This window comes from Marmota marmota, unplaced genomic scaffold (assembly GCF_001458135.2).
Source record: "Marmota marmota marmota unplaced genomic scaffold, marMar, whole genome shotgun sequence".
Classification (NCBI taxonomy): Eukaryota; Metazoa; Chordata; class Mammalia; order Rodentia; family Sciuridae; genus Marmota; species Marmota marmota.
The window spans coordinates 4,460,167-4,570,344 of record NW_026000171.1 but is presented as its reverse complement, the minus strand read 5'-3'; the positions used below and the strand labels follow the sequence as shown (position 1 = coordinate 4,570,344).

At 37.8% G+C, this 110,178-nt stretch overlaps 1 protein-coding gene across 11 annotated transcripts; it reads right to left on the bottom strand.

Annotated features, from left to right (window-relative positions):
* Positions 1–11,685: 11,685 nt before the first annotated feature.
* Positions 11,686–68,609, bottom strand: Parp11 (poly(ADP-ribose) polymerase family member 11). 11 transcript variants are annotated; one of them, XM_048787674.1, is made up of 10 exons: positions 68,391–68,529; positions 55,176–55,359; positions 34,184–34,307; positions 31,975–32,103; positions 30,958–31,078; positions 27,861–27,936; positions 24,833–24,905; positions 24,623–24,753; positions 16,342–16,493; positions 11,686–14,621 (listed from the first exon to the last, which is right to left on the bottom strand). In XM_048787674.1, the coding sequence occupies exons 4-10, from the start codon at positions 32,098–32,100 to the stop codon at positions 14,305–14,307; spliced, it is 996 nt and encodes a 331-aa protein (XP_048643631.1). In that variant the 5' UTR covers positions 32,101–32,103; positions 34,184–34,307; positions 55,176–55,359; positions 68,391–68,529; the 3' UTR covers positions 11,686–14,304. The 11 variants fall into 11 exon arrangements, 10 of the variants coding, with proteins under 10 accessions (XP_048643631.1, XP_048643633.1, XP_015356234.1 ...); XM_048787676.1 differs by having other exon boundaries at positions 34,184–34,304; XR_007342134.1 differs by lacking the exons at positions 34,184–34,307; positions 55,176–55,359 and having other exon boundaries at positions 11,686–13,047; positions 14,145–14,621; positions 68,391–68,609.
* Between the last annotated feature and the right edge of the window lie 41,569 nt (positions 68,610–110,178).

The window sequence follows — 110,178 nt, the reverse complement described above, 5'->3', positions numbered from 1 at the left end:
CTGGAAATGGAACCACCATTTGACCCAGCTATTGCCCTTCTCGGACTATTCCCTGAAGACCTTAAAAGAGCGTACTACAGGGATACTGCCACATCGATGTTCATAGCAGCACAATTCACAATAGCTAGACTGTGGAACCAACCCAGATGCCCTTCAATAGATGAATGGATAAAAAAATGTGGCATTTATACACCATGGAGTATTACGCAGCACTAAAAAATGACAAAATCTTAGAATTTGCAGGGAAATGGATGGCACTAGAGCAGATTATGCTTAGTGAAGCTAGCCAATCCCTAAAAAACAAATACCAAATGTCTTCTTTGATATAATGAGAGCAACTAAGAACAGAGCAGGGAGGAAGAGCAGGAAAAAAAGATTAACATTAAACAGAGACATGAGGTGGGAGGGAAAGGTAGAGAAAAGGGAAATTGCATGGAAATGGAGGGAGACACTCATTGTTATACAAAATTACATATAAGAGGTTGTGAGGGGAATGGGAAAATAAACAAGGAGAGAAATGAATTACAGTAGATGGGGTAGAGGGAGAAGATGGGAGGGGAGGGGAGGGGGGATAGTAGAGGATAGGAAAGGTAGCAGAATACAACAGTTACTAATATGGCATTATGTAAAAATGTGGATGTGTAACCGATGTGATTCTGCAATCTGTATTTGGGTTAAAAATGGGAGTTCATAACCCACTTGAATCTAATGTATGAAATATGATATGTCAAGAGTTCTTTTGTAATGTTTTGAACAACCAATAAAAAAAATAAAAATAAAAATAAAGAACTCAAAAAGCTAAGCACCAAAAAAAACAAAATCAATAAATGGGCCAAGGAACTAAACAGACACTTCTTAGAAGATGATACACAATCAATTAACAAATACATGAAAAAAATGTTCATCATCTCTAGCAATTAGAGAAATGCAAATCAAAACTACTCTAAGATTTCACCTCACTCCTGTCAGAATGGCAGTTATTATGAAGATAAACAACAAGTCCTGGCGAGGACATGGGGAAAAGGTACACATTGCTGGTGGGACTGTAAATTGATGTAGCCAATATGGAAAGCAGTAAGGAGATTCCTTGGAAAACTGGGAATGAAACCACTATTTGACCCAGCTATCCCTCTCCTCAGTCTATATCCAAAGGACTTAAAAAGAGCATACTACAGGGACACAGCCACATCAATGGTTACAGCAGCACAATTCACAATAGCTACACTGTGGAACAAACCTAGATGCCCATCAGTAGATGAACGGATAAAGAAAAGGTGGTATACGTACACAATGGAATATTACTCAACAATAAAAGAGAATAAAATCATGACATTTGCAGGTAAATGGGTGGAGTTGGAGAATATAATACTAAGTGAAATTAGTCAATCCCCAAAAACCAAATGCCGAGTGTTTTCTCTGATATAAGGAAGCTGATTCATAGTGGTGTTGGGAGGGGGAACATGGGAAGATTAGAGGAATTCTAGATAGGGTAAAGGGGAGGGAGGAGAAGGGAGGGGGCAAGGGGTGTAAAAAAGATGGTGGAATGAGATGGACTTCATTACCCTACATACATGTATGAAGTCGTGAATGGTGTGAATATACTTTATATACAAGCAGAGATATAAAAAATTGTGCTCTATATGTGTAATATGAATTGTAATATATTCTGTTGTCACATATAACAAATTAGAATAAAAATGAAAAAAGAAACAATAAAAAATATCTATAGACATGCATCTCAATGTTTTTTTCCAGATTTCCACCTTCCAGTTGAGGATGGTAGTACACACGCCTGTAATCCCAGAGGCTCAGCAGCCTGAGGCATGAGGATTATGAGTTCAAAGCTTGCCTCAGCAACTTACCAAGGCCCTAAGCAACTCAGCAAGAGTTGGTCTCCAAATAAAATATTTTTAAAAAAACTGGGGATGTGGCAGTTAACAACAACAACAAAAAAGTATTTCTACCTCTTTTGCTTTCTTATTTTCCACCTTGTGACATCAGGGCTCCTTGATTCCCATCTAAAGTTCTTTCCAGGAACCTAATATTTAAGATGAAAGACCTTTTGTTCTAATATACTTTTCTTCAATTGCAGCAGAATCCAAGCATATCTTGCTTGCATTACAACTTGTCTTCTGAGACCAGACCAATATAAGGATATTCGCAGAAAGCAAATGCTAATTTGCAGACGTGAAAACAAGAGTTTGGGTAATCTGTCCTGGTTAAGTCACAATGAGGCACTAAATGAATTCAGGTCTTTTAACTTCCAGTCAACCAATGGGAACTCTGGGCAATGAGATTTGTTATGAACCGAATGCTTGTGTCTTCCCAAAATTCACCCATGTTGAAATCCTAAGCCTCAGTGAGATGGTATCTGAAGGTAAGACCTGTAGGAGGTAATTAGGTCATGATAGAGCCCTCACAAATGGGATTCATGCCCTTATAAAGAGACATGAGAGTTTACTTACTTTTCCAGTCATGTTCTCAGCAGGACAGAACATGATGGTGTAAAATTTTTTCATGCTACTCAGCATGATGTTCAATTTAAAATCTATCAATTATTTATTTCAAAAATTTTCAATTTAATATTGTCAGACCAAAATGAACCACAGATAACTGAAACTGAGAATAGCAATGGGAGATGGTGCTATGGTATTGCCTGCACTACAATAATGCTATAGCTTCCGTATTCTTTATTTCCACTGATAACATCTCTACTTACCTACTCTTACCAAACTGTGTCCCAGCTTCTTAAAAAATTGGTCAGTCCCAACCAAATCCTAGACACCTCAGTTTTAGAATACAGAGTCCTTCTTGACTGGGCCCCAATCCTCTTCCTAGCCTTGTTGCCTCAAATCCTTTGGTGCCATCTACACTCCCTGCCCTCCCTCACAAACATATATTCTTGCTGCAGCTGCTACCAGTCTTCAGACACACAGACCCTTTTCCAAGCTCTACATATTGTCATGAACATTCTCTGTTGAGGCTGGATTCTCCCTTTTGGCTTTAATAATCTGGCATTTTCCTTCAAGATTTATGTAGAATTGGGCCCTATTCTTAGGTTAAGCCTACCCTATTATCCAGGAACACTGGATCTCTTGACCCTTTGTGTTTTCCATGATGCTGAATTCTTATCTCTGACTAGACTTTATCACATAGAATTATCATTTCGTTTTTACACATCCATCTTTTCACTAGGCCAAGGTGTTGAGGGCAAGGACTGCACTTTATTCGTCCTTGAAGTTATTACTAGCACACGTGCCTGGCATGTAATTACTGGAACACAGAGACTGGTCACTAAATGTTTAATGACTACAGCAACAATTAAAATTTTCTAACTTTTAAGATTAATTTGGTACTTTAATAACTAAAACCACATATTCATAAAACTAAGCCTCTTTCCTTCCTTCCTTTCACAAATGTGAGTGGATTAAAGGATAATGAATGTTAATTTGGTTTATGTTCATTTAAAATACTTCAGTTTTATCTAATGTTATTGCAGCATTCACTACTTGGTATTAACACATACTTTTTTCCCTTGCCATGTTAGTACAAAATGTAGATAGAATTTTTTTCTTCCCTAGGTTTGAAAATGTCCACTATACCACCAGCAGATGAATGAACAACATATCTATAGAGCAAGCCACATGTTAGACTACAGTATTTGAATATGTTAGTCATCTTCTCCCAAGAATGGTAGATTTCAAGAGCAAAGATCCCAAACCATTATGGGGTTTATAATAAATAGTTATTTAACAAAGAACCTTCATTTATGAGTGATATAACTTATAGATACATAAAAGTTTATTCAAGATTGTCCCCATTTCATTCTCTCCAATCTGCATTCTCACATGGGCAATGAAGTTCACCTACCTGCCTCCTACAAGCCCAGACTATTATCTTTGCTATAGTTGATTTTTTCCATCAAGTTGTGTCAACTACAACTTGTGCTACACTGCCCCACATATTTGGGAGCAATTCCTCAGATTCCAAATATACATATGAGAATGTTTTCTGACTGTGGATATCATCTAGTAGGGGAGAAAAACTGAGAAGTGAACTTTGGATCCTATGGACCTTTCCAGTGTCAATTTTCTTATTAGAATGGATTAGATTTTCATTTGACAAGAGAGAAGGCCAACTTTCTCTAAAACAACTCAGGCTGCTCTCAAAATACCCTCCACCTCTGCCACTTCATCCATTATTTTTGCACACTGTTTAGTTTTTTGTCTACTCTTCATTTTGTGATCCAAATCTGATCCTAAACTGGAAGGCCTATGAACATAAGTTTCTTTGTAAAATTGGGAATCACTGAGAGAGTAAAGGGGGACCAGAAGCTATACACACAGGAAGTTAGAGCTAGAAGGGACCTTGAGACTATCCCCTCATCTTACAGATGTGGAACCAAGGCCCAGGAGGAGGAGGTGACATACAAAGTTGGAAGAAGGTTGACCTAATTATTTGTAAAACCAACAGATATAAATGTGGATATTGGAAACACTTAGTATAGGTACCACCAGAAAAAGCGTGTGAATAATTTACCAAGCAATGATGGCAGAATAGTTATCCGAAATCTATGTCCATCTAGATATTGCATAGTACTAGGTAGCTATTTTTTGCTTCTGCTGACACTGGTAATAAAAATGTCCAAGGAATTTCCAAAATCCCACTCTCCTTTTCTATAGCCCTGCCTGCCTCCCAGCCCATTGACAGTAGTCTGGAATGGATTAGATACAGATCAGTCTGGAAACTAGGGGAATGGACATTAAAGATTCTAAATCACAAGAGATCTGTTCTGGTTTATAAGCTTGGCCTTTCTCTGGTTAGATTTTCTCCCCTGAATCCCAAGTTTCTTATGTTTCTTGAGAGGTGAGGGATGGTAGTGAGATCTGATACCACAGCAGCATGAAATGACTTCTCCCAGACCATCTGGGCTTTCTCTCTGAACAAACCCTGCTAGCAATAATTGTTATACATAAATTTTGGACAATTAGTTTTTGTCAGACACTGTGCCAAACTGCTTCACTTAAATAGCTTCAGGTAATCCTCATAACACCATTAAAAGAAGAGGAAACAATGGCTACAGGGCTAGAAAGCAGCAAATCTGTAACCAAGATGGTCTGACTCTAAACCCTCTGTTTTCATTAAATACACTGCTTTCAACCACAAAATCCTATAACATGTGTCTTTTTAAAATGCAAACCCCATGATATGTGTACTTTTAAAACGAAAAGGTATCAGTGCTAAGATGTATGTCCACAGTGCAACAAAGTAACAGTGAAAGAGACCACTGGAATAGGAATCACAAAATAACATTGGGTCTATGCCTAGTGTTGGCATTGAAACATGACCTCAGGCTCAGTACTGCTTAGCCTCCATGTGAGCAAATTATCTGCTCTCACCTAAACTTTGTAGGAATGATATAAAAATTACACGTTTAAATTTTTGTAGTATGCTAAGTTCAATACCTCAGACCTTGAGATACGTATTCAGAAATATGTGATGTTGACAAGTTTATTAAACTTGTTTTGGGCCCTTCTTTTCCAACACATTTTGTAGAGTGTAGAATATAGCATCTCTGAGAGCCCATGGTGTTCTCCGGTATTAACTTTGTAATTGTGAGAACTTGATTACCTTGTTTGCACTAAAGAGAAGGTGAAAATTGGAAGCTCTATAACTTGGGGATGGCAAACATCATAGCCAGGAGGCAGCACTGTAGGTAAAGAGTTGGAGAAGATGCTAAGGAGGACGCTAGAGGACCACAGATTTTGGGGGAAGCGAGGGTGAAGAAGTAAGGTTTAAAGGGTGACTCACTGTTAAAGGGCTTTGTGTTTATAGATTCGGAAAGTGCCCAACATTTTTTTTCTGAATTAAATCCAATCTCACACTAGGGGGAAAAAAAAGAAAATTAGCTATTAGTATGTTATGTGGTTGTTTAGGAAGAACTTTCAACAGGCAAGATTCTAACACATTAGACTATGTTACCGTTGGGAGGAGACTCGCTTCTCTAGCAATTATTATAAATGGGATAAATACGTAGCTAGATAGATCTGACCAGGGAATCTCACACTTAATGGCAGGAGAATCGGCTAAATAATTTCTGGAGGGTTCTTTGACCCTGTTCTCCAAAACTGAGATATGAACTCAGAGCTTCCAGATTTTTGTGGTGCCAGTAGAGATGAGATGCTGCCATCTAGTGGTTACTCTGCCACAATAATATTTAACTAGCTAGTCACTGACCTTACTAGGAAAACTCCTCAATAATGTATTTGTCTTTGTCCTTGGACCAAGTAGACCCAAACAGTAAAGCCACTCAGTCTGCAATTGACATTAATTTATGTATTGAACTAAAGTATTCTTTTGAGAAGAATATAAAAGTAGGTAGTACAGCACTGAAATGTGAGAATCAGAGTTTGCCTATACCATCCATGGGTCAACCACGTAGAGGCACCACAGAGAACTTGATCTGTGTGCTTTAATGGGTAGGTTTAGGTCCAAGTGCTAGAATGTACATGGAGGGAGGGAGATTATAGATCCACGTACAAATCCATTTTCTAACACTCAACATTGTCCACATGGGCAGGAGTTTCCTGTCATTGGAAGCATCCATATATAGGCTAGAGTACGCTGTAAAAAAGTTGAAGGTGGCATTTAAAGAAGGAAAATGGATAACTGTAAAAGACAATCTCTAAGTCTATCATCCTAGACTTTGAGTTCCTTGAAGGCAGGGTTCTCGTGTGTCCTATGTTTATCATGGTCTGGTACATAGCAGATATTAACAGTATTTTCAATGAATATGTTCACTTACAATTTCTGTAGAGGAAGAAAACTAAACCAAATAAGTTAGACAAGGAGGGAAAGAAAGAACAGCCCTGACATTTAGAAACTAGATAAACACAGCTAAGCCATGTTTTTCTGTTGAATACAAACTCTCATTAAAAATAAACCCCAAACAAGGTTACTCTTAAGACCACAAGAAAATGAGACAAAGCAAAGCCACTTCATAATTTTGTCTACACACAAATAAAAATAAAGTCACTGTGTCAGTGACAAAGCACGGAACACCCCTTTTCTCGGCCAAAATGAATGACTGCTTTTCCCTTACCAATCATAGCCTATCCTCATCTAGCCTTCTTTCCCTACAGATAAGATTTATAGACAAACCAAACCACAGAACTGCTCCTGTTTTCTGACAGCATCCAATCTAGAGTGAAATCCTGATTCTTCAGACTTCCCCTCCAAACACAAAACCAAAGCTCAAATCCTACCAGAAGTTCTAATACCCTTTTTCTGGAACACTCCCCACAGCTCACCCATACTATGTTCTTCTTTGCTGCAGTGAACAAGAACTTAACTCAGAGTTGCTCCTTTAGTTGAAATGCATTGACCCCAAGTAAATGCTAAGGAGGGGGGAAGTATGTCCCTATTCAAAGCACAATATGAATCCCATGTGAATCCTAGCTTTGTGAGGGTTGTTTTAGAAATGGAATGCTTCCTGAAAGAGGAGGGTCCGAACATGTTAATACTGCAAATCTTAATGGAGGCTTGTCCAGGCATTCTCCTAAACATTTCCAGACAGTACTTTATCTCATTCTCACACAACCCTCTGAGTAGGTGCTATTACTATCATCCCAACTTTACAGAAGCACCAAGAGATTCAGTAACTTCCCCAAGGTCAGAAATCTGGTAAGTGGTGAAGCCAGGGATCAACCTGGACATCTCTGACTGCACAGCCATGCTTCAATAAATGGCATTTTCAAGGAAGAAGGGAGGAAAGTGTGTGTCCTGGGGTTGGGAGGGTCGAAAGGGATGAGCAAAGGCAGACAAAATGAACCCCTCGACCTAACAAGCACCCGATTCTCTTATAAGTTGCACAGGTCTTCACACCCTTCTCCTCTCCACACACAGATGCCTTAAAGCTAACCCCCTAGGACCAGGTGCAGGGGTTCAGGGCAAGACATTTTGATGGCTTTGACTGCAGTCCTAAGTTGTAATGACAAAAATGCTCCAACCTGCCGTTACCAATAGGTTGTTTCTCTCATCATCCCAAAGCCTGACATGGCACAGATGGGTGTGGCCAAGGGGATAAACCATCCTTCATCTAATTAACACCCAGGACTCTTCCCATCTCCACATTCAAATGTCACTTCATGAGGGAGTCTTCCCTAGTTCCCTAGGGTAGGCTAAATCCTTTTGCCTTAGGCTCTTGTGAACTTCCCTTTGATAAAGCTTGTCACTTTCTCACCAGTAGGTCCTCCCCACTAGACTTGGAAGTCCCATAAGAGTGGAGGCCATATTTGACTTGTTCACTGCCTGGAGCAGCATGTACAGGAACTCAGAGTGGTGAACTCGAAGGGGAGTAGAGGTGCTAATTAGTGGCAAAGTTTCAAGGACAGTCAGGTCAATCCCCTTTCCTTTCTACTCCAAGCCATTATTTCTTTCTTAATACATTTTCCTGACCCAAACTCAAAAGTCACCCTCAGTCAGGTCAGATGTTACTTAGGAAAATCTAATTGTGCTCTATCAGGTCTTTTTAACAAGAGTGTGGTCTTCCATGAATTTTACCTTCCCTCCTCTGGTGAGCTGTCCAAGATCACACTGAGTCAAACAGCAAAGTCAGAAATAAAATTTAGAGGCCAGGCACAGTGGTGCATGACTGTAATTCCAGAGGCTCAGGAGGCTGAGGCAAGAGGACTGCAAGTTCAAAGCCAGCCTCAGCAACTTAGTGAGGCTCTGAGAAATTTAGTGAGACCCTGTTTCAAAAATTAAAAGGGCTGGAGATGTTGCTCAGTGATTAAGCACCCCTGGGTTCAATCTCTGGCACCCAAAAACAAATAAAATTCAGATTATTTGGTTCTAAAATTGGTGCTTGTGGAGGAAACATGCCTGAACACTGATTTTCTGAGAGTGTTCATCAAACACAGGTTTATAGCTCACGTGGTGGCACACGCCTGCAGTAGTCCCAGATACTCGGGAGGCTGGGGCAGGAGGATCACTTGAGCCCAGCAGTTTGAGGCCAGCCTGGCAACATAGTGAGACTTCATATCAGAAGAAAACAAAATTAAACAAAAAACTGCTGCATGTTTGTAATACCTGAAGCTTCCATGTTATCTGAGACACTTCACAGCATAACGAGCCTTTCAGGAAAAAAAAATGTATGTTTTAAACAGAACCAGTCTGGATTTATAATTGATATGGCAAAAATGATTTTAATTAGATTTTGTACTGTGGTTTGACAGTGAAGTCTGTTTAAGCCACAGAGTAAGAAGTAGCCTAGTGTCTAACCTCTTGGGAGAGGGTACAGCAAAGCTAAGAAGCTGCAGGAAACACTAATGTCTCTGGCATAAAACCCATGTTCCAATCTCATGAGAAGCCATTTAAAAATGAATAAGGCCAATGCTAAGTTCTTAGATACGTAGCCACACAGCGAAAGAGTTCAACTGAAAGCCAAGTTCTTAGCCTGCAGTACTGAAGAATGACAGCCAAGCAATTAAAGTTGAGAAAATGGATTATGTAACCTTACAGCAGGAAACTTAGATCAGCGATAGGAAGGAACTCACTGCCTGGGTGTTAGGAATAACTAGGCATCTTTTTACCTGTGATGGATCAAGCACAATTTAGTATAGGAAGGGGCAGGGGAAAGAGACAGATTACATGAGCTCTCAAAACCACTTTCATCTCAGTGTCTGAAGATATGAGACATAAAGTACTTTGGAAAAGGTGAAGGTGAAAAGATGAATTTTCCCCAGATATTTAGGGCTCAACTCTTCTTGTATAGATGACTCATAGAAACTAGGCAGTCCCCAAGTAATTGTGTACTTCATACTTGCTTGAAATGTTCATTTCTTCTATCATGTTACACCAAGCAACATCATAAAATTGAGCTTTCAGTTGAACTTTTTTGCCATGTGGCAATGTATCTAAGAACTCAGCATTGGCCTTATTCATTTTTAAATGGCTTCTCATGAGATAGGAACATGGGTTTTAAGTCAAAGATACAGGGAAGTGAGGCAGGCTACTTCATCAAAACTCTTTCTGCATATAATGCAAAGGGATAAAAGTAAGTTAAACGACTTTATTCAAGTTTCTAATAATATATTTTTTTTTTTTGGCCAGGTGTGGTGGTGTACACCTGTAGTCAGTCCCAGTCACTTGAAAGATGAGATGGGAAATCATTTAAGCCCAGGAGTTTGAGGTCAGCCTGGGCAACATAGTGAGACCCCATCTCTCTTTCTCCCTCTCTCTCTGGTTCCCCTCCCCACATAATGGGAATTGAATGCAAGGCCTCATATGCACTGGGCAAGCACTGTACTACTGATCTATGGGCTGGCCTCAAACTTATGATTATCCTGCCTCAGACTCCAGAGTAGCCAGGATTATAGGCATGAAGCAGCACACTTGGATGTGCCAATACTTTTGCTTCTCCTTTCTTTGCTATTTTTCATATCTTTTATTTTTCTCTTTTACCATAAAAAGAAAATAAATTTCATCAAGAACTGACTTTTTGTTTTAAGCAAAAGAAAATATGTATACTTAAAAAGAAATGAACTGGGCTGGGGATGTGGCTCAAGCGGTAACGCACTCACCTGGCATGCGTGGGGCACTGGGTTCGATCCTCCAGCACCACATAAAAATAAAATAAAGATGTTGTATCCACCAAAAAACTGAAAAATAAATATTAAAAAAAATTCTCTCTCTCTCCCTCTCTCTCTCTCTCCCCCCTCTCTCTCTTTAAAAACAAACAAACAAAAAAAAAGAAATGAACTGGCCAAATTATATTGTCATATTATATTTATGTGTATGTGTATGTACTAATATGTAACAACAAACCCACCATTATGTACAACTACAATTACCAATAAAAAAAATGTGTACAGGAAAAGAAAACAAAACAGAAAATCCTTCCCCAACAAGAGAGAAAAATGTGGGAGCTAAAATGGTTGGGGTCATTAGAGGATTGTTTCTTATGTTATTCCTGGCAACTTGGGAGGTGACCTCAACTACCTGAATGTACTAGCAACAAATTTGTAAAGATGTCATACTTTTCGCCATCAATCAAAGCTTGAGTGACTTTTCATCACAATGAGTCTTAGTAACTAGTTCAAATTTATGCACATTTGAGACATGATATTTAGCAAGTGGAAAACTAGACTGTGTCCACTGGCAAACCTCAATCATTCTGTCCTCATTTCTCTCAGCTCTAAAATGAGGATATCCTTTGAGATCTTCTTTTTTTGCCAATCAAAGCTTACAGATTAAATGGAATGTTTTTACTTTTGTCACGGACATACTGGGAGTGATTGGAGGTTAGAAGGGCTGTAGGAAGTGTACTCCTTGGATGACTACAGGCACCCCACCCCCAGAACCGCTCCTTTGAGCCAGGAGAGCACCCACAAAGGAAAGGACAGCTACTGGTTCCCAGCCTTGATCTGTTTTGGAATTCTCAACAGCATAGATTGAGTAAATTATTTTCTCCACAGGTTATTGATTAACTGTGGCTCATGGTATTTCAAACTAAGAACAACGGACATTCCCCTTCAGCAATTTTGGTACGTAGGAGCCTACAGGCAAAAAACTCCTTGGGAGTCCATTAAGTTAGAGCTGAAAACTTGCGCTTAAATAATGCAAGGTGGAGATGAGAAACAGAGATTGAAGAAACAAATATATGACATACACAGACAACCAAAACCTACTACAGAAAGCTTTAATCACCAAATGTAAAAACAACATATCCATATATTTAAAATAGTTCCAAATCATCACTATCAACAGTCCAGAAATGAAATGATGTACTAATACAAAACCTTCCTGTTTGTTAACTAAAAGATTCATGGAATTTTTTTTTTATATAAACACATTTATTTGTACCCTGAGGCTGGTATCACCAAAGTGAAAAACAGGAAAGTCACTACTAGCTGGAATTTATCCAATGAAGAGTTTTAAAAACCTTTTGTCATTAACCTGGAATAGCTTCTCCTTACTCTCTTAACCCACACTATGTAATGACCAGAGGAAATGATGGCAAACAAATATGTCCAGCCTGATTTCTATACCAATCATATGACTTTCATCTTCACTTATTGACTAAAACAAAGAAATAAAATTTTAACTTCGATGAACTTTATCATATTTTAAAATACATATCAAAGTCAGGGTTTTTTTTTAATAAAAGGGGAGTTGGCAGCACATTCTCTGATGAGAATAGTATAGTACTTTCTTATAATGGTTGCTACAGTGTACATTATACTTTACCTCACATAAACCAAGCAGGCTCAAAGTTCGCACAAGTATACTTGAAAATACTTAACTCTAGGCTCTTAGTCACCCCGAGATAAGATCTACACATGTCTAAAAGAAAAATAACTCCCCAATACTTCAGCAGTTATTCAAGTGCAGAGACAGGTATGCATGTTAAGTTGGGTGGGGAGAGGAGAGATGGCCATGTTGAAAATGTTTCAACATTTTTTATAAGTAAATAAATAAACAGAATAGAAAGATTTTGAAAATCTGAATTTCTAATCTCTCTGACATTGTTTTTTTTCTGGATTAGTCTAGAGACATGGTGGGCTACCTCTCCATGGCAGCTTAGTGGCTTTATCTCCAGTGACTTCCATGATGCTCTTTGCATGTTTTTAAAATGGGTTCTTTCTATATATTCACGGCACTTCATCTAAACCAGCAGCAAACGTGCATATTTGAGTCAGGAAATCTTTGTTGCTGCTTTGTTTCAAAGTATTATGTACACAATTTCCTGTGCACTACTTATTTTCTTACCACTGCACAATTACATATATTCTGGGCTCTAATGAAAATCTGCTGATATATTGCACTTAAAGAATTACCATCCCTAATCATATATTCTACTTTTATTATTTCTAGATGTTCCCCAATTAAAATGATTAGAGAGAAAAATACAGGAATGGATACTTACTAAAAGTTAAGTTGAGTTCAGAAACACTTAGCCTCACTGGGTGAGGATAATGGAGAGAGAATTCAGTATTATGAAGTTAGAAAAAGGTTTTCTGGGAAAGGCTTGGCACAGCTGTTCTCCTTTCCAGGAAGAATCATGGAAAAATCAATGTTGGAAAGACTCTCAACAATCATGGGCAATTCCTCATCCTATACTTGAACTGCTCGACATCCTGCCAAGTTGTCGTCTAGCTTCTGCTAGAACACGGACAGGAAGGAAGCTGATCCAATACTACATATTCTTCCTTACAACAGAACAGCAAAATAGATGGAACAGGTAAACCAACTACCATTAAATAACAATCATTAATTGTATCTAACTGTTCAAGAGGGTTAGGAGGTTGTCAAGTGCTATTCAAAAGGATAAACTAGATTTTTTTCCAAGCATCCCACTTCTGCAATCATTCAAAATGGAGAGATACCACTTAGAAATGTGAATTTTAGGAATCACTGTTGAAAAGCTATGTGTGTTGTAGTAGGGTCGATAAAAACATCTTAGAGGTGATCACTGGAGGGACTGTAACACAAAGGGGAAAGAAATGTTTTAAACAATAAGTAAAAGCTGCACTTTGAAGATGTGCTAAAAACCTTGTATAGCAAGTCTTGGTTCAAGAACTCAAGAGCCCTGGTGGATGGACTGTAGGTTGATTACGGTCTGCAGCAATTGTCAATTCATGTGCAGGAGACATAAGAAAATAACATAAGTAAGTCAGAGACTGCAGCCTGTATCCTAAGGTAACTAGAAGCAGAGCACTGTCTTGGTTTTCTCCTTCTGGCTTGTCTGATAACACTGCAGATAATATTTTGTTTCTTATTTCTATCAAAGTGCCCAGACTGTTTCAGGATTTTAATTATCCCCTTCAGAATTCCAAAAAACCAACGTGTCAATTGCTAAACAGTAATACCAAAATTCAATTTATAAAGGATCAGTTCCTCTACAGGGACATATATGTCTATATTTTTATTTTTTGAACATAGATGAATAAGTCCATCTGTACTAAAATCATTTATCCTGATCACACATATGTAAACTTTAAAGATTGCATGACCATGGTAACTGAGACTCAGCTAATTCAATCTGGAATGGTATCTCTCATTCTGTGTGTTAAAATGGCAATGGTATTAATTTTTAACAAGACTATGGGTAACAGACAAAAACAACACAACAAAAAACCAACCTTATAGTCAGTATGTCTTTTTACATGGAGGCCACTTTTTTTTTTTCATATCTGTTTCAAAAGTATCAGATATTTAACATTTAGTGGCTAGATGACAGGAGAGCAAATCTTCCTGCAAGAAAGAACAAAATTTCTTGACCACTGAGATTTGGAAGTGAAATCAATGAAAGTCTATCAAGTACTCAGGATAGATTTGGTTGGCATCAAAAACCACAAAGATCTTTGGATTCCAGGTATCATCCACACAGCTGTCATATAAATTCACATAGCTCCCGTCTTTGGAAGGAGGTCGCATGTATTTGGAGTCTCCGTTTATGTAATCTCCAATTAGCACTCGAGCAAGAAACATAGATTTATATGTTCTAAATAGATGCCGCTGTTGCAAGCTGACACCATGAATTTGGAATGTGTTTCCATGCTTTATGTCATCTTTGCAGAAGCGACTGGAGTAAGCAGCATCTCTAGCAAAATAGGTTCCTTGAACAAAAAGGACCAAAAAGAGCCAAGATTACTCCTAAGAATATACTAAACATAAACAAAAACATTCTAATTGTCAGGAGAATAGACTCATGGAATTGTATAACAAAAATAGATGTGGAATTTCCTCATCTGCAGATCCTTAAAGAAAGAATAGAAATCCATCTGTTGGGGACAGCTGCAGTGCAGACTGCCAGAGGCATAGATTTATTGGTATACACCAGACCTTGCCAATACCCTCCTCCACTCCCACTAAACTGCAGATACCAGATTTCTGTTTTCAAAAAATCTTGCAAAGAAGCCCAGTAAATAAAACTGTTCTGTGATTAAAAGTGTGGCAGGACCTGAATTTTTATCATGTGGACCTTCTTCCCACTTTTATTTCCTTCTACTAAGACTCCTCCCTCAGCTAAGCTCTGGAGATGACATAGAAAACTTCAAGTAACAGACATGAGTTCAAACCCCAAGAAACCATACTTCTAGATACATGGTTATAATCCAACAACAATTCTGGAAATAACAGAACTTTATGTCCAGAAAAAGATTTCTGAGAGTACAAAGCTATTGCTACGATTTCGATATTAAAAGTTCCCCAAAGGCAATGTGTTGAAGGCTTAGTTCCCAGCTTGATGCAAAGAAGTAGAACTTAGTGGGAGGTCTTAGGTCACTGAGGGAATACTCTCAAAGGGAACTGTGAAAGTATAAGCCAAAACACCTTTCCTCTTTTTAAGTTGTCTCAGGTATTTTGTTATAGTAACATAAAGCTGACTAACATAGCTGTTCCTGTCAGAATATTTTATAACAATTTGACCAGTTCAATTTCTAAACATAAAAACTCAACAGAAGCTGACTCTTTAGAAATGGTAGACAGTAAAAATTATCATTAAGGCAATACTTACTCTAAACATTTTTGGAATTACGAAGTGTCATATTTACTCAATATCAATGGATTTGTGTTAAGATTTTTCTGACCCTCTTACAGTTCAATAAATGAGATGGCCTTTTCTGTAGGTTTTTAAAATTAATTTACTTTTTCAAAATGTAGCATATCCTGATCCTACATCATAATTCTTTTGCTGAAGTAAGGTATAGAGTAAAGACTAGAAAAATAAATATCCATCCCTGACCTTTTCCCCTCATCTCTCCTTAATTTGCTTGAGTTGTGGGCATAAACTAGAGAATTTAGACTTTCATAACATTAGAAATAAGATAAAAGTTTCCCCCAATTACTCCTTATTGCCCGTTAATATTCTCACCTATTACTTTGTAAAAAATAAAATAAAATAAAAATAAAATCACTAGTACCTATACTGGTGCATAATATAATTAACTTATTTTATCACTCCATCTATCTATCTATCTATCTATCTATCTATCTATCTATCTATCTTTTCCATAAAGCAATTTAGTGTGTAGGCTTATACATATAAAAGACTATACCTGGATGTTACATATAATGCAAAAATTCTTCAACATGGACATGATGCCCCATATGAATAACTGGAACTTGGGGAGTTATTTAATTTGACAGAAGTGTAAGAGTCTTACTTCATCCTGTGCACGTAAGAATTGACTTATCTGCAGCTCAGAAACTCTGAGGATGTGCCTAAAACCCAGGACAGTAACTTTTAACTACTACTGAATTACATAACTGTCAATTATCTCTAAAGAAGAGAGAGAATCCTAGAACTAAATTTGGACCTGGAATTCTGATAATTACCTTTCCCAAAGAGAGCACCATGTATACCATTTATTCTCCAATCAAAATTATGAATGCAAATTGCTTCCACAAATTCATTGCTGGTACCATGAAATAGCATTTGTTCATTAATCTGAGGGACACCTCTTTTTTTCTTGAGCTGAGCCTTTTTCCTAAAAACACAATACACATAAGGACACAAAACACACACAGAAACAGACCATAATTAGCATTTAGTAATTTTTTAAAGAACAATGTTCAATAGAAAGGCTAAGACAAAAAAATACATCTTTAATATAAATCCTAAGTAGACAAAGCAGTTTTAGAAAAGACATAATTTCCAATGCTCTTGGACACTTAAATCATCTCCTCAAAAATTATTAATTACATTGAGCCTAAAGGTTGAAAATTATACCAAAAGCGGCTGGAGATGTAGTGCAGTGTTAGAATGCTCACCTAGCACCTGCAGAACCCTGAATTTGATCCCAGCATTCCCCTTCCCCAGCCCACTACAAAAAACCAAGAAAAAATTTAAAAAAAAATTTCCCCAAAGATACAGATATCTAGACTATGCCTCATCATAGTAAAGGTAACTGATGATTTAAACCAGCTAAGCTTTACAGATGCCTATAAATGAGATTATAAATAATTAAATACAAAGATCATAGGGTCATTAGACAGCGAATTCTTTGAGCTGGGGCCACATCTTTCTATCTCCAGAGATTAGAATATATTAGTTGAATTGATGTGAATTTGGGATATTATGGATGGAAGGAACATTAAGTCATCAAGTTTAACTTTCTTTCAAACAGACACATCTTTTTTTTTTTTTTTTGGTACTGGGGATTGAACCCAGGGTGCTCTACCACTGAGCTACATGCCTAGCCTTTTTTGTATTTTATTTTAAGGCACAGTCTCACTAAATTGCTGGGTCTGGCCTCAAATTTGTGATCTTGCTGCCTCAGTCTCCCCCGCCCATCCCTGTCCTTGGAATTGTAGACATGAACCACCACACCCAGCTCTTCCAACAGACACATCTCTTTTAACACATAAGAAGACATTCAATGTAGAACGAATTGTAACTGAAAAGACAAAAACTAAAAGCCCCGAATTCTTTCACAGAAAAATAAATATATAATTATATATTTACATATCAAAGTTAAGAGTAATAAACTAGACTGACGTGCATTAACAGTAGATTTGAAAAATAATCTTGGATGTAAAAAGAATGTTGCAAATATACACACATTTCTCAAAATAATACTGTATTTTGTAAATAGAGATTATGTATGTAGTAAAAAACTATGAAAATATAAACAAGAAGGCATTATAGAAAAGTAAAGAAGAAGACCAGAAGAGGATAGTGTAAATACTTCAGTTGTATATGTAATGTTTTATACTTTTAAAACAAACCAATATGCAAAGATGAAGAAAGTGGGGCAAGTATTAAAGCGTTAAATCTGGTAGGCATACAGGTGTCTGAAAATTTATCTGCTGCATTTCACTTTTGAAATATTTCATTAAAAAGACATTTTAAAAATAAGCCCTCCCCTTTACACCTGTGATAGCTAACTATTTAATGCCTGTTTAAGTTCATTCCAGCATCAAGGACTTACTGCTTTGCAAGACAGAACATTCATTCTATTTATGATCAGCTGCAATTGTTAGAGAGCCAAAAAAAAGTCCCCCAATGAGCAGCTCCCGAGGTCTGAAAGGGCAGGGAAACAACCCAATGAGCATCACCACAGAAGAGCCAATCAGCTGGCAGCTAGAAGTTTGCTGGGGCCGCTGTGAGCCAATCATCAGCTGGCAGCTGGAAGTTTGCTGGGGCCCCTTCGGCTGTGGCTCTCAACAAGTACTCTCACCCAACACTGAACCAAAATCTGCCTTCCCATTATTTCTACTGACTAGTTGTCATTGTTGTCTTCTGAACACAGAACAATTTGAATCACTCTTTTAAAACAACTCTATAAGTACCCCCACATAAGTATGAACATCTCATTGGGCTTTCTTCTGTAGATTAAACATATACTGTTCCTTCAATTAGTCTTCACACAGCAATGCTTCCAGGTCTTTCTCTTTACCGGACCTTCTTTAGCTAACATAAATCTGCTAGATACCTTCTAGTTAATAACTGTTGGTAAGAAATAGAAATAGAAATATAGTTCAGGTATCATCAGACAGCACTGACTTCACCAAAACCACTGAATTCAGTTTTGTAGCAGAGGCATAAAACTGCTTATCTAATGTGTGCAGTCAATTAAAACTCCCAAGACTTTTCAAACCAGAAAACCTCTGAGCTTGATGAATTTGTACAACCTAATCTGTAGACTTCTTGCAGTTAAGCTTTAAACTTGATATAGTAATTTAAAAAGTAAAAATTAAACAACAAATTTATCCATCCCTCAAGTCAACAAATTTTATCAACATGAAGCTCAGTGAATATGTGGAGAAATGTATACATTCATTTAAATGACAGAAATTAAAATGTCTATGATCTTTCTCAAGTCATTCAACAATATGTATCAAAATTAAATGCATATGCTTTGATCTACTGCAACAATCTTTCCAGACCACTGAGCCTGACATTAGAGGGATATGCAGTAAGCAATTATTTATTTCACAAAAAACACAGGTTTTTACAAGAACAAATTATACAGACCAACTTTCTGTTTTAGAACTTTATGTCTCACTTTTTCTTTTCTTATAATGTACGTCTGTTCCTTTTTTAACAAAGAAAAATAGTTATAAAAAAGATAATGTATGTTTTGACCTACTTACAACCTTCCAAGGTCTTTCTGACTACTGATTCACTCCCGAAACAAATAAACTACCCCTTCTAGTTTTGAATCTTTCACAAGAATGATAAGCAAGTCTTCTACATTTTCATCTAAGTTCCTGATAAAAATGTTGAAGAAAGCATGCATACCAATCAAGTTACTCTCTGCATGACTTCTACTAATTTTTCTCTTTGTACTATGACCTGGCATACCTTGTCTTCAACATAAGAAATTTTCTCCACTACTTCATAAAAATCAAGTTAGACTGTAAGGAACTTTCCAAATTACCACTATGGCAATCCTATTAGTTTGGCATTCATGAATTCATACCATTTTTTAAAGTAAAAATGTGTTTAAAACACACCCCTCTAAGGTCAAGTTCCATGAGCTATGATGACTAGAATTCACTCTAAAAAATCAGGATGTTCACTTGTCACTATATTTCAGGCACAGATTAAAATGAATCTTGGTTTGAAAATTTACTCCAGTGTATCTTAGATATTATAAATAAACTGTGGCCTAAACAGCCTGGAGTGTGGCCATCAGCAGGCAATGATAAACTGGTTACTGGATTGGATGGAGCAAACATCTCTGCTGGAGGCAGAGCTGGGCAGGTGGTTAAAGCTCCATATCCCCACAGCAAGTTTTATTTATTTAAGTGTCCATGATGAAGGCACGCAAGAAATGTGGACACTCACAGACTATATCTTTAGGGTTCCAGAAAGGATAGAGTTGAGTTTCAGGGCCTCTTGAACTTCGATTAAACCTACAAGGAAAGACACAGGACTACACTAAATTCTTCACAGCCCTGCCAAACTGTGTCCAAACCCACAATTACTTCTGAACTTACTAAAAGTACTGTGGCACCCTTTCTCAAAGACATCTCAATATTACCCTCCATCTTAGCAACCAGAGTGCCAGAAAAGCTAAATTGTGTATGTCATATGCTCTGCACTGAAGTTTACCTAGGTTTAGATCAGTGGTCTTCCCTTCTGGATGAACATCAGAAACACCTATAGACCTTTTAAGAGAGGAAATTTTCAAAACCCAAAGGTTCTGATCTGCTGAATCTAGGACAAGTGTCAGGCATCTCTATTTGCTAAAGAGCTCCTTGGAGACTCTGATATGCAGTCAGTTTTGAGAATATCTGATCTATCAATATCTACATTCTTAAGGAGACAGAAGTTTTCACAGATCTTATTTCCTAGCTGTCTTATACTTCCCAACTCTGGATCAATCTCATCATCTCTCCTATCTACTCTTATATTTATACTGCTGATGTGAATAACAGAAAATTTCCCATGATTTCCACTAGAAATTCACATATTCCAATCTCAGCTAAACCCTCAACACTGATAGAAATCATATGGTTCCCAAGTTAGCTCTTTCTCTCCCATTTTCCACAGTGTCCATTTCAAATCTCTCCTATCCCTTTTCCTTTTCCCTCTTTATCCATACCTTCCTAACAACAATTCATTCTATGTAGGTGACTTCATTTCTTATTTCACATAGAAACTGAAGGCATGAGACTCTAACCTAGCTCTTCTTCTCATCCTCTATCTCTATTTACCTACCAATCTAACTGGACACTCTCTCTCCCTCCTTTCTAACATGTGTTCTCTGAATTCCATTCTGTCATGCCTCTTTGTGAGTCTTAATCTATCAATTATGCTTCCCCCTTTTTCTCATGTCTCTAAACTCTCCTTTATAGGTTTCTTCCAATCACAAAACTCAGATTTCACTCATCATTAAATTAAAACAACACAACATAACAAAAACACTTTTCCTTAAACATTTTTTCTATCTCACATTTCTCATCCTTGTCACTGCCAAGCTTCTTAAGAGTTGTTTACATTTGCTTGTACACACAATATAGCATCTACCAATGCTTTGATCAAGGTTACCAACGATCTTTAGGTTACAAAGCCCAAAGGACATTTTTAATATTTATCTTTCTTGGCATTTCTTCAGTATGGGGCCTAGCAGATGATGTCTATTTGGATAAACTACTTTCTTCATTCAGCTTCTGCAACTCCACATTCTTTTGGTTTTCTTTTACCTTCCGTGGTTGATACTTCTTCCTTTCCTCTTTAGGTTTTCTCTTTCTCTGTTCATTGAAACAGAGAACATTGTTCATTAACCCCAGAGTTTGGTTAATTTTTCTTAATCTATACACATTCCCTGGTCATCTTTACTCATCCCTATAGTTTATATTGCCCCATATTTTCTAAAAACTCCAAAGCCTTTGTCTCTAAACTACTTGCCTAAGCTCTTGACTTGTATATCAAATGCTGTACATCAACCACCAGGGAACCTTCCATTGTCCCTATAAAGACCAAGGCCTGTTTCTACCCATATCCTTTAGTCAACTAAAACAAATAGTCCAGAAATGTGGGAGTTACCTTTTCTGTCTCATTTACCTACCCCATCACACACATTAATTCAAGCACCAAGTCCCACCATTTTACATACTCAATATCTCAAAACTGTCCCCTTTGCCTGTATACAACAGATATCACTTTGGTTTAGGCCACCCACTGTGTCTCAGTTTAATTACTGAAATAATTTTCTAACTTGATCTCCATGCTTCAAACTGTGATTCCTTTAAATAAGAGTTTCTCAGCCTTGATGTTATTATTATTTGGGGTTGGATAACTCTTTGTTGTGGCAGTCCTATATATTGTAGGATGTTTAGTATCCCTGGTCTCTATCTAATGGATGACATTAGCACTTTCCAACCCACCATGTGACAATCAAAAATTTCTCCAGTCATTATTAAATGTTTCCTGATAGGCAAAATCACTCCAGTTGAGAACCACTGCTTCAAAACATTCCCCACGGTATGGCTTGATGAATTATTTTTCTAAAATTCAGATCCATCACCCTCTTGCTTAAAGTCTTACAAGGATTTTCTACCATTCCAGAGAAAGAAAATCTTTTAGTTTAGCTTATAAAGCCCTTATAAAGTCTGGCACCTGCAAACTCTCTGGATCAATTGATTTCAACTAAGGTTACTGAAAAAAATTATACAACCACCCAGTGGTTCTGATATAAACTCCCGCAAGCTCTCCCTATTGACTACTTTTTTAGCCTCCTGTCTCACCATTCATGGTAATTTTCTATTCAATCTGAAATTCTCTCAACTTTCCATATTCTTTCTTATATCCGGACTTTGGCCCATGCTGTTCCCAAAGCCTAGGATGTCCTTTCTCTATTCTACCTGTGTCTAGCTTAATTGACACCTGCCTTAGGAGGTGTTATCTAATATACCCCATTCCATAATCCACACCCTACTTTTGTCAGCAAGGGTGGATAGAAACCCTCACTTTGTGCTCCCATGATGACCTGTGCTCATCCCTATATTTCTGGGTAGCAGAGGCCTGCCTTTTCATCTAATCTATAGGTCCGTACATCATTATATCTCAAGTACCAAGAATAGTGCTTGTCACAAATCAGGTGCTAAAAACATATTTGTCGAAAGAAGGGAGGGAAGTAAGAAAGGCCCAAGTGACATATAAACTGATCCCTGATGGACTCTTGTGGGCCTGTCTATATGGTGAGTCATAGGTTATGTGATAATGAGATTGACTAAGTTATTTTAGTTTTACAGGGAGATGTCAGAATGACAGGCTGCCCCTGCAATGAGATCTAAGTATTTTTGCAATACTACAGCAGGTGACAAGTTCACTTACATCACAGATTTCTATAGGCTGACAATACAAAAAAATCATGGCATCTCCACATAAGACTGTTTGCAGTGAAATTCTTAGTATCAAATGTTTTAGGGATTCAGTGGGATGGTTTGTTTGGTTTTTTGTTTTGTTTTGTTTTTTAAAGAGAGAGAGAGAGAGACAGAATTTTTAATATTTATTTTTTAGCTTTTGGCGGACACAACATCTTTTGTTTGTATGTGGTGCTGAGGATCGAACCCGGGCCGCACGCATGCCAGGCGAGCACGCTACCGCTTGAGCCACATCCCCAATGGGATGGTTTTTTACAGTAGGTTTTATTTGGAACTCAAATTATGGAGATCAATATGAGCTCTACTTCAGAGATCTGATTAAAAATTAAAAATCAAGTTTTCAACAACCCATTTCAGAAAAACAGTCACTGAGGTAATAAAATCAAAGGGGGCAAAGGCTTTTTTCTATCTTCCTCTATAATCAGAATCCTCCAAACAAGAACCAAAAAAATGTTCCAAAGTCAGACACAGTTATTGTCAGAAATAAAAGATGGTTTGGTACAAAGAGTCAAAACTATAAAAACACAAGCTGAACACAGCTTATTTTACTATAAACAACTATGAGAATTATATCTGGAATGTACTTGGGCCACATTTAACTAATCAGTTAGAACCAAGAAAGAATTCCATGTACCATTACCAAACAAAAGTCGTTTAAATGTCCAGTATATGGAAATGAAATGAGTTACAGTCTGGGATTTACTTTGAAATACTTCACCAACAACAATAACAAAAAGGAGATAGACTATGTGAGGTAAATCTTGATAAATATTGAAGCAGGATGATGAGCACATGGGTTTCCTTATATTAGACTCTCTACTTTTTTGTTTGAAATTTTTCTGAAAAAAAATTCAAAGTCAGAGTAAAAATATTAGAAGCCAATCTCATCTACAAATGTTAACTAAAATATTTCAGAGAGCCACTTACTTTAAGTAACATTTGTTATAAAAATACAGCACAACAGGTTAATCTGAACAATACCTCCAAGTTTTCTGTAATGAGATTTATTTTTAGGTTTTGTGCACAATGAGCAATCTAAGAGGTCATTTTTAACTTAAATCTAAAATTAAATTGAAATTTTAAACCTACATAAACTCTAAGCTAAGTAAGAATTTTGAAGGTATGTTTTAGATTGTTCTTTAAATCAAAACAAGCAAATGACTAGTTTTGTGTAAGACAGTGTAGTGTAAGTAGCTGGGCACGGTGGCAAGGGCCTGTAATCCTAGTGGCTCAGAAGGCTGGGGCAGAAGGATCACGAGCCAGCCTCAGCAAAAGCAAGGTGCAAGCAAATCAGTGAGACCCTGTCTCTAAATAAAATATAAAATAGGGCTGGGGATGTGGCTCAGAGGTCAAGTGCCCCTGAGTTCAATCCCTGGTGCCCCCATCCCCCAAAAAATATAGTGTAAGTGTAATTATTGAAAAAAAAAAAGTCAACAATGTTTCTAATTTGACATAAAAAGCTGAGCCAAACAAAATCACATCAACAAAGTTGAGCAGCTCCTGAGACTTATAATGTCCATTTCAGTCAAGATGCACATCTTTAAGCCCCCAGGGAAAGCTTTTCACGTTATAATGCCAGGGATTCACTTGAAGAGTAGCTCTCTTTTACTCCTCCAGGAATGCTAAAGAAGTGCACTGAGAGGCCAGGTAGAAATGTGCCAAAATAAAATCAGCATGTCGACATCAGTAAAAATTAATACAATTAAACACTGATGTTTAACTATCTCTAAGACTATATAAGTTTTACAGATAGGAAGGTTCAGATCAGAGATCATCTTACCTGCAAAAGAATTCCCATAGGTCTAAATTTTGAATTCTCTGAATTCTTTTAATTCGGTTACGATCCATTGTTTTCCCAAAGAGACTGGCAACTTCATTATATTCATGTGTTTGATTGTGCAGAGAAATAAGCTGGGAAGAAAAGAGTACATGGTTTTGTTACACTCCTTTCTAATTTCTTCAAGGGATAGATAGTCAGACCTGCTCTTACCTGATATGGTACTTCAGTATTCACATTCTCCCAGTGTGGTGGCATAGGGATAGCCTCATTTTCACAGATATAACTTAAAATAGCAAAAAATAAAACAAAATATTAGAAGCTGATTATAATTACTGCCAGTAATTTAGTATTTTTTCCGAAGCTAAATTTTCATGTTCATGGTATGATGTCAAATGCAATAAGTGCAACCCTTTGTTTCTTTATTTAAAAATATTTATTGAATGCTTACTGTGTGCTGTTTTTCAGGTATTGAACAGTAAACTTTGATGAAAAATATCCAATCTTACACACCAATAAATTTCAAAAATAATTATATAGTTCTGTCTTATTTTCTTTTAAGTTTCTAAAATTTCTTTAAAATGTAAGGAAGATTAGAGAAAAGGTATTTCTAAGGAAAAAAATTAAACTCCTGATGGAAAAAAAAAAAAAGCCCAAGCTCTTATTTATATTGCCTACTGAATAAAAGTGAAACTCTTATCAGCCACTTATGTACTCCAAGATCTGAGTCAAATCTAAAATTCTCTTTCGTGATCCACATTAATTCGCTTACTGCAGTCAGAAATCTTTTTAAAACTAAAGTGTCCAAACCACTGGATGTGAGCAAAGAAAGATAGTGATGATGGGGTGTTTAATAGTAAAAGCTAACACTCCAATCCTCTCTGGTGATTGAAAATAGAAAAAATTTTAATGGAAAAAATTAGTTTCAAACCTATCCTTAGTTTATTTTTTCAAACTCATTTTAATTTTAGGAAAAAACAACATCATTTAAAATGACTGTACATAAAGAAGAATGCAGTGGGAAGTGTCCCTCCAACTCCAGTCCTTGTTATATCCAATTCTTTCTTCTTGCTTACTCCAAGTAATTACTGTTTTTAATTGTTTGTTCTTTTGGAATCTCTTTAGGTAAATATAAGCCAAATTATTCTTTCACACAAATGGCAGCATAAATAGCCTACATTTCTGCATCTTTTTATCCACTTAATCTGAGATCTTTCCATATTAACACATAGAAAGTATTCTCATTCCCAGTGCCTACAACAGAGTTTGGCATATGATAGACACTCAATAAATACTGGTTGAATAAATAAAAGCACTCTAAATATTTTTCAGATGCCCACCATTCCACTGTACCACTGTATGAGTGTGTGTGTGTGTGTGTGTGTGTGTGTGTGTGGTTTATTTATCCAGACTCCTATTGATGATACTCAGCTTGTCTTTCACTTTTGCTACTGTATTAAGAACTCCACAAAGAACAAATTTGTCTATTTATCACTTTACATGTCCATTGGTCTATCTGAAGAATAACACTTTGAAATTAAATTTTTGGTCAAAGTATATATTTATTCATGATTTTGACAGATACTGTGCAAATGCCACCTTATTAACATTCTCACAAGAAATATAGAGAAAGCCTATTTTCCAAAAACCTCTCCAAAAAGGTGTGATATTAAGCTTTCAAATTTCTGTCAATCTGATAGTTTTTTTTTAAGCCTGATACTGATTTGTATTTCTCTTTTGCAGCTGTGTGAATGTTCAAATTCTTCATCCATGTTGGTCTTAGAGAATTCTAAAATAACTCTGAATTAGTTCTTTCACTATAACAAGCAAAAAATTTTTCCTAAATGTCTAAGTATCTTTTAGCTATTGTAAAAACAGACAAAATTTTATAGCCCAAAGCCTGAATTAATTCCTTGTCAATAGGAGGTATAAATTATTTGCTTTGCCTGAAATAAATGTTTAATAGTCTTCAATGAACATTTCTATGTCAGCACCTGACCTTCATCACTCTATTTTTCCTCTTTAATTAACTCTCCCCTTTTATTATTATCTTGCATGCTGTCCTCCATTCTGTTTAATTCTCTCCCTCTCCTGCTGTTGTTATATTATTTGTACAGTGTGGATAGAACAGTATTTGACCCCACCTTATGCTTCTTACCCCCATCAAAGGCATACCAGATAAAACACATCCAATAATATTTTCCATTATAATGTCTCATTTTTCTCCCAGATTACATGTTCTTTGAAGATAAGCAATTCCTTTTTGTATTCCTAGTACTAAAGAATGTGACCATAATGTAGCTGGAAGAAAAATATTCTCTATATTCCATAGATGTATTAGCACATTTATCATATAAATATCTGAATAACTTTTAAATCATAATGCAAATTATAAGTCACAAATATTGAGAAACGAACTGATACAAACTTAAAATATTTATTCCTTTGCCCTAATTCTTTCAATTTCTTTCTTTTGCTCAAATCCTTTCAAAAATTCTCCTTGGAGGAAGCAAACAGGTATTTTGTACAATTCACATGCTACCATTTTAGTTTTGTTTTGTTTCATTTTAAATTCTTTGAAAAAAAAGAATTTCAGTATTTGCTTAAGGAATCATTTTTTTAAAAAAGGAGACATGCTCTAAGGTTTTTCCCTTCAACCACATTCATATGAATAACAAATATTTAATCTGGCATGTACACCTCTTTTTTCAGACTATGTACAGCCAGAGAGAGCAAAAAGAAAATCTTCAGTGTAGATCCAGGGAGCTGTCCTGTTGCCCCGTTGTGCAAACATTTTCCTTAGGTCTCTTTTAATTGCTAAAGACTTGAAATTACTTCTAAGGGTTGCCTAGTAGAAATCAGTAGAGATACAAAGTGGGCAATTACCCAGGACTTATGACTCAAATAATTGGATGGTTCTGTTGAGAATATCTTTAGTTAAAATTCAAATTTACCAGTGTATTATTTTAAGGGTTTATTACAAAGGCCATAAGACATTTTGTAACTACTGTGCACACTATTCTCAAGAATTGAAAACAATAAATAAACAACAAAAGGGGGAAAGAATAGAAGAAATGATGACAGAAGATGATTGGCTATTTTATCAACAAATGAGAGACTTAATATTTAAAAAGTCAATTTAATATATAAAAAGTCATTTACTGACTCACTAAAACATTAGTCTATGCGTTTCTCTATCAAATGGCAAAATACCGTTTCTGCCCCATTCTCTTTACAATACCTGAAAGCACTGATAGAAAAAGGAGCCCTTTTTATTAAGCGCTGCTTTCCAGTGGTGAGATTCATTTGCTTCATTTCTGTACACAAAGACAAAGATATTAGATAAGCCATAGAAACATACTGTGCTATAAAATGTCACGAAGATTAGTAGTCACACTACATGATGACCAGGAATCATGGAGATATGGGAGCAGCTGACAAGCAAAGTAGACTTTACCATGCATCTATACATCTTGTCATAAAGGTGCTCTTCAGGGGAGCACAGCTTCATTGCTTGACCTAAGCTCATACATAAAGATGCTAATTTTATACACTGCTCAGTATGCAGGGTCTATTCCTTTCTGTACTGCGCTTAGGTTATACCGACAATAAAATACAAGAGTTCTAAGTTTAGGAAAGTTAAGAGTACTAGAAAAAGAAAGAAAATATCATATTAAACCTTCTGTTTGGCTTATTAAATGGAAAAATATACTTTGATTTATTTCTCCAAGAATTTTGGAAATGAGAAAAGAGATACATTACCATTATAAAACTTGCACAACTCACAGAATTTCAAAAATTTGTATATTTCTTGCCTTCTCTTTAAATTGTATACCTAAACCAAAAAAAATAGAAAACCTGGCGAGACCCAACACATACTTATATAACCAATTCTAGTGATAAAATATTAATTAATAACTAAATGTATCATTTTCTTCTTTCATCTATATTTCAGCCTTGGCAATATTTACCAGATCCATGTCTTCATTCCCACATAAGTCTTAATTCAAGATTCTAGCCAGGTTATCTTGTCTACTTGACAGCATTTCATTCCTAAACAAAGAGTTCACCCACCCAGGCAAGTGCTAATGTAAAGTTTGTCCTGGCTTTCTGTATTCTCCTAGACTCGGCACATACTGTCATCATTACAGTTCAAGGGAAAAAGCAAGATCTTCTCAGCACATAATGCAAAACCTGTAGTGCCATCTTCTTAAACCATCTCATTTTGAGTTTACTTTTCTCAGTTTATAGAGAGAAGCTGAGTTGACTAGTAGCAGAATGGTTGGGGCTAATAACTTTGAAATAGTGTATGTTAAGTACTAATAACTATCTTTGAAGTAATATCACTATATAGAGGGTTGGGGAACTTGAGTTATTAGTATATGTAATTTGTTTGATAAAGATATTTACTTTTTGTGATACTGGAGATTGATCCCAGGGGTGTAACACTGAGCTATAACCCCAGCCCTTTTTATTTTTGCCACAGGGTCTCACTAAATTGCCCGGGTTGGCCTGAAATTTGAAATCTTCCTGCCTCAGTCTCCAAAGTTGCTGGGATTATAGATACGTACCATCACACCTGGCAAGATATTTTTTGATAAACTTAATTTTCTGACACAAAGCTTTCAAAATATGTACTTTACTAGCAAATATTCTTTTAGGATCAATGTGGCTTGCTAAATTATCTACTGAATGCTTTAATAAACCTCAACCTCTTCATGAAGCCTGAAGCCTGTATATATCATTCTATTTTACTACTGCTTCAAAAAAATGTCTAGAAATGTCTACCACACACTGTTTGCCTATACTGTAGCAGAAAGTCAAATGTCAGGATCCTCTAAAAAGCAGTTTATTTGCCTAATGTCACTAAAAAGAAGTTATGATTATTCAGGACTGGGAATCTAAGTTTTAACTCATGATAATGAAAAAAAAGCAAGAAAAACAATTTTGGTGAGGAAAGTAATTATTAGATATTTGTTTGCATCAACCTCTACCTGGACAAAACTCCTTCACCATTTCTAGGCATTGGCTCGTCCAAAGGAATTTCAAACGTTTTAGCACCCTGTCTAACTACAGCATACAACTAACACAGTCAGAAAGATACTACTCCCAGAAATTGGGAAAGAAAAGATAGAAGACTAAGCTGTACAGCAATCAAAATGTACTTTTGTTAAGAAAGCCTCCCCATCTAGGTCTTATTTGCCTCTAAGCAGTAAAGAGTGGATACTAGGGCTGGGGTTGTGGCTCAGCGGTAGAGCGCTCGCCTAGTACGTGCGAGGCCCTAGGATCGATCCTCAGCACCACATAAAAATATTGAGTTCAACTACAACTAAAAAATAAATATTAAAAAAAAAGAGTGGATACCAACAACTTAAAATTTAAGGGACTTTCAAAAAATTATTGGTTCTTTTTAGTTATACATGACAGTAGAATCCTTTTTAACATAATTATAAAAGCACAGAATATATCTTATTCTAATTCAGTATCCAGTACCTCATATTCTCCTTTCCTCCCCACTCCCTGCTCCCTTCCTGCTATTGATCTTTCTGACTCTAAAAGGTTTTTCATGGTTTACCTAAAAACATGACCACAAATCATAGATGAAATAAAAAGTGTGGCAGATTTCCAGATTAGCTGGTTAATCTATGAAAGGGCTAATGAAATCAGAAATGGCAGAAGGCAATTTCCATTAAAGAACTAGTTTTCTGGCCAAGACACCAAGAGAAGGGTCATTCAGCTAAACTTTGGTCTTGAAACTATCATTAGCTAATTATGACTTTCTCACTTAACATATGTTTGACCTTTAAAATTAAACAGTTCCTAACTGTTTCAAACTTATTTCTGGATGGATTGGATGATGAATAAAACAAGAGCTATAAGTGGTGGCATTTACCTGTAATCCTAACTATTCAGGAGGCTGAGGCAGGAGAATCACTTAAGCCCAGGGTTTGAGGCCAGCCTGGGCAACAACAAGACCTCCATCTCGAAAACAAACCAACCAACAAACAAAAATCCCAAGATCTATAAAATACTTTGTGTATTTTAGAAAACAAGTATGACATGAACTCAAAATATATGAAAATTTTCACAAACATTTATATATATATATATATATATATATATATATGCGCATATAAACATGCCTTTATTAAAGGCAATGTTGCTCAAGAAGATTCAAGTCTTGAATATTTATGGGGCAATTTTCATGTGCCACAAAAAATATTTACTTCGCTATTTCACTGTTTGTAAATGTAACAACTAATCTTGATCTTCAGAGCTATAGATTACTCTATCAATATACTAAAAACATAACCATTAGGAAAAAAAAAAAAACATACCTGCGAAGTCTATCTTGTAGCTGAATTTGGAAGTAGTAAAAGAAATGGAGCCACAAGGGTTTGTTCTGAAGCTCTTTTCGATATCTTCACTACTAACTGAACATTGAATATTGGTATCCGGCTTTAAGATAAATCAGAAAGTTTCATTTATCAGTTGTTCATATTAGGGGTTGGCCAGAGAAGTGATACTATGGTCATAGCAAAAGAAAATGGAAGAATGAGGGAAACTTACTAACCTTCTGTTCTATCTCCCAACACACAGGGAAGATCTCAACTAAATCCTCATACTGAAAATGGTTTAAAGATGTCCAGCAAAGAAACAACAGGTTATGGTCCCCTTCAACACCTGGGTAAATGTTCCTTTTTACAAATTATTACACTCTTCACAAAGTATCCTAATAATTACACTAACTGTACTTTCTAAGTGGTTCAAAATTTTAATCTTTAACTTTAAACAGCTTGGTGAGGAAACACACACACACACACACACACACAGGCTTGAGAACAGGTTCAAATCTCAGTTTAACTCCTCTGTGACTCTAGACACACTGTGTTAACTTTTCTGAGTTTCACTTTTTTTGACTAGAAGACAAGAGTTTTAATATCTGCTTTAGAGTTGTTATGAGCATAAGAGAAAAAAATATGTGTACAGCACCTAACATAATACTGGCATACAAAAGGTGTTTAATGTAAACTTGCTCTGCCCTCTCTCTCTCTCTGTCTACCAAGTCAAACTTGGAGCTGGCTCAGATGTCGGATATCATGCAACTCTAGTAACATTGACACTCTGAACATACTGTAAACATACTGTTTCTTCTAAATAAATTATTGTGAAAACCTGGGGGAAGAAAAGGAAAAGAACTGGAAGAATTTCTAAGTTTTCTATTATTTAAGCTATTTGATTTCCTTAGGGTTTGATTTCTTTCAAGTTTTGCATTCATGCTCATTTATACATCTGGAAGATGATGCTATAAGTGAATCAAACCCCTGCTGCTGAAATTCAAAGATGGGAGATACCTGAAACATATGCCACTTCCCACATTCTGCCAGGTAAAACCAGCCCCACTGGGTATCTGATGTGTCCATGTCATCCATTTCACTATCCGTCGTTTTGGATAAGAATTCTTCTGCTTTGTGAAACATCTCCTGAAAAGCCAGGAAGAAGTAAAGAAAGAAATAATTCTATTAATAAACAATGTCCTTTTGTATGGATCATTTTACTTAAAAGAATGGTATTTCAATGTCTTTCCCAGAGTGGTACTTTAAAACAGCATTCTATCTTACATATTGGCTCTGAAGAAAAGCATTTTAAAATGTTGTATATTATTGCTTAACAAATCAGGCAAATAATCCTCATGTGAGGTGAGATATAGCAGGGTCCACTGAACCCTTTAAATAAGCCACATCAACATTTATGAGCACCTCAGGTTTTCAGTATAGCCCCAAAGTATTTTTTTTTTTGATTCAGCATTCATCATTTTATTGGCATAGGAGGTGCTTAACAGTTTTTCATCTTAAGGAATGCAATCAAAACTCTTTTAAAGTTACCTCAAACAGACCTGTAAACACTAAATTTGATAGTAAAGATTTCAGAAAAATCATTTTTTCACTAGTAATTCTAATCAGTTAGACTACAGTTTTTATTTAATTGGAAAAAACTGATGTTATTGGACTTTTCTAAATCATACTATTATATACTATAGAGCCTTTTCCCTTTGAGGGTATTTTTATTTCTACTTGTCCAGTTATAAATGACAAAGAAATGTTATTTCTGTCATATATTTTCATTACATTTTATGACATTGCTAAATATGGTAACAGCATTTTTTAATATTTATTTTTAGTTGTACTTGGACATAATACCTTTATTTTATTTATTTATTTAATGTCGTGCTGAGGATCCAACCCAGGCCTCACACATGGAGGCGATTGCTGTACCGCTGAGCCACAACCCCAGCTCCCACCCACCCCCAACCCCCAATGGCTTTTTATAGGTTGGAAAATCTTAGAGGAGAAGTTGCAAATTTTCATCCAAAGGTCCAAAGCCCCAAAGTGCCTGATTTGTTAAACATATTTTTTTATATGTTCATGTGTCTGGTCAAAAGGATCCAGACCATCACAACTACTTAAGACCAAATCCATCTGATTTTTGTTTTAAACACTCATGATTTCATCTAATGGCATGGAAAGGTGTTTCTAAGATATGGTGTTGGATACAAAAGAAGGTTATAAAACTCAGAAATATTACGATCTAATTTTAATTAAAAAAAGTCTTTAACCATATGAAGTCATGCATATATATGTATGTGTATGTGCACACATACATAAATATAACTTGTTCTAGTTTCTTCTAAGTGTTAAGATGATGATGATGTGATAACAGTTAACTCTTACATTTTTTGTTCTTACTATTTGCCAAGAACTGTGAAGATAATACCTCATTTAGACCTAATAACAATCAAAGCAGAGAATTCATACCATAGGAAAATTAAGATTCAAACTGAGGCAGTCTGGCTCCAGGGTCAGACCACCATGGTTTGACCATTACCATGGTTAACCACCATGTAATACTGCCTTATACTTCATTATAAATTATTTTATAATGTTAACCATACCAATTAACTCATGTATACATTATTATAAAAGTTTTATTAAATATTCTTGGGTGGATATTGTGATGAAGAAGAAATTACTAGAAAGGGGACAAAGAGGCTGGTCAAAAAAGCTTAAATTATCTGGAATTCGGCTTTCTATCCTCATTTTATGAGAATTTATAAATTATTTAAATCTGCAAACTAAAACAGGAATGCATTCCCTTTTTAAAAATCAAAAAATTCAAAATAAAGACTTATTTGAACACCAACTCTATTCCTGGTACATTACTTTTCTTCTTCAGGCTTACCAAATGATATCAATTTACTATGTATTTTTCAGATCGGTGTGAGGGCTTTTTGTATGATCACAGATACATATGCAAACATATATAGTTATTACTGATTTGTTAAAAATTTGTTTTCCCACATCTTGAATTTTTTCTATAAATATATACTACAGGATAAACTAAAAAATGTTCATCCTGTTTCTAGGAGCTGTGCAATCCAGGGTAAGTTTCCATTATTTGTCTAGGCCACAGTTTCCTCTTTACAAAGTATAAAATTCAAGGCTCCTTCCTCATTAGGTGTTGTTAGAACAATAATGATAATGTAGTAAAGTACCAATACAGTACCTGAGCTCAGTGAAGGGGGCTCGTTAGTTTTGATTTTTTATTCATGATTGGAAACTCTCTCCAAGGAATGCTTTATGATTATTTCCTGGTTTTTATCCCTTCATGTTTTAAAGTTGATTGGCTGCTAGGAAACGAAAAACAGAAGACCCTAGGATCAAGAGTTTCAGGTTTAGAACTCGCTATTTACCTTAAATATTTTAACCAAGAAATAAAGACAATGATTTAAAGTTTAAGCTCAACTATACCGTTAACTACTTTTATGATTTTTTTTTTCCAGTGATAGGGTTAGAACCCAGGAATTCTAGCATTCTAGGCAAGTGCTCCACTACTGAGCTACTCTCCCAGTTTACAATTCCTGGTTCTTCCTTCTATTCCATTCCTTCTATGGCCATTTCATCATGAGAGAAGGAGAAAAGTGAGAGTGACCTAAATTTAGTTTTTCTTCTGAAAGTAATCAGAAAATTTGGAAAGATGAGCTTTAAGCTAATAGTTAACATAAATATTTGGCTTAAGAGTTCCATCTTTTCTCTATTAGAAAAGGGAATGAAAAATAGGAAATTATCCTTTATATGGCATACGATGTAATATCAGTGTTCTGGTACATACATTATACTTATGATCTCACTTTAGCCCAGGTTACAACTGGAAGTGGTTTAATAAGTTATGTGCAATAGTGCATGCCTATAGTTCCAAATATTCAAGAAGCAGGAGGATCACTTAAGACCATGAGTTTGAGGCCAGCCTGGGCAACATAGTAAAACTTCTTCTCACACAAACAAAATAAGTAAATAAATGTATAAAAAAGAATGAGTTTGAACAAAGGCCTTTCTGAACCTCCTGTTAGCCAGGCCAGGTAGCTTATATTTATCTCTACTGCAGAACAATGTACCTATAAACAGGTACCATAATATCAAACATTTGTAAAGCACTTTTCATAAAATTCTTTGTCAATTTATACTATTTCTTTCCTCCACAACCCAATCTTCAAGAGAAGTTATTATTTTCCAATTAAAGTCAAGAAAGAAAGTAAAGCGGAGAGTAATATAATTATTTTGTCTATAATCACAAATAGCAGTACCAAGAAGATTAAAGAAACACCCAAGGCTTTCTAAACACTGCTTCTTTCCTAAGTTAACAAGCCTTTTTCAAAGACTGATAGATACTTTTTCTCTCTTCTGCCAAACTTATTTTAATTGCTTAGCTTCACGGACTGGTTTTTCCAAAAAAAAAAAAAAAAATTCATTTCATAATATAAAACCTTATAATTTTTTACAATAAGTTTTCTCTCCAAATGAATGGCTATTTTGTAAAATTAGATTCAAAGAGAAATTCAGGTTTATTTAATAAATGTTAAATAATGTAACCATAATGTAATAATGGCTCTAGTTAGAAAATATTTATAGGTAACAAAAAGAACATGTGCAAGTTATCAGTCATAGAATAGGCATCGAATAAATGTTAAATGAATGAGTTACTTCAGTTACAATATCATATTCTGCCTGATTTCCCTGCTTTTAACTGGAAGGTATTGACACTTTCTGTACAGCAGCTGTGAAGAAAAGGAAAAAAAAAAAAAGCTAATATAAATTGGCAAAGCATTTTCAGATACAAGGGGTATGCTGGTAGAATCTGTCTATAATGCTATCTATTCTAAGAAGAAACTTTATTTATAAAACCTGGAAACAACCAGTCAGAATCATCGAATTGAAAAACTATGTGGAAAATTAGCTTAAAGTCAAAATGCTGGTTTGTATAAGAAAAATAATGCTGCTTTCCTGACGGACTAAAAGTTTCTGAAAAGATTTTGACAACTAAGTTTAACTTATTCTGAGAGCATACACAGACTACCTTGAGGAAATCATAATTGGTACTAAAAAAAGACCTTGTCTCTATATAAATAAAGATCCAAAATCTGATATTAAAAGATGAAAAATGGGGTGGAATTCCCAGAATAACAAAGTAAGGAGTGCTATGGACCCCCTCTCCAGCAAATCTATTTTTAACTGGTGAAAATTATTTTGAAAAACAAACATTTGGACGCTCTGGAATTGTCCTAAGGACATGTAACAAATGGAGAAACATCCATTCAAAAAAACTGGCTCAATCTCAGAACAGGTGAACACCTATGACATCTGAGTTATGTATGATCTGCACCACTACTTCATTCCACCAGCTCTATTACCTCTGGCATATGTAATTCCTCTCCCTCCACCTCCCCAACTGTGGAAGTATATTTTCTAAAATAATCAATTTTCCAAAAAAAATTAGGAGACATACAAAAAGAAAAAAAATGAAAATATGACCAATAAGCTGAGATAAAAGTAGCTAGAAGCTGCCCAGATGGTGGACTTAGCAAAAACTTTAAAGAAGTTATCACAAATATGTTCAAAGGATTAAGTAAAAGCATGCTTTTAAAAGCATTCCCTTCAAGGATTAAGGGAAATAAATGATATCAATGTTTGAGCATATAGAGAATATCAATAAAGAGAAATAAATTATTAAATACTACCAAAAAGAAATTCTGGAGACCAAAGGCTGAATATTTTCTCTGATATGCAGGGATGCTAATTCACAATAAGGGGGGCGGGGTACGAAGAACAGAGATACTTTGGATTAGACAGAGGGGAGTGAAAGAAGGGGAGGGAAAAATGGGGAGAGGGATGATAGTAGAATAAATTGGACATTATTACCCTATGTGCATATATGATTACACAACTGTTATGACTCTATATCATATACAACCAGAGGAATGAGAAGCTTATACTCCATTTATGTATGCTGTGTCAAAATGTATTCTACTGTCATGTATAAGTAATCAGAACAAAAACTAGCTAAATAAAAAATTTTTAAAAAATTATGGAGTTGAGAAATACAATAGCCAATATAAAAATGTCACCAAAGAGGCTCAATACTAGATGGGAGCTCTCAAAAGGAGGCGGCACACTTAAAAGAGATCAATAGGTACTATGTCACATATATACAGTTATGCATTTCTTAATGACACAGGTACATTCTGAGAAAGTCATTAAGTGATTTTGTAGCTGTGCAAACATCCATAGAGTATACTTACATACATCTAGATAGTATAGGTCAGTCACTTGATGTGGCCTCTTGATGCAATTAAGAAAGACACTAAACATGAGATGTTTGAGGTTGCTGCTGGTGTAATGGGGAATACTGCTTTATAGTTAACTCTTTTTATAAGTAGGAGTACACTCTAAAATAATGATAAAACTATTGATAGTAAATAAATAAAACAGAAATATAGTCACTTATCAATTATTATGTACTCTACATAATTTTATTGCTATACTTTTATATTACTGCCCAAGTGAAGCAGGTTTGTTTATACCAGCATTACAACAAACACATGAGTGATGTTTTTATGCTATCATGTTATAATGGTTATAAGTAGGTGGCAGGAACTTTAAGATCCATTATAATCTTATGGGTTCACTGTCATCTTTGTGGTCCACTGTTGACTAAAAATCATTATACCACACAAGACTGTAATATATACAGAAGTAACAGCATTAAAAAGGGAGAGAAGGAATGGAAGTATTATGAGTACACTTCCTATATTTTACTTAAAGTCAGTGTAAGTCTAAAGAATATTCCAATAAGTTAAGATGAAGATTTTAAGTCCTAGAGTAACCACTAAGAAAATGCTTCCAAATATTACTTTCAAATTAATAAAAAGAAATCAAAATGTTACACCAGAATATATCTACTGAATATAAAAAAGGAAATAAAGGAGAAATGGAGGAACAAATGACATAAAAATATGAAAAACCAAAAGCAAAATGGCACAAGTAAATAATAATATAATGTGGAAATAAACAATAGAATTAAATGTGAGTGAATTAAACAATCTAATTCAAAGACAGAGTTCAGGTACATTTTTTTTAAAGATTCAACTAAAAGTCATCTCCAGGAATACACTTTAGATCCAAAGATACAAATAGGTAGAAAATGTGAAAAGTTTATACACCACGTAAACACCAATCATAAAAGAACTACAGTGTCAGTACTGAAGTCAGACAAAATAGATTCTAAAAGAGTTACTAGAAATAAACAGTGATATCACAAAAATGTCAATCCACTATAAATATATAACAATTATAAACAGATATATACCTAACAACAGAAAAACAAAACAAGTAAAACTAAAAACTGACAGAATTAAAGGAAGAAATAAACAATCTGTAAATCACAGTTGTATTATAAAGCCAACAGGAACCCCCAGGAAAAATGACCTGGATCTTTTCCCCTACAGGCTTCATGACTTTGCATTAAATAATGTCATTTCAGCTGGACAGTGTCGCAAGAGCCTATAGTTCTAGCTCTCGGGTGGCTGAGGCAGGGGGCATCATTTGAATATAGGAGTTCAAGACCCAAGAAGAGCCTGTGCAATCTAGCAAGACGCGGTCTTGAAAAAAAAACAAAAAGTTACTTCTGATACACCAAGAACTTGAGGAAAAGAATTCATTTAGATACTATGTGTTAAAACTAATGACAAGCTCTTGCGTTGGCTTCCTACTCTTGAGAGGCTTCTTAAAAAGTCTGAGATTCTAATCTAAGATTTATTAAAAGTTCCAGTAAAGCAAATTTCAGAAGCGCCTCATAGTCAATCATTTCTTGCTGTACTTTATGAAAATAAATCTCCCATAATGAGACTAAACTTATTTTACAAACTGATCTTTCTGTGGTTATCTCTGGTAAAATTGGATTAAGGGTCTGGAGAAAGGAAAATTATGTTTCACTTTATTTGTTACTATTTTCTAGTCCTGCATTTTTAATCATGATTTTCCTGCAATTTGGGTTGTATAGTGATTTCTTTCCTAGCTATAAAACTAATACGTAAAATTTTTCTTCAAATTTTCTGACTTGGATTCATTGAAATTAAAACTGCTTCTCCTAAAGCCCTACAAGTTGAGGCTGATAATAAATCTAGACTCCAGAGAAATCATACAAACTGCATCCAGGAAAATCTCCCCTACTTCCACCAACTTGTACCACTGCAATTGAAGATGCTTCAAACTGAAATTCAAAAAATCTTTTTAGCTGACTGCCTTTCAGACTCAACCAGTTTACAGACAGCTCTAATTATTATTTTGTTTTTCTTCTGTTTCCATAAATATACCTCTTATTAAAACCATGTTTGCTTAATTTTGAGGGACTCCTACCTTTCCCTCCAAAACAGGTTGAAGACTCCAATACCCAGTTTTCATTGGATAGAAAAAAGAGGTAAAAGATTATCAAGATTAGGAGACTTGGGGAAAAAAGCCCCTATAAACCAATTAGATGTACAGACATATATGGAATACTACACATGTAATAGGGGTTCCCTTGATGCTTTGACTAAATCTCTCATGGCTTTGAAATTTACATGTTTTTTCTTCTTGTTCCCAACCTTCTTCTCCCATATCTTCTCTCTGATCTTCTTTGTCCTAATCTTCTCCTTCCTAATCTCATTTTCTCTGAATCACCTCTATAAATGCCCTCTGTTCCTGCTGATGGGCAGGATCACAGCCTTTGGGACAGGAGTCCCCTGTGTTTCTCTTTGCTAGCAAAGCAATAAACCTTCGTTTTCCTTTTCTCAAAACCATGTCCTCATCATTTATGTAGTTGCATGATTATTGGTGGAGGATTCATGGTGCTGGTGAACTTGTGAGGGCCAACTGCAGGAGTGTTAGGAGACAGGTGAGTCAGCCTCCAGTCAAACCAGAGAGCTGTAGTAAAGGGAAGGACTAAGGGACCTCCCTAGCAGCTGCCAAAGCTCCTTTTGCTTCAGGAAACTCCCACCTTCTCTCCTTGAACAGTACAGATTGCTCCATCATGATCCACTTTGAGAAAAAGGAAACTAAACTAGGTAAAGTCATGACAACTTTAGCCATTCAGTAAGCTCCCCTGGTGTGCATACTGAGACACTTGATTCTACACATCTGGTTCCCCTTTGTGGGAACAACTGGTCCCTCTTCATGGGGACATCTATGGTTCCACTGAGGTAGAATTCACAGTTAAGTGAGAGTTGGGAACTTGGGATTTTCCCCTATCTGGTCTGTTTTAAAGGATCCCATCTTTTGGCCATGGTTTGGGAATTTCCTCTGGTTGCCTGTTTTGTTTGAATCTGCTACTGCCCCTTTTAAGACATGGCCAGTACCTCACTGATTCTCTGGGTAGTCTCTTGGAAAAGATCTTAGCTGGTCAATTTAAAGGTTCCCATCTGTCATCCATGGTTTTGAGACTCCTCTCTGGTTGTCTCTGTTTCTTTTTGTATAATCTTGCAAATGGAGTTCATCTGTCAGAGGTAAAGTGAGTTGAAGGGCCAACTATAAGTCTAAGATAATGTTTTACTATAACAACTTGGCTTTTAAATAGCTTTCAAGATTACTGTATAATCTTGCAGCTGGAGTTGTTCTGTCAAAGGTAAAGTAAGTGGAAGAAATTTGTACATTCAGGTCTGTTTTAAAGGTTCCTGTCTGTCAGTGCTGGTTTCAGTGATCCTCTCGTCTATTTTTTTGTATTTTACTGGCCCTTTAAAAGCAGCCAAGCTGCTTTTATCTTATTGGTAGTCTCCTGAACAGAGAGATCTTGGCTGTGTGGGCCACCTATAGGGATAAGCCTGTCTAAGAGAAAGATGGTTTACTGTATGTAACACAATCTGGACTTTGAATGGTTTTTCTAGATTATTATACAATCTTCAAGTTGAAGTTGGTCTGTCAGGGGTAAAGTATATGAAAGAGATTCTGGATGTACAGGCATTTATGCAGTTGCATGATAAGGGGTCTGAACTGTCAGGAACTAAGTTGAAGGTGCCAAAAGGAAGTACCTCTGGTGTGTAAGATAGCAAGATACTAGTAGAAGAAAGGGTTAAAAAGATTTCAATCTTTTAAACCCAGTGCTGGCACTCCAGCACTGTTTCTCAGCCTAGCCTCAGACAGCTACAGATCATCTCACTGTGCGTCAAGGATACCAGCCCTAAACTGGGGGAGAAAAAAATCTCAGAAAAGCTGCCTGGGCTACAGAAAAATGCCAAAGAGAACCTGGCCTCTGCCCTACCTTTCAGCCCCCTTTACCCCTGGGGGTGGGGAGGTGGAAGCTGCTGGACACAAAGTATGTGGTAGTAGGTTCTAGTACTATCATAGCTTATGACTTGGGGATAGGAATAGTCTCCCCTTTTAAGATCTGACAGGACACCCCAATACCCCATTTGTCCAGGGGATAGTCATCACTGGGGCAAAGCAATTCTTGCTATAACAGTATCCCATCAAACTAAACGCCTGGGGAAACTGGCAGAATAAATAACTGCACCCAGAAAAAATACAAGACAGAAACTAAGGCCAACCTTTGTTTTGTAGGCAGCTTCTGCAAAGGGATCTCAAGGAAACCTAAAGAAAAGGATGGAATGGGCCTCCTCCACTGCATACCAGTATGCTTAGTATAAGAAAAGGGCCCAAAAGAAGCCTCTGGGTACAAGTGACAGTGAGGAACTCACTTAAAGTTGATGGCATTGTGATAATGATAATGGAGACAGATCAGGCTCAAAAATATCCTATGCTCCAACCCCTGGAATGCAACCTGGGAGAAAAAAGATTAAGGCACAGTTGGTTTTTTTGTTTTGTTTTGTTTTTTTGTTTTCTTGTTTGTGTGTGTGTGTGTGTGTGTGTGTGTGTGTGTGTTTGCATATGCTGGATTATCCAACCCTCTCCTGGGATAAAATCTGCTGTGTAAATTAAATGCATAGATAACATTTAAAAGGTCTATTTCAGAATATAAATTTAAGAAAGGGTCCAAAACTAGAAAAGATAAAAGAAAGTTATAGGCATGGAAATATATTTTAGTATGGAAAATTAGAAGAAATGTTTCTAGATGAGAAAGTATTTTGTCTGGTGAAGTAATATTTTTGGGCTAAATTCCAAGATGAAAAAGGACAAAACTAAGGATATAAAGTTGTGAATGTCTAAATATGTTGCAGAAGGTTTGTAGAAGGTAAATCTCAAAAAGTTTGTGTTTGTGATTAAATTGGCTATAATTAGCACAAAGTTACTTGACTTTAATGTATTGATATGAAGCAACATCTAAAACATTGATCTGCTCTTATCTATTGAGATAATTTTCTTGTACCTAATAGGTTTTATAACTTGGAGAAACCAAGTCTTAAAGGAATTGGGTTTGTACCTGTTTTAAAGTCATAAATGACTACTTTGTAACTGGTTAAAAATCAACTGTTACTTAGGTTATAACAATACGGTTGACACCCTAAATATACTTGACTAGGTATATGTATGCATCTGAGAACTCCATCTCACTAACCCTTGTCTAAGTATTATGTAAAAGCTTATAAAATAAAAGTTTATGTAAGTTTAAAAGTAAGATAACCAATAAGTGCTCTCTTTTATATATTTTATCTGAAGTAAAAGGGCCACTCTGTCATTGAAGACCTGTCTTACATCTGTTTGCTTTGACTAAGTCAATTTCTGATCATTAACATTGTTTCCTAAATGTATAAGATATTTAAAGTTATCCTTTGATTTTGGTTAACCCTTACAGACCTGTGATTGTCATTACCATACACTATGAATTCTAAATTGTACTTTAGAAGTTAAACTTAGTTAAATGTAAAACTTCAGAGAGCACTTTGCCAAGTTGGTGTTCTCCAAACTAAAATTAGGTGTAGCAGAAGTCTTGGGTTTGTATGCAAATAACAAATTTGATTGGTATTTATTCATGTATGTGATGTCTTATAACTGAATAAAGTAACCTGTTGTCAATAAGTTATACATACAATTTTGTGTTACTCTTCACACTGAAAATGGAATTTGAATGTATTTTGGAAGGTATTAAGGAGAGTGTGATCTATTTAAAGGTGACATTGTAAAACATGGAAGCATTCTGCCACTCTTTCCATTAAAAGAAAGTTAAAAGCTCTCTTAGCCTTTCTTTATATCAGATGTAATGTTGTATTGCTTATTTGTGAAGAGCCCTGCCTTACCTGAGATAAGGCTCTGTTTCCCCCTTATTCCTTATTAGTATGGCTTCAAAATAGGCCAGACTTCAGCTCATTTAAAGTTGTGTTCAAAAGATTCATTTTTGTTGTAAGGATTACTGTGATCTCAAACAGGGAATATAATATATAACATAAGTAAAGGTTCCAGATTACACAAACTGAATATGTTTTTGCTCTGCTAATTAAACTTTGCATGTTCCTTGTAAATTTTACAATTGTTGCCTGTTACTGTTTTGGGAGGGACTGCTTCTTGGGAAAAAAAAAACAAAAACCTCGGTTATTTTGAGATAATAAGCCATTACCTATTATATAATTATATATACAGATAGTATTAAATGCTGATTTCCAGTAGTAATACTAATCCTAATTAAACAAAAGGGATATCTGTAAAATTATAGATTTAAGTTATAACTTCTTAGTCCCTCTTTAAAACTGGTGAAACTGGCCTGCTGGCTGTTTAAAACCAAAAACTTGGAGAGCAAAGTCAAGAATGTAAAAAGGCCAAGAAAAAAGCAGCCAACACTTTGGCCCTTGCCCTCTAAGTTCAGCCAGGATGCAGAGAAAGAAGGGACTCTACTCTGGGCCCTGCAACTCTAATAAGTCTCATCAAGGAGATCAAAAGGATCCTTGAGAACAGGAAGCCAACCAGTGCACATTCTACAAAGAGGAGGGTCACTGGAGACAGAAATGTCCCCGATGCTTCCAAGAGAGGCCTCATATGGTCAGTCAGACCCCAACCCATCCTGGCAAGTGGCACCACTGTAAAAGAAAGCTAAAGGAGCCAGGAGGCTTTGCACATGTCCCCAAGAGTGATCTCTGAGGAATCTCAGCTGACTCTTAAGAATAGATAGGAACAGGTCAGTTTTGACCAACTTCGTTTTAGATACCTGGCAGGAGAGTACAGACTAAGCACAGCCTACATGGGCATTTAAAAGGAAAAACAATGATTGTTTTTAATTTAACTTAAGATGTACATTTGTGTCAGCCCTATCAAAAGTAAGTAAGGCTGGAGGCTATAAAGGAAGGGTTCTTGTGTCAGAGTGCCTAAAATAATGATCACAGGGCTGGGGCTGGGGCTCAGCAGTAGCACACTTGCCTGGCATGTGTGAAGCACTGGGTTTGATTCTCAGTACCACATATAAATAAATAAAGGTCCATCATATATATATTATACATATAATATATACAATATACAAATATCAAATATATATATAATATATACACATACACACACACACACACACACACAAAATCACAAGAGATGCAAATTTGTCCTGAGTTAATTTGAGTCTGATTTTATAGACATACAAATCTTCCTAACCTCCTACATTGATGAACTTGATTTGTTTTTAACTGATAAGATTGTAAGTTACTGTCCTCATGGTTTTCAGAGACTAGCTGAAATACAATTGTTTTGTGTTAATTTTTTACAAAAAAGTAATGCTTTGCTGCATTTATTGTTGTGTTAACATAAGCCATGCTCTTATGCTTTGTTCAGTCACCTGCCATCTTCCACTATGGGCCTCTGGACTGCTCTAATACTGAATGCCCTTAACTGTCCATGCCCTACCCGATAGAGAATAGGGATTTGGGGTTACTTCCCTAAATTTCACCCCCTCTCGGCAAGTACTAGCTTAGAGATGTCATCACCAACTTTCCATAGAAATGGAAACTAGAAATTGACAGTGGGGCACTGTAACAGGGATTCACTTGATGCTCTGACTACATCCCTTGTGGCTTTGAAACTATGTTTTTTTTTTTTCTTTTTCCCAACCTTCTTCTGAAAGATCTTCTCCTTCCTGATATTTTCCTAATCTTCTCCTTCCTGATCTTCTTTTCCCTAACCTTTTCTTTGATCTTGTCTGATCTTCTTTTTCCTGATCTTCTCCCTCCTAATCTCTCCTCCTTAATCTCATTTTCTCTGAATCACCTCTATAAAAGCCCTGTATTCCTGCTGATGGGCAGGATCACAGCCTTTGGAACAGGAGTCCCCTGTGTTTCTCCTTTGCCAGCAAAGCAATAAACCTTCTTTTTCCTTTTCCTCAAAACCATATCCTTGTTATTAGATTGGCATTGCAGCCAAGGACTGAGCTTTCGGCAATACACATGGCAGAATACAAATTCTTATTCAGTGCACATGGAACATTCTCCATGTTAAAACATACACTATGCCAAAAAATAAGTGTTAATATATTTAAAAGGAATTAAATCATATAAAATGTTTTCTAACCAAATGGAATTCAATTACAAATTGATAACAAAAATAAACTGGGAGGAATCTAAGATGATGGGCCAGAGGGAAAGCAGCATTCTGTGTCACTTCATGACCCGGATCTCACCTAGTAGGAATTCTGCATCTCTGAGAGTGACAGAGGACCCCTATATAGCTGCTCTCACGCATAAATCACCAGCGCTGTGCCCCTGGAACAGGGCTCTGGACCTCTGCATTCCAGCAGTACTCCTGGCTCCTGACACCCAACTCCTGAAGTTCTAGCCAACACAGGGCTCACCAGTATATTAGCAGGATCATTTATCAGCACTGCTGCAGAACTCTCAGCGTTGCTCCACTTCCACACAGGTCACTCAGCTATTACCTATCCTCAGCACAACACCATCAACCAGCTTCCCCCACCCTACCCAACACCACGGTTCTGGGAGCAGACTGCCTCCATCTTGGCTCACCTTCCTTGACATATTTGGTGGGGGCAGCTCCCAAATTGGTACTTCAGCTGGCCAGGTACCTACCTGGTCTCTAACACCCCCCCTCAACCAGTGGTGGTAATCCAGCAAGAGCAGCTTCCCAACACAAAACAGCTCTTAGTGGGACAGGTGCACAGTGCGACCAGGATATGTAGCCCTGGGGAGAGAGGTCCCCTCAATTGGGAACTGCTAAGGGAGAGGGAAATGGGGCAAAAGTTTGGAGACTAACAGAGAGACCAGGAACCAGGAAATCTTCAGGCAAGATAGGGAGATAGGACCAGGTGCTCAAGTCCTATTAGCAGACCCTAAAAGAGACCCTTGAGGTGCATTCTCCTTGCAAGAACTGGCGGGTGCTACTCCTCACTTCCAGGCACCTTGCACCAGGACTAGCCTTCCCACCCCAGTTACCTTCACCATCCTGAGGGCAGAGACACCAGCTAACAACAGACAACTCCACCTACTGGATGAGAAGGGAAGCAGAAAAGATATGGATCTCTAAAATTAGCAACAATCCTAGTTTTGTCCTTCAAGAATTTTTTTTTCCTTCTCTCTCTCTATCCTCCTGCCCTCACATCCCCAACATATGTGAAACCAAGAACTCTGCATGAATTAGGATGTTGAAGACTGGGACATCTTAATAATAAAATATAGAGGTATTGTATATGCTCTATTTTTTCCTCTTCTTTTATTTTTCTTTTCCCTTCCAATTTTTACTATTTTAACTTCCTTTATTTTTCTGAATACATATGCGTGTTTGTTTTATGCACTCTACAGTCTTCCCACCTACTTGTCTACCCAAACTACTTCTTGTCTATTCTCCTGCTACTAACCTTCTTCATTAGATTTCTCTTTCACACTTCCTAAGTTATATTAACTCTATATCCTCACATCCTACCTCCTCAGCATATGCCTCACCACCCCCCCATTCATTGTACACAATTAGAAAGTGTAAACCTTTTTAAAAGCCTACTGATTATGTTGTAGATAATAATTGAATCCAACATTTCTGTACATTGGGACCAAACCATAAATGTTTTAATAGCAATGATTTGTTCATAGGTGTTATACTGTTGATCTGTTAACATTTCCTTTCCCACAAAGGAGAGGTTTTGGAATCCTATAGGAGCACTACAAACCTACAGGGTAAAAACAATAATACCCCAGACCCACAGAGCTAGAAGGGAAGACATACAAGCAACATGAAAAGACAAGGGAAGAAAGTGCCCCAAACAAATCAAGATACCACATTATTAGAATCCATGGCAACCACAGCAGAAGAAATAACAGAGGAGTTCAGGATGTCCATGATTAAAATGTTCTGTGAACTGAAGGAAGATATAAGAGGAACTTAAGGAGTGGGTGTCAGGAGCTGGGATTACTTCTGGAATGCTGAGGCCCAGAGCTCTATGAGGGGGCACAGCACTAGTGATTTCTGTGCGAAATAGCTGTATAGAGGTCCTCTGTCACTCTCAGGCAGCAAAAGATAATTTTGACAAAGAGCTACATAAACAAATACAAGAAGCAAAAGATCACCTCAACAGGGAGATAGAGGTTAAAAACAAAAACAAAAACAGAAATCCATGAAATGAAAGAAACAATAAATCAAATTAAAAAGTTCAACTGAAAGCATCACCAACAGAGTAGAACACTTGGAAGATAAGACATCAGACAATGAAGATAAAATTCACAATCTTGAAAAGAATGTAGACCACACAGTGAAGAAACCATGAGCAGAACATTCAAGAAATATGGGATAGCATTAAAAAGACCAAATTTAAGAGTTATTGGGATAGAGAAAGGCATAGAGGTCCAAACCAAAGGAATGAACAATCTATTCAATTAAATAATATCAGAAAAATTTCCAAACATGAAGAATGAATTGGAAAACCAAATTCAAGAAGCCTACAGGATGCTGAATGTACAAAATCACAACAGATCCACACCAAGGCACATTATAATGAAAATATTCAACATACAGAATAAGGAGAGAATATTTGTTGGCAGCAGGTCCACCCTGGCCCCTGGAGCCCTACCTCCACTAGTTTGTTTTGCATGCCAGTGTGGCCAGCTCACAAGGCCATGGCGAACTTTCGGTTTTTCTGTTCCTGCTTGTCCGTCTGAGACATATGTATCCCACGGGAATGCCTTGACCTTTTCTGGTCTGATGGACTTATTGTTAAGGGAGGTTTCGGTACCTGACAATAATAGATGTTGAAACTAAATTTCTCCCCCCTCCCTCCTGCTTTTGGGTAGTTTTCCACTTCTGCTGCTTGGGGTATAAAAAAAGTGTGTTAGCAATAAAGAGTATTGACTCCTGGATGAAGAACCTTGGTGTCCTGTGTGTCTTTTAACCTCGCCGTCCCTCGACGGACTCGGCTCCCTTGGCCGGACGCGGCAAATATTAAAAGCCATGAGAGAAAGGAATCAAATTACATATAGGGGGAAAAACAATTAGTATAATGGCAGATTTTTCAACCCAGACCCTGAAAGTGAGAAGATCCTGGAACAACATATATCAAGCTCTGAAAGAAAATGGATGCCAACCAAGAATCTTGTATCCAGCAAAAATAGCTTCACATTTGATGATGAAAAAAAAAAAACCTTCCATGATAAACAAAAGTTAAAAGAATTTACAGCTAGAAAACCAGCATTACAAAATATCCTTGGAAAAATATTCCATGAAGAGGAAACAAAAAACAATAATGAAAACCAACAAAGGGAGATAATACCCTAAAGGAAAAACTAATCAAAGAAGAAAATAAGTCAAGTTAAATAGCAAAAATAAAGGAATATGGCTAGGAATACAGATCATGTCTCAATAATAACCCTGAATATTAATGGCCTAAACTCACCAATCAAAAGATATAGGATAGCAGATTGGATTTAAAAAAAAGACCCAACAATATGCTGCCTCCAGGAGACTCATCTGATAGGAAAACACACACACAGACTGAGAGGAAAGATTGAGAAAAAGCATACCACTCACATCGACTACGGAAGCAAACAGAGGTTTCCATCCTCATATCAAATAAAGTAGACTTCAAGCCAAAGTTAATCAAAAGGGATAAAGGAGATCACTTCATACTGCTCAAAGGAACAATACACCAACAAGACATAACAATTATAAATATATATGCCCCAAACAATGGAGCAACTGTGTTCATAAAACAAATTCTTCTCAAGTTCAAGAGTTAAATTGACCACAACACAATAATCTTGGGTGACATTAACACACCTCTCTCACCAGAGGATAGATCTTCCAAACAAAAGTTGAATAAAGAAACTATAGATCTCAATAATACAATCAACAACTTTGACTTAACTCACATACATAGAATATTTCAGCCTTCATCAAGTGAATACACTTTCTTCTCAGCAGCACATGGATCATTCTCTAAAATAGACCATATAATATGCCACAAAGCAATGCTTAGCAAATACAAAAAGTAGAGATATTACCCTGCATTTTATCAAATCATAATGGAATGAAATTAGAAATCAATGACAAAATAATTCTTTATTCCAAAAATCAGAGGGTCAAAGGTAAATTTAAAAATACTTGGAGCTGGGGTTGTGGCTCAGAGGAAGAGCACTCGGCTAGCAAGTGTGAGGCACTGAATTTGATGTTCTGCCCCACACAAAAATTAAATAAATAAGTAAAAAAAAAAAAAGAAATCAATGACAAAATAAAAATAAAAATTACTCCAACACCTGGAGACCAAACAATATGCTATGAATGAACAATGGGTTGCAAAAGACATCAAGGAGATTAAAGGATTCTTAGAGATGAATGAGAACACAGATACAACATATAGAAATCTCTGGGACACTATGAAGGCAGTACTAAGAGGAAAGTTCATTGCATGGAGTTCATTCCTTAAAAGACGAAAAAATCAACAAATATATGACCTAACAGTACATCTCAAAGCCCTAGAAAAAGAAGAACAAACCAACACCAATAGCAGAAGACAGGAAATAATTAAAATCAGAGCTGTAACCAATGAAAATGAAACAGAGAGACAACTGAAAAAATTGATAAAACAAAAAGTTGCTTCTTTGAAAAAATGAATAAAATTGACAAACCCTTAGTTACAGTAATGAAGAAAAGGAGAGAGAAAAATCCAATTACTAAGATAGGTGATTAAAAAAAAGGAAATATCACAACAGACACTCCAGAAATACAGAAGATAATTAGAAATTATTATGAAAACTTGTACTCCGATAAAACAGAAGATATTGAAGGCATCGACAATTTTCTTAAGTCATATGATTTGCCCAAATTGAATCAGGATGATATACACAATTTAAACAGACCAATATCTAGCAATGAAATAGAAGATGCCATCAGAAGCTTACCAACCAAGAAAGGCCCAGGACCAGATGGATACACAGCTGAATTCTACAAGACCTTTAAAGAAGAACTAATACCAATACTCTTCAGTTTTATTTCAGGAAATAGAAAAAGAGGCAGCACTTCCTAGTCTATGAGGCCAATTTCATCCTGATTCAAAAATCAGGCAAAGACACATCAAAGAAAGAAAACTTCAGACCAATGTCTCTAATGAACATACATGCAAAAATTCTCAATAAAATTCTGGCAAATCAAATACAAAAACATATCAAAAAGATCCTGCACCACGGTGATCAAGTGGGATTCATCCCAGGGATGCTAGGTTGGTTCAACATACAGAAATCAATAAATGTAATTCATCACAGCAATACAGACTTAAAGATAAGAATCATATGATCATCTCAATAGACACAGAAAAAGCACTTGACAAAATACAGCACCTCTTCATGTTCAAAACACTAGAAAAACTAGGGATAGTAGGAACATATCTCAACATTGCGAAGGCTATCTACACTAAGCCCTGGGTCAACATCATTCTAAATGAAGAAAACTTTAAGGCATTCCCTCTGAAAACTGGAACAAGACAGCAATGTCCTGCTTTCACCACTTCTATTTAACATAGTTCTTAAAACACTAGCCAGAGCAATTAGACAGATGAAATAAATTAAAGGGATACGCATATGAAAAGAAGAACTTAAACTAGCACTATTTGCTGATGATATGATTCTATACCTAAAAGTTCCACCAGAAAACTTCTAGAATTAGTAAATGAATTTAGCAAAGTAGCAGGATACAAAATCAACACACAGAAATAAAAGACATTTCTGTATATCGGTGACAAATCCTCTGAAAGGGAAATGAGGAAAACACCCCATTTACAATAGCCACAACAACAACAACAACAACAAAAATACTTTGGAATCAACTTAACTCTTGAAAGAGGTGAACGATCTATACAACAAAAACTACAGGACGCTAAATAAAGAAATCAAAGAAGACCTTAGAAGATGGAAAGATCGATCCTGCTCTTGGATAGGAAGAATTAATATTGTCAAAATGACCATACTACCAAAAGCATTATACAGATTTAATGCAATTCCGATCAAAATCCCAATGGCATTCCTCAGAGAAATAGAAAAAGCAATCATGAAATTCATCTGGAAAAATAAGAGATCCAGAATAACTAAAGCAATACTTAACAGGAAGAGTAAAGCAGGTGGCATCACTATACCGACCTTAAACTATACTACATAGCAAGAGTAACAAAAGTAGCATGGTATTGGCATCAAAATAGACTGGTAGACCAATGGTACAGAATAGAGGACACAGAGACTAACCCATACAATTACAGTTATATTAGACAAAGGCACCAAAAACATACATTGGAGAAAAGATAGCTTCTTTAACAAATGATGCTGGGAAAACTGGAAATCCATATCCAACAAAATGAAATTAAACCCCTATCTCTCACCATGCACAAAACTCAACTCAAAGTGGATCAAGGACCTAGGAATTAAACCAGAGACCCTATGTCTAATAGAAGAAAAACTAGGTCCGAATCTCCATCATATAGAGTTAGGCCTCTACTTCCTTAATAAGACTCCTATAGCACAAGAATTAAAATCAAGATTATTAAATTGGATAGATTCAAACTAAAACGTTTCTTCTCAGCAAAAGAAACAATCAGTGAGGTGAATAGAGAGCCTACATCTTGAGAGCAAATTTTTACCCCTCACACATCAGATAGAGCACTAATCTCTAGGGTATATAAAGAACTCAAAAAGCTAAGCACCGAAAAAACAACTCAATTAATAAATGGGCCAAGGAACTAAACAGACACTTCTCAGAAGATGATACATAATCAATCAACAAATACATGAAAAAAATGTTCATCATCTCTAGCAATTAGAGAAATGCAAATCAAAACTACTCTAAGATTTCATCTCACTCCTGTCAGAATGGCAGCTATTATGAAAATAAACAAGTGCTGGCGAGGACATGGGGAACAGGTACACATTGCTGGTGGGACTGCAAATTGGTGCCGCCAATACAGAAAGCAGTATGGAGATTCCTTGGAAAATTGGGACTGAAACCACCATTTGACCCAGCTATCCCTCTCCTCAGTCTGTATCCAAAGGACTTAAAAAGAGCATACTACAGGGACACAGCCACATCAATGTTTACAGCAGCACAATTCACAATAGCTACACTGTGGGACCAACCTAGATGCCCATCAGTAGATGAACGGATAAAGAAAATGTGGTATACATTCACAATGGAATATCACTCAGCAATAAAAGAGAATAAAATCATGACATTTGCAGGTAAATGGGTGGAGCTGGAGAATATAATGCTAAGTGAAATTAGTCAATTCTCAAAAACCAAATGCCAAATGTTTTCTCTGATATAAGGAAGCTGATTCACAGTGGTGCTGGGAGGGGGAACATGGGAAGATTAGAGGAATTCTAGATAGGGCAAAGGGGAGGGTAGAGAAGGGAGGAGGCAAGGGGTGGAATGAGATGGACATTATTACCTTATGTACATGTATGAAGACACGAATGGTGTGAATATACTTTATATACAAGCAGAGATATAAAAAATGTGCTCTATATGTGTAATATGAATTGTAATGCATTCTGCTGTCACATATTAGAAAAATCAATAAAAAATATTTTAAAAAGAAATTGGGGAAATTCACAAATATATGAAATTAAATGACACACTGTAAATAACTAAAAGGCAAAATAATTAATTACCAGGGAAATTTTAAAATATGTTCAGATGAATGAAAATCAAAATACAACATGCTGATAGTATGCAGCTAAACAGTGCTTAGAAGGAAATTCATAGTTGTAAAGGACTATACTAAGAAAGAAAAATTTCAAATCAACAACCTAACAACAGTCTACATTAAACTAGAAAAAGATGAGCAAACTAAATCCAAAGGAAGAAATGGTAAGTTTTAGAGTTAGGAGAAAAAAATAGAGAGTAGAAAATAGAAAAATCAACAAATCCCAAAGTTTCTTTATTTGAAAAAATATGATACTTTGGCTAGACTGGACAGAAACAAAAAAGAAGACTCAAATAAGGAACAAAAAGAGAGGAAATTACTAATGATCGGAGAGAAATAAAAAGAATATAAAGGAATACAATGAACAACTAACAGTAGTTGTATTATAAAGCCAATAACTCACATAAAACAGCAAATTTGTAGATGAACACTACTATTGAAACATTTATAAAAGAAAATTTGAATAGGTTTACAGAAAATAAAGAGATCAAATTAGTTGTTTAAATTTTTCCACAAAGAACTGTCAAAGGTCAAATGTTCTCTCTGATATGTGGATGCTAACCTATAACAAGGGAGGATAAGGAGGGGAAGTATAGAGGTTCAGTGGATTAGACAAGGGGGAATGAAGGGAAGGGAGGGAGATGGGAATAGGAAAGAGTAGAATGAACCGAACATAACTTTCCTATGTGCATATAAGAATACACTACCAACGTAACTCCATAGCATGTTCAACAAGAAGAATGGAATCCTAATAAGTTATCCATGTATGTATAATATGTCAAAATACCCTCTATATCATGTATATCTAAAAACAATACATAAAGAAAATGAAAAGTCTAGTCCTAGATGGCTTTACTGGTAAAATCTGTCAAATATTTCATTAAAAAATCAATACAAATGCTTCATAAAGTCTCCCAAAAAACAGTACAGAAAGGACCACTTCTCAACTCACTCTATAAGGTTGATAGCACCCTGACACAAAACCAGAAAAAGACATCACAATACAACAAAACTAGACACTATTATCTCTTATGAATATTGGGGACAAGAGGGTCCTCAACAAAAGGAATCCAGCTGTAACAGTGGTTCACTTTATGTTTCGAATATAACCCTTGTTGATCTGCCACTGAAACTTATTTTTAAAATAGACATTTCTTTCTCTTTCTCTCTCCCTACTCCTCCCTAATCTCTCCCACTCACTCCCTAAGGGGAAACAGGATTGCCTTTCTTTGGGATAGAGGCAAAGTTATTTGTCCCCAGTACATACTCACCATAGGAACAAAGTAATCCAGACTTTGGGGATAGTACCAGAGGATCTCAGAAATGACTATCTCCCAAATTAACAAGTGAATTACAACTCCAGACAGAGAATACATGGAATACAGCCTTTGAGTCACCTTTTTAAAAGCTCCCTGTTCCTGCTGAAGGGCAGAACAAAGCCTTTGGGACTTGAGTTTATTGTTAGCAAAGCAATAAAACCTTTTCCTTTTTCTCAAAATCATGTCCTCATTATTAAATTGGCAACAGAGGCAAGGACTGAGCTTTTGGCAACACAGCAACATATAAATTGGAACATATATTACAAATGAGATTGGCAAGGCTGGTTTACATTACTCCTTCCCCCATAAATAAATAAACAAATAAATAATATATTACTACAAGTTGTGTTTCCCAGAATTCATATGCTAAGATCCTAGCCCCAATTGGTGGTATTTAGATGGGGCCTTTGAGAGGTGATTAGGTCACAAGGGCTTATCCTCATGAATGGGATCAGTACACTCTGGGGTACCCTTTGTTCCTTTTACCAGGTGAGGATGAAGCCAGATTTAAAGTTAGGTAGTCAGTGTAGTTAGGTAAATCGGTCTAATATCAAGTAAGATCCAAAATGGAGGCCATGTTTAGAATGAATTACAGGAAACGTTGAACAACTCTTGGAATGTTAATGAAGTCCCCCAAAAGCCCAAGGCCAGAGCCCATCCCAAAGAAGTGTTAATGAACAGCCCCCAGCAAACTTGAAGGTGCTGACTCAGAAGTCCTTCCAGACCAGATTACTTCTTTGGCCCACCTGTGTCCCACCCCTCGGGCCTTCCCACCTACATCCCATCACTGAAAGAACTATAAAAAGGGAAAACAACCGCACTTCCATGGATTCCATCTCTTGGGTCCCCTTCTTCCTCCAGGAGAAGTCTTTTCTGCTGTCCTTTAATAAACTTCTACTTTCCACTCTGACCTTGCCTCGGCATGCTTCTCTGGTGTTATTCTTCAACATTGGGGAAGCAAGGACTCATCACTGGTCAACAGCAGTAACAAGGATGTATGGCCATCTATAAATCAGGAAAAAGGTCTTCACAACACACTGAATATGCCAGAGCTCTACAACAGTGAACACTAAATCGTTATTTATAAACCACCCAGTCTATGGTTATACCAGCTCAAATGGCTAAGAGAGAAATTGGTACCAGAAATGAGATGCTACTGAAACAAATACCTAAAAATGTAAAATCAACTCTGATGCTGGGAAACAGGTAGAAGCTATTAGAGTTTAGAGGTGCATGCTCAAAAGAGCCTGCACTAACTGAAAGAACTGTTAAGTAAAAGGGAGCTGTTGGTTATTTAGAAAATTCTTAACCTATCCACATAGAAAATAATTGAGAAAACCTGTTCAGAAGACCACATTAAGTGTGTCGCCAAATGTCCGTTTGAAAAGATTAGTATGGGTGTGTGTGTCATAGCAGATTTAATAAGCCACCACAAAGGAAAATTGCCAGTTTGAACTGAGGAAGAAGGAATGAAGGAAGGGCTGTTAGTCTTCTCCGACTTTACAGGATGGAACCCTAAAGGTATTCAGCTTCAAATATGTGCAATCCTTCAAAATTAGCAAAGAATGACCCTGGAGGTCATTCAAGGATCAGGGCTGGCTTCCTCCTTTCACAAGGGAAACCATCATCTTACTTTTAAAATCAGATGGCCTCTCCCCAAAGTCACAAGGGCAGGACTAACCAAAGCTCAGTGGGCCTAAAATGCACAGCATCAAGCCAAAGAGAATTATTCATCAGTCTTAAGATCTCTGAGCTTTCTAGAGACCTCGTTCTTCTTTCTTTTATCTCCCTTTTAGAATGGGTATGCCTATCCTATACCTATAAAGGGAATGTCTATCCTATCATACTACTGCAACTTGGCAACACATAACATTTGGTTTCAGAGAGTACTAACTGGAGGAGAATTTGCCTCAAGAATCACACCTTGAGTCTCACCCCTCACCCATATCTGATTTAGAAGATATTGAGATGAGAAGTCAAACTTTAAACTTTATAGAATGAGTTAAGACTTTGGGGGGTAAATGGGATGAAGAGAATGCATTTTGCATGTAAGAGTGACTTGAAGTTTGGGGAGGCGAGGGGCAGAATGCTATAGACTGAATATCTATGTCTCCCCAAACATTTATAATTTCAAATTTTAATCCCAATTTTAACCACAATGATATTTGGAGGTAAGGCCTTTAGGAAATGATTAAGTAAGAGGGCAGAGCCCTCGTGGATGGGATTAATAACCATACAAAACACAGGCTTGTAATATCAGTGACTAGGGAGGTTGAGGCAGGAAGATTTGAAAGCTAGTATAGGCAACTTAGACCCTGTCTTAAAATAAAAAATAAAAAGGTCTGGGGATATAGGCAAGTGATAGAGTGGCCAGTACAAAACAAAACAACACACACACACACACACACAAACACCCCAGAGAGAACTTCCCTCCCTGTCCCTTCTGGTACATAAGGACACTAAAAGACAACCATGTATGAACCAGAATAAAAGGTCCCCAGCATATACAAATTTGATTTTTCATTTCACAGCTTATAGAATTATAAGAAATAAATTTCTGAAGTTGATAAGCCCCCAGTCTATGGTATTCTGTTATGATCATTGAGCAGACTAAGATATATGCATATTAATGGAACAAAAAAAATTAACATCATCTCAATGCAGACAAAAATAATTCAACAAAATCCAATGAAAATAATCAACAAACTAGAAACAGAATGAAATTTCCCCAACATGATAGACAGCATTTACAAAAATCCAGAGCTAACGCTTGCTACTGAAAAACAATATATTTCCCCTAAAAGTAGAAACAAGAATGTTTGTTCTTACCTCTGAAAAACCAGCCTCTACCTCAGAGCAAAGCCTGTCCAAGGAAGGGACATGACCTTTGTCCTTGAAAAGACCCACAGAGCACTCCTAGGCACATTCCCACCCTGCTAAGTTGTTTATCGACAAATAACAGGAGAGATCTGCTGTGCCAGGTGTCCCTGACTCAGTCAGGCTATACAGATAGCAACTCCCTAGCAGCCACCAATCAGCATGAGACAGGTCATCTGGATGCCAGATGACCCTCCCAGTAGTTTATGGTGTTGGGAAACCATGTAGTTCAGCAGGAACACCCCTCTTGGCTTAAACCAATCAGTTCAAATGAATCCCCCTCTTGTAGTAGCCAATCACCCCTACCCAACCTGTTCCCGCCAGTAAATGTGCTAATCATGTTTTAGAATTGTTATTTGATTTTCCCGCGGTGTGTGATGATTTGCTAAGAGATGCTATGATGTATGTGGGGGTCCCTGCCTTCTCCAAAGAGTGTATAAAACTGCTGCAAACCCTGGGCTCGGGGGCCTCTCAGTGTCACCAGTTGCTGTGTGTGTGTGCGGAGGACCTAGCTAGCTCCCAATAAACACCTCTTTGCTGTTTACATCGATCTTGGTCTCTGGTGGTCTTTTGGGGGGTCCCGAATTCGAGCATAACAACCTCCTCTATTTAACATTGTACTGAAAGTGCTAACCATGGGGCTGGGGATGTGGCTCAAGCGGTAGCGCGCTTGCCTGGCATGCGTGCGGCCCGGGTTCGATCCTCAGCACCACATACAAAACAAAGATGTTGTGTCCGCCAATAACTAAAAAATAAATATTAAAATTCTCTGTCTCTCTCTCTCCCTCTTTCACTCTCTCTTTAAAAAAAAAAAAAAAAAAGAAAGTGCTAACCATGGCAATTATCCAAGAAAAAGAAATAAAATGCATCAAGAAAGGAAAGAGTAAAACTATCTCTTGGCAGATGGCATAATTTTATGTAGATACTTCTTCGGAATACAGTTAAAAAACAGAACCATTAAACAAGTTCATCAACACACAAGATCTGTCTCAATTATATACATCTGTATCTGTCTCAATTATATACACATACATTAACAAGGAATATTCAAAAAAATTTAAATTCTACTTGAAACACCAAAAGAACAGAATATTTAGGTATAATTCAATAGAAGATGTGCAAGTCATTACAATGAAAAACTTCACATACTGCTGACCAATTGCCAATGGCACACACTTATTATCCCAGCTACTGGGAAGGCTGAGGCAGGAGGATAGCAAGTTCAAAGCCAGTATGGGCAACTAGTGACACCTGTCTCAAAACAAAAAGTAAAAAGAGCTGCAGATATAGCTTATTAATAGAGTATGTCTGGATTCAATCCATAGCACCAAAATAAATAAATAAATAAATTCTGTCAAATATTTTTTCTGCATGTATTGAAACAATCATTTATTTTATTTTATATGGTGATTACACAATTGTTGTTCAAATATTAAAACAACCTTGCATTTTTCAACATCTGGGTCATGATGTATTAATTCTTCTATATACTGTTACATTCATTTTGCCAAATTTCTTCTTAGAATTTTTGCATTTGTGTTTGTAGCTTTCTTTGGCTGGTTTTGATATATTGTACTCCATTACAAAATATTACCTACACCTTAATTTTCCATAACTATGTATAGAGTTAGTATTACTTCTTCCTTAAAAACTTGGTAGAATTAGTCAGTGAAACTTCCCGGGCCTGGAGTTTTCTTTGAAAGTAGGTTTTTTTCTACAAATTGAAATTCTTTAAATAATGTGAACTACTTCTTAAAACAAGCTTTGGTAGTTCACGTCTTTATAGGAGTGTGTCCAGTTCATCCAAGTTGTCATACTGATTGACTATAAAGTTGTATCCTTATTATTATCCTTATTATTCTTTCAATGTCTTTAGAGTATGTGAGATATGACTTCTCTTACTCTCAATATAGTAATTTGTGTTTTCTTTTTCTCCTGATATCTGTCTAGAAATTCATTAATAGTACTGATGCTCACAAATAACCAGCTTTTGATTTCATTAATTCTCACTACTGTTTTCAGTTTTGATGATTTCTACTCTAACCTTTCAGTTCCTTGCTCTTGAGTTTTTTTCTTGTTCCTTCAAAAGGAAGTTGTGGTCATTTGATTTGTGACATTTCTTCTTTTAGCTATAAATTTCCCTCTCAACTGTTTTCACAGCATTTTACAAACTTCATAGGCTATGTTTTCATAATATTTCCCCTTTTTTAGTTCTTTGGCCCATTGGGTTAAACTGTTATTTATTTACCAAATACTTGAAAATTTCACAGGTATCTTTCAGTTATTAATCCTAGCTTAATTCAATTTTGGTCTAAAAGCACATTTTATTGGAGACATGGTTTATGGCCCTGAATATGATCTATCTTATTAAATGTTCTATTTTTTAGTTGGTAAAACAAACAAACACATTCAAACTTTGGAGGACAGAATGTTCTACAAATGTCAATTAGGTCAAGTTGATAGTGTTGTTACAGTTTTCTCTAGCATTTATTATTTTCTATCTATTTAATCCTTCAGTCAGTGAGAAAGAACTATTGAAGTCTACCACAATGGGCGATTCTTCTCTATTAACATTCCATTAGTTTTTTTAATATATTTACTTTTTAGTTGTAGTTGAACACAATATCTTTATTTATTTTTGTTTTTTACGTGGTGCTGAGGATTTTTTTGCTGTCAAACACTCTACCACTAAACCACAATCCCAGCCCCCATTAATTTTGTGTCACATAATTTGAAGTTCTATTACTAGGTATATAAATGTTTGTTATTGTTATTGATTAACTGACCTCTTTATCATTAGGAAATTACTTTTTTAATATTTATTTTTTAGTTGGAGTTGGACACAGTACCTTTATTTTATTTATTTTTATGTGGTGCTAGGATCGAACCCAGGGCCTTACACGCGCTAGGCGCACACTCTACCACTGAGCCAAAACCCCAGCCCCAGGAAATGATATTTTTTGTCTAATAATATCTTATGATATTATCTCTGAAATCTACTTTCATATCACTGAAGCTTTTTCTTGAATAGTGTCAACATTATATCTTTATTTAGTTCTATCCTGTTTGTGTATTTACACTCAAAATGTGCTTCTTGCAGAAAACTTATATTTAGATCTTATTGTTAATCCAATCTGTCTTTTAATTGGGGTGCTCAGAGCATTTACTTACAGCACAATTATTGATACGGTTAGGTTTAAGTTTATCATCTTGCTATTTGCTAGTTTGGGTACCACCTGTTCTTTGTTCCCTGTTTAATGTTTTGCTACCTTCTTTCAGATTGGGTACGTTTAGGATTCAATTTTATCTTCTTCAGTGGCTTAGTAACTGTAACACTTGTTTGTCCATACACACTGCACTTCATTTCTTCACTTTCTATGCACTCTCACATCCACTCCAATTTAACTTTTCTAACTTCTGGCCTAACTTCTCTCAATCCAAATTAAAATTAAAACAAACAAATGAACAAAACAAAAACTGACCAAACAAAAACAACTTTCTCGTTAGAGTTTGTGATAAGCTTCATGAAATTAAATCCTATACAAAAATTTCACTCCCCACCTTAAACTCTCAGTAACATTTTATAATTTTAATCCCTGTCCTAAATTACTCTTCTCTTGGTCCATGACAGCACACTCTACAGATTATGTTATATCTTTGTCCACAAATTCTCAAAGCCTTCGTTCCTTAACTTCTACTTAGCCTATAATATTTAGAGCTCCTGAGGACTAGCCCCCTTTTTTTCCTTTTGTGGCATTCTTAAAACAGAGTCCTCAGAAAGGAAACTATGGGGAAAGAGGAGGACCAGGGACTGAAATGGAATAAATCAAATTCTATGCATGTATGATTTTGTCAAAACAAATCTAATATTATGTATAACTATAATGTGCTAATAATTTCTCAGGGATTATAAGAAAGTTCAAGGGCATTTTTGGATACGAAAGTAATGAAAGAAATTTGTTCATATACACTTCACACAGTTAAAATTTAAAATTAATGAAGACTTTCATGAAAATCTACTTTTTTTAAAGCTATCACTCACTGTAAAATTTTATTATGTTTGATCTTTTTGGTTGGTTCTTATTACCTAGTAGTCACTAAATATGGGGGAATAAAACCAAGTTATCTTTCACATCTTTTGCACACAAAGCACAAAATCCACTTGCTTTGTTAGCAAGGACAAAAAACCTATCAAGATAAAAGGGCTCCTCCTCAGCTTAAACAGATAAAATCTTGATACTTCTGAGAAGCTTGTAAATTCAAATTTTATGCCTGGGGGAAATAACTGGAAAAATTTCTTTACTAAATGATTCTGTTGGATATCATATACTGTCAATGACAAATGATATGGAGAGCAATTACTACCACATGAGGGTTTCCGTGTATATTCTGTTTAATAATTGAACCAACTATTTGTGGAGAAAATATGAATTAGTCCTTGACATATGTACAATATGTATTAAGGTAAAAGTACTCAACGACTTTTTGTTCTGCTTATCAGTGAAAATCCATAGTATAAGGGAAGACAGTTTTCATTTAGACAATAACATTTTTATAAGCTGTGACACAGGCTGAAACAGGTCTAACATTCAAAACTAACAGAGCATGAGCTATATATACAGATAGCAAGAAAATGTGCTGCTATAACTAAAAGATCCTTTAAACATATGGAACAGTTAGGAGACAAAAATATGCCTTCTGATTATAAGTGAGCGTTGAAGGAAATAATGGAAATTGAATATCATCAAATCTTGACAATGGTTTGTACTCTCAGATGTGGAAAGAAATGGCAATGTTTGCAAGATTACTCTCCTTCCTACTTGAATTTGCTAACTGCCAAAAACAAAAGTGCTGACATGAGTTTTTGAAATGAGGAATCAGATAAATTTTTTCATAATGCTGATTAATAACAACAAAGTCATCCTATGATTTTTAGAGACTTGCTTACATGGAGGAGAGTGGAGATAGATTTAGAATTGTAAATAACCTGAAACTACTATTTCAGGGTCAAAACACCCCAATTTTTAATGCTGAGAATAAGAGATCAGATTTCGAAGTCACCAAACTATGGTACAAATGTTTCCACTGCTCCAGTCTGATTCCTTCTCCAAATCTAATGGTTTTCTTCACTCATGGGGGACTGAGGCTAGTAACATTATTGTGAATATATAAAGAATACATTCAAATGTTACAATAAAACATGAGGAAACACTTTGTAGAAAATGATGGAGTCAAAAAATGACTTAAGAATCCATTTGCTCCTATTTTCCAAATATTCAGCCTGGTTAAAACATTCATACCTATTGTTTAACATTATAAGTGTCAGTTTGGCAACTGACAGAGCACTAGAAATCGTCTTCAGGGAGAAATCCTTCACCTTCTCAGGCTCTGTTTGATCTTGATAGTTCAAAACATCTCAAAGCCAGGAAACACAGGTTATAAATAGTGATAATCTATAATTGTGGAATGAGATTTCCTAATCTAGTAGAAATATAGGGTAAAAAAAATCAAAACATCTGAGTCTAACCTACATTTCAAGCTACCTATAATCAAATTAGACATAGTTACTTCATGAAGGGCTACAAAAAAAATGGCCATTTTCAATGATAATAAAAAAGTCCGTTTTTTAAATACTGCTTTATTATTTAGTAGTCTGCATGGGTGCTGAACATTTGAAAAACACCTTCCTAGAGATCTCATATACTCTAATGATTTTAAAGGCTATCTATAAAAGCTGAGGCCTAAATTTCAATAGTCTATAGTCTTCTCCATTTACCTACCTATTCAACTGCCTTCCTCACTTCAATACTTGATGTTTCAGAGGTGCACAAATACGTCAGCTTTTCATCACTGTTACAATATACTTCAACCTATAAAAAGTTTACAGTTTTAAAGGTTCAAGAGCAAGACACCAGTACCAGTTCAGATCTGGTGAGGGCCTCTTCACCAATGGTGGATGGTAGATGGCAATGGAGGGAGCACTCAAGAGCAAGGAATATATCCCAAACTAGGAACAAAGGGGATGAAATGGGCCATGCTTTCTCCTTTCATAACTACCTTCTTACAGAAACTTAAGGGGTTATAAGAACTCCTTATAACTAAAAAAAAAAAAAAAAAAAGAACTCCTTATGCCCCACTGATGTAAGGGCCTCTCACTAGGTCCCATCTCTTAAATGACCCAACAGTGCCATCCTGGGGACCAAGCCTTTAACACATGTGCCTTTGGTGGATACAATTAGACCATATCCAAATCATATGAGCACACTGAACCTAATGGGCCCAAAACCAAATTCTTGATATCCTCCCATCTTCCCCCTTTCTAAATTTTCTCATATCAGTGAAAATACATCTCAGTTTCTGGTTGCCTGTGCCAAAAACCAAGTATTTCTTGAAGTTTAAGAATTTTCTTTTAATCCCTGACTCCCTGTGATTATCCTCAAAGATCCTTTTCTACTCACCACATATCTTATATCCTTTGTTAGACTAGGAAGTATGTATGCTACAACTGGAAAGTTCTATGTTTAAAACCTGGATCCCTTAAATTCATAAAGTTCACCAAACTTTGAACCTTGGTATCATCACTAAAAAATAATTTAATAATTTCCTCAAAATAGAAGTATTAGATGATTCAGGTAAAGACATACCTTACTTAGCACTGCCCCAGACCCCAAAAAGTCCACTCTTGTGTGGCTACTTTGTCATTAACATCTTATCTCCCAGGTAAAGGATTTCTATTTCCCAGAAAATAATTTGTTTTGAGCCTCAGATAGATATAGGTCATACTTTAAGCTTAGCTAATCACTGTTAGAACAGTTACAAAGAATTTCAAGAAAACAAAGATATGATTAAAGGAATTGTTGATTGGTCCTGTAATAAATTACACTGTCAGGAACACATCTTCATAGATACTATGTTTCCTAAAGAACTGTTATTTCCAGGAACACATCCTACCTCGGTTCTCAACTCAGTCTGTGAGTATCTCTGTATAATATACTGCCAGACTCAAAAGAAAAATTCCATGTTAGTTACCACTGCCCATACCTTTCCATCTTCATTCTCTAATAATGCCCATACTGAGAAATTAATCATGAGATCTGTACTTTCTCCACTTCATTCCTTTATTCAAACTGTACTTGCCATTCTCTTTTACTTTAATAGGCTTTGGTTATTTTGCTTCCTTTGATATTCCCATAAGACCATTTCTATAATTTAAAGAGCTAACTTAAATATAAATCATTTCAATGAACGCTTGAAGTACCCAGATATCACTTTCTCTCCCAAAACTATACTGCAAGCCCCCTCAGGAGTAGGTTCTGATTTGATCCATGTTTATATCCCCCATCCCTAATATCTAAAATAGTGTTTCTTTCTCATGTGTTAGATACTTACATTATTTGCTGAGTGAAATGAATTAATGTCTGAGTCATTTTGGTTCATACATCCTAAGTTTGTACTATTAGAGGACATCCAATAGAGTTGTCCACCACCTTGCTCAGACGAACTTAGGACTAAAGATGAACACCTGGCAGGAATATTTATTATAGTAATATTTTCAAGCCTTGAAGCTCACCAAAAAATGATATGCTGAAAAAAAATAAGATAAAAGGTAGGACATTTCGGGGGCAGAAAGCCATGCAGCCACGGGGGGATTATAATTCAAGGACAAATCATAAAAAGAAGAAACCCAAAGGAGTACAATTCCAAGGACACCAAAAAGGAAAAGTTTTGAGGAAAACCTGTGATTGCATCAAAGTTGCTAAAAGATAAAAGTAAGTTGCTGTTTTATGTGGTGATTCAAAGTTCTTGGTGACCTTTTGACAAGTATTAGGGGAAGAAGTTAGACTGAAAGAGCTGAGGTATGGGTAAGAATGACAAAAGCGTAAGATTATTTTTTCAAGCAGTTTAACAGAAAAAGAAGATATTGAATGGTAGGTGAGAAACAGCCATGAATGTAAAATAACAGGGAAGATGTTGGCTCTGCAGAAAAAGCATCACACTATAAACAAATGTTATCATTGTTACCAGCAGAGTCAGAATGCAGTGTAAAGATGACTTGGGTATTGACACACTGCTTACTTGCTCCATGATCTTGGGAAAACCATTTTCTTCTCTCTTAACTAACATATCAAATTATTCTAATAATGAGTTAATAAATGAAAAACAATTTTGGAAGAGTACTTTCTATGAAGTAAGATACTATTTTTGAAATTGACAGTTTATACTCATGAACAAATGTTTGTAAGTTCATAATTCTCTTCATCAGTGTAATAACAAAAAGCTAAAATTAACTTCTATCTAGTTTAATTCCAGGGAACTACTTATTCCAATCCCAGCAAAGAGACAGAAGACAAGGAAGAAAAGAGAAAGTGAGAAGCAGGATAAAATCAGGGTACATAAAGTCAAAACTGTGATGGCAACCCCTCCAACTTCATCCCACAGACTACACCACTTTCCTAAACTGGGAGATGTTAGTCATGGGCTCCCTCCCCCAGGTGGGTAGAGAAATGCCAAGAGCACATATGAGAACTGCCTCCTGCTTCTGTCAATCTGACCTACCTTGGCAAGAACTTTATGCTTACCCCACAGTTCCTGGTCAGTGAAAGGCATCATCAAAGACCTTATATTTGTTTTCAAATATTATCTGAGTTCACAATTTTATATTTGAAGACAGGTATAAAATTTATTTTATTCCTTGGTTCCCTTGTTTTAGGTCTCCACCATGCCAAAGGAAATGTTGAAAGGTCAGTGGTGATTTTCCACACTCAAACCATTTCCTGAAAACTTTTCACAGGGAAGGGGAGGCTGATTCTGATTAGGAACATGGCCAGGGTCAGTGTAATATTTTATCAGAATACTTGTGAGTGGAATGCAATATCACAAAGTAAGTATATTTGCAATAGGAGCAACAGGAGGTATATTTGCAGGCCATAGGTGGTATATTAAGGTCATGGATGCTACCAGAATATACAGAAATAAACTAAATAAAATTCTTCAATTAAAGCAGTTAACAATAGCCTTCCTTCACAAAACAGCATTTATTTCATTCAATGGAAAGAATGATAAACAGTGACTTAACATTGACTTGTAATGCAAAAGTCATCTGCATTTATCCACTATGGTTTTTGTTTAGTGGCATTTTGAAATCTTCCCAGTTGTATATGACTTAGGGTACCATTAATTTTTATTCCATGAACACATTTAGACTATCCGGAAACCCCTTCTACTAAAAGAAATTAACAAATTACTAGAGAAAGCCCAGTAGAATATTTATCTTTAAAAAATGTAAGCTAATAAAAGTAAACTTCATTTGTTCACAGTGTTCCTATGCTCACACAAAAAACATTATTGGTAAGTAATAAAAAACAGAAGCATTAAGCTATATGAGGGTGCCATAAAGTTCAAAAGAAGAAAATATGGAAGGTTCATTACTATTAAACAAAAGTCAGCCTGTTCTGCTGAAATTTTTTTTTAAAAAATCATCAAAGTAATTTCAGAGAAAACTGAACATTTCTTACAAAGAAACAGGATCATAATTTTACAAACCAAATGTGAAACATTCACAAATGCATTTATAATTCTCACAAACAAATGATCTGTAAATTCTGATGTATGTGTGATACAGGAAGAAAATGAACATAAAAAGCAAAGAATCCTAGTACAGTACTGATCCAATCACTATTATGAATTCACAAATATTTATTAAGCACCAGCATCTATTCTCTAGATGAAGATACTATAGTAAGCATAAAAAAAATTCATGCTCCTCTGGAGCTTACAATACAGTGAAGAATTTAGAACATGTAACCTTGAGCAAGACAAATATAAAGATGACTAAAGTTGTTGTTATGAAGAATCAAAACAGACTGCTCATAAAAACCGAATACGTCTATAATATACACACACATATATAGAAATGTGCAGATAACATATAAAATGAAGATTATTGATAATGGTGAAACTGAATATAAGTATATATGAACATATTCTCATAATTCCAAATTATTTTTATTAAAGTCAAATACAAGCAATTATTTTCCTTTAATATGACCTGATTACAATATTATATGTATGAATCAAAAAATAAACTTCAATGAAGACTACTTTTATATGATGGATTGGGATGGAACCACAACAGGCAACTATCAAATCCTGACCAAAACACTAGTTTCTACTGGATGAAAACATAAAGGAATGTATTGATAAGCTAACTTCTCTGGAAATACATTCCAGAAATAAGAAGAGAGGAGTACTATTTGTAGTAAAATTCAAGTATCGATATTGAGGGGTTTTAGAGTAAATTTTGGCAGTTATCTCAGCATATGGCTTAGTTTCACATATTGAGTCCAGAAACTTGAAATATGATTCTGTTATTTTCCCTGTCAACTCCTAAGTTGTAAAGTGTATAGGTGCCATAATACTAGGTGGTTTCAACGGTAACAAGAGAAGAACGGAATACTCTTGACAAACAGATCCCATTGCTTGAGGGCTGCACCTTAAAAAAATAAACGGATAAAAACAAAGTAGACAAAACACATGCAGGAATAATGCAAATATCCGAGTCAAGCAAGGAAGGAGACAGAATTGCAGTTGAAAACGTTCCAGATCATCGGTCTAACCATTGAAAGAAAACATCTAAAAACTTCACAATCCAGTAGTTTAGGAAAAAAACAGTTGATCCTCGAGTGTTAAATGGTTTCCACCAAGAAGGGAAAAGGGGTACTGATTGTTCTCCCTGGGTCTGTTCAAACCATAGGGGTTGAATTCCCTCGCTTTAGTGGGGTGGGGCTGAAAGGTACTCCTGAGGAAAAGGGAGAACAGGTTCCACGACCAGCAATTCCAATTAGAAAGCAAAATACAAAGTTTCAAAAAGTAAAGACCCGTGAAGGAAGGAAGGTGGAGAAACCAACGAAAGTAAAATAAATAACTCGAAAAAGAAAGCAAAAAACGCGTTGAAGAACCCACGGAGCTATCTCTACCACTAAAAAAGGCAGGGACTGAAGATGGCAAAAGCCCCTCCACAAAGTCTGGGACATTGGCGCCATCGGAACTCAAACACCCAGCCTGACTGGGGTGAGGGGGGCAGTTCCCGGGAACCCCCTCCCGCCCCTCTCCCATCAACCCCGCCCACTGGGTCCGCCCCGTCCCGCCCGGCTACTCACTGGATTCGCTTCCCACATAACGGTGGCGAAATCGAGCGGAGAGAGCCTGGGGGAAGGAGCTAGCTGCGGGGGCCGGGGTGTTGTGATTTTTCCAAGGGTCCCCGGGAGCGTAGGGACCGAGAGGCACAGTTTACGCAGGCCTTCCTTCTCCCCCTCCCTGTCACAAGCTAGCGTCTTCAGACCACCTAACATCCCGACTTCCGCCCGAAACCAGCCAATCAGCGATGGCCCCGCCCCACTCCCGGAAGCTAGCCCTGCCCCAGTCGCTCCCTTCCGGGCTTCCACGGGCGGGTCTTCGTGGGCGGGGCTTGGGAATACCTGGCCTGTGAAGGAGTTTAAAAGACTTCTAGTCCAACCATCGTCCTCCAGCGCTAGATCTCCACTGCTACACCTCCACCGAGCTGTGGCTGGTTGTGTTTCTTTCCTGTAAAACCGATATTTATTGAGCACCTTTTAGTGAGTGTAGTGGCCAGGAATCACACAGGCTTGAAAATTGATCACAGCTTGACCGGGGGCTATTTGGAAGATGAGTATAGATAGCACACTGTTTGGCATATACTAAAGTTTAAAAAGTGACAGTTAATAGACATTACTAGGTTCTCAAATGACACTGATCAATACACAGTCACTGCCTTCATGGATTTTGGAATCTAGAGAAGCAGCAAAAAGGTACAATATGGCTCATAAGTAGTATAGCAAGTATAGGGTTCTATGAGAGTAATTCTTATCTAGGGTAGAATGTCTCAAAGCTCCTGCAGGAAGTTGAAGTTATGAGCACAATATGTACTCCTACTTTAGTTACTGGGTAAAGAGAGCTAAGAGAAAGGCAAAGAAGTAATATTTACCTATAGAAAATGAAAATAACAGCTTGTTATATATTCTTCTGGACATGTTTATACTTTCACATACATATTTCAAGTGATCAAAGAATACCTATAGATTTAAGGACTGATTTTCCTTTTTTTAAATATCAGTTTTTGGTGCACTATAATTGTATATAATATTGGGCTTCATTGTTACATATCAGTACATGTAACTAACATAATTTAGTGATTTTTTTAATGATATCCTCCATTCCAAGTAGACTGATGGCATTCCATAGTTGGTATGTACCCACATATTTATAATAATCTACTGTGGATAGATATTTAAGTGGTTTTCAGTTTTTTTACTCTTAAAAATATGCTGCAATAAACATTCAGGCATTTTTTCACATTTGTCCATTAACCTCCTTAGAATTAATTCTCAGAAATGAAATTGTTCAATAAAAGATTACAGAAATTTTGCCAGTGGTTAATCAGTTGTATCAAAAATTCATTCCTTTCCCACTACTTAGAAGAGACATTCTTTTTTTTTTTTTTTGGTACTGGGGATTGAACTCAGGCACTCAACCACTGAGCCACATCCCCAGCCCTATTTTTGTATTTTATTTAGAGACAGTGTTTCACTGATTTGCTAACTGCCTCCCTCGTGCTGAGGCTGGCTTTGAATTTTTGATCCTCCTGACTCAGCCTCCAGAGCTGCTGGTATTACAGGCATGCACCACCATACCCAGCTAGGAGAGCCATTCTTAATCACAAGTAAAATTTGCATATATATGTATATATATACATACATGTTTAAACATTTTTATTATTTATTCTATTAAATATATGCTTTTTCCTATGCCATGCCTGTTATAGCTTAGTAATATATTTGCTCTTTCATAAAGAACTCCTTTCCTGACCTTTTTTTTTTTTTTAGAGTTTTCAAAATCATGAGTCTTCTCATTCAGGAACACATCACTAAACATATTAGGTGGTGTTTTGTTTGTTTGTTTCTTTGTTTGTTTCAGTGCTTGGAATTGAACCTAGAGTCCCAAACGTCCAAGCACATGCTCTACCATTGAGCTGTATATACCTCAACCCTAGGTCTTTTATATCATTAAATGTATTTTTAAAATATCTTTCATGTAAGTTTGCACAATTATTGTGAAATTTGTTTGTAAATATTTTACAGTTTTTGTGAATGAGATATTTTCACTGCTGCAATTTAGAAAAACCATTGAGTTTTGTGTAATTATCATTTTCAACTGTGAAAATACCTAATTAATTCCAATAGTTTATAAGCTTTTCTCTTAAATGTATATAGATAATTATATCACCAGCAAGTAATTTAGTTTTCTTTTTCCTTATTGCACTCTCCAAAATACCAGGAAATTTTTGAATAATGTAGAACTAGATAATTGGCACTCAGTTGTAATGCAATAGAACAAGTTTGTGCTCCTAGATGATGATATATATTCTTTAAATACATTATTATCTTTTAAAAAAATTCTTTCTATTACTAGTTTACTCTAAGATTCTAATTGGAAAAGGATATTAATTGTTATCAACTGTCTCTTAGACTATTATTATATTCCTATTTTTACTCTAAGTAAATATAATGAATTACACTAATATATCTAATGTTCAGACCATCCTTACATTCCATTACATCCTTACATTTCATCCTCTGTTTTGTTAAATTATATCTTGAATATCATGCTTGATTCAGTTTGTTCCTCTCTTATTTAGGATAAATTGTACTTGTAATTGGTTTGAGGGGTGTAGTTTAGTGGCAGAGCATGTACTAAGCATACACATGAGGGATTCAATCCCTAACACTGAAAAAAATTACTTAAAATGAATGAAAATCTTCCATCACTACTGTCATTTTTGTGATTATCTTTAACAAGTTTTGGCATCAGAATAATGCTAGTAAATAGCAGCAGTTTAATTAATTTAGAAATTAGCTTTTTCTTAAAGGTGCAGTGGATTTTTATAAAGTAAGTCTAGGAAGATTAGAACCAGGTCCTCAATCTTTTCTTCACCTCTGTGTTTCTCTCTCTCTCTCTCTCTCTCTCTCTCTCTCTCTCTCTCTCTCTGTTATATTTCATTTCCTTGAAGACTTGATATTGGTGTTGTCTGGTTAGTGATAGGAGAATGGGATAGAGAGAATGCAATGAATATTAATATATATTAGGTGGATAAACCTTTAAAATATACTGCTATATACCAAAGTAACATGAAGGGAACTAAAAACAGCTGTACAAATTTTAGTGTTAATTTTTTCTTATTATTACTGATTTAGAACTAATGAGTTTAAGAGTTAATTATGGGAAAGAATTGTGCAAATGATTACTTAGTACTAGGGTCACAAATTGGTGAGATTTAATGAATGCACAGAGAATATTTAAATTTTTGATTAAAAAAATGGCTACGATTTTAAAACTGGGAAATTTCACCCTTCACTATATGCAACTCCAGTTTCACCTTGGAACTGTATTCCCCTGTGCCAACAGCTGGATGGAGCCACTCTGACCATTTTACACTAGAAATGGGTTTTCTGTCTCATTACCTGCCTGGTCCATTTTAGGTATCTTAGTTTGCAACCAGTGATGGATCCACCCCATTTGGCTGAGGAAATGTAATGGATCTAGGACTTTGCCAAATATCCTCATAGAAAATGACTTGGCCCACACTCTCCCACAGCTTTCTCAAGGATGGCCTCATCGTTTGAGCCCAACCTCTCACAGTCTTTCAGAAGATTACTTTCTGTGTGTCATGCCTGCCATTCCCCCTGTTACATAGTGCCTAGGACAGGAACATTTCCCTCTGCATCATTGTTCCAGGCAGGATGCCACAGTAGTGGAAACTATGTATACTGACCATGGTCACTGGTTTTCTCAGGAAGGTCAGACATTTGGCTTTATCTTTCACATTTGCTCTGTGTGTTCTGAGTGGAGATATCTTAAGCCATGGTAAACCCAGCAGAGGGATTCTTGAATGATTCTAAGTATTTTATAGATCTTCCAATGTCAAGAGGGTTAGGAGAAAATGCCTTAGGGGAAAGGAGAGAGGAGAAGAAAAAGAGCAGAGGGGACATCTCATTGGCAAACATGAAAATAAACTAATGGAGAAAACAGGTTGACGAATGAAAAGCAGGGCAAGTTGAACTTAGGGGAGAGGGGGATCAGTCACCCCCTAAGACGATAGAAGAAAACAAAAGAAAAGAAGTGGTGAGACACAAGATACAATATTAACTATTATTTTAATGTTATGATCATAACTGTTTTTGTTTTAGGAGATCACAGTTGCAGCCAGCGTTTGGGGAGCACTAGGAATGGATATGAGAGACAGGCTGTGTTGAACAGAAAGAAGAAACAGGAACCTGCAAGAAGGCGCAAAAAGAGAGACTAGGGGCCAAAAGAGGGTGAAGGAGTAGTGGAGAGAAAGCTGCATTTGTGCCCATCAGCCTTGAATATAAAGACCCAGCCTCCGTCTGAAAAAGAGCCAACAATGAGGCGGCCCCAGAACCAACCCTGCTGTTGAAGTCTGACACGTTAACAACCCCAGCAGGAATTAAGAGGTGGAATAAGCAGATGAAACACTGACTGAAGCGAAGATAAGCATTCCTGGGAAGGAATTTTTCAAAAAATCAAAATGAATCTCACAAATCTTCTTAATTAGGAAACATGGCAAGGAATTAAATTCAACCTAAAAAAAAAATGAAGTGCAAAATAACTCAGCCACACTAAATGGAAAGGCCCTATTGAAAATACCACTGATTATTAGTTTTAGCTGCTCAGGGAAATTATCTAAGCACAAAGATGGGCATCAACATTCAGCTCACAGCAGCAGTCAAAAGCAGCAGCTGAGATGTGTGGCCATCCTAATTAGAGGATGGAGAATTCTGAAAAGGCTCTGGAGCTGTGACATTCCTGGCTGGAGCTTTCCTTCCAGGAATGCCACATTAGGGTTTTGGTCATCACGTTGTGAAAAAAGGACTTAATAGGAATGATCCGGCAGGGGACAATAGACAGGACTTAGAAAAGAGTGTTAGAAGTTTTGAGGTTAAAAGCAGAAAGCAGGAAAACATAAGAAATATTTTAAAAATTAGGAGAAGAGGGAGGTAAATAAAAGTCTTGGTAGGTGAAAAGGGCAGCCAGAGGGTGTACCGCCTGGGTTTAGGTCATTCCAGGCATTTGGAGGGTTAGCCTTTCCTAATGAGCACACCCAAGGATGTCAAGAAATTACAGCAGATTATCTAATATGAATTGTTCTTCAATTCTTCATTGAACAAATATTTAGCAAGCAATCTCTACATTCCAGACACTGTTTCTTGTCTCTTGAATAGGTCATTGAACAAAACAGATTAAAAAATCCTTGTTATAATGAAAATTACATGCTAGCATTAGCAAATACATGGTGCTAAGTATGTGCCTGATACTGTTGTAAGTGTGTACACACACACACACACATATACACATGTAGGCATACATATTAACAAATATAATTCTCCCAAACATCCTATAAGGTAGCTACTCTTTATTAACCCCATTTTACAGGCAAAGGAACTGAGGCACAGAGAGAGAAATCATCTCACCTAAGGTGAAGGAGCCTTTGGTGGCTGCCACCTTGTGTCATCTCTCAATGTCATATACTTCTGATACCAGCCCTGATTGCTCAACCTCATTTAGACTGAGGTGCCCTCCTAGGATAAATTTCTGGTGGGTTTTTTTTTTTTTTTTTTTTTTGAGTGTGTGTGTGTAGTTCTAGGGACTGAACCCAGGGCAAGCACTCTACCAACTGAGCTACATCCCCAGCCCAAATTTATAGTGTTTTTTAAAATCACCTATGACCCTTTCCCTGGCCTTTTCTTCCTTTCCCCAACCCTCAACTCAAGAACTTCTCTTTTTTGCAGTTTAATTTCTGGAGTCTATTGCTTCTGCCTAGCAAACCAAGCTAAGGTCCACAGGCAGAGCTTTGGTTCAGTTTGTGGGGTTGGGAGGTGCGTCTGTGAATTAATAATGCTCTACAGATCACTTAGTTCACATCAGTTGGATTTTAAAAGTAGGTATTGCCGTTTCTTCCAATCCAAAAGATATTAAGTGGTGGTGGGGTCTTTGTAACAACTCTTTATGTTCTCTAACTTGTTTTCTTAAGACACTGCATGTTTATACTGAAAACCAGTGAACTGCATACTTTAAATGGATGCATTGGAAGGTATGTGAATTTTACCTCAATGAAGCTGTTAAGACAATTTATTTCTTAAAAAAGAATCTTGACTTTCTCCTGCCCTATTTGCCCTGCCTCTGACCCCTAACCTCCTTCACATAGCTTCAGGGGGTGCAGAACCATACTCTGAAAGATGTTCATCTTTGCTAAGCCCCAAGTGCTCCACCCAGAATTACCTTTTATTGACTGCAGGATTACACCGTTATGCCAAGAAAAATAAATGACTCTTTCCCATTATACCTTCAGTACCCATTTTCCATATTAGAAAAAAAGTTTTCTCTGGGCGTGGTGGTTACACACCTATAATCCCAGCTACTTGGCAACTGAAGCAATATTGAGGCCAGCCTCAGTAACTCAGCGAGACCCTGTTATAATAAAAAATAAAAAGGAAGGGGAGGGGAGGGGGGATAGTAGAGGATAGGAAAGGCAGCAGAATACAACAGACACTAGTATGGCAATATGTAAATCAATGGATGTGTAACTGATGTGATTCTGCAATCTGTATACGGGGTAAAAATGGGAGTTCATAACCCACTTGAATCAAAGTGTGAAATATGATATATCAAGAACGATGTAATGTTTTGAACAACCAACAATAAAAATTTTTAAAAAAAAAAGGAATGGGGATGTAGTTCAGCAGTAGAGCACTCCTGTGCTCAGTTCCCAGTAGCAAAAAGAAAAAAAAAAGATAAAAAGTAAAAAAAATTCTAACATTGTTTTTATGTTAAAACAAATATGTTTATTATGGAGTACAAAGACTTCACTTACATAAGATTTTTAAAGCAGGTGGCTAGATGTTTTAGGTTAGAGTGAGGAGGACACATATTCTCTGCCACAGTGAGGAGAGAGAGGCTAAGATGCACTGTTCATGGTTAAAACAGGAACCCCAGGAGTTTCTGGCCATAATTAGCTGCATGATATTGAATAAATCTCATCCCGTTTTGGATACCCAATTTCCCATCTTTAAAAAGTGAGATAATTGGATCAGGTTTTCTCTAAGTTTGCTGTCATCTCTTGAAGTCCATAATTTAATATCATATTGAGATACAATCAGATGCAAAGCTCAGATACATCTGCACCAAGATGCCTTGAGAGGTGGGAAGCAAAAGATCCAGTCCTGTCTTTGAGAAATTTTCCATATCCTGAAGGAGATTAAAACATCCTACATGTAGAACTTAAGAACAATATAGAGTAAATACACAAGCCATCTGAAGAACCCCAGGTGTAAGAAGGAGCTCAAAAAAATGAATGACCAGATCCCTTGCTTTGGTGCAACTAAAGTGAGATGGAGGTTCTTACTCTGCTAACCCCTGGGCTCTTAGGGCCAGATCACCCTGAACCAGAGGCACTCCTTATGGATACTGTGGATGGACCCAAGTAACAGAGTAAGAACTCGGAGAAAAAAAAAAAGAAATGATCTCAGCAATCATCCAATCCAAATACCTTTGTCTACAGGGAAAACTTGAGATAATGCTTGTCTCGAGCTTATAATATTTTTATTTGGTAGAAGATTGTTAACATTATCTCAAATCCTAAATAATCCTGTATCTGGAACAGGAATGTATATAATATCCTACTCTTCAAAACCCAGTGGATTATATATGGAATGACTTTAAGTCCAAGTCTTATCATGGTACAGGGTTGAACAAGATTTGCGTGATAACCATTTCTCAAAAGGCATTGCCCTAAAAAATTAAGTTTCTCATCTGTGTTGTGGGCATTTAATGCATTTTCTGATCTCATCCTTTCATTTCACTCCCTGAAGCAACTTCTAAGCATCTCCAGTTCTCCAGTCACATGTTTTGCCAGCCTTAACATGCCAGGGGTTCTAAAAAAGTTAAAGTAAAATAAAATAGAAAGGGTATAGCTTCTTGCGGTGTCTTTCATTTTCATGTGTCCTGGGAGAATCTCTTTTATTTAGATATATATAATCCACCTAGTCTTCTAGGTTTAGGCTTGTTCTGGGGACGAACAATCTCTACCTCTCAGAGGGATCTTAGAGAAATCTTGCGTAGGCGACACAGGGGCATTCAGAATTCGATCTGTGGGGATTTCTTCCATTCTAAATATTACAGAATGCAGAAAGGAGGAGTAGTCCCTTGCATTGTCCCAAACTGCAATTTTTTTTCCCACTCCATGACTGGACAGTGCAATCATTTCCAACACAAGATGGCGGTGTTGCACAGGCAACCGCTCTGATTAAAATTAAAAACAAAACATAAATAAAAACAAACCATGAGCACAAAGTTTCTAATAAGCCAGAGAATTCCTTTGTTTCCAGATGAGCAAGACCAGCTTTTGTTAAGCACAATTTGGAAGGGTTTTCTGTCCCAGCAGTCATCCAATTGTGCCACTCTAGCCTCAATTAACCGAATGATCAAGGCTTAATGAAAGCGGTGTAATGCCTATTTTAGAGTAAAGATATTTAATAGGAACTATCAGTCCCTTAACTCAGCAGTGTCCAAAGCAGAGATAAGAGGTCAGGAAACTTTACTGAGTGCTGTAATAAAAGATAATAAGTTTTAAATTTAATAAGTTTTAAATTCTTATTATGATATGGGATGGTCTTTGCCAATTAATGCCAAGGTGGATTCAGGTAGCTTACAGTTAAGTCAATTTCATACTTCCTAACAAGATGATTGTTTTAATGTTTGTAGAATTATTTGAGGATTATTTGATGAGTCGTTTGATGAGATATTCACTATTTGAACTATAACCACCAACCAAGTTCTGATAAGCTAACATCTAAAAATTTGGGATTTGGAACGCTTACAAGGCTTCTAACTTCCTCTCTGCTCCCAAAGTAATCTCCTCCACATTACAGGGGGTGATCTGGTCTGTTTAAACTCTTAAAGTAACAGAAAAATGACTTAGAGAAGCGTATGGGGTAGTTTCAAGAGATAGACTATTCTTCCTTAGAGCCACAGTGTGGTAATTTTATCATAAAACACGTTCTGACCACAGAGCCAACAGTCCTCTGTTAGTTGCCTTGCTTTAAACACAATGCTTAGGGCTGGGGATGCAGCTCAGTGGTGGAGCATGTGTGCTTAGATGTGAAAATCCTCGGTTTAATCTCCTGCACAGCAAAACAAAAACAAAATCCAAAAATTTGGAGCAAAAATTTGGTTCACTATACATACAATTGTGTCACACACTGCTTTCTCTTTGGAGCTTGTGGTCAACTAAAGCTTCCAGGGCATAGGTGTGATCTCCAAGATCTTCCACATCTTCATATATGCAATTGATTTTTAGAATTAAAATGCAGGTGTCAGGCTCTATGAGATCAAAAGAATTTAAGCTGTTTTTGTCAAAATTACTTAGAATCTTTTAGTCTGGCTCTGATGCCAGACACACGTGGGTCCAGAATTCTTTTCCTCCCCTCACAAGCAGCATGTGTCATCTTAGGCAAAACACTAGATTTCTTAAAATATCAATTTCCTCATCACTAAAATGGAGATACTATTACTCTTCCACCGGGTGGTTCAAGTTCAATGGTATAATTTTGTGGGAAAAGTATATTAAACAATTCATGGCACTCAGTAAGTGCTCAGTAAGTGTTTGTTTCTATTATTAATAGCCTAGCATCCTTTATACTAACTGTCCCTCTTTGTCTGTGTCATAGAAAATCTGACAAACATCTTCTCTAACACAGTCTTAGACACTAGTCTGAAAGGCTACGAGGGAGCTCTCCATGGCTCACCTCCACAGCTTTTCTTCAGACAGATCTGCACATTAAATCTCCCTCTGTAGGTGTAATTCTTACCCCAGTCCTGATTGTCCCCATGGGCCACCAGCCAGTGGGTCTTATCGCAGAGTAATTATGACAGATCTCCTCAAAGCTCATGCTGAAAGCAAGGATGGTTTTGATGCTTCTTCTTTCCACCAATCTCATATCCCTATCAAAAGAGGAATAAATGAAGACATGTTTTGTTTCTCAGATTTGGGGTTGGCTCTGAGTGATCTCTGCTTTTCTAAAGACGTACAAAGAGTCTACTTAATAATCTGTTCAGTTGATGGGCTAAAGTGGCGAAATTGTGGGTTATTTCCCCCTTCGTTTCTATTATTATAATAATGTTTGTGGAGTAAATAGCTTTTTAAAATTCTGTTCTAGAATTCTGCCAGGGATAATTGTCAAGCTGACTGGCTTATAGTTTTTATAATATGCCCCTTTCCCCTCTTTTGAAAATGGGGACAACTTTGTCCTTCTCTTGTCTGTTAACAGTTCTCCTATTCTCCATGCTTTTTCAAAGATTATTGACAATGGTTCTGGGAGTTCTTTGAGCAAACCTGGGACGTGATTTGTCTAAGTCTGGAAATTTGAATTTATTAAGGGGGGTGAAAAGAGCACCACTCTGGTTTCTAGCTCTGGCTTTGCCATTTACTAGCAGAGGGAGCATGGGCAGATTTGGGTCTTATTTTAGCCTGAATTTCCCCATCTGTGAAATAAGACATTTGGATCAGATGAAATTGAAGGTCACTTCAAGGTCTGATGGACAGCCTCTGCTCAATGTCTCATATAATTGAATATTTTCCTGCTGTCTTTTCTCCTTTATCCTAGCTTTCAGTATCCTCATCATAAAATTTCATCTTTTAAAATTTTGAACATATGTTTTTATTTAGAATCCAAACACCTTACAATGGCAATCAGGGTACAAAACTAGTTGATCCCTATGTTTTCATTCTCCTCTGGCTTTTTACTAATTCATTTTCTACCTGAAGTGAAGAATCTGCCCAAACATCTTTCAGTCACACTCCACTTCCCCTTCCAGGCCCCATCAAGTTATAAATTCTCCTCTCTAAAGTTGTTTTGTAACCATTTCATGTGGCAGGATCCTCCTTTTTCTAAATTTCCCATGCATTCCCTGCAGATCATTTGATACTTAAATAACAAGAATGCCTTGTGGCATTTGGTTGTGAGTGTGCTGTTGGATTGTATTGCTATTGATTTAATGCTTGGGACGCTCCTTCCTACCCTATTACCTTCTGCATGTTGAGCACTGTTCTGGGATGCTCAATAAACTTTCAAAGAAAATAACATGGATTTGAAGCTATTATCAGTTTCTTCCCTAATCAGAACATTTAAGTAATTATTTAATACATGGAAATTTCTTTTTCATCTTAGGATTCATAGAAAGGCAAGTCATTGCTCAGGTAACTTTATACTAAAATAACATTTCCTTTGAAGACAAGGCAAGAATTCTTTTACACAATTGATGTGGGATCTGAAGAAAGTTGTAGAATATGCAAAATTGCTAGTATGTTCAGGATCAAGTTCAACTCATTGGTGCCTATTCTAACCTAACTTTTCCTATATTGGCCAAAGAAACTTAAACCCTTTCCTTCTCCTTCTCCTTCTGCTCCTTCCTTTGGTTCTTTTTTGGGGCAGTGCTGGTTAAGGATCACAGGGCCTCATGCATGATAAGCAAATGCTCCATGACTGAGTTATAACCCTAGTCCCAAAGCAGCCTAAATCTTTGGATTGAAGCCAGGTTTATATTTTACTAGTAAGAGGAATAGTTACATTTATTAGCAATGGGAAAACTACTTTTGTGTACCCTACATCATACTGGGCATACCTCCCAGCAAACACAAATTGTACAAAAAATGTTAGTGAATAGAAAGGGAGAATTAGTCCTCCCCCCAAACATCTGTGAAATTTTAAGTTGTATTAAATAATCTTAACACTTAGAATTACTTCAGTGTCATAACAGTACTAGGGCATTAGAAAAGACTTGTGATAAGACTTTAACACAAGAAAAATAAAGTCTTTCCAGAAATCAGTTGTGTATAAGATTGTGAAGTATGTCAGAAACAGCTGAGACAGTAAAACCTTTCATTTGTTTGACATGTGCTGAGCATCTCCTATGCAGTGAAGATTTATAAAAGAAACATGGGTCTTGCTTACAAAATGTTCAGTTGGGGTAAAAACAAATAAATGGATAACACTCTGTGGTAACAGAAATGCTATCATGGTGATCTGTGTGTCCACTGTGGCCAGGGGGACATGAGCATATCTGCTCCTGTGGGGCGGGCCCTGCATGGCATTTGCAAATACTCATCCTTCTTCCTATTCTGGAAACTTCCCCAAAAGAGACACACTGACTTATTTTGTGGTCACTACCTCTGCCTTTGAGGCAGTTATCAATCGCCATGAAAAGAGGCCAAAAGGCCAAAGATGTGGATATTATAGTGAGAAACTGAAAAACACCAGGTTAATCCAAGGTCCATACAGTGGTGTGTATTTGGACCTTTCATTACACTGGTTGGAGGTGATAAGCACAAATTTCCCAGGCAAATATAAATAAAGCTGGTGTTTAGTAACCTCCAAACAAATAGGAGTGTTTATAACTGTTAAATGTCATGATAACACTGGAACTTGTAAAAGTGTGTGAAGAAACAGCCCAGCCACCTAGACTGCCACACCCATCATCAGGCATGGGAATATCAGCTCCCAACCCCCAGCCCCATTTTAAGCATCAATCATCCAGAAATTATAACACCTAAACCATACTTCCCCAAAGAGCACTGCCTAACCTTGTCAAGGAAAGTAATTTCCCTGGGAAATTTTATCCCTTGGAAGCCAACCACATCCTTCACATGCCTGAACCCATGACACCCAACCTTGCTCTGGTTACCAGTGCCTGGCCAGCCCATGACTGGACCACGGTTTCCCCACCAATCTCTTCTCTTCTCCTTCTACTTTGTCACCTTCAGAAGATGGGGAGGGTCTTCTTTTTCACTTCCCAGCTGAATCCCTCAGGGTTGTGATTCCCATGAGGCTGGGCAGCAGAGGTGGGACCACCCCTTTTTTAACCTCAGGAGTTGAGGCCCACAAAAATGTAGTCACTTGTCCAAGGTCACACTTCTCAGAAAGGGCCTGGTAGGACTCGGTTTCAGAAGCAGGGCTCAGATCTACTTTCTTAGTCTCAGAATTGCTCCCTACATGCAGTCAGAGGCTGAGCCTCAATTTCTCCACCTCAGTTTCCTTCCATCCACAGAAGTTCTCAGTAAGGCTGGAGGATTTCAAAAGTGGTCCAAGATTCCCTGGATTGATGTGTTATTAGTGCAGGCAGAAAGGGAGGGATTAGAGTGCTTCTTATGGGTTTTTCTCAGGCTGGGATATACCTTATTGTGACTGTGACAATTAGGTAGTGCTAATAGTTTGGACCTTAAGTATCCTTTAAAGTCCATGTGTTCAAGACGTGGCCCACAGAGGTGGTGAAATCTTTAAGAGGTGAGACCTCGTGGGAAGTCTTCAGGCGACTGAGGGAGATTGTGGGACCTCAGTCTCTTCTTCTTTCTCTTTTTTACTCCCGATCAATGAAGTGAGAATTTTTCTCTGCTATGTGCTCTTGTTATGATGTATCTTCACAGGCCCAAAGCAACAGGGGCCAATCCATCATGTACCAAAACCTCTAAGACTGTGACCCAAAATAAATATTTCCTCTTTCTAAGTTGATTGTCTCAGGTATTGGTTATAGTGATGGAAAGCTGAGCAGCTATGGTTTAAAAAATAAAACAGATGCTTATTAAATATCATCAGGTAATTTCAATTATAGAGCAACATGGATTTAAGAGAGCAAGTTAGGAATGAGACTCTGGCTTGGCCACTTTTCTTCAGGTCTTGGTCTTAGATCACAAATGCTTCAGAGGCTTCCTATCTGTGTCTATAAAACCCAGACACTCACTTTATCAATTTGTTTTGGAGATTAAATCTGATAATCCTTGTTAAGCATGTGGCTCAATGACTGCTATATTTCAGGTACTCTATAATGACTTTTGCCTTCCTTACGTGGAGAGGTGATTTTTTTTAAAAAAAAAACTTATTTTGTGAGCCTTAAGGCTTTATTAACACATTAATATATCTATTAATAATAGATTGCAAAGCCCTCCTTTCTATCCCACCCCTCAAATTCATCCATTAATAATAATTCATCTATTAATAATAGATATGTTAATGTATTAATAAATAATATACCCTTAAAATATAAAATAAAAAATGAAGTTCTTTCCAGAGTAAAAATTTTCACTGGCACTTTAGCTTTGAAGGCTTCATATGACCTTATCTAAGAAGACAAGAGGAATAAATAGTAGGAATGGGGGCATGAAGCCATTTTTTTCCTACTGTGCATAGTTTGGGGTTCTTGTTGTTCATAAAGGCTTTTATCAGATGGCACTAGGGGGGTGTTTTAGAGTGCAGAGCCCAGTGCTCTATGATGCCCCAAATGCTTCAGGGTCCAGCCCTGAAATCACCAGCCCAGAGAGAAGACCTAGACTCTTGCACTGTCTAGAACCACGTTGGCACAACTCTCAGAGACACACTGTTGCATCCAGACTTGGGAAACATGTAGAGAAAGTAAATCAGAAAGGGAATAAGGAAAACAACTAAAGATTCTGCATCTGTACGTTGTGCTTCAGTCTCTTGCAAGCCAGGAAATCTCCCACCCTGACAGGTGTGAAGATGTGGGGATTTTCAGACACAATCCCTCTGATTTTCCCATTTCTTGTGTGTAGTCTTTCCAAGATGCTATGGGACAAATGAGAGGTCTAGAAATGTCCTTCTACCTGCCATGTGGAGCTTCCAGCTGTGCCACAAGAAGAGCCTCAACAGATAACTCAGAATTACACATGCCCATCCAGCCTCTGGGTCTCTTGTCACTTCCTCTCTGAGATCTCACCTTCTCCAAGGGTCCCTCCTAATGGCATCCTTGAACTCCCTCAGGAGTGTTTTCTGGATCCTTCAGGCTGCTAATGCTTTTGTTTGGTGTTTTAGGAATACTGTTGCAATGTGTAATCAGTCTCCACTTCCTTTAATCACATCTTAAGTCCCTGTGACTGGGCATCTGCCCAAACTCTTTTACATGCTTTCTCAAAAGCCAACAACCTTCTTCTTTCCAAATCTGGTGCTATTTCTAAGACTCTCCACTGACCTCCCTGAGACGTGGTCCAGCAATGGGTCTTCTCAGGAAGTATTCCACATCCTGTAATTTCTTGAGGGCTCAATTGTCTTCATTTCTTTGTGGAAAACAGTAGAGTTGGAATTCATAAAGCTATGCTCTGTCTTTGCTGTTTCCTCTACTCCAATTCCCCCCCTCCACAGTCCCCAACAGTAGGTATCCTACATAGATCAATCAATGACCTGTCTGTAAAACTATAAAACATTACTGTGTTTTATACCTTTACTCTGGGTAAACTGGGCCTCTTCCTTGCAAAGACCCGCTTCCCATCCTACCCCTCAAATTCATCGAGGCATTGTCCTAGCAACTCTTTCCTCTCTCCCAAGTCATGGATTCTCCTCTCTGATTGGGATCTGTCCCATGAACATTCAGACATGATCTGGTCTTTAAAATACACAGGCAATCACGTTTTAACTCCTCTTTCTCCTCCAGTTCCCATCCCAATTCTCTTTCTCTGCACAGCAGAGCTCTATTAAATAATTGTTGATACCCATCATCTCTGGTCTCTTTTCTCCCACATTCTCCATTGAAGTCATTCTATTCGGGATTCCACAGTGTTAACCCTCTCACTCTTTCTTGGGTTCACATACTATAAATATCAAAACCGTTCTTAACAAGGTAACCAATAACTTCTTCAACACTAATTCCTACGGTCATTTGTAATCCCTGAGCATATTAGTCCCCTCAAGCAGCATTTGACACTGTTGACCATTCTATACTTCTTTAATGTATATTTTTTCTCCTGGCTTCTTGGAAGCTGTTCTTCTTGGGTTCGCTCTTTCCTTCTTGGACATTTCTTTTTCAACTTCCTTTGCTGGTTCCATATTATACTCTTCTTTTTTTTCTCCTTCTTTATTTTTTTTTCCAGTATTGGGGATTGATCCAAGGGATGTTCTACCACTGAGCTAAAGCCTCAGCCCTTTTCTTATTTTTTATTTTGAGACAAGGTCTCACGAAGTTGCCCAACCTGGCCTCCAACTTGTGATCCTCCTGTCTCAGCCTCTTGAGTCCCAGGATTACAGACTCATGCCTCAGCATTCGGCTCTATCCTACTTCTTAATATTAAAATGTCCAGAAAAAGGCCTTGGACTTCTCCTCTTTTCTAATTATGATTTCCTCTTTATTATATCCAGTCTCTAGTGTTACCTGGAGGTAATAACGCTTGTGGGTGCCCATGTTTATAATCGACATGTATGTACCCATTGCACTCACAATCTCCACTTGAATATCTGGTAGGTATCTGAATCTATCCAAAACTAAACTCCTTGTGTTGATATCAAAACCTGCTCCTCCCACAGCCTTTTTCCATCTCAGTTAATGCATCCTTGAAACCTTGGTCTCTCTCTCTCTCTCTCCTTCCCTCTTCCTTCTACCTTTTCTCTCTTCCTTCTTCCTTCCCTGTATAAGCCCTGTTCACTTACCTTCAAAATTCATGACCCTATAACCACATCTCACCACTGCAATGTTTCTTCCCTAGTCCAGCCACAAAGCAATCACCTCCCGATCAGTTTTCCTGCTTCTACCCTGCTACCTACATTCTATTTTCAACAGAGCTCCCAGAGTGATCCTCTTCAAATATAAGTTGATTGATACCACTTTCCTGTTTTCTGTGACTATTAGAAAAAAAAAATGAGTGAGTTTGCTTAATGACCTACAAGCCCCTCTGCAGTCTGAGCTCCTGGTACCTGTCAGCCTCATTTTTACCTGCTCCCTCCCTGGCCTCCTGCTCTTCAGCCAATGGCCCTTCCGGATCTCAAAAATGTTGGGCATAGTCCCACCTCAGGGGCTATGTACTTGCCCTTTCCACTGCCTGGAATGTTCTTCCCCAAATATTTACACGGCTTGCTTCCTCTCTCTCACTTCATCAGGTCTATGTTCAAGGATCACCATCTTAAAGAAGAGGCTCTGATTACCTTATTTAAATAATCTCCCCCAGCCTCCAGCTCCCTAACTCCCTTCCCTTGCTTGACTTTTTCCTACAACCTTCTCATGAACCAACATTATATGTATTAACTTGTTTGGGTTTTTTTTTTTTTCCTTTTTTCTCTTTTCTTTTTGGTACTAGGGATTGAACCCAGGGGTGCTTAAACACTGAGCCACATCCACAGCCTTTTAAAATATTTTATTTAGAGACAAAGTCTCACTGAGTTTCTTAGGGTCTCACTAAAATGCTGAGGCTGGTGTAAACTCATTATCCTCCTGCCTCAACCTCTAAAGCCACTGGTTTTATAGGTGTACACCACTGCACCTGTCTTGTTTGCTTTTCCTAGTCTGTCTCTCTTTACTAAAATGTAAGCTCTATGAAAGCAGAGATCTTTGTCTTGTTTACTTCTGAATTCTCATTGCCCAAACTACCAAATTGTCCAAATTCCTATTTCCTAATTGTGCCTGACATATAGTGGATGCATAACAAATAGATATTCAGTAAGTCACAGAATGAACAGATGAATGGATTTCTCTCTTCACAATGATTTTTCAGATTTCCTCTAATTTGCTATTCTAAAGACAACCCCTTGCTTTTAACTTGTTTCCTCAGGTGTCTCTGAGGTGTCTGTATGCACTGGTGTCTCTGCATTGCCAGAATCCATTCGAAGAGGTTTTGAAATCTCTATGATATTCTTGTCCGAGTCTGTAGTTTGAGAAACACAGTGCAGAACATGGGTACACTATTGAAAATAGGGGGGGGGGTGAGTTGAATAAATCAAGCCCACTCTTTTTAGAACCTCTTAAATTTCTGGGAAGCTCTTTTTGGGGGGAATGACAAAACTGAATGGGGTGTAAGAGACATATCTGTGATCTACACAACCTCTTCTCCCTTTCTTTCCATATGGCAGAAAGCTTTCTCTTGGAACTCAGGAAAAACAATGGAGCTACCACATGGCTTTGGGCCCTGCAGATTCAAATATCACTCAGGACCAAGCAATGGGGGAAGAGTAGGGATGATTAGCATAATCTCTAGGTTATGCTTTCTCTAAGGGAACCACCACTACTCAGCTTGGCCAATGGGGACCATCGGAGAAATGCGGGTTTGGAGATTAAAAAAAAAAAAGATGGACATCTAGGCTTTGATGTAATCTGAATTATAAACACTGGCAATTGATGCCATATGGTCCACATCTCTGGATCGAGTAGTCATGGGAGCTGCTTACCTACAACCTGTATTATAGGAAAAAAGAGCACGAACAGTTCCGTCATGCTGCATGCGTTTGCCTCTTGGCTCTACCTACTGGATCACGAACAAAGTTATTTCAAGTTACTTAACCTCTGCTTCATTCTTCCGATCTCTAAAATCAGGACAGTGCTTCCAGGATTGGTATCAAGATCAAAGAAAACAATGTCGTTGGTACTCAATATTCAGTCCCCCTCTTTCTCAAATCTCTGCCCTCTCCCCTTTTGCTGTTACACAATCAACTGGAAAGAACTGTTCCTTCACATTCTTATTTACAACAAATTAAGCAACACTTCTCATCATTTGTCGTATGTTTTTCTAGGAAAATCTACCATGATGTGCCTAAAATGCACAGTGCTGTTTGTACCAGTTGTTAATCAGACCTCATTTGCAGCGATGACATGAAACCAGTCTAAAAAGTTGTAGTTGTTCTGCTCTGTTTTTCAAAGGATAAGAGCATAGAGGATGTACTAAGCAGCATTCTTTCCAAAATTAAATTCTGACAACACAGACTCTGGTGATCCTGAGTAGGAAGCAAAGGGGAGACCCTGAGGCAGCAGAGGAAGCCCTCCAGCACTCTCAGGTGTTCAAAGAAACTTTACAAAAGGGAAGGAGGGGCACATAACTGGGGAAGAAAGGCAGAGTGTTACACATAGCCATCATGTTAGCAAGGCTGGGACTCAGAATGAGCTGAGACTTGCAAAAAAATGCTCAGGAACAGCAAAAAAGAGCTTTGTACAAGTACATTCTGAGCAGGAAACATAGGGAAGGGCCAGGGCCAGTGCTTGGGGCAGATGGTGTAATGCTAGCAGATGACAGATACAAAGCAGAGTTACTCAACTCCTACTTAGCTTCCATCTTCTCTATCTTCAAGAATGATCTTCAAAGAGGAAAGGATAGTATAAACATGGTGAGAGGAAATTGCAGCCCTAGGTGTGCAGCTCCTCAGAAAATGAATACCTGGCCTCTCTAAATAAGCTCAGGTCTCTAGGCCCTGACAAATTACATCCCTGGGGACTGGAAGAACTTGTAGATTTAATCACAGAGCCGTTGTCAGTAATCTTTCAGGAATCTCAGGAGTCATGCCAAAGGGTTAGTGATGGGTAACTGTCCGAGTTGTCAAAAGGTGGAATATATAGGTTTGGGAAACTTTGCAACTGTTGAATTTAACTTTGATCCCCAGCAAAATCTAACCTACATTATTAAAGAGTTAGATTCTAATCCTTTGAAAAAGGAAGTGGTAATCTCAAGGAGACAGTACAAGCCATGTAGAACAAACCTTGTCATACTATCCTCATTTCACATTCTCTCTTTTTGGAAAGATGACCCAAACTCAAAACATCATCCCAGAGGTAGTGAAGCCTTCAAAAAGGCTCTTGACAAAATATTTCATAAGATGAATAGTTAGGGACTGAATGAGCTACAGCTGGGTGAAGCCCTTGCTGGGAAAACCATTGTACCCAGAAAGCACTGACTGAGGGAGCCCACTCAAACCAAGAACAGGTATAGAGCAGGATGCCACTGGCCTGCCTTTCTGGCCCCATCCTGTTTTCAATGACATGAAAAATAAGGACAAAATATAAGTGTGGATTGACACAAAATAAAGAAGTATAAGTAATATACTGCATGATGGAAACAGGATATGGTTTACCTGGACAAAAAGCCAAGACAAACACAACGGAATTTAATGAGGGAGAACAAAACTTCTTTCTGCTTTAAAAAAAGAAAACTCAGTAGATTGTGTGAAGAAAATCTTGAAGATTTTAGTTAATAAACAACTCTATATGACATTTTTGACATGGCTAACAAAACACCAATGCTTGGTGGGCAGCTGGCAGGGCAATATAACAGGCAGAGCCAGGCCTGCCCATAGCCAAGCACCAGGGCTTATCATATGCATCAAGTGTCTTCTGCACTGCAAATTTTGTGTGCTTTTGCAATTTGTTTTTTATTTAAAGGCAAAATATATCGATCATTGGAAACTTAGAAGTGTAGAAAGGTATAAAGAAGAAAGTAAAAATGATCTCACTTTCACCATTTAGAGACAACTGCTGTTACCATTTTGGTATGTGTCCTTCAAATCTTTTTTATGTGCCCCATGGAGGTGCATGGAGGGGTTTGTGTAGAACTTGTGTTCTACCTTAAAAAATCCCATTCCATCCTGAATTACTTCCCCCGAGTCATTATATATTTTTTGAAAATTCAGTTTTAATAGTTACACATTACACTGTCATACCAGTGTGTTTTATTCTGTTTCACTCTTGAACATTTAGGTAGATCTTAAAGTGGACATGGACAAAGCAATAAGCAATCCCAGAAGGCCAACCAGTGAAAGATCTTGGTGAAAGATCTTAGAGAGGAACTGTTCCAAAACCCAAGGATCTTTACTCTCGATAAGGGTAGATTTAGAGAGCTCTGATTGCAGTCTTCAAATTCTTGAAAAGCTGTCAAATGAGAAAGGGAGTGCATTTAGCTTTGTGTTGTTCTAGAAGTTTCAACTACGACAAGGGAGAGTCCAGAGGGAATCTGGTTTCAGCTCCATTTCTAACAACTTCTACTGCCCACCAACAGACTGAGCTGCTTTGCAAAGCAGTAACGTCTCCATCGTAGGAAGCATTCACGTGGAGACAAGACAGCCAGCCACCTGGGTCAGGAATTTGTAGAGAAGATTCCTACATGGAGTAGGAGACTGCACTAATACCCTCCAGCATTCCTTCCAACTGGAAGTTTCTGTGTTTCTTTCTGAGTTTTAAAACAGCCTGCTTGGACCTTGCTCACATGAAGAATTTATGGCAGGTAACTAGCAAAGAAGTCAATGCCATTAATCTTACTGCTAGAGTAAGGAAGTGTTGTAACTCCAAGATATAAAATACATCTTTGTGCTCTGCAGTGGCTCATGTCTAGATAGCCTTTTATGGTCAACAAAGCATTTTTCATATAGACTTTATAATTTAATTCATATAGCTGTTTTGTGAAGTAGATATGGACAGCATCCCACTTTGAAAAGTGAAAAAATTGAGGACCAAAGTGCTAAAGTGACAAAGACCAGTCCTCCAGCTCTCCTTTTCTGGCACTTTCCATGATGGATGTTGCTCTTCCGTGAGTGAGTTCCTGCTGTGGGTTTGTTTGTTTTTTTAATTTTAATTTTTTTTAATGGACTGCCATGTGAAGGTTCTTTGTCTTACGCTCAGTGTATTTGGTGTCTCTACAGCTAGAGTTTTAAACCCTTCAGGGCAGGATTATATGTTATTTTTCTTGTACATCCCATCCTCTGGCTGCCCAGCCATCTCTCTAAAATGCAGATCAAATCATGTCAGTGCCCCTGTTTTAAATTCTTCCTTGGCTTCCCCATCCCTCCCACAGTGACTCTTAACCCAGTTGAGAGAAGACAGAGGAGAGAAGAGAGGCACCCGTTTCATGTGGGGGAAAATCAAGCATGGTTTTAAGAAGTAGAAGCAAACCATTATTTGAAAATAAATTTTTAATTAATTGGTTCATAAATACATTTGCCGCTTGGTAGAGATACATAGGCAATGCTATAATTCTCAACCCTTTCTGAGAGCACATTGTTTTGAAGATATGAAGGAGTGCATGAGACTTTTATTTTTCTCTAAGGGGTCATAGGCTCTGTTATTATTTTGTTTAAGAAACAGTGGTCTAAGGGATGAAATAATGCCACCTCCATCATACATCAAATTTCCAAGCACATATGGGCCTGTGCTCAAACTCTCTCATCTTCTGTGGGTCTGTCCTTCCTGTGCCAAAGCCTTACCATCTGGCTTTATGAAATGGCTTGATCTCTTTTAGGACAAGTGCCCCACATTTATTTCCCCTCCAAAATTGCCTTAGCTATTCTGGGCACTTTGTTCTTCCATATTAATTTTAGTATGAGCTTTTCAAGTTCCTTGAAGAAAGCAAAAAACTCATTCCAGCTTCGATTGTAATTCAATTGAATGCATAGATTATAATTGGGGGAGAGGTGACAACTTCATGAGGCTGAGTCTTTCCATCCATTTATTTAGCCGGCCTGTTTTCTGCCTACTCCTCCGCAGCCTACCCCATTGCATTCTGGCTTTCATTGGCAGAGAAAGCTTCTCACCATAGAGATTGAAAATATGAAATATTTCTTATCCTCCCTTGCTGGTAGGCTCAATTCTGGGCAGCGGGATACAAGGTAAAGTTTTGATTAAAATGGTCATGTGAAGTTACTTCTTTTACTTCCTCCACAGTAGGATCATGTGAAGAGGACTCCACACACAGACTCAAGCTAAGATATCCCTTCTGGGAGGATGAACCTGGAAATAGGAACCTGGAGGAGATGATCAGCAGAAAGATGCAGAGAAGTTGAGTGTTGAGGAATATTTGAGCTGGAGAATTAACCAATCCCGGACCTTCCCAGGCTAGTCTTCTTGCTGTGTAAAATAATAAATATTCTTTATTTTATTTTTGAAGTGCTGGGGACCTAACCCAGGATCTCACCCATGCTAGAAGAGCATCCTAACACTGAGGCAGCCCTGTAAATATTCATTTAAGACACTCCTTGTTAGATATGTTGCTTGCATAGAAAAGGATCTTAATTAGAGTCTAGGGGCTGTTGTGCCCTCTTATAATCCCAGCTATTTGAGAGGTTGAGGCAAGGTAATCACAGGCCACCTGGGAAACTTAGAGACAGCCTGTCTCAAAATACAATAAGTCTGAAGATATAACTCAGTGATAGGCTCTTGCCTAGCATGTGTGAGGCCCTGGGTTCAAGAAAAACAAAAAACAAAAAAACAAGTCCTAGTTAATATGTCAGGTCTTTTTAAAATTTCCTTTGACAATATTTCATCATTTTCTTCATAACCATCTTATAGATTCTTGTGAGTAAGATTTTTTAAATCACATTTCTAATTATCCATTATTGGTGAATAAACAGGCTATTGATTTCTTTGTTGGACTAAGCTTAGTGATTAATTCCAGTCATTCATGAAATCCTTCACAGACTATCATATTATCTGGAAATAGGAAGTTTCCTTTTGCTTTTAAATTCTTATATCTATCATTTATTTTCCTGATCTTTTTGGGGGAAGAAGGGGGTGGTTACCAGGGATTGAACTAAGAGGCACTTCACCACCCACCACCGAGCCACATCCCCAACCCTATTTTGTATTTTATTTAGAGACAGGGTCTCACTGAGTTGCTTAGTGCCTCGCCATTGCTGAGGTTGGCTTTGAACTCTTGTTCCTCCTGCCTTAGCCTCCCAAACTGCTGGGATTACAGGTATGTGCCACAGCGCCCGGCTTAATTTCCTGGTCTTATTGCATTAGTCAAGACATCAGGTATAGCATCCAAAAGGAGCAGCTACAGTGAGTGGCTCTGTTCCCTGCCTGGTGGGAGTGTTCATCAATCTCCCTTTCAGCCCTCTCCTTATCCAAGAGTCTCAAGTTCTAATTATACCTCTTAATTCCACTTTAGCTGCATCATATGTTTTATGTGATCCTTTCATTTCCACTCAGTTTAAACTATTTTGGACTTTCCATTACAATTTCTTCTTGAACCCAAATGTTAACTATGAAGGTATTTTTAAATTTTCATACATGCAATTTTTTCCACTTTCCTTGTTTCACTTCTTGTTTTTAAAGCTCTTGCCTAGACTTATAGGTGCCTAATTTAATTGTACAGTGATCAAAACTATGTATGATACAAATTATTTGAAATTTGCTAAAATCTACCTTATATTATGGCCAATTTTGCAAATGTTTTAACATTTAAAAAATGTAATTTTTTGTGTGAGGTAGGGTTCTATATAAAGCTAGTAAATAAATTTATAGATATTTTCTTCAACTATTCTTATAGGGTTTTTTTGGTTTGTTTGGTTCATATTTTCTATTAGAAGAATTTAAAAAATCTCTTACTATGTATAAAAAACTGTCAGTTTTTGCCTTTTATATCATTTGAAACCATGTTAGGAGCTGCAAGATCACAACGACCACATCGTTGTGAAGGATGGTCCCTTTTATTATTATATAATGTCTCTCTTTTTCCCTATTTGTTCTTTTCTTTTATTTATTTATTTATTGAATTTTCAAATTTGGAGTTTAATTAGTTTACTATTGTGGCAGTTATAAAATAAGACCTTTTTATCTTTTATTGATTTTATTTTATTTTTCAAATACACGATAGCAGTGGAATGCATTACAATTCTTATTACACATATAGAGCACAATTTTTCATATCTCTGTATATAAAGTATGTTCACGCCAATTTATGCCTTTATACATATACTTTGTGGTTTTTTTGCATTACAATTCTTAATACACATATATACCACAATTTTTCATATCTCTGTTTGCATATATAGTATGCAATAAATTCCAGTTTTAGTCATAAATTCTGGTTTGTCAAATATTAATATTATTTCTCAGCATTCTTTTTGAATTTGAATGTTCTTGTTTTCCTGTTCCTTATTTTCAACTTTTGGGAGTGATCTTATTTCAGGTGTTTTTTTCTGGTCCATTGCATACGATTGGATCTTTCATTCATTTTGATAATCTCTGCTTCAACTTGTTGACTTTAATCCAATTATAAGTACTATGAGTTAATATTACCTTCTTTGCCTTTTCAGATTTTTTTGTTGTTGTTTTCCTCTGAATAAAGTTTTTTACAATTGCTTTTTTCTTTGCTTGAATTCAAATCCTTAACATGCATATCTATTTTTGAAATAACTATCCTTATTCTTAAATATTTAATAGTCATACACTCTGTTTTATAAAGAAGTCTAAATGTTTTCAATATTTTTATTCTCTTCCTAGTCATATTTATTTCTTATCTAGTGTGTCCATCTTTCATTTTACTATTATTTCTTATAATTGTGCTTCTGCTTTTTAATAAATGCAGAAAGTATTCTTTTGTAGTCCACAGACAATTATATTTAATATTAATTTTTGTGCATCTTACCTTCTTTCTTTTTTTTTTCTTACCAAAATGTAACTTAATATAAATTCTCACAAATAGTGAGAATGAATGGGTGGTAAGAATTTTTGCCTTTTACGTTTAAAACATTGTTATTTCATACTTTGTTCTTGAATGGGAGTTAATGTGACATAAGTTTTCCTCAGCACTTTGAAAATCTGACTCCATCACCTTCTTGGTTTCCATTGCTACTGATGAAAAAATATATATAACTTCAGTCCAATTGTTTATCTTTTGTAAGTAGCTTTAAGGATTTTCTTTTTACTGATGATGTTCTGCCATTTCAATATGATGTGGATATATCTTTATCCTGTTAGGTACTCAGATTACATTTCTGAAATGAATTCTCATATTTTTCTCTAATTTTGGAGAATTCTAAGCTACAACCTTGTCAAACAATGGTAACTCCAACATTAGTCTCTTTTCCTTTTTCTGGTTCTCAAATTCAAGATGTGTTAGAGTCTCCTTTAAATGTTATATTTATTTCTTTATACTAGATCTGAGTGAATTTGTCAGTAGTCTTCTAATTTACTAATTATCTCTTAAACTATCCCTAGTCAAGAGTTTGTCCTGTCTCTTGTGTTTCCTATGTCAGGAATATATTCTTAAACTCCAAGAGTTCCTATAGATACTTTGCCCTATCCTCATGTGGTTGTTTGCCACAAATTTACCCCCTACCTTCATGCACACCCTTTGCAATATGATTTTGATGTTCTTCGTAAGTAGGGAAGTCTATTTCTCTCTACCCTTTAATCTGTCTTGTTTATGTGATGTTCTTAGGCCAGTGGACATTGGCAGATATGCTTCTAACAGAGGTTTGTGGAGGGCTTGTGTTTTGGAGCTTGCCCTTTCTTTTATGTGCAGGAAACCCGTCTACCACCAAGTAAACGAAACTGGACTAGCCTCCTAGAGGACAAGACCACAAAGAGAGAGACCCTACCTGTCCCAATGGCTCCAGCTGAGGCTACAGTCAGGCGAGTGAGCCCATCCTGCACCATAGAGCTCCAGCCAAACCAATTCAGATCAGAACTCTCCTGATGACTCACAGTCCTAAAAACTAATGCAGGCTTGTTTGTCAAGCAACTAAGTTTTGGGGTGGTTTGTGATGCTACCCAAGATAATTGATACACTATCTATCTTATTCAATGTTTCCCTATTTTATTTCACACCTTTTTTTTATTTTATTTTCCATGGATTGAATAATTCTGTTTCATGTTTTTAATCGTCTTAAACTTGCTTTGTCATACTGCTTCATCAAATTATTTGCAATGGGGGTGAATTATTGATGTTGTTGATGGTCTTTCTTAGTGCTCATTTTCTATCTACATTTTGGAAAGTGTCTCTCTTTTTCCCTATTTGTTCTTCTGGCCATAAATTCTGGTTTGTCAAATATTAATATTATTTCTCAGCATTTTTTTTTATCTGAATGATCTTTTTTTCCTATCTCTTATTTTCAACTTTTTGGAATGATCTTATTTCAGGTGTGTTTTTCTGGTCCATTGCATATGGTTGGATCTTTTATTTTGATAATCTCTGCTTCACTTGTTAACTTTAATCCAATTGCAAGTATTATGAATTAATATTATCTTCTTTGCCTCAGATTTTGTTTGAATGGGAGGCTTTGTGTTCTGTTCCCTTTGCTTTGCTCTTGTATCCAGTTGAGAGGTTTTTGTGGATGTTTTTACTCATTACCCTGTAGCCTTTGTCATAGCCAGGTCTTATGCTGGCTTTCTGGAGCTCCTGCTCCACTGTGACATAGGAATACTACAGAGTCAATCGCAGAGCTGGCTTTGATCCAGTTTTGCACTTCCCATCAGCTCCTGGGGTGTAAGGCTGAGTCTCAGATCTCCCGTATTCCAGAGCTCCTGAGAGAACCAGACCCAGGTGATGGTCATCAGCCGGGTTCTATAATTTCTTGCATAGACAATGATTCCCATCACCCCCAAGGAGCCAGACTCCTTTCCATCACTGCCTGGTTTGGACCCAGAGCTCTGCAAGTCCATGGTTCCTTCCTCACTCACTTCTTTGCAGTGATCCAGACAGATGTTTCCTCTTGCTTTTGAGTTTGGCTGTAGCATATTCATTGCTGCTGATGAAAAAATATATATAACTTTAGTCCAATTGTTTATCTTTTGTAAGTAATCTACTTTTGTTTTCCCTTCTTATCCTCTTTCATTGTTTTGTACTTTAAGCACAGAGGGTGTGCAGAATATAAATTTAAGGGGAATTGGGCTGGGGTTTGTAGCTTAGTGGTGGAGGGATTTCCCAACATGGGTGAGGATCTAGGTTTGATCTCCAACATCAGGGGAAAAAAGAAAAAGCAGGGTGAAGACTGACTTGACCAGAGATCCATTTCATATAATTTTTTTTTCCTAAAACTTAAAACATAAACTCCTTAGGGCTGGCATGCAAGATCATTAGCAGTTCAGACTCACTTCCCACTCCACTGCCAGGCACCCTGCCCTCCACTCACATCAAGTTAGCGCCTGCAACCTGAATACAGAATGTGTTTCCATTCCTCTGTGTACAATTGGTCTTCTAAATCCGCAGGTCCCACCTCCATGAATTCAACCAACCTCAGATTGAAAATATTTTTTTTACAAAGCAGTGTCTGTACTGAAAATGGACAGACACTTCTTCTTATCATCATTTCCTAAGCAACACAGCATAGCAGCTATTTACATAGCAATTACATTGAATTAGATGTTATAAGTTCTCTAGAGATGACGTAAAGTCTGTAGGAGGATGCACATAGGTCACATTGCAAATTCTAAATACTGTTTTATAGAAGGGACTTGAACATTCACAGATTTTGGTATCTGCAGGGGCTCCCAGAACAACACTCCCATGGATGGAGACTGATTGACAGCTGCTTGGGAGCAGCTCTCCTACTGCACCATCAGAGCTTCAAGACCTTGATGGAAAATCACTTCAACAGGGAAGTTGGCAGTTGGCTCCAGATCCTACCGGTTAAGTTATTTATTCCTTCTTTGTGCAAAGATAGTATTGTTAAACACCTCTGTGTATAAGATAAATAGACATTGTTATATTTTTAGTCCCCCCCCCCTTTTTTTTTACAAGAAATTTTGTCAAGGAAAATGTAGTCAAGCTCACTAAACTGTATGAGCAACACTATTGCCTCTATACTCTATTTTTTTCTACTGGGTACATCATCAACTTGTGAATTTTAGTACTTATCTTCCCAGTCGGGCTTAGAGTTTTCTGAAGCCAGACATTGTCCTGTTCAGATTCAAATGTTTAGAAGTTAGCCAAGAAACTAGTGTACCAGGGGAATGAATGAATGAATCATACGATGTGTGACATAGAGGAAACAGAGATCGTGTGGTGTGGGTTTTTTTTTTCCGTATTGTCACTTCCACAGTCAATGCTCTTTATTGAAGTGTACACTCTGATTAACACTGACATACTGTGTTTATCTACTATCCTTAGAAATGAGGAGAAAGCAGTGGACACATTTTCTTTTTCGTGAAGTTTGTCTTACATCACGATCTTTAAGCTAACTCTGCATGAAAGCAATTGAAATATCCCCATATACTTTTGGTAAAAGTGTGGTTTTTATAACTATTAAAGCAAGACAGGGCAAACAGTCTCATTTCCTTCCTCAATTTCATGGCATTGTGTTCTCTTTAAGAAAAAGAGTGGAGGATGTTAACATGAACTCTACTTTTTTTTATTTTTAGAAAAGTTAAAAATATGATGGTAAAAAACTTAATTACTTCAAGCTTTAGTATGCTTAAAAGTTTTAGCAGCTATAAAACCCTGGTCTGTCTTTCTATAGCTTGGGTTTCTTTCTCAGGAGAAGAGTGACAGTTTGAGTCTCTTCTTGACAAGGAGAAGATTAATTTGTCAAGGGAAATGGTACCAAATTGCATGTGGTATGAGCAATACTATTTGCCTGATTGTCCAACCTTTCTGGAATCCTTCAGGATACAATTTCTTCCTCAGGAACCCAGGGAAGGCTCTGTGACATGGGAGAAACAAAAAGATTTTCATCTGGTGGAAGTTACTTGTGCTTTCTTTTCCTCCAGCTCAGTTGGCACGGCTATGGCAAAGATAGAAATGCAACTGAGTAGTATTTTTGTTCTCAAAAATGTCTAAAATTCATCTCAAATCTGTATCTCTGCTAGGGACAGAAACTAAATCCGTTCTAACAAACAAATTCTAAACCACAGCCTCCTTCTGGTGCCTGTCTATGCCTCTCTTCTCCCAGAGCCCTGGCCAATGGGCTCCTCCCCATAGCCCACTCCTAGCTGGTCCAGCAATCGCTCTGGAAGGGCTCCTTCTGTCCTCTACAGGGCATGTGTGGGCAAAAGTGACATGTGGGAAATGTGGGCAAGAGAAATAAAAAGCAAATCTCATTTAACTTCAGAAGCCTACTTCCTGATTCCATAGTTGTCACAGTGTTCTAATAACCTGCGATGTAAGCTGGGTGAGTTTTCATCTTCCCACTGTGACATCCCTGCCACATTCCTAATTCAAGCTCAAAGCTTTGTTTCATAGGGCTGAGGCTGTGGCTCAGTGGTAGAGCGCTCACCTAGCGTGTGTGAGGCCCTGGGTTCGATCCTCAGCACCACATAAAAGTAAATTTTAAAAAAAGGTATAATACCTTAAAAAAACTATATTTCCTACAGATACAGACTTTGAATCCATGCTAAATCCTCAGAAAGGATTTAGAATTTAAACTGGGTGTGGTAGCACATGCCTGTAATCCCAGTGATTTTGGGATGTTGAGGCAGGAGGATTACAAGTTTGAGGACAGTCTCAGCAACATATTGAGGCCCTAAGCAACTTATTGAAACTGACTCAAAACAAAACAAACAAAGAGCACATGAATTTAGGCCATTTCAATTTTTTAATCAATTTCAATATCTCTAAGAAAGATCCAAAGTTAGTAAGTTGCCTATTTTCCTTGTAGAACTGTTTCAGTCAGGTTTAGTTTTGTTTTGGTTTGATTTGGTTTTGGTTACTGTGACCAAATGACCTGATAAGAACAACTTAAAGGAGGAAAAGTTGTTTTGGCTTATGATTTCAGAGGTTCAGTTCATGGTCCACCGACTCCATGGTTCTGGGCCTGAGGTGAAGCAGCAAATCATGACAGAACAGCCCAGAAGAGGAAAGTGGCTCCTCTCATAGTATGTGTGTGTGTGTTGCGGGGTGTGTAATATCAGGAAGCAGAGGGAGAGCTCTGCTCAGCAGGGACAAAACATAAACCCCAAAGGCATGCCTCTAGAGAACTACCTTCTCCAGCTATGCCCTGCCTGCCTGTAGTTACCACCCAGTTAATTCATATCAGTGGTTACACTAATTAGGTTACACTAACCATCTCACCTCTGGAAATTTTTACCTTATCTTAAACATTAGCTTTTGGGGGGAACCTCATATCTAAACTGTAACAAGAATCAACCAGCTTACCATGATTGAAGATTGCAGTACATCCCAAAGAATGGGATAAAGAAGGGAAGAAGGGGGAACATGCAGCTTTTTTTTTTTTTTTGTGGCTCAGTGGTACAGCACTTGCCTAGCATTGTGAGGCGCTGGGTTGGATTCTCAGCACCACATATAAATAAATGAATAAAATAAAGGTCCATCAACAACTTTTAAAAAAGACTATCTAGAATATCTAGACTTTTTTATTTTTTTGCATTATTTTTGATACAGAGGTCTCATTGTGATGCTCAGGCTGGCCTTGAACTTGAAATTCTTCTTCCTCAGCCCCCCTAAGCAGCAAGTACATTGGCTTACTATCTTAATATTTTTATGCCAAACAAGTATGGACAGTGAGTCGGGAAGCAAAATTAGACCTGGTGGAGTTTGAAAAAGAGAACAAAAATAACCAGTAAGATAAACAAATATAACTTAAAGAAAATGTGTCAATCATGGGTCTTAGACACATGAATGTAGCACATTTAGTTTTGTTTAATTTCCTTTCAAGTCACACTTTGGAGCATCTATTATACACAGGACACAATGTAAAGTTCTGGAGCAGCTGTGTTCCACAGAAATGTATACATGACAGCTAAGTGATTTTAAAGTCTCTGGCAGCCACATTAAAATTAATTAAAACAAAATAGGTGAGGTTGAGGGTGTGGCTCAGTGGTAGAATTTGTGCTTAGCATGTATGAGCCCTGGGTTCCATTCCCAGCATCACTTAAAAAAAACAAATGGTGAAATTAATTTAAATATTTTTATTAAACCAATGCAGTTAAAATATCATTTAACAGTGCAATCAATATAAAGGTAATGAATTAGATACTTTACTTTTTTCATATTGTCTTCAAAATCTGTTGTGTATCTTATAGCCCAGCTTAATTCAGACTAGCCACATGTGGCAGTGGCTACCATATTGAACACCACAGCTTCAGAGATAACAAAATAAACAAGGACAGTAAGAGTTAAAGAGTTTCTGAAAGTCCAGGCCCACTCTTAAGAACTAGGGCCCTAGGGGAAGAAATGGAACTCCACAGGATGACAGCATGAGTGTGATATATGCATCCTCATCTCACCCTTGACCCTTTCCTAACCAGCTGGAAGTCAGCATAGGGTAACGGCAGAGCATCCTTTACATCATCAGATAGCCACAGTACAAAGTACCATGATAACAAAATGACTACTCAGTCCCTGTACGGAGAAGCTCCCTTCCCACCACAGGTTAAATTTGTACCTTATTCCCAATAAGAATTGCAGCTTCACTACCTGAAACCCGTACAACTTCCACACATCACAGAACAATCTCAGGTTTAAGACTTCGACTTTCCAGAAGGTTCAGGAACAAGAAGGAGTCTATTCCTCAACTCTCCAGAAAGAATATGGTAGACAGGAATGAGCAGGGAGAAGGGCAGATTTCCTCTAGCCCCCTTAGAAATTAGATTCTCTTCCATACTAAAAGCAAAATCTACATCTGTATCTATCAATCACCTATCAATTATCTATCTATCTGAAAATTAGGACAATGCTTATGTGAAGTTTTTCAGGGTCCTCATTAACTCTTTTCCCAAATGACAATTTCAGTGAACAAACATGACCAATTTAACTTTATTTCTACCCTAAATCTACCCTTGATCTTATCTCTCTAGGTTTCTCTCCTTCCTAGCCCGAATCTCCCTGATCCTGCCTCTGAGAATACTCTTTCGCCTCTTCCTCCCCAGCAGCCCTTGTAGCAAGAGTCTTCTGCCAGCCAGTTCATCACCTGTAACAAGAAACAAGCCCCACCTCCCACTGTGACGTCAAGATGCAGCAAACATGGGATTGAACAGAGGGGAGAAGGAAGATGAATAGGAGATTTGGAGGGGAAAGAATTTGGAGATATTAGAGAGAAAAGTAGTTAGCGCCATGGCAATTTGTGTGTGGGAGGAAGGATGGGGTGGGGAGACTTCACAGGTGGGGCTTGGAAGAGAGACCTCTGGAGCATACTTAAAGAAGAGCTCTGGACAGTGAGTCAGGAAGCTAAATTAGACCTGGTGGGGTTTGCAAGGCTTCCTTTCCTTGCACTTCCACAGCTTCCTCTTTCCAACTCTACCATTTCAGGTGGTACATGTGTCTTCTTTGCTCCCTTTTAGCTTTGCTCATTCCTGCCCTGAGAATAGCAATCACCTCCCACCCATGTGGTCTCTCCATCCACACCCCCCACACCCCACCCTCCAACCCACCCCCTCTGTTCTTTACCCTCAACCCAAGTGAGCTTCCTGGAATCCAGTCTTATCCCTGACCCATCCCCATGCTCAGAGTCATCAGGGTGGGTCCACACTCCTCGTGGTGGTTTAGCGGGTCTTTTTTGAGCAGTCCCTGTTAGCGTGACAGCCTCATCTCTCTCCCACTCTCTCCTCCAACTTCTACAGCCACGTGTCATTCCTGGAGCTTGCCCTGCTTCTCACTGGTTTTGCATTATCTGGCTCCTGCTCTGTCCTTTCTCTTTTATCCGTCTGACTCCTGTGCCTCCAAACATGGTCTTTCCTTCTATTAGACTCTTTCTCCTTTTTACCAGGTAATTTCTTCTTTTTTAAAATACTTTTTTAGTTGTAGTTGGACACAATACCTTTATTTTTATTTATTTTTTTTATGTGGTGCTGAGGCTTGAACCCAGAGCCTCCCATGTGCTAGGTGAGCGCTCTTCCACTGAGCCACGACCCCAGCCCTACCATGTAATTTCCCTCTGGTTTTCATGCTTCTGCTCAACTACTCCAGCGTGCTTGCATAGTTTCCAGACAGGAATGAAAGGAGTTTGGTACTGTCGACTGAGTGAGTGAGAGACTGGGTGGATGCTCACCTGGTGGCAAAATAAATAATAATAATAATAATAAAGTAATCAGGAGGGGTCCAATGAGAAGGAGAGGTTTGGTGAAGAAGCCACTATGAAAAACTATAGATTAAAAAAAAATCAAAGTGTTTGGGTAAGAAAAACATTTGCTGGGATTGGTAACTTCTGTGGTTTTTTTGTTGTTGTAGTTTTGTTTTGTTTTTGTACCAGGGATTGAACCCACGGATGCTTAGCCACCGAGCCGTATCTCCAGCTCATGGTTTTTAAATTTATTTTATTTTTTTAATATTTTTTAGTTGTTGATGGACCTTTATTTTATTTATTTGTATGTGGTGCTGAGAATTGAACCCAGTGCATACTAGGCAAGCGCTCTACCACTGAGCCACGACCCCAGCCCCTTTTAATTTATTTTTAATTTTAAAAATTTTGAGACAGGGTCTTGCTGAGTTACTAAGGCTGGCTTTGAACTTATTATACTCCTGTCTTAGCTTCCTGATCCACTGGGCAGCATGTTGGGTTCTTCTTGCTGAATCTTAGGAGTTGGAACCCCATAATTAGCACCATCAGGAACCATCTGCCTCCCCTCCATGTCTTCCTTCCTGGACTCCAGAGGTGATACTAACTCTGTCCCTATTACTTTCTTCATGTACCAGCAAACCATCCCCCATCCAGGGACATGCTCCCCCAGCCTTCTCTCTTACTCCAGTGTCCCTGCTTCCTTCCTTCACTTCCGGTTTGCCATATATCCATGTGTCCTCTCTAGCTCCAATCCCCCATTGCTCGCATTTTTCCATATCCTAGGAGTTCCTGCTTCATCCATTTGCACAAGTCCCCACTAAAGTTGAGCTGCCTCCACTCTTCGGCTTTAGCAGCCACCAGGAACTACCACGTTCTGCTACGATGATCAGAATAGTCCTGGGCACTCAGTTTTTTAAACCTCCAAGCCTCTCAGTTACGTCTACCACGATGCCACTTTGAGGAAACTCCTCTCATGTTGCAAGGCATGCCCCTGTGGCTGAAGGGTGAGGTCTCCATGTGGCAAAGGTCAAGGTAGACAGAGGGGAAGGTAGTGGAGAGCCGGTCAGGGCCCCCGGTTCTCCTTCCCCACCTGCCTCTCTGCTCACTCTCCCGCGCTGCGGATATCATTCGCAGAGCCAGAGACTACTTGGATGCATTTTCTAATCTGTTTATTCTGAAATCAACAAAGCCAAGGGGCCTCTTTTTGATGTGCTGGTCTGTGGGGTTCAAAGTGTCTAGCCACCCTGACCCCTTACCAAGCCTCCACCACTGCAGCGTGGCTGCCCAACTGCACAGATTTATACTTATTTTTATATAATGGAAAACTCATTGCCGGACATCGAGTTACTCACTTTGATTTGTTTTCTTTGGAAGAAGCGGCGGGCGGCGGCGGCGGCACCCCAAGCTGGGTCATTAACATGGCAGCAACAGCAACAAAGACCTCTACAGCCGCTGCCTGTAAACCGTGGATAAAGTTCAAGCATTTATTCTGTCTGAGGCCTCCCAGTGTCTATAAAAGCCCAGCACGATTATATGATCAGTGTCAAGACCCACTTTCCCCTCTTTGTGCTCCGGGATGCATTTCCTTGCCCTGTCCCTCCGTGTTGCCACCGCAGCTGCTCTGGCTTTAATAGCGACCCAAGGCACACACTATTGGAGTGTTCCTTGGGCTTTGTTTTAAACATGGTTTTTGCTTGTGTTAACTACCGCCTGGCTCTCTGACACCCGTGAATGGGGCTAGGCAGGGCTGTCAATCAACAACAATAATAATGCCATCTGGGTTTGAATAATACTAATGAGAAGAAGAAGAAGAGGGAGACTGTGTATTAACATAGCACCTTTGTCCCAGAAGCTCAGAGGGCGTTCAGGATAATAATTCATTCATGCTCCAAGCACTGCTGGGCGGTAGATATTATGATCCCCACCACGGGAGACTGAGACACAGAGAGGGCAAGTGGCTGGCCCCAGGGTCACACAGTAAGTCAGAGACAGCATACAACTTAACTGTTGAGAGACACCCAAAAGCAACAGAGATCCTGTGAGATCACATTGAACTCATTCTCTGTGTGTCTATTTTTAAAATGAAGTGGTAAAAATTCTCTGATCTGATCTAGTTGTTCCATGCTTTATGGGGTGAAAATGAAAAGAACGTTCTAGGGTGAAGGAGAGATTCATGAATGCTCGTTGTAATAGGGGAGCTGATCAAGCCAGGGGTTAAGGAGAAGAGGGCCACAAGATATCAGTCTACCATCCCAAGACGTGCCAGTGATTTCTCTGGGGGCAGGAAGATGGTGGAAATATTAAAGCCAAGTGGATAAAGAGAGTTTGCTCATGTAGGTGAGAAGGCAAGCTAAACACGAAGCCAAAAAGTTCACAAAAGGCAAATGAGGAGCCACAGCCACCCAGCAGTAAGGACATTGCTGAAGCCACCCAAAGCTTCTCTGTTTGGTCTAAAGCCCCATTCTGCTCTGTTCAGATCATCTCAAGGTGCCAAGGTCCTACCTCTCCTTTCTCAACCTCCAGAGAGCACAGAGGGATTCCAACCTGACCCTGCACTTCCCAGCAGTACAATCTGCCTAACTTCTCTGTGTCTCAGTTTCCATCTTTATAAAATTAATTAATAACATTTTCTTGTTGGGTTACCTAGCATGTTGCAATAACTTCTGAACTGATTTCCCCCAGTTTTTTTTTTTTTTTTTTTTTGCTGTCTTTCCCTGTCAATCACTGAGTTGCCATGAGGATAAATAATACATGTTGCTTAGACTAGTACATGCCACATCTTGTGACCTCAATATTGTTAGCTATTTTATAAGTAATCGTAGGTTGCTGATTTGGTTATCCAGTCTTCTATTTGCTGGCTGCTTTATTCCTGGTCAGATTAAAAATAAAACGTGCACCCATGAAGAAAGGGTCCAGTCATTTAAGGACATGAAATTAAACTACCGAGCTTCTCCCCGCTCTTCGTGTTGTGTTGTAGTAACTGCATCCTGCAGATTAGTGCTTGGTGATGGTCACTTGCCCCATGACTTGATTTGTCTCCCAACAGATTCTAAACAAATGCACCTAGTAACATGTATACTTCTCTATTTCCCACGGTGGCCAGCATGCCACTTGACAGGCAACCTTGGAACCAAAAGCACATTCTACCTTTCCACATTTTCTTGACCACCTGCCACGCACAGGACTCTGAGCTGAGGGGTGACGTGGATGTATTTGGAAGGGCTCTTGCCCTGGAAGTCCATATGTCCTTTGTAGAAGAGATAAACCATATGGGAATAATTCTCAACCTTCATATGCATCCAAAATCACTCAGACGACTTGTTGAAATGGGAAATGCAGTTATCATGACTTTGAATGCCTATCTAAATTTTGCTTTTTTTCTTTCTCAGTGGAACTGCTGAAAGTTTGTAAGAAGAGCAATAATATGATCAATAATATGCACAAAGATCAACCTTGGAATACCGTAGAGGACAGCAAAGGCCAGGTAGAAACTGAAGTTGGGGGATTGGTGACAATTCATTGGAATATGCTAGATCAGTGATGAGATAACAATGAATTCTTTGATGGGTACTGAAGCCTTTCCAAAATCTCTCCCCAAATCATGGCATCCCTGGCTCCCTCTCCTTTGCAGAGCGCCCTGAACACATGGGGTGACACCTCTTGCCTTGGATGTCTGTTGGCTATAGTATCATCTGTCCTTTGTTTGTGCCCTCACCCAACTTAGAGACACTTCCTCACTGGACTGAGTCAGAGGTGCTCTCTAGTTTCCAGGGCAAGTCTTCCTTGGCAAATCACAAGCAGATCTGCAATTCTTCCCCAACCCTCTGTGGAGAAGCCACCCCCCACCCGCCCTCTGTTTACCACTTTCCAGGCTGGGGGCAAAACTCCCTCCTTCATCTCTCACTACACCTTTGGCTTCTGACCTTGATTTGATATTTTAGTTCATGACTCCCCTTTCTGGGTAAACTTTGAAATACTGGGGACAGAACCCACATCAGGTTCCATGTTGGATACGTTCTTTCCCCCTGATGTCCAGTGGAGGGCCTGTGACTCAGTAGGTGCTTGGGAAATCATCACTGCAACAGTAAGTAAATAAAGAAATAATGATAAGCCTTTTTAAAAGTATCTAAGATTGTTCATGTGTCCAAATATGTAATGCCATGGCACATGCATCTCTGCATGCTCCCAGCTTACAGAGTCTCTCTTTCAGGTGGAATTTATTGTATTCATATAGGAAGCCGGTATTTGTAAGGTCTGCCTCTGAGAATAGGAAGTAATCTTATTAAACAGGACAGTTTTTTAAAAAACCACCTTGTCCCTCCTTCTCTCCTGTCCTCTCTCCTTCTCCCACCTGCCTGACCTCCCTCTCCTGCCCCTTGTTTTCCATCCTGCCAGCAGGCACCCAAAGGACACGCCAAGCACAGCAAGATGCACTCTGGGGGGATTTGTTCCTGTCCTCAAGAGATCCGAAAGATGCCCAACTCCCTGTATTTTATTTTATAAATTTAATTTTATTTGTACTAAGAAGACCAAGCTATACACATGCAGGCATGGGGAGAGGAGAGAAGGGGATGGGGCCCACTGCATGGGTGTCGGGGCGTCAGGGAGGCTGCCTATTCACTAGACAGGGAAGGGAGGGCATCTGTGGGCTCTGCAGGCTGGAAGCCCCGCACCACAGGGGTGACGAGCTGGGGACACTAGAGGAGATAGTGACGAATCTTAACACACAGAGAGGATTTAGATCATACTCACAGGCAAAGCACAGTTTGAGCTTCTGGGACAGTGACCATATACACAGTCTAGTTTTAACAAGACAGCACTGGCCTAGAGGGCTGGCCACCTTGGCCTGTGGCTTGAGGTTATTGGAACTTTCTACATTCTTCTCCCCAAGGTGGTGAGAGAAAGAACTCTAAGCAGACACACTGGATTCTCCCCTCTGTAACCTAGTGCCCAGGAGACTGATCTGGCTCACGGTGGAGATTTTTTTTTTTTTTTTTTTTGTCTTTGGAGCATTTTCTTGAGAAAGGGGTGGTCTCCAAAACTGCTCTTTCTCCCCTCTTGGCACCCTGAGGATTGTCTCTACCTCAAGCTTGAGATTAAGCTAAAAGGTCTTTGACTCTCTCTGGCCCCTGGATGGGCAAGAGCCCCCGTCTGCCTGCCCACGCCCGCCCATTCCTCACACGGCATGGATTTTCCTGGAGGGAACAGCGAATGCCACAAGATCATGGCTTGAAAAGATTCCATGCTGTCTGTACAAACAGAGACTGGGGCCTCTGGGAAGAGCTTCGCTCTCTCCTCACTCCCAGAAAGTCTCCTGTCCCCGGCCCGTGCAAACAGGCGGAGGATTGTTGGTCTCACTTCTGCACACTGATGTACTGTGGGGCTGAGGCTTGGGGCTTGGCCTTAAAAAAAACAATCAATCTCTTCATGTCCTTCTGCATTGGACATGCCCGTCTCTGGGGACCTTTCCTTCCTGGCAGCCCTGAGCTCCCCAGACAAGGAGATTCCTGGGATGCGCCTGTCCAGCCATCACCAGTGTGGGCTGAGAATATGAGGAGCTGACTCCACCAACCCCACTCCCCTCACGCCCGCTTTCCCACCAGTGACCTGTTCCCCATGCACTCAACCCCTTTGCCCAGAATGCCCCTTTACTGCTCTGCTTAGGGACTGGCTTTCTGTAGCTTAATCCTCAGCTTGAAGGGCACTTGGGTTGTCTTCTCCACCTCCAGCAAAGAGGTGCTGGTATTCTTCTCCGTGCTCTTTAGATGTACGCGAGTGATGCTGCTGAAGAGACTGGATTGTTCGTTTAACTACCTCCCCAATTAGACTCTGAGCTGCCTGAAGGCAGGGCCGTGGGGAAGAGTTGCACAGATTGTGCACTGCCCAAATCTGTGGATGGCATTCGCCTGATAGTCTAAATAAACCCTGCACAATCATAAGCAGTAGATTTGGTGGCAGCTAAATCTTATTTTTAGAAAGGCCTAACACACAATGAAAGTTTGTTTATTTAACCTAGTAGAAGGCTACTATTCACATTATTGCTCTTCCTGTCTGATCACATAAAAGAGGGAAGAAACTGTAATTAGCTCAACAGTCTTACAGTGAGAAAATAGCCTGCTCTCCTTAGAGACAGTACATGACTCTAGATCAAGGAGAGAATTCGGGATGAGTTAGACTGAACTGTCTAATAGGAGTCCCTGTCTTATCTTGCCCTAGTTCCCAGAGTCCTATAAGTGGTACAAGAATTTTTGTTCCTGTGCCCTAGATTCTCTTCTACATAATAAAATATCTTTTCTTTTAGTTTTAGAGGGATAAAGCAAAGGTCAATGAGGAGTTTATAATGCCTCCAGTAAAAGAAAATGACAACACAAAACACAGAGATTCCCAGGACAGCTTTCCAATCATCCATCAGTATAAGATACTTGCTACCATCCCAGAAAAATGTCCCCTTTTTCTCTGCTAGCCTTATGCACCTACACCACCACTCTATCCTGAGATCTGGGGGATAGCAAAGATGGAAGGTACTTTATTCAGCTTTTTAGTTGCTGTGATTAGAAGACCTGACCAGAACAATTGTAAAGGAGGAAAAGGTTATTTAGGGGCTCACCATTTTAGAGATCTCAGTCCATAGACAGCCAGCTCTATTCCTTGGGGCTGGAGGTCAGGCAGAAAATCATGGCAGAAGAGTGTGGTGGAAGGAAGTGGCTCACATAATGATTAGGAATGGGAGAGAGAGAGAGAGAGAATATGAATGAATATCTATTTGCCAGATACAAAATATATACCCTCAATGACCCACCTCCTCCAGCCACAACCTCCCACTTCAGTCACCCCTCAGTTAATCCCTATCAGGGAATTAATTCACTGATTGGGTTAATATTCTCACAACCCGATCATTTCTCCTCTGAACCTTCTTGCATCATCTCACACATGAGCTTTTGGGGAACACCTCACATCCAAACCGCAACAATGACCAAATGCCCTCAATATTCTGGGCTCTCTGCTCAAAACTTTCTCATTCATCATAAGCCTGAGATGCTCTGAGCTGGCCACCCTCAAGATTTTCAAACCCCCTGGACAGTTCTGTGAAGAGCTGGGCCATTTCTATCTTTATTTTTTAACCTTTGAACATATTTTAATTGACCCCATGTTAAATGTGAGAGCAGGATCCTGGAGGAAATAAAGGATTGCTCATCACCTCTTCATGCATTCCCACCTACTGACTCCAGTCCCTGGAATGCCATTTCCTTGTTTGCCTACCTGGCAAACTCCTATCCGTCCTTCAAAGCCCATGCAACCACAAGCTCCTCCAAGAAAGTTTCTTGAACATTTCCCAAGCTTCAAGAAAGAGTTAGCAACTTTTTCTTGTGATTTTTTTGCCTATATTTTGTAATAAGTTTTTTCACATTTGTCTTTAATTGCTTGCTATGCCATGAGTGTCTTAATTTACTTCTGGGTTCTCAGTGCCTGATAGGGAGCCTGGCACATAATCGTGTTCAGTAGTGTTTGTCAGGTGAGGTCCTTGTGTCCGATAGGAACTCACTGGGGCCTGGAGTTCCTTAAGTTTAAGATTTGCTTTCAGATTGTGGACACCAGGCTGCCAAAAGGAATAAAAGCAAATATGAGGAAAGATTTGTTGGTAACTAGGGTCATAAATCTCCAAGTAACTTACTGAAGTTTCTGGAATCTTCCTCGGTTACATTTGTCATAATCCTGTTTGGAGTTGGGGAGAAGAGCTGAGTCTCCATGGGCCTTCTCAGCTCCAGGGACACCCCAGCAGAGCTCTGGACACATGTAGATGCACATGGATGAGGAGAAGGGGCTCCTGCTTCTCCACTCTCAGTCCCCCGGGGCTCCCTGTTTAGGATACCCAGCCTTTGCCTTTCTGTCCAGTTTTATCCTGTTCCTCAGTCAGCTCAAGTTCCATCCCTTGCACAAGGCCTCTTCTGGCCAGCCCAGTCCAAAGGGAGATCTCCCTTCTTCGGGTACCGGGCAGCAGGCAGTGGCATTGATCAGACCTCCCACGGGTTACCCAACTTCACAATGCGAAATTGTGAAGGTATTTCCTGTAGCCCCCTTCTTTCCTCTCCAAGGCGAGCACTGTGAGGGACACTAGTGTGTATGTGTGAGTGTGTGTGTGTGTGTGTACGTGCACATGTGTGTATGTGTATGTGTTGTCATGGCAACACAGTATGTATAATCTGGATGGGAGATCTGAGTGCCATACATCTGGAACAAAATAAACTCATTTATGACATCTTCCAGCATGTACAACGTCTCTGAAACATTGAGATCTCAAAGAAACAGGACAGCTTCCAAACAGGGTGGAGAGCTCACATTCTTTCTTTGCCTGCCCACTTGCTTACCCCCCCCCACCCCC

Bases quoted from the DNA above. Each gene is read 5' to 3' on its own strand.
- Parp11 (XM_015500747.2), bottom strand. From the start codon at position 68,582: ATGTTAGGTGGTCTGAAGACGCTAGCTTGTGACAGGGAGGGGGAGAAG. The intron at 31,079-31,974 runs GTATCTCCCATC...TTTATCTTAAAG, and splicing joins GGAAGTGGCATATGTTTCAG to CCGGATACCAATATTCAATG. The intron at 16,494-24,622 runs GTAAGATGATCT...TTGTGTTTTTAG, and splicing joins CTATGGGAATTCTTTTGCAG to GAAAAAGGCTCAGCTCAAGA.